Source organism: Fringilla coelebs (genome assembly GCF_963513975.1).
Source record: "Fringilla coelebs genome assembly, chromosome: 28".
Taxonomy (NCBI): Eukaryota; Metazoa; Chordata; class Aves; order Passeriformes; family Fringillidae; genus Fringilla; species Fringilla coelebs.
In genome coordinates this window covers 1,653,206-1,796,610 of record NC_140054.1, presented here as the reverse complement: position 1 = coordinate 1,796,610, position 143,405 = coordinate 1,653,206, and the positions used below count along the sequence as shown (strand labels likewise).

Sequence of the window (143,405 nt, the reverse complement as noted above, 5' to 3'; positions counted from 1 at the left end):
AAACCCCAGCGCACGCCACCCTTGGCACCTTCTCTGCACCAATTTTGGTCACGGCTCCGCAGCGGCCCGGCTGACTCAGCGCTCAGGAATTGCGGGCGCGCTTTGTTCCGGGCGCAGCCGAAATTCGGACGTGCCGGGCGGACAAAAGGCGGCTCCGGGCTTTGGCACCGGGGAGCAGCGGGGTTTGCCCGGGAGGTCCCGGCTGACATCAGCGGCTCCGGGCGGCGGGCACGGGCAGGAACGGCAGCCACGGGCGGGGGGAGCCGGGGCCGCGGGGGAGCGCTCACCTGGGGGGACACAGGAACGTGGGGGGACACACTCACATGGGGGGGGTCACACTCACCTGGGGGGACACACTCACCTGGGGGAGGTCACAGGGACCTGGGGAGTGTCACTGTCACCTGGGGGTGTCACTGTCACCTGGGGGGTCACACTCACCTGGGGGGACACACTCACCTGGGGGTGTAACTGTCACCTGGGGGGACACACTCACCTGGGGGGACACACTCACCTGGGGGGACACAGGAACCTGGGGGGACACACTCACCTGGGGGTGTCACACTCACCTGGGGGGACACACTCACCTGGGGGTGTCACACTCACCTGAGGGGACACACTCACCTGGGGGGACACACTTACCTGGGGGGACACACTCACATGGGGGTGTCACTGTCATCTGGGGGGTGACACACTCACCTGGGGGTGTCACTGTCACCTGGGGGTGTCACACTCACCTGGGGGGTGTCACTGTCACCTGGGGGGACACACTCACCTGGTGGTGTCACAGGGACCTGGGGGGTGTCACTGTCACCTGGGGGGGGGGGTCACACTCACCTGAGGGTGTCACACTCACCTGGGGGGTCACACTCACCTGGGGGTGTCACTGTCACCTGGGGGGTGTCACACTCACCTAGGGGGACACACTCACCTGGGGGTGTCACTGTCACCTGGGGGGTGTCACAGGGACCTGGGGGTGTCACACTCACCTGGAAGTGTCACTGTCACCTGGGGGCTGTCACAGTCACCTGGGGGGTGTCACTGTCACCTGGGGGGTGTCACAGTCACCTGGGGGTGTCACTGTCACCTGGGGGGTGTCACACTCACCTGGGGGACACACTCACCTGGGGGTGTCACTGTCACCTGGGGGGTGTCACACTCACCTGGGGGTGTCACACTCACCTGGGGGGTGTCACTGTCACCTGGGGGGACACACTCACCTGGTGGTGTCACAGGGACCTGGGGGGTGTCACTGTCACCTGGGGGGGGGGGTCACACTCACCTGTGGGGTGTCACACTCACTTTTAGGGTGTTCCATTCACCTCTGGGGTGTCACAGTCACCTGGGGGGTGTCACAGGAACCTGGAGGGTGTCACACTCACTTTTAGGGTGTTCCATTCACCTGTGGGGTGTCACCATCACCTGTGGGGTGTTCATTCACCTGTGGGCTGTTGCTCTCACCTCTGGGGTGTCACAGTCACCTGTGGGGTGTCACAGAGACCTGGGGGATGTCACACTCACTTTTAGTGTATTCCACTCATCTCTGGGGTGTCACAGTGACCTGTGCAGTGCTGCACTCACTTGTAGAGTGTTCCATTCACCTGTAGGGTATTCACTCACCTGTGAGGTGCTGCACTCACCTGTGGGGTGTCACTGTCACCTGTAGAGTGTTTTACTCACCTGTAAGGTGTCAGAGGGACCTGTGGGGTGTCACCATCGCCTGTGGGGTGTTCATTCACCTGTGGTTTGGCCGAAAAGCTGAAGGCTCATTTCTGTCACCAGGTGTGTCAGAGTCCCTCAGGGAGGAGGATCTGGAGCTCACAGGTGACTCAATCACCAAAATCTCCAGATGAAAGCAGAAGTTTAGTGGAGGAGGGAAGGAAGCTGTGATTCCTTCCCATTTTTTGATGACAAAGTGCTCTGCTCTAACCATCCCTGCCCAGAGCAGCAAATCTCAGGGGGATTCCTCTCCTCACCCTGATGCCTTCGGGAGCTGCAACAGAGGCTAGATGGAGTTAAGGGGAATAAAGTGGAGATTTATTGCAGTTTTTATTTTATTTATTGAAGAGCCTTCAAAGGACACACCCTGGCAGTACCCAGATGGCTCCAAGATGGAAGCAAAAGAGTTTGGTCATGAGATCTCACATTTTTATAAGTTTTAGCCCATTTGTTAGAAACATGACCAGACTCCCAGTGCTGAAGTGATTTCAGCATTTATTATAATAAAAGAGAGGCCCAAAGCAGGGCTGGGCTGGGCAGGAGCGTTCCCTCGAGGATGGAGCAGCCAGCACTGAGTCTCCTTGAGCAGCGATGTCCCTGATGCCTTCCCTGGGTCAGAAGCCCCTTTTTGTCCTGTTTTTTGTCCCTTTGGATTGGTTTCTGTTTGGATCCTCCATTTGCATGAAGGTTTAAGGTGCCTGATTGGCCATGACAGCTCTGTCCAGGCTGGCTTTACTTTGGGGTGTTTTGGTACCTTGAGTGTTGTATTTCTTATAACTCCCCTTTTAACCCCTTTTACCATAACCAAACTAACAGTACATGTTAAAAACGGGACCAGGCTCCCGGTGCTAAAGGATTTCAGCATTTATTATAATAAAAGAGAGGCCCAAAGCAGGGCTGGGCCGGGCAGGAGCGTTCCCTCGAGGATGGAGCAGCGCCGGCGCTGGGGCTGCTCAGCAGGGATGGCCCCGATGGCCCAGGGGAGCAGCACAGCTTCCCTGGGTCAGATGCCCCTTTTCATCCTGTTCTTTGTCCCTCTGGATTGGTTTCTGTTTGGATTCTTTATTTGCATGAAGGTTTAAGGCCTTGTTTGGCCATGACAGCTCTGTCCAGGCTGGCTCGTGGTGCACTTTACTGAGGTGTAATTTCTTATAACTCCCCTTTTAACCCCTTTAACCATAACCAAACTTACAGTACACATGTAACAATCTAACAACTATTTTACATCAGTTTCTAACCCATTTTGGACACATTTGTATAAAGGAGCCAACTGTCCAATTAATAGCTTCAAATGATAAAGTTTCATCCTCCTTGCTTGCTTGCCCATCCTCCTCACATTGTTTGTGCTTTGTGCCTGAAGTTTGAAGAGATTTTGCTCGAGTTTCCAAGTGGAATAGAATTGTTTTGTGAAAAGATCACAGTGACGTTAATAATAATTAATAATGACAGTGACATTAATAATTAATTAATAATGTCACTAGTAGCATTAATATAAAGCTAAAGCTGCACACCAAAGCAGAACAGAAAAACTTAAACCCAAAGGTATCAGTTTATCCCCATCCCATTCCTAGAGCATTGTTTTGTCTCCTCCACCCTGTGAAAAGACCCCAGCAACATTAAAATACAGCTAAAAGCTGCACACCAAACTAGAACAGAAAAACTTAAAGCCCAAGGTATTGACTCTGGCCCTTTTTCCCTTTTTGGGAAGGATAAAAGCCCCGTGCAGGGAGCCTTTGCTGTGGCTTTTGTGTGCCTCAGCAGCTCTCCAGATCCTGAATCCCTGCTCCTCCCCTGCCCTCTGTCCAGCAGCCCTTGGCATGGCTCATGGGCAGGGCAGGGAGGCTGGGCATTGTCCTTTTGCAGGAAACCCTGCATGGGCTGGGAAAGATTCCCTTGACCCCTCTGAATGGTGCCTCTGCCCACAGCCAGGCACAGGCTGAGGATTTTGGGTACAAACACCCAATTTGCATGAGTACCCCCTCAGGTGGATGGATTTGTCCCTGTTCATGGCAGGAGAAAATCTTTCCAGTCCCTCCCACCCCACGGCAGTTATTGATTCATGAACCCCAAACCTGGGTCACTCTCCAGCCCATTTCTGGGCTCCTGCTCCTGCCATGGCTCTCTGGAAATGTCACACTCCCTCTTCCAACAGGTGAAAGGCATTTCCTGCAGGTTTTCCAGGCTCACAGGGCACCCTGTGGGGCTTCCCTGGCCTCTGAAATGCAAACCCTGGGGTTTAAATCAGCTCTGATGCTCCCTGGAGTAGGGCAGGGGGGAATTCCTTGGAGGATGAGAGGGACCCGCCCCAGTCCGAGGCTCTCAGGGTAATGAGAAGCTCAGAAGAGCTGGAGGAATCCCAGGAAGATCAATATCACTCCCCAGGGGATGCCCCAAGGAGGCAGAAGCCCCCTGGAGGGTCTCATAAAGCTGATCAGTGTTTGCTTTGCTCCAGCCTGGGACAGTCCTGCCCTGGAATCTGCTCCTGCTTTGTTCCTCCAGCCTGGCCAAGATCTCAATCAGCTCCACAGCCTGGCCAGCCGGGTGTGGGGGTGTGTCTTGGTTTGGAAAGTCAGGTGTCTGCTGAGGAAGGCAGGAGCCTCCCCTGAAATGGAGAAAATGAACCCCTCTCCCTCCGAATTGCTGTAAATTTTAAATTAAGGGGCTCTCAGACAACAAAAAATAAGGGAGCAGGAAATAACAATTCTTTACTAGGGAAGAAAATAAAAGGATAAAATAAAGAATGCAGTGAACCAAACCAACAGTGCCAGAGCCAGAGCACAGCCTGACACCCTGTGGGTCAGGGTGCTGCAGCAGGGCCATTGGAATTGTGGCTCAGCCCTCCTGCAGTGCCAGGGGTGGTTCTGCTGGAGCAGGGATCCTGGAGAAAGGTGCAGAATCCTCTGGAGATCCAGGGGCAGAGGCAGCTGCTGCTCCTCTGGGAATGCAGTGGAGAAGCCGTGCTGGTGTTCCAGAATCTCCAGATTCTATCCGGGTAGGAATGCTTGGCTCCTCCCTCTGGGCTCACAGCTCCCAGTGGGATGCTGGAGCTCTTATCAGCCCTGCAGGGACATTCCATCCCTGTTATCAGCAGGGGTCTGCCCAGGGGAAGGAGTGGGTGTGATCACTCAGAGAGAGATAAGGAAAACTGCCCACTTGATAAAAGACAGCTGCCATTCAGATAGTAATAGAATACATCCTGCCTTGCAATCTGGAACAGGGTGTGAGGAACCAGGAGGAAGGGCTCAGTGCAGCTGGAACCCCCAATCATCTGCAAGGGTGCACTCCTCCCTTGGCAGGGGACACCTGCTGATAACAGGGATTGAATGTCCCTGCATGGCTGATAAGAGCTCCAGCATCCCATTGTGAGATGCTCCGCCCAGAGGGAGGAGCCAAGCATTCCTACCCAGATATAATCTGGAGATTCTGACACACCAGCACGGCTCTTCTCCCCTGGACTCCCCAGAGGAACAGCAGCTGCTTCTACTTCCAGGGATCTGCGGAGGAAGAATTCACCCCTTTCCTACAGAACCCCCCTGCTCCAACAGAACCACGCCTGACACTCCAGGAGGGCTGCAGCCCCTTTTCCAACTGGACTGCTGCCAACACCCTGACCCACAGGGTGTCAGGTTGAGTTCTGACTCTGTCTGTGATGTTCTGGTGTATTGCATTGTTGTATTTTATCCTTTTACTTTTTTTTCCTTCCCTATTAAAGAACTGTTATTTCCTGCTCCCATATTTTTGCCTGAGAGCCCCTTAATTTAAAATTCACAGCAATTCGGAGGGGTGGGGAGGGTTTGCATTCTCCATTTCAGGGGAGGCTCCTGTCTCCTTTAGCAGACACCTGTCTTTCCAAACCGAGACACCGGGGGTGAGCGGGCTGTGGATCCCCGGCGTGCTGGGTAGCGAGCTGCCGGGGCTGGGAGCCTGACTCAGATGGCAGCGGGCTGGCAGCGCTTCAGCCCGGGCACAGCGGCTTTGTCTCCGTTGTGGGAGGTGAGAATGAGCCGCATCGAGCCGCTGAAGGCTTCCCCGTGCCAGTGATTAGCAATCTGCCGGCTATAAATAGCTGCTGCCTCATTCCCCCGGGGCTGAGTTATCGCCCTGCTCACGTTCCCCAGCTCCATGACACAATTCTGGTTCGCCTGCTCCATCCCGGTGATGCAAGGCAGCCCGAAAAGAGCCGGCAGCGTGTCCTGGCTGCGGGTGGCAGCGTGGGCTCTGCAGGGCTCCGGGTGACCCTCGGTGAAAGCCAGGCTCTGTCCCCATCCATCTGCACTGGGACACTGGCAAAGGGGGTGAGGCTTCTCCCCACGCCCACCACTCAGGGCTTTTCCAGTATTTCGGGTCATTTTCTTGCTCTTTCCCCCGGTATTTTGGCCTGGCCCCAGAGCTCACCAGATCCCTCTGGGGAGTGAGAGGAATAGTGGATTTGTCTTTCCAAACCAGCTGTGGATCTGCTGGTAGATAAAAGCAGCACTGGGAGATAAAACAAGGATTCCACTGATTGATGAATGGAAAAAGATATTTGATTTTACAAATAAACTGTAGGTTGGCTGGTAAATGAAATTGGACATTGAGAGATGAAAGAGAAAATGGAGAAGAAAAACCCCTAAATTCCATAGGAATTAACAATCAAAAGGGAGGGTTGTACATTAGAGGGGAATCTTTGGGATCAGGTGTTCTGGGAAGTCTGAACCTCTCAAGTACCTCAGAAATGGGGAAAGAGAGAAGGGAAATGCAGCTGGGAAATTGGGATAAAAAGGAGGCTGCGTCCCCCAAAAACTGGAGAGACCCCAGGGGATGCCCCATGGGCTCTGCCTTGATTGGGATAAAGTAAAAGGGCTCCTCTGTCTCCTTTTGGGACAGAAACCTCTGCTGTTTGTGGGTTCATTTTCCTAACAGGAAGATGACCCCGTGCCCACAGCCTGCTTGTCCCCCTGAACATTCCCAACCAGGGATCAACCACGGCTTCACCCCCTGGGCCAGGCAGCCCTCGGGGGAGGGCCCTGCCCCTGTGCCCTGCAGAGGCACCAGGCTGCAGCAGCAGCTGGGATTGAGCAGGATCAGCCAGGCAAGTGGCTGAGATTAGTGAGCTCAGTGCCCCACTGCTCACCCACCTCAGGGACCCCAGGCACCTTCTCTGGGCCATCTGTGCCACTCTGAAGGGCTGCAAAGCCACCCCGGGCTGAGTTTGGAGCCCCAGGTCCCTGTCCCACCCTGTTTCCAGCACTCCTTTGCACTCACAGGGTGCTGAGGATGTAAAAGGGCTGTGGGGGCTCTCACTCTCCTCTGCTGGTGTTGCTCTGTTGCTCTCTGTAGGTCTGGGGGCTTTGTCCAGCCAGTGATCCCAGGAGTGAAGGAAGGTTGTGTCACACAGAGGCAAAGACTGGAACCCTCTGCAGGTCCCTTTGGGTGCCCTGTGTGTCCCTGCAGGTCCCTCTGGGTGCCCTGTGTGTCCCTGCAGGTCCCCCTGGGTGCTCTGTGTGTCCTTGCAGGTCCCTCTGGGTGCCCTGTGTGTCCCTGCAGGTCCCCCTGGATGCTCTGTGTGTCCCTGCAGGTCCCCCTGGGTGCCCTGTGTGTCCCTGCAGGTCCCTCTGGGTGCTCTGTGTGTCCCTGCAGGTCCCCCCCTGGATGCTCTGTGTGTCCCCAGGGAGCAGATGCCATCAGCTGGTCCCAGGCAGTGCCCCCTGCCCACGCTCCCACCCCAGCCCTGGTTTCTGGTGCTGAGCTCTGGGCACCAGGAGCCCCCTGGGCTGAGGGTTCAGTGCTGGCCTGGCCCAGCCCAGCCCTGCCCAGCCCAGCCCAGCTCAGCCCAGCCCAGCCCAGCCCAGCCCAGCCCAGCCCAGCCCAGCCCTGCCCAGCCCTGCCCAGCCCTGCCCAGCCCAGCCCCTTGCTGAAGGGCCGAGCCTTTGCAAGCTTTAACCCAGACCTTCAGCACAGGGCTGGCCCTTTCCAGCCCCAAATCCCTTCCAGGACCCTACAGAAAATATTCCATATTTTCTAAAGCTGTTGGGGTGTGTGGTGGAGGGACAGAGACGGAGACAGTGTCACTGTTATCCCTCTTTAAGGGCACATTTGCATTTATTTGAGGTCACAAAGTGCCACTGGGAGCACAGGGGCGTGTGGGCACCAGCCCAGGGCACATCCATGGGTTTTTCCAAGAGACAACCAGAGTTTCTCCCAGTTTCTCCCAGTTTCTCCCAGTTTCTCCCAGTTTCTCCCAGTTTCTCACAGTTTCTCACAGTTTCTCCCAGTTTTTCCCAGTTTCTTCCAGTTTCTCCCACTTTCTCCTACTTTCTCCCAGTTTTTCCCAGTTTCTCACAGTTTCTCACAGTTTTCCCCCGTTTCTCCCTGTTTCTCCCTGTTTCTCCCAGTTTCTCTCAGTTTTTTCCCAGTTTCTCCTAGTTTCTCTCAGTTTCTCCCAGGTTTTCCCAGTTTCTCACAGTTTCTCCCCATTTCTCACAGTTTCTCTGTTTTTCCCAGTTTCTCCCAGTTTCTCACAGTTTCTCACAGTTTTTCCCAGTTTCTCAGTTTCTCCCAGTTTTTTCCCAGTTTCTCCCAGTTTTTCTCAATTTCTCCCTGTTTCTCCCAGTTTCTCCCAGTTTCTCACAGTTTCTCCCCATTTCTCCCAGTTTCTCCCAGTTTCTCCCAGTTTCTCCCAGTTTCTCCCAGTTTCTCCTTGTTTTTCCCAGTTTCTCCCAGTTTCTCCCCATTTTTCCCAGTTTCTTCCAGTTTCTCCCATTTTTCCCAGTTTCTCCCAGCCCTGGTCCCCTCTTGTCCCTGGTGCTGGTGTTCCCCTCTCAGACCTGGCATTTCCAAGCAGGAGCTGTTGGTGCAGCCCTGTGTCCCCCACACCCCCAAGCTCTGCAGAGACTTTCCCAGCCCCTGCAATGGCTCCAGGCTGGAATAACCAGGGGGTAGGACAATAATTACAATAACAAGGATCAGGCTTTGCCTGCTGTTGGTCCCCAAGGAGGGACAGGCAGAGCAGAGCAGGAGGATCCTCCCAAAATGTCCTGTGGAGTGCCACCAACACCAAGGAACATGATTTTCCTGGAGAAACTCCCTCTGGACCTTACAAGGGAATTGGAATTTTACAATAGGATCAAAATTCTACAATAGGATCAAGATTTTACAAAAGTTCTGCGCCTTGCAGTTCACCTGAATTGCAGGGCCCTTTAAAAACCTCTGATATTTTTCTCCTCTAAATCAAGATAAATCCAGGGTCAGGAAATCTCAGACTTTGAGCAAGGTGAGGAGCTGGGAGAGCGAGCGAGCGAGGGGCAGAATTTGCATTAATTAGTCCGCGTTCCCCTCTCGGACCGGCATCAAATCCGCGCACAGCGCTGGGGTTTTTAAGCAAATGTTGGGTGTTTTTTTTGGTTCTTTGGGGTTTTTTTTTGAAGGCAATATGGGTGGTAAGAGAAAATCCCACTAGATGGCACTCGGAGGACGCGCATCGTTGGCCTGGCAGCTCCTGCGGCAGAGGGAGCTGGGGGTGCTGCGGGGCTGGGAGCATCCCCGGCCGGCCAGGGGACATCTCCGTCTCCTGGTGGGGCGAGGGTGCTGCTCTGGGGTGTCCTGCTGGGAACCGGGCCCCAAAACCACCGAGGGATTTGCTGGGATGAAGGGGGGGATGCACTGAAAATGCTGCTGCTGCTGCCCCTCTGCTTTGGGGGAAGGTTCAGCCACACAGGGAGGGTGGCACTGAAATGGGGTCCCCAGCACCCACAGCCTTGTCCTGGGGGGCATTGCAGAGATGTCCCCATCACCCCACGGCCTTGGCATGGATGGCAGGGCAGCGGTGTCACCATCACCCCGCAGCTTCCCTGGGTGGCACTGCATTGGTGTCCCCATCACTCCACAGCCTTGGCTTGGGTGGCATTGCAGAGATGTCCCCAGAGCTGGCAGTGGCGTCCCCATCACCCAACAGCTTCTCTTGGGTGACATCGAAATGCTGTCCCCATCACCCCCAGCCTTGTCTTGGCTGGCATTACAGCAGTGTCCCCAGCACCCCCCAGCCTCGTGTGGGGTGACAGAAATCTTGGTTTTACCCTTCCATGAGTGTCAGGGACTGCCCTATGATGGAGCTCTAGGACAGGGACAGCACAAAGGAGCAGCTTCCTCCTCCTCCTCCTCCTACTCCTCCTCCCCCCCCCCATTGCCCACCACCCCAACAGGACCCCCCAGCTGAGGTGACACACGTGGGGGACTTTGGGGCATTGCTGGGCTAAAAGGAGCAGGGAAAAGAGCCCTGTTTGCTTAGAGGAATGTAATTATCAAAGAGGAGAGGGGCTGCAGGCTTCCCAGCCCCACAGCACCGTGACAGGGCTGGGGACAGCTGGGAGGGGCAGAGCCCACCAGGGTAAAACCTGCTGTGGGGGAATCAGCAAACCCCAAACTCCCAATCCTTTATTTCTCCTGGCCTCAAACCCTTCTCTGTGGTGTCCTCAGGGATTCTGTGTGGGACCAGAGACTGGGGATTCTGTTTGGATCTGGAACCCCTGTGTGGATCTGGAACCCCTACTTGGATCTGGAATTTCTGTTTGGATCTGGAACCCCCATTTGGATCTGGAACCCCTACTTGGATCTGGAGTTTCTGTTTGGATCTGGAACTCCCATTTGGATCTGGAACCCCTACTTGGATCTGGAATTTCTGTGTGGGTCTGGATCCCCATTTGGATCTGGAGCCCCTGTGTGGATCTGGAGCCCCTGTGTGAATCTGGAGTTTCTGTGTGGGTCTGGAGCCCCTGTTTGGATCTGGAGCCCCCATTTGGATCTGGAGCCCCGTTTGGATCTGGAGCCCCTGTGTGGATCTGGAGCCCCTGTGTGGATCTGGAACCCTGCTTGGATCTGGAAGCCCCATTTGGATCTGAAGCTGCTGTGTTGATCTGGAGCCCCTGTGTGGATCTGGAGCCTCATTTGGGTCTGGAGCCCTGTTTGGATCTGGAGCCCCTGTTTGAATCTGGAGCCCCTGTGTGGATCTGGAGTCTCATTTGGATCTGGAGCCCCTGTGTGGATCTGAAGCCTCATTTGGATCTGGAGCCCCTGTGTGGGTCTTGAGCCCCTGTGTGGATCCGGAGCCCCTGTTTGGATCTGGAGCCCCTGGATGCACCCCTGGCCCAGAGGTGGCTTGTGCTGCTCCCTGGCTGAGCCCAGCCCCATGGCCAGGAGCCCAGGCAGGTCCCTGCCTGCCCCCCCTCCCCAAATCTGGCTGCAATTTGTGCTGGCTCGGAGCAGCAGCAGCCCCAGGATGGGAAATGCAGCCCCTTTTCCTCGTGCTCCACAGGCAGGAAAACTGAGCCGGGGTTTCGCCCTGGATGCTCCCAGGGCTGCCTGGCTGGGAACAGCTCATGGGCCAGGAATGTGGGATCGCTGCTATTTTCCCACTTCAATCCTGAGGAAAATGGATCAGCTGCTAATTAGCAGCAGGGGAACTCGCTGCAGGTTTATTAGGATTTTCCCCTTCTCCACAAGCGCCTGATTAACAGAGAGGCTGCAAAACACCCGGAATTCTTTCAACCCTGGGCCGGTGCCCCGAGGATGAATAAATCAGGGGGAAAGGATGGTGCAAGGGCAGGAAAGGAGGCTGTGAGTTTGCCTGAAGGCTGATGAATGCCAAGCAGCATCCCTGCTTCTGCAGGGCGAGATCCCAGCCCGGCCACATCCCTGGCTGGGTCTGATCTGCGGGATGACCTAACCTCGGAGCGAGCTGAGGCTGGAATAAAAAGGCTGGCGGCTGCAGCGAGCTCCAGCCGGTATCACAGCAACAGCAGGAACGGTTGAGAGCAGGCTGGGCTCAGCTGAGCCTCTGGGGTTCTGGGGAACAGCTCTTTAATGTCTGCAAAAGCGCTTTGAAAGCCAGAGATGGGAAATGGGGAAGGGGAAGGGGAAGGATGGGGGTTGTTTGGAACAGGGATGGAGCTTCAAGCAGCTCTGAATGCAACAGCTCAGGGAAATCACACCTGAGGAGGAGCTCAGGGGCACAGCTCAGCTCGGGTTCCTCCCCAGGACATGGCTGGAAAATATCCAGGGAGCTGCAGGACCTCAAGGAAGCTTCAGGTGGGAAAAAGGCGAAGGGGAATTCCTGATGGTCAGCAGTGCCCGAGCTGTCAGGGCAGTGCCAGGGCAGGGTGAGTTTTTATTTATCCTGTGCTGGGCACATGGGGACTTTGCACAGCCTCCCTCACCCCCAGGGCTGTCTGCACGTCCCTGAAAGGATCCTGGAAACTTCTGTCCCCAGACAAATTCCTCTAGACCCCTGAAAGTCACCCAGGGAGGGCACAGTGGGGTTTGTGGCCATCACTGTGACCCCCAGAATGGAACTGGGCTGGGACAAGGTCACTGCTCCCCCTGGAAAGGGGAGGCAGAGTGAGGAGAGCCCAGAAATGAGCCCCTGCCCAGAGGGGATGTGCTTTGCCACCCTCAGGGCTCCATCCATGCCCCCTGCATGCTCAGCCAGGCTCAAAGCTGGCCAGGCTGCAGGACACAGATCCACAGGAGATCCAGCCCTGCCATCCTCCCCTTCCAGCAGGTGCCAGCACATTTTGGAATGGAGCTGTCTGGAGAGGCACAGAGCTCCACATCTCTTCCTTGCCAATGTCATAAAGGGTTTAAAATGTTATAATGGGAGCTCTGGTGTCCAGCAAAGCAGAGACTGTTGGATTTCACAGCTTCTCCTCCTTCCTGAAGCAGTACCCCTGGGTTATTGCACTTATTAAATTAGGAGCTGTAAAGCAACTGGGTAAATAATAAATTGCTAGGAGGAAATAAAAAAAAACAAAAACACCCACCACCCATTGCAGTTATTAGTCCTGATGAGTGAATTAGGTGTGGAAACAGCAGCTTTGAAGTTTGCCTCATTAAATCACACACCAATTCAGCACTTATTAGGTCTCCAGTCAGAGATATAAAGCCTGGAAGATGGGGTTGCTGTTAGCAAGAGCCATCACTGCTGCTGCTCTGGGCAGCCTGAGAGGCTCCTGCTGCTGCCTCGGCTGGGGGAGAAGGATTTAAAGCTCCAGCTCCTGGTCGTCTGTGAGAGTTTGGGTGTTGTGGGGTTTGGCCCTGAGGGAAGAGCTCAGAAAGGGGGTGGTAACTGCAGGAATGTTCACAGAGAGTCAGGAAGGTGTGGAAAATGGGATGGGAGGGGATTTTCAGAGCAGGAGCAGCTGGGATTTCACACAGCCCCAGCCAGCACTGCAGTGCCTTCCTTAAGAGGTTGGGCTCTTCCACTGAACAACATAAACCCAGATTTCAGAGGCTTCTCCTCATACCCTCATCCGTCCGTCCATCCATTCATCCTTCCATCCATCCATCCATCCGTCCGTCCGTCCATCCATCCATCCATCCATCATCCATCCATCATCCATCCATCCATCCATCCATCCATCCATCATCCATCCATCATCCATCCCCATCCATCCATCCATCTCCAATCCATCCATCCATCCATCCATCCATCCATCCATCCATCCTTCATCCATCCATCCATCCATCCATCCATCCATCCATCATCCATCCATCCATCCATCCATCCATCCATCCATCCACCCCCCATCCATCCATCCGTCTGTCCATCCATCCATCCATCCATCCATCCATCCATCCATCATCCATCCATCCATCCATCCATCCATCCATCATCCATCCATCCATCCATCCATCATCCATCCATCCATCCATCCATCCATCATCCATCCATCCATCCATCCATCCATCCATCCATCCATCCCCCATCCATCCATCCATCCATCCATCCATCCATCCATCCATCCACCATCCCTCATCCATGGATCCATCCATCATCCCTCCATCCATCCATCCACCATCCATCCATCCATCCATCCATCCATCCATCCATCCATCATCCCTCCATCCATCCATCCACCATCCATCCATCCACCATCCCTCATCCATGGATCCATCCATCATCCCTCCATCCATCCATCCATCCATCCATCCATCCATCCATCCATCCATCCATCCATCCATCCATCCATCATCCATCCATCCATCCATCCATCCATCCATCCATCCATCCATCCATCCATCCATCCATCCCTCCAGGTTTCCTTCCCCATAACCCTCATCTCCTCATCTCCCCACACTTGTCCCCTGCCAGCTGGCATTGAGTGAGTGACAGCAGCACCACATCCCAGGCCAAAAACCATGGGCACAGAGCTCATAAAAGAATATGAAAATCCCTTCCTTGAGCACAATACTCACCTTAAAACTCCACCTGGTTTTTATCCAGCCAGATTCCTTACATAAATTTGCACCCTAATGGGTTACAGAGATCTTAAAACCAGATATCTCTGCAGGAGCTCGGTGTCACACAGGGCCCTGTTGGCCTCGTGTCTCCAAAGTTGTGAGGTTAAAGGAATAACACATTTTGCAGCCTTCATTTTTCCCATATATTGGGAAAGATAAGATCACGGTTTCCAGCTCCTTTTGCAGCCACAATAGTTGGAAATCTATTTTTATAGTGAAAATTTTGGATTCTCAGCGAACGAGCTGATTGCAGGGGCAGAATGCTGCGAGGGAAAAGCGCTGTGGGAGTGAACAATCCAGAGCCAGCAGCGCTGGGAATTCCCAGAGCTCACACGCTTCAGGACCAAGGGTTTACCCAAATGCTGGGACCACAGAGCCAACCCTCCCTCTGGGAGTTTGGGATTTCATCTCCTAAACCAAATATTCCAGCTGGAATGCTGCATTCCTTTAGGACTGAACAACTTGGGCAGAGCTGTGGCCTAAACTGCAATTTGCAGCAAAAATGGGGAAAGACCTGCTGAGATAAATAATACAGTGGATGTGCCCTCACCCACTGCCATGTCCTGCTGAAATCATGCCCTTTGTGCAGCTGAGCTGCAATTCCAGGAAGAAAAAGCAAATTCATCACACAGGATGGTTTCAGGTTTAAAGTGGGCACTGGTTACCTGGCTAAGGGGAGTCCCAAGGACAGGGCATGGGGTCCTTTCAGTCTTGGATGGGTTTGAGCCCCAGCCCTCCAGCTCCTGAGCACGAAGTCTGGCTGGTGGTGCCTCCTCTTGAGGCTTTAACCCATCCCTCACTCTCTGACTTGGGAGAACAGGATAACCCAGGCTGGGAGAGCAGGGTCAGCCAGGGACTCAGGCTGTGCTACTCCAGCCTTTATCTGATCTGGGCATGGAAACTTTGGTAGTTCTCCCTTTGGAAGGGCTGGATTTGGGATCAGAGCAGGGCTTGGGACTGGTGGAACATTAGGGACACCAGGACTGGGCTGTCACCCCTCAGGAGCAGGTGAGGAGCTGCATTTCTCAGTTCCTGAGTGATGTGAGCACGTCCCCCAGGAAGGCAGTGGAGACTCCTGCATTTCCCAGAGTTGTTAATCCCTGCTGGCAGGCACACAGGCACACACTTCCAGGTTTTCCCCCATAAAACAGAGGCTAGGGCTGCTTGCACCCTGCTAGTGATGAAAGCCAAGCTTTCCACTTCATCCTCTGGGCACGGGGCTTCTGGAGAAGGACACATTAGGAGACACCAGTTTGACATGAAAAGCACAGGCTGACACCCCAGGCATCCCCTGGCAACTCCTGCACCTCCCTTTTGGTGCCCCTTCTGAGGCTGGCAGGGGGCAGTGGTGACCCCAGCAGGACACAGGGTTTGTTACCAGGTGAATTTTTGGTTTGTTTTGCTGCCTGTTGGAGGATGAGGTCACAGCTTGGCTGCCAGCTCTCCCCAGGAGGGACCAGCTGCAGCAACCCCCAGGCTGCTGCTTTGGGCATTGTTGTCCCAGATTTTGCCACTGCACAGGTCCCACCCCTGGGCTGCTGGGACTCAGCCCTGCAGGCACAGCCAGGCCCTTCTTGTGCCCAGCAGTGCCACAGGCAAGGCACAGCCCAGTCCTGATGCCATCCTGGGGCTGCCCTCCATCCTGGGGTGCCCTGAATCCCCGGGGTACCCTCTATCCCTGGAGCTGCCCTGCATCCTTGAAGCTGCCCCTCTATCTAACCCCTCTATCTTGGGGTTGCCTCTATCCCCAGGATGCCCTCCCTCCCTGGGGTGCCCTCCATCCCTAAGGTACCCTCTATCCTGGGCTGCCCCTCTATCCTGGGCTGTCCCTCTATCTTGGGGTACCCTCTATCCCCGGGGTGCCCTCCCTCCCTGCCCCGTGCTCAGCCCACCCCTCAGCCTGTCCCTCGCTGCCTTCCCTGACCCTTTTGCCCCACAAAATCCTGCCCTTTGTGAGATGGCTCACTGGGGACGGTGGGATTCGATCAAAGCTTGGCCTTGATGCTCTTGGAGGTCTTTTCCAGCCTTAATGATTGTACAGTTCTCTGATTCTTTGATTCTCTGATCCCTTTTTCTTGCCTCCCTCCCGTTCTCTGCTCTCAGCAGCCTCCTCCTGTTGTCATAACAACGAGCACCAGCCCGGTGGCCGTGCCAGCCCTTCCAGCTCCAACAGCTCCTCCTGGGAGGGAGCAACAGCCCCAAACCATCTGGCCGAGGCGGGGAGGAGCCCAGGCAGCCCCGGGCAGAGGGACAGGGGCTGTGTCCCCTCTCTCACACACTGTCCCCAGCACGGCTGGGGACACGAGGCACAGGAGGAGCTGTCCCTGGCTGCTCTGTGCAGCACAGCCCCAGCCATCCCTCCTCCTCCTCCTCCTCCTCCTCCCAGCTCCCTGGGGACCCAAATCCCTGGAGCTAAATCCCTGTTCCTCTCAGCCCTCCTCAGTAGAGCCCCAAATCCCTGCAGCCAGGTCCCTGTTCCTTTCAGCCCCAAATCCCTGCAGCCAGATCCCTGTTCCTGTCAGCCCCAAATCCCTGGAGCCAGGTCCCCATTCTTCTTAGCCCCAAATCCCTGGAGCCAGGTCCTTGATGCTCTCAGCCCCAATTTCCTGGAGCCAGGTCCCTGTTCCTTTCAGCCCCAAATCCCTGGAGCCAGGTCCCCATTCTTCTCAGCCCCAAATCCCTGGAGCCAGGTCCTTGATGCTCTCAGCCCCAATTTCCTGGAGTCAGGTCCCTATTCCTCTCAGCCCCAAATCCCTGAAGCCAAATCCTGGTTCCTCTCAGCCCTCTCCTCAGCAGACCCCCAAATCCCTGGAGCCAGGTCCCTGCTGCTCTCAGCCCTCTCTTCAGTGGAGCCCCAAATCCCTGGAGCCGGGTCCTCGTTCCTCTCACCCCCAGATCCCTGGAGCCAGATCCCTGTTCCTGTCAGCCCCAAATTCCTGGAGCCAGATCCCTGTTCCTGTCAGCCCCAAATCCCTGGAGCTAAATCCTGGTTCCTCTCAGCCCTCTCCTTAGTGGAGCCTCAAATCCCTGGAGCCATGCCCTTGATGCTCTCAGCCCCAAATCCCTGGAGCCAGGTCCCTGCTGCTCTCAGCCCTCTCCTCAGTGGAACCCCAAATCCCTGGAGCCAGGTCCCCATTCTTTTCAGCCCCAAATCCCTGGAGCCAGGTCCCCATTCCTCCCAGCCCCCTCCTCCCCATGTCACACCTCCCCAGCACACAGCACCCCCAGGCACAGTCAGGTTTTTGATGGGGCAAAGGGGAGCAGGAGCTGCCCAGGAGGATTTCCAGGTGAATAAAGGGAATTGATGGGCTGAGTGCAGCTCAATTCCTGAGGAGGAGCAAGTGGAAGGGGGAAATTCCAGATTTTTTAATACTTATCCTATTTTTTTCCCTAAAGTTTGTGTCCAAGGCCAGGCTGGATAAGGCTCTGAGCACCCTGCTCCAGTGGGATCTGTCCCTGCCCAGCTGGGGTTGGAACTGGGTGATCTTTATGGTCCTTTCCAACCCAAACCAGTCTGGGTTGTAGGAATTCTGCACAGCATCCATTGCTCACGGCCTCAGCTCTGTGAGGAGGAAAAAATGGGGGAAAAAAGGAGGAAAAACTGGAAAAAACCACAATTGTGGTATTTCCCTGAGGGCAGCACTTCCCCTGCAGGGATGGAGGGGCTCCAGCAGAACCAGGATTTATCCAGGTGTGCCTCCAGGGACCTGGGAAATAAAACAGGAATTAAAGGATGCCACTCACACACAAAGTGATATGTTGGGACTTTAAAATTTATTCCAACATGCTGTTTTTTTAAAAATACGCCCAGACCGAGCAGACAATCTGAGCTGTAGTAAAGGCAATATTATACTTGTAAAAACTTCTCATTCACAGTACAGATGTCATTTACAATAAGGGTCACAAACATCAAATACTGAGTATTTTTCTTTTTTTTTTTTTTTTTGTTTTCTTGGTTTTTGTATGTTTTTTGTTCAGTTTTTTTTTGTTGTTTTTACATCAGACTGTGCTTTTTACCTGCATTTTTTTTTTTTTGCACTGATATAACCATACAGACATTGCAAGATGCAAGTGTAGAAACTGGAGTTCAAATAAAATTACAGGCAAAACTACCAAATTCCATTGGACGCTGTACATATTTACAGTACCATTTTTTGGAATGTATTGCCATTTTAAGAACATATAGAAACTTTCTACAGACTATTCCACTTACAGAATACATACACCTTTTAGAAAAAAAGGCAAATATTTATCTTACATGAGACCATGTATATTAAATTTGCGTACACATTATTATTATTATTAATTATTATTATTATTAATTATTTTTTACATTACATTTACTAAAGTGATCGTAAGTGCCATCATATCTCAGTAATGAAAACAGATTGGTTTTATGCCATCAGGACTGATGTTTTTTAGTTCATTTTTAAATTTTTTTTCTCTTTTTTTTTTTTTTTTTTTGTAAATAACTTACAATACGGTTTTATTTGTAAATACTGTGCAATAGACAGAAACGTTAAAAGAAAAGGAAAGAGAAAAAGCAGATGATGAACAGAGGAAAAGCAAGGAGAGCAGGGAAGGGCTAGATCAAATCCTGGAAGATTTTGCATGGAAATTGGGGTAATTTGAATGACTTCTCCAAGGATATTGCTTGTTCAGGTGCTGCCCCGGTGGATTTTGGACAAAACCCAGGGCAGGAAAAGCTGCAGATTTGTTGGGCAGGGGGAGGCAGAGCCCCAGCCCTGGCAGGAAGGATTTGGGATGCTCTGGGTGGACCCAGGTGGGAATTACCTGTCCTGCCCCAGCAGCTCAGCAGGGCTGGGCTGGATTTGGGATCAGAGCAGGGCTTGGGACTGCTGGGACATTAGGGACAGCAGGGCTGGGATGTCACCCCTTGGGAGCAGGTGAGGAGCTGCATTTCTCAGTGGGAAGCTGCAAATTCACAGCTGTTTCATTGTGGATTTGTTCCCTGCTGCAGCTCCTGGGTGTCCAGCCAAGGAGCTGGCAATAATCCGGGCTGGCAGAGCTCTGCCTCGAGGACGGGGTGGTTTTGGGGAGCCCTCTCCTCATCCCATGGTCTGCTCGGCCCTGCAAGACCCCCAGGTAATTTAGGAGCTAAATCCCTGCTGCAGCACAAAGGAGTTGCTGAAACTCCAGAGCTGGTCACTTTTTAAGGTCCAGGAGCTTTCTGAGCTCTGGATGTCAGAACACAGTCAGGGAGTGATCCCAGAGCTTGGGCCAAGTCCTCTGTGTGCAGGAGGAATTCTGGCTGCCAGAGCATCCGTGTGTGATCCAGGAGCTGCACGGATGGGAGCCACCCAAACAGCTCAGCAGGGTGAAATATCTGTGAAAATAATCAGTGGAATATCCCCGTGGGATTGGGGCTGATGGAGCAGCCACAGCACAGCTGCAGGCAGGCCGTGCCCTCATGGATTATAAATTGGAGAAGCTCTGCCATGAGCAAAGCAGGGGATTTTATTTCTACCTGCTGCTGAACAGGAAGGGCTGGGCTCTGCTTCTTCATTTACATTATTAATACATTCTCTGGTAAATTATCCCACTAATTGCTCTGCAAAGCCACCCTTGCAGCCCTTGTGGGAAGCAAAAAGGGATTTCCCATCCCTGTTTTGCAGGCAGAACAGACATTCAGAGCGACACGAAAAGCTGTGACCAGCAATCAGCTTCCACCGAGGGTGACACAGGGAGACCAAAGGGGATCCGGCTGGGACCGCTGCGGGCTGGCAATGACACCCAGCCCTATTAAAATCCCGGGAGTGACATTCCTGCGCTCCTCGGCCGAGCACGGGGCAGAGGGACACACTTGTGCCCAGGGTGGCGGTGGCTCCGGGCGGGGCCGGGCTGCCCGGAGCCGCCGTGCCCGCAGACAGAGATGCTGGTGCTGGTGCTGCGGGTCCCTCCCGCGGAGCTCTGAGCTGGCAGTGCGACCATTAGCCCTTAATTAGCAATGAGTTATTTTTGGGGGGAGCCTTCTCGCCCCTTGGGTACAGCGTGAAGCACCATTTCACCCCAGCCAGAGAAGCCAAACTGGGTTGGGACTCAGTTTTTGTGCCCATCTCCTGAGTTTGCGGCGGTCCCTGCCTGCCCCGCTCCGCGGCTGCCGGGGGTGGGGAGGGGATCCGGGCAGGGAATGTCCCCGGGAGCATCTCAGCCCTTTCCCAAACTCCTTTTCCTGGGTTTTTTTTTTTGGCCCCGGGTGTAGGGATCTGGATGGCCACGCACAAACTGCCCCCGATGCTCCGCAGCTGAGATGCGGAAAGCTTCGAGCTGCTGGGAAAGCTTAAAAATCCCGATAATGACAATAATAAAACCCCACAACAACGACCACAAAATAATCAATAAACCAATGTACAGACTTCAGGGTTTTCTTGGGCTTTTTTCCCCTCCCCCTCTTTCCACAAATGACAGAGGGGGAAAAAAAAATCCACAGAAAGTTTAAATAGATTAAAGATTGAAATGCAGTTACAGAAAGAAGCTGAGCAGATTTGATCTAGCCCAAAACTCACGGCAAATGCACCAGAAAACCAGACACAGCTGCTGCACTATTTTTATGTACCATACATATATATATATATTTATATATATATATGTAAAATTAAATACAAAAAGCTACCTTGGATCAAGTTAAGAGTGCGACAAGGGGCAGAAAGTGGCCGAAATCAGGGAAATCTCTCGATTTCATGGATGGTTTCCAGGGATGCTCACACCGGCCCCGGCCGAGCACTCCACTCCCACTCACCCCGGGATTAAGCGCGGATTAAGCACGCACTTAAAGCCTGAGGAGGGTTTAAACCGGTGCTTAAGAGCTCGAGTGAAGCGAGCCGAGCTCCAGCCCCTGCTCCTGCCTCTGCGAACAGGAGCAGCTTCCAGGCCCGGGGCCAAAAAAGGGGGAGATGGGAAAAAGGAAAACCCGATAAAAGTGCTAATTAGGGGATAAATGAGTTCTGGATGTTGTTTTGGTCAGTGTCACAGCCTTAATGGTATTTCCATGATATCTTTTTTTTTTCTTTTTGGTACCTAATTCCTTTTACAAAAAGAGCAAAAAAAAAAAAAAAAAAAGAAAAGAAAAAATGAAAAAATGACAGAAGATTATTAAAAAAAAAAAATCTATTCTTTGCCCGTGAAACGGGAACAGTTCGTAGCTCATCAAGTGTGGCAAGGAAATATGTTCTCATTCAGGATTTTATTTGATTATTTTTATTATTTTTTTTGTAGTTTTATTTTTTTTTAAAAAGTGTATTACGTACCCGATAAACTGGAACAGCTCTGAAAGAAGAAAGAACTGGTCCACTGGTTAAATATTTATATCTTTTTTTTTTTTTTTTTTTTTTTTTGTTAAAATAAAAAAAAAAAAGAGGTTTGTACAGATTCCATTCGACCAGAAAACCCTCTGAAGTAGTAAAGAACCTGCTGGGGCAAACAACTTGAAGCTCTGTGGTTTAAAAAGTCGTGACAGAGGAATGGCTCCATCAGGGTCACTCTGGATTTGGTATCGGATTTATTGGCAGTTCAGGTCTTTGCTCTGCCAGGGATGCTCATCCCGAAAAATCTGCTCTGGAAAAAGCTGCTGCGCATGCATAACAAGCTGATTTTGCAAGCATTCACCATTCAGCATCAAATTTTTATCTCCCAAAACCAGCCAAAAACAGGGGCTGTCCATGCCAGAGGGGCTGAGCTGGGCATGTCCCACGCCAATAAATAAAGAAAGGTGAGAACAGGAGAGCCCCGGAGGAGGAGGAGCAGAGCCCAGAGCCCTCCTGCATCCCTGGAGATCCCAGAGCAGCCAGGAGCCAGCCTGGGGTGGGAAGGGATGGGGTGGGATGGGATAATGGGATGGGATGGGATGGGATGGGATGGGATGGGATGGGATGGGATGGGGTGGGATGGTGGGAAGGGATGGGATGGGATGGGATGGGATGGGATGGGATGGGATGGGATGGGATGGGATGGGGTGGGATGGGATAATGGGATGGGATGGGATGGGATGGGATAATGGGATGGGATGGGATGGGATGGGATGGGATGGGATGGGATGGGATGGGATGGGATGGGGTGGGATGGGATGGGATGGGATGGTGGGTTGGGATGGGATGGGATGGGATGGGATGGTGGGTTGGGATGGGATGGGATGGGATGGTGGAATGGGATGGGATGGTGGGTTGGGATGGGATGGGATGGGATGGGATGGGGGCAGCTTGTCCACAACTCAAACACGCCGGAGGGAGAAGGGGTTTCAAGGCTGAGTTCCTCCCCCTCCGACACCAAGGGAGGGTTTGCAGAGGCTCCCCCAGCCCAGGCAGGGCTTTGCCGGGTGCTGCGGGAGGATTAAAGCAAAGCAAGCAGGAGGCTCGTCCAGCGAGAGACCCTTCCTGGCACGGGCTCTACATTCCATACATTCCTACCTTCTTGCAGGTAAATCTTTGAAGAAGAACCTTTTAATTTTTTTTTGTTTGTTTTTAGTTTTTTTTGTCCTTTTTTTTTTTAGTTTTTTTTTTTTTTTTTTTTTTTTTTTTTAGAAAAGTGCTTTGCTGGGTTCTGCAGGAGGGAGGGGTGCTCGTGGTTTGTCGTCCTCTTTCCGAGGGACAGTTTCTCTCCCTGCACACAACAAACCTCCCCTGCTCAAGGAAGTGCTACTTTCAGTCACAAGGTCAGGGTAAACACGTTTTTCAAATGTAAAGCAGTTTCAACTGTTTAAAGCACAACCATAGGGATGCGAGGAAAAAGAAAACCAAAAAAACCAAGCACTTTGCAAGAATTAAATAAAGCATGTAATAAATACGAATCATAAACTTCTGTACACAGGAGCAAGGGTTTGGGGTTTTTTTCTTCTTTTTTTTTTTAATCATTTAAGCAATATAAAAAAAAAGTTTTTTCTGTTTTGCTTTTGTTTTCAGTGCATCTTCTTCCTCTTTAAAATGCTTAACCCTTTCCTTTCTGCATCTCTCAGGCCCAGGATTACGCACACCTAAATGGCAAAAAAGACAAGGTCTAACAAACCCCCTTTCCAAAAAACTCTAAAAAAATATTCACAGCCTCAAACAGTTTTTTACATTTCAAGCAACAAAAGGTATAGAAAAAGGCACAAGTAACTGCATACATGTGGAGATAATACCAGACTGGGACAAAGAAAACCAGGAATTTTCCATGGGTTTGGTCATTCACTAGAGTGCTTCTTATGATTATACTAAAGGAAATAGTGTTGAAAATGTCTGTTGATTTTACAGAGGAAGCCTAAAGGTGGAACAGCTGGCGGAGGCTTAAGTACTTCCCGCGTTTTCATCCACCTTTTTGTGAGTTTGACCTAAATCGGAGTGCTCTGGGTGTGGGCCGCTGCCGCCGGGCTCTCCGGGGAGGCTCCTGGGCCGCGGGGCCTGGGGGTGGCCAGGGGGGGCTTCTGAGGGGCTGTCCCTGGCCAGCGAGGGGACGGCTGAGATGAAGGTGCAGGCTGGTTCCGGAGGGGTGCTCGAGCTGCCCGAGTGCTGCTTGCCCGTGCCTTTGGAGGGTTCCTCCCCGCCGGCCGAGGGTTCCGCAGAGGGCTCCCGGGGGCTGCCGGGGCTGCCCGGGGACACCGAGGGCCGCGGCCGCTCCGCCGGGCCGGGCTCGGCCTCCGCCGCGGGCCCGTGCTCCTCCTGCTGCTGCTGGAGCTCGCTAGTCCTCATCTTCTCCTCCGAGATGCCACCACCAGCCGGCTCCGGGCTCAGGGTGTACTTGGAGACCTTGGCCACGGGGGACACGGACGCCGATGAGGGCTCTGGAGGACTTTGGGGCTCGCCGTCCCTCGTGGCGGCCCGGCTGAGCTGGGCGAGGCCGCCGGCCGCGGGGAAGTGTCCGCCTTGGAGGGACAGCACGGGGCCGGGCACCAGGCTGGCGTGGGAGCTGGGCCTGGCCTGCACCATCTGGATGCCCCCGATGGGGATCATGGGGTACGGGGTCCTGGCGAGCTGCTGCGAGTGCAGCGGGAGGTGGCTGAAGACATTCTCCTCCCCTCGGCCGGGAGCGTGGAGGTCGTGAGGGGCCTGCAGGGGCCGGGGGCAGGCGGGCGGCGGGGTGCCGGGGGAGCAGGGCGGGCTGCGGGGTTCCATCTTCTGTGCCGGGGGGAAAAGAAGAGCTGGGTCAGTGTGACACACGGGAACGGCCTCGCTGCAAGGACTGGGGTTAGGGTTTTATTCGGGTTTGAGGGAGGTCAGCGAACTCCGGGAGATGTGGAGCCCCAAACCCTTAAGGTGAGGAGCAGCACAACCCACAGTGTTTTTCCCTTCTGGGACAAATATGCCCATGGTGTGTGGGGACACAGATCCAGGGATTTGGCTTAGGCCTGCATCATTATAAAATCAGAGAATTATTTGGTTGGAAGGGACCTTTATAGGCCATCTTGTCCAACCCCTGCTATGGGCAGAGACATCTTTAACTAGATCATGTATCTCCCAGCCCCGTCCAACCTGGCCTCGGGCTCTTCCAGGGATCCCCCTGGGCAGCCTGTGCCAGGGCCTCCCCACCCTCTAAATAAAGAATTTCCTCCTTAGCTCCAGTCTGGATCTCCCCTCTTTTAGTTTAAAACCATCACCCCTACTCTCAGAGCTGCCTCTAGAACACTGGCAGAGCTGCCAGCATTCGCTGCCAGCTGAGCTGCTTGGGATCCCTGTCAGTGCAGGGGGTTCCTGAGAGCCCAGGATGACATTATTTTATATTTATTTATTCATTTTTACTGTGCTTTCCTAAAGCAGAATTGCATCCTTACAGCTGCTGGGTGCAGGGATGCTTCCAGTGAGAGGTGGCATCAACTCCAGCACACCCAGCAGTGGGTCCCCACCACCACCCTCATGGGGTGCTCTGTGCAAATCAAGGGTTCAGAGCCTACATTTTACCTTTTCCTCTTTCTCTCTCGGTGCTTCCCATAGTTTCCTAACGTACATCATGGAGAGATATGTGGCTAAACAGAAATGGATTAATTAGTGATGAGGTTATGACTAAATCCCTGCACAGGACTCCCAAGAAGAAGAAGCAACAGAAACTGAAATCAACTTTCAATTAAGATGGGGTTGGAGATAAAATGTGAGGATCCACTGGAGGGCACATTTCTTTGTAGGATTATGGGGAATAATTCCCTGATCCTGTGAGCTGGATCTCTGCAGAGACAGCAGAGGAAAGCAGCAAAAGAGAACAGGAATGAGGAAAAGGAAGAGCCACCAAAGGTAGTGAGTGCTGGGTCAGCAGTGACAAGCCCAAACACTGCTAAATGTCACTTATCCACAGGAAGTCATGGCTAAAGCACTTCAGGGATGCTGGGAAACCCCAAACAAATATTTCAGTGGTGCAACAATCACCACAGGGAGAGACTGCCCTAAGAAAGGGTCAGTGGGAAGGGAGATGGTCGTGGTGAGACTTGGCAGCGAGCCTGACACTGGAACTGAGCTAAGATCATCTTCCAGCTCTGTTTGGGACCTGATAAACCCTCCTCTGGTCTTTCTGTCTCTTGTGGCCTTACCAGGAATGTTAATTTTGCAATGAAAGCCTGGCTGTCCATCGTGCTGATAAAGGGGAATTTTTCCATTTAGGTTTTTGCTGCTGCTTTGGAGGCACATGGAGAAGTAACAATGGTGGCTCTGGGTGCAGAAAAGGAGCAGGAAAACGAAGCCAAAAGGTAAATGTGACCAAAGGAGCTGAAAGGTGGGAATGGCAGACAAGCAGGGCTTAAAACATTGTCTCCTACTGTGGATTTGGGAGCTGAGGGGATTTGCACCAAGCAGAGGCAGCGGGAAGTTCTTCTGACAGAAGAGTTGAAGGATGAGGGTTTCCAGAGCCCTGGGACTCACCACAAGAAGTGGATTGACAGGAAAGGGAACCAGCATTAAAGGATGCCAAGACTTGGCCCTAAAGTAAAAGAGAGTCTCTGAGAGGGTGAGACGAACACTCAGAGTGGAAAGGAGCAGGAAGGAGGCACCACAGGACAGGAGGTTAGCATGGGCATGGGAGAAAGGTCTGGAGAAGCCCTGGCTCAGCATCTGGGGTGGCAGGGGTTCTGTAAAGGCCTCTCTCTCTCCCCAGTGCAGCCCCTGAGGGCTGGAGCCTCTCTCCACAGTGAGGGGATCTCATGTTCCTCAGCACAACTGACAGCAGAGCCAGGCATTCCAGCAGGAATGGGAAATATTCCCCCAAACCCCCCCATCAATCTGCCTGCAGCCCTGGGAGGAACAAGCAAATTCCCTTTACCCACTGGATTTGATTTGTCCAGCAGAGAGATTAAATCATGTTCTGGACCCAGTGGGAAACCCCTCTCTGTGCTGAAGAGATATGAAATGAGAGCTGTCCAAACAAACATTTCTCAGCAGCTCATCCAGCAGAGCTGGCTGTGGACACAGGGCTCAGCCAGAGCTGGCTCAGGTCACTGACCATTGGGAAATGGTCACAGCTCCACCCCAGCCGGGGAAACCTCAGGGATGGGAATGAAATTCCCAGGAACAAAAAGGCTCTTAGTGACAATTAATCATTAAGAGTTTGTCCTTGCTGATTGTCCCAGCTGGACTGGCTGGCTCAGGAGTGGGAATAAGCCCTTGGAGAAGGGATATCTTTATTTCTCTCCGGCTGAGAAGGGGAGGACTCAAATGGGTGCAAACCCCACTGCTGTCCCCTGTCCCTGTTCTCTGGGTCACCTGTGACAGGGTCCCTGTGCACTTCTGCCTCACAGCCTTCACCAAAAACCGTGTCAGAGACCACCCTGTGGGGACCAGAGGGCAGCAGGGCACTGGACTTACCAGCTTGGACTCGTAGAGCTGTAAGTTTTTGCCAAAGAACCTGTGAGGTAGAGGCATCGAAGAGAATATCCCGGGTTGGGCTTGATATGAGCTTGGAGCTTTGTCCTCTGCTGATTTGCTAGTGCCAGGCAAGTCCTCTTTGCCAGGGGGTGGATACCTGGCCAGCTCCAAGCAGCCTGGAGACAAGACTTTCTTCAGGGAGAAGTACCTCAGGGATGCCATCTCTCTGCTGGGCGACGAGTGCCTGGCAGGGGTCACTTCTCCGTCTGGGGGGAGGGCTGTCCTGGGGGACAGCTCCCTCCGGGGGGACAGGTGCCTGCTGGGCGACAGCTCGAGCCTTGGGGACACACATCTCAGGGGAGACGCCTCCCTCCTGGGAGAGAGGCGCTGGCAGGGGGACAGCCCCCTCCCTGGGGACAGGCACCTCAGGGAGGACAGCTCTGTGGTGGGGGAGAAGCGTTTGGGGGACGTTTCGTTTTTGGTCAGTAAGTGCTTCCTCGCTAGCATTGGTCTGCTGCTGCCACCCCCTCTGCCACACTCCTGGCTCGGGGACCACCTTTTCCTCGGGGAGGTGTCTTTGGAGGTCGACAGGTCCATGACCAAGGACATCTGTGGCCTGGTGACAGACTCTCTCTCAGCAGGAGCCAAGCGCTCGGTGGAGGTCAAAGCTGGTCTGTGGAGGCTCAGGAAGCTGTGGCACACAGCAATGTCACTGCTGTCTGCTGACCACTTGCTCTCCAGCCCTGAGGAGGAGGAGGAGGCCTGCTGGCCTTCCCCTGCTTTCGGGGTGCTGGAAGCAGCTTCTTGAGCTGGGGATGTTTCGGTGCCTTCCTCTGGAGAGGACGGGGAGCCCCCTGAGGAGGGCAGCAGGAGGGTGCCGGGTTTGCCTTCCGGCAGCTTCGGCGCTGGCTCGTCTTGGCTCTCCTCTTCCTCCTCATCTTCCTCGTCCTCATTGTCGTCATCGTCGTCATCAGATTCCTCGAGGTCTGAAAACTGGTGTTCCTCGATGGGCTCAGATCCCTCCCGCCCCTCAGAGTCCTGGAAAAGGTCTTCACTGGTTCCTGGAGGCAGACACAGAACAGAGAGTAGAAAACACATTCAGGGGCTATTTCTGTGCTAAATCTGCTCACAGAACACATGTAGGGGGCTATTTTTGAGTTAAATCTGCTCACCAAACACATGTGAGGGGCTATTTCTGTGCTAAATCTGCTCACCAAACACATGTGAGAGGTTATTTTTGAGTTAAATCTGCTCACCAAACACATGTTCAGGGTCTATTTCTGGGCTAAATCTGCTCACAAGCTCTAAGGGCACCAGAGGAGAGAGGATCTGGCTGCTCCTAGGTCTGATCATCTCCTGCTTTGAGCTGCAGCCCTGCCCTCTCTGCCAGCTCCACTGCTGCTGATCCCAGAAGATCCCAGTGAATCCCACTCTACCCCAGTTTCAGTTCCAGCTCTGTTAGCACACGCAGCCCTCAGTTCCTGCTGGGCACCTGCCACACTCTTTATTTGCTCTAAAATGCAAAAAAAAGCCCCTTTAATAGATGAGAACAGCAGCGCCTTCACCCTTCAGTGGGGTTTGATGATTATTTACTACAATGGTGATTCCAGAATACCCACAGCAGCACCTGCTCCATGTGTTGGGCCTTTCCCTGCCCAGATTTCATGACAGATGAACATCAGCAAGGCAGGACTTTTGTTAAAAATCAAACAGGGTTTGATTTGAAGGAACCTCTGTGGATTTCCCTGGGTAGGATAAGTTCCAGCTGTGGTTTGAGCGCAGAGGGTTTGGGGCTCTGTAAATCAGAGCTTGTAGGCAGTGAGGAGGATACAAAAGCAAATTCTACAGGATTTTAAATATTGCTGCTGGTTAAAATACATCTCTCTGCTGCCTGAAGGGCCAGCAGGAGCTTTCTGAGCTGGGTACCTATTGTAATTGTGGGGTGCCCCGTGGCAGGGAGGAATGATGGATCTGACTCCATGTTCTCAGAAGGCTAATTTATTACTTTATAATACTATATTTTATTAAAGAATGCTATACTAAACTATACTAAAGGATACAGAAAGGATACTTATAGAAGGATAAAAGATAATAATGAAACTTGTGACTCTCTCCAGAATCCTGACACAGTTTGGCCCTGATTGGCCAAAGAGTGAAAACAACTCCCAGCAGAATGCAATGGAACAATCACCTGTGGGTGAACAATCCCCAAACACATTCCACACCAGCATAACACAGGAGAAGCAAATGAGATAAGAATTGTTTTCCTTTTCTCTGAGGCTTCTCAGCTTCCCAGGAGCAAAATCCTGGGCAAAGGGATTTTTCCAGAAAATGTGACTGTGACAGGTACCGAGCTGTCAATGCTCAGAGGAAAATCTGCTCCTCCCCTGGCGGGAGTGCAGAGCTGCTGGCAGCAGGGATAGCCTGGACTGCCAGGGCCGCCGGGGACAGCCACTGGATGTCACTGCAGCCCAGCAGGATGGCATGCCGGGCCCTGCTCTGGGAATGCCACCCGTGCCCAGCCAGGGGCCAGAGCTGCTGGGACACCTCGGGTCTGGGGCTGGCAGCAGAGCACGGACACTGCCGTGACAGCTGTGTGACACCTGTGGGTGACACCTCTGTGTGACAGCTGTGTGTGATACCTGTGTGACACCTGTGGGTGACAACTGTGTGTGACAGCTGTGTGTGATACCTGTGTGTGACTCCTGTGTGTGACACCTGTGGGTGACACGTCTGTGTGACACCTGTGTGTGACTCCTGTGGGTGACTCCTGTGTGAGACTGTCACTGTCAGATTTTCTGAAAAATCCCCTCAGCCACGATTTTTCTCCTGGGAAGCTGAGAAGCCTCCAAGAAAAGGAAAACAATTCTTATCTCATTTGCTTCTCCTGTGTTGTGCTCATGTGGAATGTGTTTAAAAAGGAAAACAATTCTTGTCTCATTTGCTTCTCCTGTGTTGTGCTGGTGTGGGATGTGTTTGGAGATTGTTCACCCACAGGTGATTGTTCCATTGCATTCTGCTGGGAGTTGTTTTCACTCTTTGGCCAATCAGGGCCAAGCTGTGTCAGGACTTTGGAAAGAGTCACGAGTTTTCATTATTTACTATCATTATTTATTATTCATCATTATTTATTTAATTTCATCATTTTAGCCTTTCTGTATCCTTTCTGTATCCTTTAGTATAGTTTAGTATAGCATTCTTTAATATATTACGGTATCATAAAATAATAGATTAGCCTTCTGAGAACATGGAGTCAGATTCATCATTCCTTCCTGCCATGGGGGACTTTGAAATAACCACATGTGACAACTGTGTGACACCTGTGGGTGACCCCTGTGTGTGACATCTCAGCCCTGCCATGGGCTCAGCCTGGGTCACTGCTCCTGCTGTGCCAGCCTGGGACTGTCCCCATCCAGAGCTGCCACTGCCAGCAGGGTCACACCAAAGGCAGTCTAGCAGGGTCACACCTGTCCCCAGCAGCCAGGGTGGCTCCAGAGGGGACACGGCCACACAGCACCAAGTCCCGATGATGGATTAAAAATCCTAATTTGGTTTCTTTGGAATGCCAGGGCCTTCAGGAAGCATTTGGCATTCCCAGTCCCACGGATTTTCCCGTGGCTGGTTATCCAGCCAGGAGTCTGTGATTTGTGGGAGCGAACAAACTCCCCAACTTTAGTGGAAGTTGTAAAGCCGGTATGTTCATTACAGCGCTGGACACACGTGGGGACCGCTCCCCTGAAATGACATGTGTACCTCTGGGAGCTCCAGATCCTTTTTCATCTCCCTCCCTAACCCATATGCATACAATTTCACAATAGGTTCATCCATATTAATTTCACTGATTTTGGTTACGTTTGCTAGTTTTTTTTATCAAAAAGAACTCCTGGGTCACCCTGCCCTGTCTCCTGCAGCCTCTCCATCTGTTTCAGAGTTCAGGTTTCCCTCATCTCTGTCCTTAGGCTGAAGCAGTTTCTTAGAGCATAGGTTTCTTGCAAGAACAGGCAGTCAGATTAAACAGCTATGTTTGCAAGCTACAGACTTAATTCAAAGAGGTACATTTCACCTAAATCAAAATGGATTTCTACTCTGGAAAACTTCCACTCTTTCTCTCTCTCTCTCTCACATGCATCCAGTGCTGTAATAAACATACTTGCTTTACAACTTTCACAAAAGTTGTGGAGTTTGTTTGTTTCTGCAGATCATCTGCCTGAAGCTGGGAACAGAAAGGAGCAGCTCACCCCAGTTCCAAACACCCCTGCAGCAGCCCCTGGGGCACAGCCATCCCTGCAGCTCTCCTACTGGATTTGTGGGGTGCCCCGTGGCAGGGAGGAATGATGGATCTGACTCCATGTTCTCAGAGGCTGATTTATTACTTTATGATACTGTATTATATTAAAGAATGCAATACTAAACTATACCTAAGGATATAGAAAGGATACTCACAGAAGGCTAAAAAGATAATAATGAAAACTCATTACTCTCTCCAGAGTCCTGACACAGCTTGGCCCTGATTGGCCAAAGAGTGAAAACAACTCACATGAAACCAATGGAACAATCACCTGTGGGTGAACAATCTCCAAACACATTCCAAAGGAGCAAAACACAGGAGAAGCAAACAAGATAAGAAATTTGTTTTCCTTTTACTCTGAGGCTTCTCAGCTTCCCAGGAGCAAAATCCTGGGTGAAGGGATTTTTCAGAAAATGTGAATGAGACACTTTCCCTGGAGAGGGATTCTGGATTGTGAAATCCTCCATGGTGACGGGGCTGCTGGGCCCGGGCTGTTTGCAAACCCCCGGGGGAACTGAGCTCAGAACAAATATTATTCCAAACTCCCAGCTGTAGGCTGAGCCGAGCAGATTTCCTGCTTGGAACAGGAATGCATTTCACTGGCAGAGCTGGGAGCCAGCCCTGACTCTGCTTTTGGGGCTGGGGACAGGCAGGAGCTGTGCCTGGGCACAGTGCTCTCCTTTCCCTGCCCCAGCTGAGACTGAAAATGCCAAATTTGCCCCAGTCGGGGGTCAGGAGTGAAGGGAAAGTGAAGCCAACCCCAAACTGAGGAGCTGATTGCATTTGGCACCACAAATTCCAGCAAGGGAATCATCCCAGAGAGTCCTGGGACAGCCCCAGGGAATTGCTTTGGCCTCCTGACAAAATCCCTGCAGGCAGGGACAGAGCTCAGACCCGAGCCAGGCTTCCAAAATTCATCCTGCTGAGCTCACAGGGAGAGAAAGGGCAGGGCTACGGTAGATAATTTTGTTTGATCTTTGGGAGAAATGATAAGGAGGATTTTATTTTATTAGAAGGTTAAATATATTATATTATATTATATTATATTATATTATATTATATTATATTATATTATATTATATTATATTATATTATATTATATTATATTATATTATATTATATTATATTATATTATATTATATTATATTATATTATATTATATCATATCATATCATATCATATCATATCATATCATATATCGTATCATATCATATATCGTATCATATTATATTTGAATTCCTTAAGTAATTAATTGCACAACTGTACAGTATTTTGGGACTGTTAGCTGACAGTTTTGATACATGTATACTTGGATTTAATTGGTCAGTGAATTAAAACACATATTAGAATTTAATTATTAATTTTTTTTTAGGTAAACAGGTTTTTACAATGTTTTGGACTTGTGAACAAACACGGGAGCAGTAAATGAGATAAGAATTGTTTTTCCTTTCTCTGAGCTTTAGAGAGTGTGAATCCCAGAAATTTCTTGGGAAGTTGTGTTTTGCTTTTCTCTCTGAAGAGAAATGTGGTGACACAGGGCAGGGAGGGATGGAGGAAGGAAGGAGAGAGGGAATTAGTGGGAATGTGTCCTGCTGACAGCTTTGTCTGAGGTTGCCTCTCATTCCATGTGTGTTATTTATTCTCCCAGCTGGTACCAGCCCACCGAGCCCAGCCCAGGCAGGAGTGAGGAATTATACTCCAATCTCCTTATATAGTAACACCCCTTGCTTTCTGCTGCCCCTTAAATAGAAATACAAACAATCAAGTGAAATACAACTCCACTTTAAAATAATCCAGGGAGTTTTAGGAACTGCTGCTCCCTCCCTTGCCTGCCCCCAGAGGAAAGCACAGCGACCTTCCTGTGCTGCTTTGTGTCACGTGGAAATTGGAGCCTTTTTTATTTTCATTATTTAATTAAAACAGCCCGTTATGTTCTTGTTCTGTGCCTCTCTGCGAGGAAGAGAGAGGACACAGGAGAGGGCTCTTTGCAGCCCCTCACCCTGAGAGCAGGGGCTGTGATCACAGCTGGGATCTCCAATTTCTCATGGACCTTTCTGCCATTCCTGGGTTATTTCCTCATCCATCCAAAGAGCCCCAACCATTAGAGGACAAAATCCCATTTTCTGCCTATCTGCTTGGCTGCTGTACTTCACATTGACATTTGTGAGCAATGGGCCTCTCTGCTCACAGAATATTCCCATGGCCAGCTGAATATTCCCTGGCTTTACCAGGTGGGAGAGAAGCTGGGAGGAAGGAAAGGAAACTCCCCTGACCCCACCCCTGCCGAGGGCAGCTCTGTGCACCCCCTGAACAAACCCACAGGGCTCTGCAGGGATGGGAATGGGGAATGGGGAATGGGGAATGGGAAATGCAGAATGGGAAATGGGGAATGGGAAATGCGAAATGGGAAATGGGAATCGAAGTTGGGAAATGGGAATGGGGAATGGGAATGGGAAATGGGAATGGGAAATGGGGAATGGGAAATTGGGAATGGGAAATGGGAAATTGGGAATGGGAAAGGGAAATGGGGAATGGGAAATGGGAATGGGAAATGGGGATGGGAAATGGGGATGGGAAATGAGAATGGGAAATGGGGAATGGAAAATGGGAAATGGAAAATGGGAAATGGGAATGGGAAATGGGAAATGGGAAATGGAAAATGGGAAATGGGAATGGGAAATGGGAATGAGAAATGGGGAATGGAAAATGGGAAATGGGAAATGGGAATGGGAAATGGGAATGGGAAATGGGAATGGGAAATGGGGAATGGAAAATGGGAAATGGAAAATGGGAAATGGAAAATGGGAAATGGGAGTGGGAAATGGGAGACTCCCCTTTATGACACTCTGGGGACTTCCTGTGACTCCAAAGCCACCCAGAGTGCTGGCACGAGGTCCAGAGAGCCCAGGGCAGCTCTGCCTCTGAGAGACCTCCCAGGGCTGGGGGAACCAGAGCCCTGCAGCCTCGGGCAGGGGGGACAATGGATTCACTGCTGTGACACTGCCGTGTGCCACTGCTGCTGTGTGACACTGCCATGAGTGACACTGCCATGTGTGACACTGCCACGTGTGACACTGCCATGAGTGACACTGGCCATGTGTGACACTGCCATGTGTGACACTGCCACGTGTGACACTGCCATGTGTGACACTGGCCATGTGTGACACTGCTCATGAGTGACACTGCTCATGAGTGACACTGCCATGTGTGACACTGGCCATTGACACTGCCCCTGTGTGACACTGCCCCTGTGTGACACTGCCCATGAGTGACACTGCCCATGTGTGACACTGCCTGTGTGTGACACTGCCCGTGTGTGACACTGCCCATGTGTGACACTGCCCATGAGTGACACTGCCCCTCTATGTCACTGGCCATGAGTGACACTGTCTGTGTGTGACACTGCCCATGTGTGACACTGCCTGTGTGTGACACTGGCCATGAGTGACACTGCCTGTGACACTGCCCATGAGTGACACTGCCCATGTGTGACACTGCCCGTGTGTGACATTGCCCATGTGTGACAGAGCCCCTGTGTGACACTGCCCATGTGTGACACTGCCTGTGACACTGCCCATGAGTGACACTGCCCATGTGTGACACTGCCCATGAGTGACACTGTCATGTGTGACACTGCCATGTGTGACACTGCCCATGAGTGACACTGCCATGAGTGACACTGCCATGTGTGACACTGCCTGTGACACTGCCCACGTGTGACACTGCCCATGTGTGACACTGCCCGTGTGTGACACTGTCCACGAGTGACACTGTCCGTGGCCTCTCCAGAGCGTGGCACCCTGGGACACCAGCAGGACCCTCCTGCTGCCACCCTCCCGTGTGCTGGGGCCCTGCCGAGCCCGTCCCTGCAGCACCACAGCCTCAAAATAAAACCATCAAAACATCAAAAATCAAAAGTGCCCCGGTGTCACCAACCCCAGCCCAGGGACCCAGGGGACCCAGGCTCACAGTGACCCTGCCCTGCTCACAGCAGCCCCTGGCAGGAGCCTGGGGGGCACAAAAGTGCTCCCCATGTGTGGCAGGATGGGCTCTGCCCTGGCTGGGTCCTGCCCCTCCCTCTCAGCCCCAGCAGCTCTGCAGAGGAAAGCTTGGGTTTATTTTACCTTCCTCGGCTTCCAGATCCACCAGTGAAGATACCAACACGCCCAGCTCCTGACATTTTTTGCTGTGGGCCTTTGACTTCATGTGTTTAGTCAGATTCCCTGAAAAGAAGCAGAAAATCCATTTTACTCAAATTTGACTCCTTTCCCCCCTTCTTTTCCCCCCCTTTTTTTTTCTTTTTTTTTTCTCTTTTTCTTCAGACTTTTTTCCTTTTTATTTAATTTATTTTTTTCCCCTTTTGCACGCTCAGCAGTCACAACTCAAAACCCTCTCTGAACCAGACAAAGGTCCCTGACTGTCCCCAAGCCCCTGCCCACAGCAAACCCCCAGCACACGAGGCCAGGTCCCCCTTCCCTCCCTTTGCTGCTGCCCCAGGGTGCAGGACGAGGTGCAGGCAGGGCGTGGAACCTTCCAGAGTTTCTGCAGCCTGGAAAAACTGCTGGGGCACATTTTGGGGCTGGGGGGAGAGAAGGCCTGGGCTGCTTTCAGCTGTGAGGATGCAGCAAATTAAAAATGGGAGGAAAGCAGGGATGGGAAACACATCCCAGTGTGGCATCATCATCATCATCATCATCATCATCATTATCATCATCATCATCATCATCCCAACAGCCCCACCTGCCTGGAGGGGAGAACATCCTCAGCACCACAGGGCAGAGCAGTTCTACCCTGGAAATGTTCCAAAACCAAGTGGATGTGGCACTTGGGGACATGGGGCAGTGGTGGTGGCCTTGGCAGTGCTGGGGAAGGGCTGGACTGGATGACCTTGGAGGGCTTTTCCAGCATTAATGATTTTATGAATTTACAATAAAGTGAGGGTTTGAGCACCCACCAAGAGGGGAAAACCCTACATTCCCATTTTCCCCCAAAAATAATGGCTCAGGTGTTCTGGAAACATTCCAAAAACAGGTGGATGTGGCACTTGGGGACGTGGGGCTTTTCCAGCATTAATGATTTTATGAATTTACAGTAAAATGAGGGTTTGAGCACCCACCAAGAGGGGAAAACCCTACATTCCCATTTTCCCCCAGAAGAACAGCTCAGGTGCTCTGGAAACATTCCAAAAACAGGTGGATGTGGTACTTGGGGACGTGGGGCTTTTCCAGTTTTAATGATTATATCAATTTACAATAAAGTGAAGGTTTGAGCAGCCAACAGGAGAGAAAACCCTACATTGGCATTTTTCCCCAAAAAAAGGGCTCAGGTGCTCTGGAAGGCACCAAAGGGCTGGGCCAAGTCAGCTCCTCGAGCAGGAGGAACTTGGACACCCTTTGGAACTCAGAAATTCCCAATGAGGCTTCCTCAGGGCCAGGATGGGATGTGGGGTCACTGGGGCTGCTCTGGGATAACTCAGAGGGCACCTCTCTAATTCTGCCTCCCAAATTACAGGCAGGTTAATTAGACACTAATTAACCCCACTTACAGGCCAGGGAAATGCTGAACAAAGGGGAGCATTGGCTGGAGGGTGAAAGCAGGCAGGTGGAGCTGGCAGGAAAATGAAGGGTAGGAGAATTACAGCAAAAATGTCCCATTTTCAACAGCTCTTCCTAAAATCCCAGACTGGGATTGGGAGGGACCTTAAAGTCCATCCAGTGCCATGGGTAGGGACACTTCCCACTGTCCCAGGCTGCTCCAAGCTCCATCCTGGCTTTGGACACTTCCAGGGATTTGTGGGCTGAGGGATGATGAGGAAGAACCTGGCCCCTGCTGAAGGAGTGTTGGAATTTCCCATCCCCTGCTGTGTCCTCAGCCTTGCTGGTACTGACACCCGAGGGCACTGAGGAGCACCAGGCTTGGTTTTCTCACCAAACAATAAAAAAATAAAGAGGAAAAGCAGAATTCTCCCACTTTATACAAACTTCAGCAAGGACTGAGGTTGTGCAGTGCAAAATCCCCAGTCCCTGAGCTGGGGGAGCACAGGGGGCCTCTCTCAGCCTCTCCTCCTGCTGCTCTGGCTATCAGGGATAAAAAGCCACTATTCACTGGAGCAGAGCCCTACCCGTGGTGCCCTCGCCACTCAGAGAGTGCCACAACCACCCAGCTGCCACCTTGATTTCTCCTGAGCCCATGAATTATTTATTTCAGCCCATTTTCTACAGAATGGAGCAGCTCCAGCAGGAAACACCACGAGAGACAAAGGCTGACTCTATATCCCTGTGTATCTGGCACCCAACCTGGATGTGGATTCAGGGCATATTTAAAAACTTAAATGCAGCAAAACAGCTCCAAATAAGAGAGATTTATTCTTTTTAAGCCTCATGTTTAACTGCCCTGAGCCCCCTGGTCAGGTGTGAGGATGGGGCCAGCCTGGCTCAGCTCCCAGCTCCAAACCAGAGCCTCCCTCCCCACCCCAAAGCAGGAGTTCTGTCATGGCCCCAAACCCAGCCCGTGAGCCAGGAGTGTTCTCACTGCCACCTCTGCTCCCAGTGAATCACCAGGGCCTGAAAATGAAAAAAAAACCCATCCACAGTCCCAGCTGTGGCCTCATGGAGCTGGAATTTCATTTTGGAAATGAGAAGCAGCAAGAGCCCAGGCTGAGTCAGTGTGCTGCAGCCCCCTGTGCTGCTGCCTGCCCAGCCCCAGCTCCCAGCCAGCTCTGCCCCATCCCTGCTCAGCCAAAACCCAGCCTGGAGCCCCTCCAAGGGCACAAACACCAACCCAGCAGTGCCTGCTGTCAGCAGGGCTTGGTGGGGATCCAGCTCAGCGGGGAGGGGACATCCCCAGCGTGCTGGTGTCCCCAAACCAGCCCAGAAATCCTCTGTGCCACCAACAGCCCTGGAAACATCAGGAGGGAGAGCCAGCCCAGAGGGAGCAGCAGAAATTCCCAAGGAGAAGAAGCTGCTCAGTGCCAGGCTTTGCTCTCAGGGGCACTCTGAGGCCACCGTGGCCACCTCAGGTGTCCCAAGGGCCACACCAGTGTGTCCCTGTGCAGCTGCAGGACCTGCAGGGCTCCCAGCGCCCTCCTGCCCGTCTGCCATGGTTAATAAGGTGTGCCAGGAGCCACCAGTGTCACCTGCTGTCCTGTTTTCTGTCCCTGGGCAGGGCAGTGTGTGGCTGCTGCTTTCCTTTCCCAGCCCCCAGTGTCAATAAATTCACCCCAAACCCCAAAGGACCAACTCATCCCAAGCTTTGTTTCCTTCCCCTCCAACTCCTTTTCCCTCTGCTCTGTCTCTCCCTTCCTCTCCTCCTGGCCAAGATCCTCTTGCAAAGCTCTGGGTGCAAATTTGGTTGGAGAAATCCCAACAAAACAGGGATGCTGCATCCTTTCAGGGAAGGGAGGCTCAGCAAGACAGATCCTCATCTGCCCTCTCTGCATCATTTTAAGGAAATTAAAAGCTGGAGGCTCCTTTCCCCAGGCTGAGAAGCTGAGTGATCATCCTGGGAGCAATCTGCAGGACAAGGATATTTATCTGATCAGGGCTCTTCTTCCAGTTTGTGTTTTTTTAGACCCCTTAATTAACGTTGGCAGGATTAAACTCTCGGCAGATTTCCAGTAAAATCAACACCACTTTGCTAAGTGAGAGCTGGATCTCAATCCTACCAGGGAAGACTCACAGCTACTTGTTGCCTTGCAGAGTTCTGGCTCCCAAGTTAAAAAAAAAAAAGGAGGAAAAAAAAAAAAAGAAAGAAAACCACACAGCATTGCTTCCTTGGAAACCGTGGAAAAACATCTTTGAGGGAGCAAGAGAGAGCAGCAGGGAGCTGGATTTAAATAGCAGAGGAATTTCACTGAACCCTGAGCAGGTAAGTGCTCCTTATTGGGGATTGTTTACCAAAAAAAACTCCCAGATTTGCAATGCACTGGCTATATTTAAAAAAATCCCTGAGGAATTCCTGGGAATGCTGAGCCCCAGGAGGAGCAGGGGCAGTGTGAGCACAGCTCCCATTACGCCTGCCCAGAACTATGTGCTCCAGCTGCCTCAGCTCTGCCCATGCTGGGAGGTCTTAGTGGGACTTAGAGCAGCTTAAATGCCTGTGTTGTTTGGAGAAAGCTGTGACTGGAGCCTTCCAAAAGCACCTAAAGCAGCTTAGTGGGGACTAGAAGTGATTTCCCAGTTAAATTTCATGAGGGAAATTAATTTTTTTTTTTTTTGGAAGAGCCATTGTCGTATTTTTAAGGAGTGGAAGCAGAATGTAGGGAACTGAAGCACTGGCATTCCTGGGGAAATGATCCTGTCTGTGCTGGGGATGATCCTTTCTATTTCTGCTGTTAAATCTGATCAATTGAACAACAACCCCCCAAAAAAAAAAAAAACCCACTAAAAAAACCAACAAATGAGCAGGAGGCAGCACGGTGACACAAAGAGCCAGAGCTTCATTGTCACATTCCTCTTTGGAAAGCACTCACAAGGAGAGCAGCAGCTCCTCTGGGAGGAGGAGGAGAGAGCATGGAGCCAGGCTGGAGAGCTGGGGGGGCTCCAGGGAGAGCTCAGAGCCCTGGCAGGGCCTGAAGGGGCTCCAGGAGAGCTGCAGAGGGACTGGGGACAAGGATGGAGGGACAGGAGCCAGGGAATGGCTGCCAGTGCCAGAGGGCAGGGCTGGATGGGATCTTGGGAATTGGGAATTGTTCCCTGGCAGGGTGGGCAGGGGCTGGGCTGGAATTGCCAGAGCAGCTGTGGCTGCCCCTGGATCCCTGGCAGTGCCCAAGGCCAGGCTGGACATTGGGGCTGGAGCACCTGGCACAGGGGGAGGTGTCCCTGGGCTGGAAGGAGCTGGCATTGAAGATCCCTTCCCACCCAAACCACTCTGGCATTCAGATTCCTGAATCCAGGATGAGAACCAGGAGCAAAGCCCATTGCAGCAAATGGATCCAGGAAAGGAAATAATGATTTGCTGGAAGGTTCCAGGTGCCCCAGGGCTATTTCCCACAGGGGGTTTGTAGCCTGGCAAGGCCTGGTTGGAGAGGTTTGGGCTCTCCCAGGGTGCCCAGAGCAGCTGGGGCTGCCCCTGGAGCCCTGGCAGTGCCCAGGACCAGGCTGGAGCACCTGGGACAGTGGGAGGTGTCCCTGCCATGGAAGGAGCTGGGATTGAAGATCCCTTCCCATCCAAACCATTCCATGATTCCAGGACTCTGGAGCCCCTCTGGAGCCAGGCTGGGAGAGCTGGGGGGGCTCCTCTGGAAAGGCAAAGCTCCAGGGAGAGCTCAGAGCCCCTGCAGGGGATGAAGGAGCTCCAGGAGAGCTGCAGGGGACAAGGATGGAGGGAGAGGACCCAGGGATCTTGGGAACTGGGAATTCCTGGCTGGGCTGGAATTGCCAGAGCAGCTGGGGCTGCCCCTGGAGCCCTGGCAGTGCCCAGGGCCAGGCTGGAGCACCTGGGACAGTGGGAGGTGTCCCTGCCATGGATGGGGTGGCTCTGGGTGGGATTTCAGGTCTCATCCCCATCCCAAACCATTCTGGGCTCTGTGATTTTGCTGGGGAATGCCCTCCCACAGAGAACCAGCTAGAACTGATACTCTGTGTGCCAAATAAATCCTTGAAACAGGTTTTATGGGGGATTTAAATAATGCACAGGCCTTGATTTAGGTCTTGGTGTGGAGCTGATGTCCCCAGGTGAGGCTTTGTGAGGAGGAAAGCTTTCATTTACAGAATTCATTGGGCAGAAGAGTTCAATCTTTGAAAAAAATCAATTATTAGCTTTTATCCTTGTTGACATATGGATTAAAGGAGTGAATTTGCACGTGCAGCCTGCCTGTATCCACACAGGCCATAAAATATCAGCCACCTCCTGGATCAAACCTGTCCAGCCAAAAGCTGATACTCCAGAAAGGTGCCCAGGATATTCAGATTTCCAATGGAGCAGAATTCCCAGTGGGGCTGAGATTTCAATGGCTGCACTGGCTCCAGAAATACTGTGAATATTTCACTGGAGGACACCAGTCCTTTGCTTCCAGCCCTGATTCCTGGATTTTCTCTCTTTCTCTGGAGAGTTCCAGAGCCCTTTAGCTCAGTGTTTCATCTCCTGGCTGCCCCACTGGGACATTTTCTGTTCTTGTCTCACATCCCATGGGATGTCCAGGCAGGAAATCCCTGGGGATATCTCTGTGCCCATCCCAGGGGACATCTGTGACATCTCCAGGGATGTTCAGCCCTTGAAGGGTCCTTGGGGTATTTTGGGGATGTGCCCATCCCTGTGCCCTGCTCTCTGCCAGCTGTGCCTTCCAGAGGTGACTCAGGCTGCTGGAGCTGCAGTAACAACAAACTGTGCAGCCCCTTAAGGGCTGGGGGAAATGCATTTAATCCATTTAATTTAATATATTCAATATATTCACATGTGCAGCACTCTCAGGGCTGTCAGGGGCTGATTTAAGGAACTGGAAATGAATTTATTGAAGGCTCTGGCTGAGCAGTCTGGAGTCTGGGAAGGGTGAGTGGCACAGAGTGTGAAATGAGGGTCTCCAGCCAGCAATGTCCTTTCCTCAGCTCCCTTTAAATTCAAGTGGAGCTCCTCATCCTCCTGACCTCCAGGCAGAGGCAGCAGCAGCACTCAGAGCTGCTCCAAACATTTTGTCCAGAATTTCTGAGGGCACTGGAAGCAATCAGGACCCTGTGAGAGGGTGATGTGGGTCTGAGGGAGGACAGAAAAGAACTGCAAAAGGGAATTAATGCTCCAGCACTGCCAGCTCACCCCCAGCAGCAGTGAGAGAGGGGAAGGGAAAAGCTCTCCCCACCTTCCTGAAAGGGAAAACAGCTTTTTCTTATTTCCTTCCTGCCCAGAAAACAATGCAGAAGCTGCTGAGCCTCCTTTACAGACCCTCTTGGAGCTCCACGGCAGGGGAGGGACAGACACCTCATTAAAGAGGCACCTTTAGATCTGCTCCAGAAACACCAAATCAAACAAATCTCTACAAACCAAATTTCCAAGGCTGTTGTTCCCATCAGCTAAACGAGCACAGACACCAAAAAAAGAAGAAAAAAAAAAAATCTTACGGATTTGCTTTAAAATAATAAAAAATAAATTTTCCCTGTGGTTCTCTAGGCCGACAGCTTTGCTTCCAGTGACAGAAAGGCACAAAAAGCAGCAAATTAGGGAGTAAGGGGAAATATTTATAGCATTTTCTGTTGCAAAAGTTTTCCCAGTTCTTGGAACACAGACATAGGTTTTCTAGAGTGGGAGGGGTGGGGGGTGAGGTATATTTTAACCAGATAAAACTCCTCATTAAAAATAATAATAATAATAAAATCCCATTTAACTGCTTCCAGCCTACTGGAGAGTTTAGAGCATTAGATCATGCTGGAGAGATCTCCCCCAGCCAAAACGAAGCCAGCTCCACAGGCCTCCCCCTGGAGCTGATGCTGAAGGCTAAAATTAACTCTGGAAAGCTGATTTCTAAAAAAGCTCCGTGTTTGTGCGAGCGCAGCCCGGCAGGAGGGAGAGCTGCACCTCCTGCCCCGGGGCTGCCAACCCCACCCGGCCCAGGGAGGAGCCAAAATGAGACAAACCCCTCCAAAAATGAGCTGGGAAACCGCAGCTCTGCAAAGACCCTGCTCCTCTGGGTCGCTTCTTATGAGCAGGAGTTTGAAATTGCTTTTAAAAATCACTGGCAGGGGCATGAGCAAAAAAATAAATAAATTTTTTAAAAAAGGATTTTCTTCCTGCCCTTGCTGGTGATTTTTTAAGTGATCTCAAACTCTGGTTGGTGATGACTTTCCATCACCAGCTGATGCTCTTGTCAGTGCACACAAAGCTTTCCTCCATTCTTCCAGATCTCCCAGCCAGCTTTTTGTTCCAGATCTCCCAACCATCTCTGGGCAGTCTGAGCACATCCCAGGCTCCCAACTCTTCCAGAGCTCCCTGTGCCCCCCAAGGAGCTTTTCTCCCATTTTTGGGCAGTCTGAGCACATCCCAGGCTGTGCCTTTCATCCTCCCAACTCTTCCACAGCTCCTTGTGCCCCCCAGCCAGCTTTTCTCCCATTTTTGGGCAGTCTGAGCACATCCCAGGCTCTGCCTTTCACCCTCCCAACCCTTCCAGAGCTCCTTGTGCCCCCCAAAGATCTTTTCTCCCATCTCTGGGCAGTCTAAGCACATCCCAGGCTCCCAACTCTTCCAGAGCTCCTCGTGCCCCCCAAAGATCTTTTCTCCCATTTCTGGGCAGTCTGAGCACGCCTCAGTCTCTGCCTTTCACCCTCCCAACTCTTCCAGAGCTCCTTGTGCCCCCCAACCAGCTTTTCTCCCATTTCTGGGCAGTCTGAGCACATCCCAGGCTCCCAACTCTTCCAGAGCTCCCTGTGCCCCCCAAAGATCTTTTCTCCCATTTCTGGGCAGTCTGAGCACACCCCAGGCTCTGCCCTTCACCCTCCCAGCAAAGAACCATTCCCATGCAATTCCAAGTCAGCACCATGCAACCATTTCTCCACAAATCCCCGATCCAGGGGAGTTCTGCCCATCCCATGCCCCCGTGGGCAAAGGGATGCCTTGGCACGCAGATCCCACCAGAGTGTGGATGATTTTGGTTCCATGGAAGGAAGGAAGGAAGGAAGGAAGCATTTCCATGCTCCCTTGGCCATGCCAAGCAGAAGAAGGGAAGTGTCTGTTTGCCATGTGCAGCCAGAGCTGACAGATCGTGGTGGCCTTCAAGGGAGCAGAGATGAAGAGCAAAGCAGCCAGAGAGGTGGTGGAGAGGATGGTTGGATGCCATCATCCTGGGCACAAGCCCCACAGAAGCATGGTGGGAGTGAGGTGAGGTGATGGGAGAGGCTGAGCGGGCTCAGCTCCCCAAGGGAAACCTCGGAACGAAGTCAAAGCAAGAAGGGACGAGAAAGGAAATGAATCAGAAACAGCTCCAGGATGGGAGGGAGAGGAAGAACCGGCGCTGGGATGTGCAGCATGAGAATCTGGCCTCAAACCCGGTGGCACTTCCCCTTCTGCCCCAGTGCCAGTCACCCCCAGCACGTTGGCACCCAGAAATCCCCGCCAGCCTTCCCAGCAAAGCCACCAGCTCCAGGCACTGCCCTGAGTCACTCCCTTGTCCTGCTCTGTCCCTCTGGCCAGCACAGGTGCCACGGAGCACACAGCACACCGTGTCCCTGCCGCAGCCACGCCGTGCCACTGCCTGGGTGACGCCGGCTCCTCCTGGGGCTCGCAGCCCTCCCGGCTGTGGCACCCTCTGAGCCTGATGCAGCTGCAAACAAGGGGTGTTTTGGAACACCCTGAGCTGGGAGGGACCTACAGGGATCACCCAGTCCAGCTCCTGCATGGGACAGCCCCAAAACCCCCCTGATGTCCCCAAAAGACTCGTCCAAAGGCTCCCTGAGCTCAGTGGCTCTGTCAAGCTGTGACCAAGAACCCGAGCCCCACACTTGCTGCTGCCTTATCCCAAGACTTGCTGCCACCAGAGCTTTGTCCAACCCACGGAGCCAGACCCCTACAGGAAGTTAAAGGCACCTCTGGCCCATTCCCATTCCCATTTCTCTTGGAATAGAGTTTTATTTTGCCTGTGGTTTGCAGGCTCCTGCCTGCTCTCCCTGTCACCCTCGCTGAGGCCATGGCACAGCACACCTGGTGGCATTGATGGCTCAATGTCCTGGGATGGAGGCCTTTAGGGAAAAGGTCCATTGATGTGATACAGAGAATGTGGAAGCCACATGCAACTGCAGAGGATGAGAATGGGCAGACCAGGAGAGCAGCAGCAGGAGAAGCCCCCAGAGCCTGGATCCAGGGGCTCAGCCAGGAGCCTGGAGCTCCTGCTCGTGCTCTGGGGTGCTTTTGTTCAAAAAGCCCTGCCAGAGAAGCTGCATTTCAGGACTTTTCCCTTGGAGAAGCACAAGGAGGATGGCAGGGGATGCTCTGCTGCAGCCTGCACCAACCAATTTCCAACTCCCTCATCCCCCTCCCTCCAACTCTGAGGCTTTGGCAGCCCCTGGGAACGCTCCCCTCGCCCTTTGAGGGTGTCCCCAGCAGGCTGGCAGTGCCACCGCCCCGAGCAGAGGAGCTGGGAGCTGGCTGTGGCTTACCTTTGGTTTTAAAAGCAAAGTTACAGTACTTGCAGACGTACGGCCTGACGTCTGTGTGCGTGCGAATGTGTTTCTTCAGCATGCTGGGTTTCTTGCAGCGAATTCCACACTCCTCACAAACATACTTCCCTCTTCCACGGCCTCGCACATACACATACTCTTCGTTTGATTTGTACCTATGAGCAACAGGTGGCGTGATAAAGGGGAAAAAAAAAAAAAAAGAAAAAAAAAAAAAAAAAAAGAAGATTCCCACCTCAACAGAAGAAGTCACAACTTTGCTGGGTTAGTTCAGAGGGTTATTGATTGACACCACAGGTCTTGGTTGCTGTTTGGTAGCTCTGGGAAATTGGGCTAAATGTGAATCATCACCCAAAGCTCGTGCCCAGCTGCTTCCAGACACGGCCAGGATGTTCTCATGTCCTGAATCTGCTGCTCTGTGACCACCAAGAGCACAAAGCTGAGCTGAGCTGAGTCACGGGGACACCCCGCTGTGCTGCTGTGCCCCATCCTCAAACCAAACTGAGACACCCAGGCCAGGCTGGACAGGGCTTGGCCCAGGCCAGGCTGGACAGTTTGTCCTGGGCCAGGCTGGATAGGGTTTGGCCCAGGGCAGGATGGACAGGGCTTGGCCTGGGCCAGGCTGGACAGAGTTTGTCCCAGGCCAGGCTGGACAGGGTTTGGCCCAGGGCAGGATGGACAGAGTCATGGGGACACCCCACTGTGCTGGTGTCCCCCATCCTCAAACACAAACTGAGGCACCCAGGCCAGGCTGGACAGGGTTTGGCCCAGGGCAGGATGGACAGGGCTTGGCCTGGGCTAGGCTGGACAAGAGTTTATCCCAGGCCAGGCAGGGCAGGGTTTGTCCCGGGCCAGGCTGGACAAGGTTTGTCCCAGGCTAGGCTGGACAGGGTTTATCCTGGGCCAGGCTGGACAGGGTTTATCCCAGACCAGGCTGGACAAGGTTTATCCCAGGCCAGGCTGGACAGGGTTTATCTCAGGCCAGGCTGGACAGGGTTTATCCCAGGTCAGGCTGGACAGGGTTTATCTCAGGCCAGGCTGGACAGGGTTTGGCCCAGGCCAGGCTGGACAGGGTCTATCCCAGGCCAGGCTGGGCAGGGTTTATCCCAGGCCAGGCTGGACAGGGTTTATCCCAGGCCAGGCTGGACAGGGTTTATCCCGGGCCAGGCTGGGCAGGGTTTATCCCAGGCCAGCCCAGCTGCCTCTCCCTCCCTGCCATTTCAAACACACCCAGGCTGCCTCTGCAGGTGCTGGGAGAGCTCATCCCCACCGAAGCACTGGGACACACCTCCCACCCCCAGAGCCACCTGAGATGTCCCTGGTGCCACGAGCCCCCCTGTGAGCCCTGCACAGCCTGAACCAGACACCCAGAATGGACACAAAGAGGAGAAAACATCCTTTTTGCTAATAAATTCATTGTGCTACCACTAAATGTAAACTCTGCAGACTCCAGGCTCTTTTATCTTTGGCACAGGATGACGATTTAGGTTTACCCAAGAGAATGAGATTGGTCATCCTTCCTTCCCATTACAGATTTGATTTTCTCTCCAGGCATTAGTGCATGGGGAAGGCTGCAGGATGGGGGGGTTGAAAAACCCTCCTAAGACTGAGACAAATCTTTCAGCCTCCTGCTGCTCAGCAAATGAAGGCTGCAACTTCCTGTGCTTGCAGCACAAGAAGAATAAGGTGACACCAAATTGCTCCCCTCGGATCTTAAAGAGGCCAAATTTTTGAAGCATGGCACTTCTTGCAAGTCATTTTTCTACCCAGGAGGAATTAAGTCTGGTCTTCAGAAATCTCCAAACATCCACCCTGGAAAAATCAGGCTGTCTAAAGCCTCTTAATAGGAGATCCAAAGGCATCCAACACCATCAGTCAGGTTTTAGTGTCTTCCCAGTGAAGCCTATTCCAAACCAGAAGGGTGAGAAAACAGCAGCCAGACTGAGGAGAAACCTGAACAGAAACAGCTGCACTGGAATGGATTGAGCACTTCAGTAAGTGAATATATAAGAAATACTAAAACTTATGTATTTATAATGTAGAAAAACAAGGCTCATTTAAAACTGAGTTAAAAAACCACACAAAGACCAGCCCAGAACTGAGAGGATGGGAATGGCACAGCCTGCACCCATGGAAACCCCTCCCAGCTGCCTGTAGGGTGGGCTTGGAAGTGGGTGAGTCCCACTGCAGGGACCCCTGGATCCCCCCCACGCTTTGTTCCTTTCCCTCAGGAAGAGTCCAGGCAGTTCCAGCTCCATGGGGGGGTCTGGGGGAGCTGCAGCTGAAATTCAGGCGGATCCTGCTGGCTGCAGGCTGGGACTGAACCCTTCCCAGTCCTGGCTGAGCCCCTTGGCTCTGTTCAGAGCTGTGGGAGGTGCTCACAGGGGGATTGAGGTGCTCCTGAGAGGCTCAGAGGGGGATTGAGGTGCTCCTGAGATGCTCAGAGGGGATTGAGGTGCTCCTGAGATGCTCAGAGGGGGATTGAGGTGCTCCTGAGAGGTTCACAGGGGGATTGAGGTGCTCCTGAGATGCTCACAGGGGGATTGAGCTGCTCCTGAGATGCTCAGAGGGGGATTGAGGTGCTCCTGAGATGCTCACAGGGGGATTGAGGTGCTCCTGAGATGCTCAGAGGGGGATTGAGGTGCTCCTGAGATGCTCACAGGGGGATTGAGGTGCTCCTGAGAGGCTCAGAGGGGCATTGAGCTCCTCCTGAGATGCTCAGAGGGGGATTGAGGTGCTCCTGAGAGGTTCACAGGGGGATTGAGGTGCTCCTGAGAGGCTCAGAGGGGGATTGAGCTCCTCCTGAGATGCTCAGAGGGGCATGAGCTCCTCCTGAGATTCTCAGAGGGGGATTGAGGTGCTCCTGAGATGCTCAGAGGAGTATGAGCCCCTCCTGAGATGCTCAGAGGGGGATGAGCTCCTCCTGAGATGCTCAGAGGGGGATGAGCTCCTCCTGAGATGCTCACAGGGGGATTGAGGTGCTCCTGAGATGCTCAAAGGGGTATGAGCTCCTCCTGAGATGCTCAGAGGGGCATTGAGCTGCTCCTGAGATGTTCACAGGGGGATTGAGGTGCTCCTGAGATGCTCACAGGGGGATTGAGGTGCTCCTGAGATGCTCAGAGGAGTATGAGCTCCTCCTGAGATGCTCAGAGGGGTATGAGCTCCTCCTGAGATGCTCAGAGGGGGATGAGCTCCTCCTGAGATGCTCACAGGGGGATTGAGGTGCTCCTGAGATGCTCAAAGGGGTATGAGCTCCTCCTGAGATGCTCAGAGGGGGATGAGCTGCTCCTGAGTTCAGGGGTGGGGTCACGAGTTCAGCTTTGGACATGGATTCAAGGAAAGAGAGGAGAACTGGGTGTTCAGACAGCCCCAGTCTGTACCAGTAGCACAAATCAGGCTTTGGTGTCCAGCTGTTTGTATTTCTGTCCTTCAGCATCAGCAGGAGTTCTCTGGATCATCACCAGGGTCACCTGGTGGCCCAAATACTTCATTTTATCTGCTGGGACTGAAGTCACAGAAATGCCACCCCATCGTGCCGCTCCCAACCATCCAAACCCCCCCAAAAAACCCTAAAAAAACCCAACATCAAAAGCCATTATCACAAGGTTCTCATTATCTGGCCAGAGGGGACTGAGCTGGTGTCTGGAGAGCTCCCACAGTGCCCCAGTCCCCATCCCAGTATGCCCAGTGATCTCCATTTAGGTTTGTCAGGTTTGTCAGGGGTGGTTCGTGTCCCTTCTTTGTTAAAGCAGCAGAAGGAGCAAAAGGAACCAGGAATCCTGATTTTTTTTCTGTTCAGGTTTGTACTGCAGGCTTCCTCCTCTGCCTGTCAGTGTGCTGGGAGCCACCTGGCCATTTTCAAACCTGGAATTGCTCCTTTATCAGCTTTGGACTTGCACTGCCCTTAATTAGAGCCTCCCAGGGAAATGTCTGTGTGTCCTTTCCTCAGCCTCATGAAAGCCACCAGGCTGTGTTACAGCAGCCACGTGACTGAATCTGGAATTAGGCATTGCACTTCATCTGACACCCTGCCAGCCCTCAGCACAGATATTCCCCCACAGCTCCCTGAAACCACGTGAAAAACAGGCAGGGAGAGGGGAGAGAGAGAGGAGAAGCAAGTTCCTCTCAAGGAACACCAAAGCAAAGGGAAAGACAGCAGGAGGTGACAGTGCCACAACCCAGAGAAGGCTCTGCAGGTGCCACCTGCCTGCTCTGAGGGCTGCAGTAGATTTATGGACATGATTCCTTCAGTGTGAGCCCATTTCCCTGCTCCTGTGCCCATATGATTTGCATCAGAAAGATAAATCAGGCACAGCTTGTCATTCCAGGACATGAAATAACACCACATGGACACGCAGCTCTCGCAAGGTAAAAAAGAGGGAAGTTGTGCCACCTCTCCAATGGCACTGGACAAACCAACAGCCCATCAAATTTCTTCTTTAAAAGAATGCAAAACAATGAGTTATTTACAGAAAGTTCACTACAAGAATGTAAACATCAGAAAAACTTGAAAAAACAGCACGACAACAGCTCAGTCCATGTGAGGATTTACCCTGGCACAGGACCTTCCCTGCTCCACGAGGTTTGCTGCAGGCAGACCTGGGGAAAGCCACAGCTGGGTTTGTGGGTTTGTGGCAGCAATCTGGGCTTCTCTTCCAGAGCCCTGAGCAATTCCAAATCCCATCCTTATCCCAGCCCATCCTGATCCCATCCTCAGCAGCTCCCACCCTGCAGTGCCACGCTCCCTCCACGCTGGAGCGATTGGGAACGCAGGGGTTAACCGCCATCACGAGCCCAGACACTGATTTGGGGAACAATCCTTCCCAACAGACCCACAGAAATCACAACCCAGCTCTCTGAGGCACTTGTGAAAGGTTCTTTGGTGTGTCCTGCTGGCAGAGCCGGGGCCAGAGCTCAAACCCTGGTCAGAGCAGGAGGAGCCGGCACGGCCCTGCAGGGCTGGTGTCACCCTGTGTCCCCACCCTGTGTCACAGACAGATTTTAGGAACAATCCTTTTGCCAGGATTGTTTCTCCTAAGAAGCTTCAGCTTCTCCATGTTTTGCTGCTTTGGAATGTGATTTGGAGAATTGTTCACCCAGCATGTGAAATTGTTTTTACTTGATGACCAATGACAGCCACCTGTGTCAAGGCTGTGAGCAGTCACAAGATTTTATCATCATTCCTTCCTTTCCTGGCTAGCCTTCTGATGAAATCCTTTCTTCTATTCTTTTAGTATAGTTTTGAAATATCATTTTAATATAATATATATCATGAAATAATAAATCAGCCTTCTGAAACACAGAGTCAAGATTCTCATCTCTTCCCTCATCCTGGGACCCTGTGAACATCACCACAACCCTGAGCACCAGAGACCTGACAGCCCCAGAATGGGCCCAAAATCCCAGTCAGGAGCACAGGAAACCCAACAATGTGAAAACCCAAACCTGGAGGAGGCTTTGTCTCAGCTCCTTCCCTCCAGCTGAAACCCAACCCCGTGCAGCATCCATTGCCTGGAGGAGCTTCAGTTCTCAGGACCGGCTCTGACAAATTCCTGACCATCATTTTTAGCCACAAACACTTCTTTTTTTCTTCTCCTCAGTGCTGTGAGCCACATCCAAAATCTCCATGTGGCTGGAAACCACAGGATAAACCCTTGGACAGCCAGGGGGGAAGGAAGTTTGGTGGTTGGCAGGCAGGGAGGCAAAGCAGGTTTCTGGGGGACTCATTGCTCACGGCTGGGCTGAATCACCCCTTCCCTCCTCGCTTCCTTTTTCAAGTTTATTTTTTTAATTCCACCAGGATTTTACCTTGCCCTGTAAAGGCTTTGCTGATGTGACCTTGCTGGTCACAGCCTGGTCACAGTAGGTACATTTCAATTATTAAAATTAAAAATATTAGCCTTAATTCGGTGAATTTTCATGATTTGAAGCTCGATGCTGTCTCAAAGAACACCCCTGGAGGTTTTCACGGCAACTGAAGAAGTATTTCCTCGGCTGGTTTTGACATTTGATCAAATCCCTTGTTTGCTTTTTGGATTTTGGGTGCACAGGAAGAGGAATGGGATATCTGATCCCTGTCCTGAGCTGCTGGTTTGGTTCCCTGGCAAGTGAACCGAGTCCAGCTCCGGAGTTTTTGCCTTTGGTGTCAGATTTTGGGGTTGTTGATGGCACATTTCATCTGTCACCAGGCTGCCCACTCATCTGGCCTGGCTGAATCCTTGGGACATTCCTGACAGGCTGCTCTGGCATCCACTGATCTCATTTCTGCTTCGTGTCTCCTGCAAAATTTGCCAGATCAGGGATAAATGTGTAACTCCCACAGTGCCACTAATTACTGATCATTAATTGCCTCCCTCACAGCTGCCTGGTACAAGATGACCACTCAGAATTCCTCAGCCTTTCCCATGGGGCTGAGGATGTCACACACAGGTGTGTCCTCAAGGCCAGACACTCACCCTGAGATGTGCCTCGGCAGGGCAGGCAGAGGGATTCCTGCACAAGCAGCCAATGCCATTTCCAGCTCTCTGAAAGCACCAGGAACTCTCCAGCATCCCGATTTTCCAGACAGGGATATTGCACCGGACAAACAAAGCACTTCCAGAGCAGCACAAGGCTGGGGAGGGAGCTGGGAGGAGCTGGCACCGAATCTGTTTTAGGCTGGCTGGAATAAAAAACCCTGACAGCCAGAACTGCTGGAAAAGGGCAGGGAGGGAGCTGGGGGAGCACCAGGGACACCCCACGGGCTGAGGGGTGACTGTCACCACTGGGGACACAGCCTGACAGTGCAGGGGTGACTGTCACCATTGGGGACACACTAAAGGGGTGACTGTCATCATTGGGGACACAGCCTGACAGTGAAAGGGTGACTGTCACCATTGGGGACACACTAAAGGGGTGACTGTCATCATTGGGGACACAGCCTGACAGTGAAAGGGTGACTGTCACCATTGGGGACACACTAAAGGGGTGACTGTCATCATTGGGGACACAGCCTGACAGTGAAGGGGTGACTGTCACCATTGGGGACAGGGACATGGAGTGAAGGGGTGACTGTCACCACTGGGGACACACTGAAGGGGTGAAGGGGTGACTGTCCCCCCTGGGGATACAGCCTGACAGTGAAGGGTGACTGTCACCATTGGGGGACACACTTAGAGAGTGAAGGGTGACTGTCATCATTGGGGACACACTGAAGGGGTGAAGGGGTGACTGTCACCACTGGGGACACAGCCAGACAGTGAAGGGGTGACTGTCACCATTGGGGACACATCCATGGGGTAAAGGAGTGACTGTCACCATTGGGGACAGGGACATGGAGTGAAGGGGTGACTGTCACCACTGGGGACACATCCATGGGGTAAAGGGGTGACTGTCACCATTGGGGACACATCCATGGGGTAAAGGGGTGACTGCCACCATCAGGGACACATCTACAGGGTGAAGGGGTGACTGTCACCATTGGGGACACACTCAGAGAGTGAAGGGTGACTGTCACCATTGGGGACAGGGACATGGGGTGAAGGGGTGACTGTCACCATTGGGGACACAGCCTGACAGTGAAAGGGTGACTGCCACCACTGGGGACACATCTATGGGGTAAAGGGGTGACTGTCACCATTGGGGACACCCCTCAGGGTGATGGGGTGACTGTCACCACTGGGGACAGGGACATGGAGTGAAGGGGTGACTGTCACCACTAGGGACACACTGAAGGGGTGACTGTCACCCCTGGGGACACAGCCAGACAGTGAAGGGGTGACTGCAAATAAAACCTTAAAAGAAAAACCAAAAACCAAAAACAAAAGAAAAACCAAACCAAGCCAAAGCAAACCAAACCAAAAAACCAACAGAAACAGAAAAATCCCAACAAAAAACCCAAAATACCCCCCAAAAACCCAAAAAAGCAAAACACCCAAACCAAAAATTATCACCCAAGCCCAAGTGACCCCTTCTGCTTTTTATCCTGTCCCTGGTGGGTCCCCACAGCTCAGACTGTACCTAAGGCAATTTTCCACATTTCTCTGAGTGGGAAACAATGCCATGGGAGCGTCCCCAAGCTCTGCCAGCACGGCCTCGGTGGCACTGGGGCTCAGTGGGACGTGCCAGCTCCTCTGAACCACGGCCAGGGGTGGCCATGGCACTGCCCAGGAGCAGATCAGTGATTTTCCAGCTTCCCTACAAAGGTGGCCACGGGCAGAGTCCATATTTCACTGGGAAACCCCCCAGGAATCGCTGCCTGCAGGCAGGACACCAGGGCAGGGTGGGGCAGTGCCACCAAATCCACAGAAATCTCTCCTGATGTGATCCCATCACTGTGTTCAGGGCTGTTTGGGGTTTTTTTCCCCACTTTAAAATCCAAATGGTGCCAGCAAACCAGAAAAACCGGGAGAGAGCCCAGCTCTGTGGTGAAGGGGTGGATTTGGGAGGAAAGCCCACAAAAAGGGAATGGTTGTGCTGAAGGAGAGGCAGGAATAGGTCCAGGGATGGGGTGATGGTCTGGAAAAGGCCCTGGCATGGGCAGGATGGGGAGAGGTTTTTTATGGACAGTTATCCTGAGAGCTGCAGAGCGAAGACAAGGAGGGGAAAGTTCCAGCTCATCACAAAAGGAAGAGGGACAATGTCCTCAAGGAGGTTTCTCCTGCACAAATGTGAGGATTTAATGAATGTTCAGCCTGGACACAGCCTGCAGCTGCAAACCCACCCACAAAGCACTGCCACCTCTGTCACACACAGAGCTGCCTCCAGAGGAGGTGAAATCACAGAAAACATCCACCAACAACCCAAAGCCACCCAAGGAGCTTCTCCTGGGGGAAAAACACAGGAAGAGGAGGACTTTTAATGGCATTTCTCCATTTGGGTTTGGAGGAGCATTGTGATGGGAGGATCTGTGAGTGCAGGAGCTGCTCCAGAGGGGCTGTGCCTGACCCTGATCCTGTGCCTGACCCTGATCCTGTGCCTGATCCCTGATCCTGTGCCTGATCCCTGTGCCTGATCCCTGATCCTGTGCCTGATCCCTGATCCTGTGCCTGATCCCTGTTCCTGTGCCTGATCCCTGTTCCTGTGCCTGATCCCTGATCCTGATCCCTGATCCTGTTCCTGATCCCTGTTCCTGTGCCTGATCCCTGTTCCTGTGCCTGATCCCTGATCCTGATCCCTGTTCCTGTTCCTGATCCCTGATCCTGTGCCTGATCCCTGTTCCTGTGCCTGATCCCTGATCCTGTTCCTGATCCCTGTTCCTGATCCCTGATCCTGTTCCTGATCCCCTATCCTGATCCTGATCCCTGATCCTGTGCCTGATCCCTGTGCCTGATCCCTGTTCCTGTGCCTGATCCCTGATCCTGTTCCTGTTCCTGACCCCTGATCCTGATCCCTCACCCTGTTCCTGTTCCCTGTTCCTGATCCCTGTTCCTGATCCCTGATCCCTCACCCTGTTCCTGATCCCTCACCCTGTTCCTGATCCCTCATCCTGTGCCTGATCCCTGATCCTGTGCCTGATCCCTGATCCTGATCCCTGACCCTGTTCCTGATCCCTGTTCCTGGAGCTGCCCCTGCAGGGGTGTGGGCTGTCCAGGAGGGATCCTGAGTGCAAGGAACCCAAGCAGAGCCAGCAAGGGCTGGGTGAGGATGGAAAGCTGCAAAACCAGAAAAAAAACCCAAAACCAGTTCTGTGTTCCTGCTGTCGATGTCACGCCTGAGTGCAGGACTGGCTCACTTTGGGGTTGTGGCACCTTCTGCTCTAACAGAGGTGGAATTACAGCTCTGCTCATTAGGGCTGCTCTGTCTCTGCTGAGATCACTGAATTGTCACATCCATGCTGAAATCATTGAATTGGCACTGCAAGGCACGGCACGAGCACCAACCCCACAGAACACGGGCAGCCCCGCAGCGCCCCGGGCTGCACCCGGCTTGGGTGCAATCCCAGGGGAGCAGGCAGGAAAAAGGGAAAGGTGGGAGCAGGGTGGGAGGAGGATTTCAGTGCAGTGAGAGCGTGATGTCCCTGCCAGGGGCTCAGCCTCACCCAGCAGAGCGTGCAGAAATGCGGGGTTGCACTGATTGGGTGCGTGCGCTAATTGGTCCCTGCTGGGCTTCCCCCATTAAATCCAATTTTAGGGGCAGACAGGCAATGCAGGAACTTCCCCAGTCTCTGTCTGAGGGCTGGGCTGGGTGTCCCTGTCCCCAGATGATGCCACACAATGGCCAGAGAGCTCCTGCAGAGCTCCAAAACCCAAACTAAACCCAAACTAAACCCAAACTCCCCATCCAGCCCCTGTGGAGCCCCAATACCCAAACTAAACCCAAACTAAACCCAAACTAAACCCAAAGTCCTGCAAAGCCTCAAAACCCAAACTAAACCCAAACTAAATCCAGACTCCCTATCCAGCCCCTGCAGAACCCCAAAACCCAAACTAAACCCAAACTAAACCCAAACTAACCCCAAACTCCTCATCCAGCCCCTGCAGAGCTCAAAAATTCAAACTAAACCCAAACTCCTCACCCAGGTCCTGCAGAGCCCTAAACCCCAAACTGAACCCAAACTCCCCATCCAGCCCCTGCAGAGCTCCCATACCCAAACTAAAACTCCCCTTGCAGTTGCAATAGAGCCCCAAACCTCAAACTAAACCCAAACTGCTGCAGAACCCCAAAACCCAAACTAAACCCAAACTCTTCACCCAAGCCCTGCAGAGCCCTAAAACCCAAATTAACCCAAACTAAACCCAAACTGCTGCAGAACCCCAAAACCCAAACTAAACCCAAACTCTTCACCCAGGCCCTGCAGAGCCCCAAAACCCAAATTAACCCAAACTAAACCCAAACTCCTGCAGAACCCCAAAGCCCAAACTAAACCCAAACTCTTCTCCCAGCCCCTGCAGAACCCCAAACCCCAAACTAACCCCAAACTCCTGCAGAACCCCAAAACCCAAACTAAACCCAAACTCTTCACCCAGCCCCTACAGAGCCCCAAACCCCAAACTAAAGCCAAACTCCTGCAGAGCCCCAAAACTGAAATTTAACCCAAACTCTTCTCCCAGCCCCTGCAGAGCCCCAAACCCCAAACTAAAGCCAAACTCCTGCAGAGCCCCAAAACCCAAATCAACCCCAAATCGACCCCAAATCGACCCCAAATCCAGCACCACAGGGACAGGAGGAGGGAAGAAGAAATGCAGCAAGGAGCTGCTGCAGGGTTTGCAATGCCAGGGGGGCGGCAGGGGCTGCCTCCATCTCTGCAGGCCCATTTTTGATGGTTTTTGGGATGTTTTGAGGATAAATCAAAGCTGCAGAATTGTAAATTATCAGACTAAGCTGATGATAACTCGGGATTAATGCATTTATCAAATTAATTATAGCTACACATAGCTATGATTAATTGCTATTAATAGCTATAGCTATCAAAGTTATATTAAAAAAATATTATTACAAAATGTATTTTATTATATTTTAAACTATATATTTTAATATATAAATATATTATATTTCATAGTAAATATATATTATAATACATATATCTATATATTTTATATATTTTAGATATTATTATAATATATATTTTATTTTTTATATATTTTAGATAATATTATACTATATTTTTTATTTTATAATAGTTGCATCATAGCTATATTTTAAAATATATATTATTATAAATATTTTATGTTATAAATAAATATATTATATTTTATAGTAAATATATATTATAATACACATATCTATGTATTTTTATATATTTTAGCTATTATTATACTATATTTTCATTTTATAATAGCTGCATCATAGCTATATTTTAATATATGATTATAAATATTTTATGCTATAAATATATTATATTTTATAATAATATATAAATATATTGTTATTTATATTTATTGTACTTTTATATATTTGCTATATATTATTATAATATATATTTTATTTTATAATAGCAATATTTTTGGAATTAATCATTTAGCTACACATAGCTGCACCTACACTATAATGTCATGAAAATACAATATGTGAAGGAAACATGCTTCCATGTCCTATGAAAGTCCAACGAATGTACTTTGGTTAAAAATATTCACATTTCATTATATATGAAAATATATAATGAAATAATGAATATATAATGAAAATATAGAATTAAATATAGAATATAAATATATAATATATTTATAATATATATAATATAAATATATAATGAAATTTAAATGTAAAATGAAAATATATAATGAAATATATAATGAAAATATATAATGAAATATATAATATAAATATATACTATATTTATATTATATATTATAAATATATAAATATATAATGAAATATAAATATAAAATGAAAATATATAATGAAATATATAATGAAAATATATAATGAAAATATATAAATCCCTCAGAATTATTTTTACCAGATCTTTAATTTGTGACTGTATTAAATATTTATGTATTGTCCTTATGCTTACAGTGTCCAGCTGTGCCAGCACCTGCTCTGTTCACTGGTAAGGAGAATTTCCCCCTGTAATCCAGTTCCTCCAAACCAAATTTCTTCCACAATTACATTCCCAGCACATTTAATTCCATTTTTTTTCCCATTTTATTGGGGTGGATTTGCTTCCCCAGCAGCAGTCAGACAGGTTGGACACAGCACAAAAGTTGAAATTTGTGACTCTCCCTCAGCCCTGGGCACTGCTCCAGCCTCGGAAGATCAAACAGAAACCGAATGAAAAGAGGAGATAAAAAAAGGAAAAAACAACCAGCGACTCATCCAGCTGATTCATGAAATATTCACGGGGGAAGTCTGGCACAGAAATCCCCACAGCTGACGGGTCTCACTCCAGTTCTGGGCCCCCTTCCAGAGGGGTGACAGCAATGCCGGGGGTGACACGGCCACCCCTCCTCCCCAGACAGCTCCTCCTGCAGCCCCGGGGCTCTGCCCGCTCTGGGGGCCACTGCTGGCACAGCAAATCTGTGTAATTCCCACTCCTGGCCTTATTCCAGGGTGTTATTCCCAGCACCCTGCCCTCCCTGCAGGGTCCCACTTTGGCACTTGTCACCCTGAAGAGATCCTAAATTTCCTGAATCAATTGTTCAGGATTGAGGCCAGTTATGGAAATGAATCTCCAGGAGGTCCCAGAGCTGCTGACCCCAGGGCTGGAGCCCCTCTGGAGCCAGGCTGGGAGAGCTGGGGGGGCTCCCCTGGAGAGGAGAAGGCTCCAGGGAGAGCTCAGAGCCCTGGCAGGGCCTGAAGGGGCTCCAGGAGAGCTGCAGAGGGACTGGGGACAAGGATGGAGGGACAGGAGCCAGGGAATGGCTGCCAGTGCCAGAGGGCAGGGCTGGATGGGATCTTGGGAATTGGGAATTGTTCCCTGGCAGGGTGGGCAGGGGCTGGGCTGGAATTGCCAGAGCAGCTGTGGCTGCCCCTGGATCCCTGGCAGTGCCCAAGGCCAGGCTGGACATTGGGGCTGGAGCACCTGGCACAGGGGGAGGTGTCCCTGGGCTGGAAGGAGCTGGCATTGAAGATCCCTTCCCACCCAAACCACTCTGGCATTCAGATTCCTGAATCCAGGATGAGAACCAGGAGCAAAGCCCATTGCAGCAAATGGATCCAGGAAAGGAAATAATGATTTGCTGGAAGGTTCCAGGTGCCCCAGGGCTATTTCCCACAGGGGGTTTGTAGCCTGGCAAGGCCTGGTTGGAGAGGTTTGGGCTCTCCCAGGGTGCCCGGAGCAGCTGGGGCTGCCCCTGGAGCCCTGGCAGTGCCCAGGGCCAGGCTGGAGCACCTGGGACAGGGGGAGGTGTCCCTGGGGGTGGCTCTGGGTGGGATTTAAGTTCCTTTCCAACCCAAACCATTCCATGATTCCATAATTTTAAGTGATGTGGTATTTCCAAATTTCTCTTAATTTTTTAACATCAACAAATGCATTTTATCATTAAATCCCTGCAAGGGGAAATGAGGAGCCTTTTGGCACTCACTGGAGTGGGTGAGACATGAACTGCAGTCAGAGCTACAGAACATGGCATTTGAGTAGAATTTATTTGAATCAGAGCTTATTTTAATAAAATGAGGGACTTGAAGACCCTTCCCCTGACCAAGTGCCCCTGCTCACTGTGCTGGTGGCCACGGATCCTCCAGGATCCTGGTATTCCCTCACTGTCTGGCCAGGGATCCCCTTAAATACCCCAAGTACTCCCAGTGACTGAAGGGAATTTCCAGCCCTCATTTGTGTCAAATTTCTAAAGTATTTCCTATGACCCAGAAGATTTCCCTGGTGCCGCTGCTTCACTCAAACAAACTTCAAAAACTGCAACTCCTTTCTCCCAGGGGTGTAATCCAGGGATTTGTGGTCACTTCCAGCTTCCCCTCAGCCTCAGCCAACTCCAGCAATGCTGACCCTGTTGTTATTAAGGGATGGAATAGGAAACACTGATTTTTCTGTACAAATGAGCCACAATACTGGCTCAGACCAGACCCCTCCTCTGAGCTCTGTCTGCTTTGTCACATCCTTTTGTTTCCCTGCTGTCCCACGGGGGATCAGCTCCTCTTCCTGGAAGTTTTGCTGGCAGATTTGGCTGGGATGCTCTGGCAGTGACCTCCTGCCTCCCCCCTCCCACCGCTCCCTCAGCTTTGGGAGCTCCTTGGGAGCTCATTTAGGGCTGATGAAAGGAAAGAAAACTTCCTCTGCACCAGCACAGGCTGGAGAGGCTCTCCTTGGGGACTGTCCCTCTCTGAGAAGGGGCTGAACCCACCCTGGAGGGGCACAGGGCTTGGCAAGGGGCGCTGGTCAGGATCTGTGTTTATCCCCAGCATTTGTCCTTAGCAACACAGACCCAAACATTTTGGAGTTTCCAGCAGCTCCAGCCTCACAGGGAATATTGGATTTCTCCTTCTTCTTCTCTACAGGGCCAGGAATGCCCATCCATGGCCTGGACATCCCAAACCCTGCCTGTTATCCCCAATTCCCCAGTCCTCACCCAAGGGCCGGCCCTGTGACGCTCTGCAATAACAGGAAGGGCCTGGATTTCTGAGGATTTGGGATGTGAACTTGGCATCCTGCATGGGATGGAACAACTCCTTCAACACAAACACTGGATTCCCAAACACCTTCACCAGCCCGCCCAGACAACCCCGCTGCCAGTGCCAGGAGAAGCTCCAGAAGAAGCTCCAAGAGATGCTCCAGGAGATGCTCCAGGAGAAGCTCCAGGAGAAGCTCCAGGAGATGCTCCTGGAAAAGCTCCAGGAGATGCTCCAGGAGATGCTCCAGGAGATGCTCCAAGAGATGCTCCTGGAGAAGCTCCAGGAGATGCTCCAAGAGATGCTCCAGGAGATGCTCCAGGAGAAGCTCCAAGAGATGCTCCAGGAGATGATCCAGGAGATGCTCCAAGAGATGCTCCAGGAGAAGCTCCAAGAGATGCTCCAGGAGATGATCCAAGAGATGCTCCAAGAGATGCTCCAAGAGATGCTCCAGGAGATGCTCCAAGAGATGCTCCAGGAGATGCTCCAAGAGATGCTCCAGGAGAAGCTCCAAGAGAAGCTCCAGGAGATGCTCCAGGAGAAGCCCCAGGAGAAGCCCCAGGAGATGCTCCAGGATTTCCAGGAGAAGCTCCAGGAGAAGCTCCAGGAGAAGCTCCAGGAGAAGCCCCAAGAGATGCTCCAAGAGATGCTCCAAGAGATGCTCCAGGAGAAGCTCCAGGAGAAGCTCCAAGAGAAGCTCCAGTGGAAGCTCCAGGAGAAGCTCCAGGAGATGCTCCAAGAGATGCTCCAGGAGATGCTCCAGGAGATGCCCCAGGAGATGCTCCAGGACCTCCAGGAGAAGCTCCAGGAGATGCTCCAGGAGAAGCTCCAGGAGAAGCTCCAGGAGAAGCTCCAAGAGATGTTCCAGGAGATGCTCCAGGAGAAGCTCCAGGAGATGCTCCAAGAGATGCTCCAGGAGATGCTCCAGGAGATGCCCCAGGAGATGCTCCAGGAGATGCTCCAGGAGATGCTCCAGGACCTCCAGGAGAAGCTCCAGGAGATGCTCCAGGAGAAGCTCCAGGAGAAGCTCCAAGAGATGTTCCAGGAGATGCTCCAGGAGATGCTCCAGGAGAAGCCCCAGGAGATGCTCCAGGAGAAGCCCTAGGAGATGCTCCAGGAGATGCTCCAGGAGATGCTCCAGGGGATGCTCCAGGAGATGCTCCAGGAGCACCTGGTGGGGAGCAGCAGGATGACTTTCCAGGAGAATGGCCCCTTTGGGATCTCAAGCCCTCCCCAGGGTGGGGCTGGCAGCAGCAGCCGAGCTCCCTGAGGTTTCTGGGGATGTGCAATTCCTGAGGGGCTGGAGCACATCCCTGCCCCTCGCTGGCACCATCCTGGGAGCTTCCCACCAGCTGATCCTTCTGGGATCCATCCTTGGCTCTGCTGGAATTCAGAGGGGAATCAAACAGTTCCACGAGTCTGACACCTCCCCAGGCAAGGCCCAGTTCCCCAGGGAAAGCTCCTCACACGTAATTACAATAATTAATAGTGATAGGCCGGGTTTATTTCCACAGCACGGGAGCCAAACAGCCTCTGGCTCTATTGAAACACGGCAAACAAAACCAAGCCCAGCTGCCCCATCCCTCTTTCCCTGAGGTAACAAAACTCTCCAACAGCACAGAAGAGACAACCTGAGAACCAGCAGCAACAAAAATCCTCAGAAAGCACCAAAAAAAAAATCAATTTCTGCTCTGTTCTTACCCTCATCACCACTGGGCATTGATGGCTGATGAATTTCTGATCTCCAGATATAAATACCACTGACAGAATTCCCAAAGCCACTCAGGTTATTACAAGCCCTCGACACCCCAGAGGATCTGATGGATTGGGCTGGGATTATCACCTCCAGCAGCCCAGCCCATCAACCCTCCCCCTGCTCCCAGCACCCAGGGCTGGAATTATTAATGACATTCTCTACCTTGCTCTTGTGGAGACAGAAATGCTCCAAGCCTCAGACACAGCCCAAGCCCTTCCCCATCCCTCAGACTGGATCCAAGACAAACCAATTTGTAGGAACTGATTCAATTATTTCTCATTTCCTGCATCCTGTCAGAGCTGAGCGAGGAAATGAGGACTGATCCCAGGGAGGCCTGAGATACCATCAGTCCCTCTGGACAGCAGGAGCTGGAGGATAGAAAGTTTTGTCCTACAAAATTTCAGATCAGTTCCAGACAGGTGAGAGATTCCAGGTGAGCTGGGGGGGCTCTGCCAGCCTCAGGCTCTCACCTGGACTAAGGGAATGGGGGGGTTAAGCCCTACTCATCCTCACTGGTGCAGAGGGGGGACCTGGGTTGTGGAACACCTGGAAGGACGCCCTAAATCATCAATCCTGCTGAATCCATGGGCACCAGGATGGTCCTTAAGTGCTCCTACAGTCACAATGTGAGTCCAAACCCAGGCCTGGAGGTGGGAGGGCTGCAGGCAGTGCTGGGCACAAGCTGGGCTCACCCATCCCACAGGAATCCTCGCCTGAATTCCTGCCAGGCTGGCACCTCACTCCCACTCTGAGAGTCCCTGGGTGACTCTTCCCACTCTGGCCAAAATCCTGCATCCCCAAGGAGCATCCCCCATCAGCCGTGGGGTCTCCAGCCAAGTTCCAACCCCCCCGAGGTTTTCCAGGGGCTCAGCTCTGGGGGTGCCCTTTCCCACCTGGGAGCTGGCATCACAACTTCCAGCTCCAGCTGGAGTTGGGCTCGGATTTCCTTGATTTCCCTCAGTTTCTCTTGATTTCCTTTGATTTCCCTTGATTTCCCTCAATTTCCCTTGATTTCCCATGATCTCACTCAATGTCCCTCAATTTCCCACGATTTCCCTCATTTTCTCTCCATTTCCCTCCATTTCCCTCTGCTGCTGCAGAAGCTGGGACAGCCCAGGCAGGGGGAGCTGGATCCTGTTGGATCCTGCTGGATCCTGCTGGATCTGGACCCTGTTGGATCCTGCTGGATCTGGATCCTGTTGGATCTGGATCCTGTTGGATCCTGCTGGATCCTGTTGGATCTGGATCCTGTTGGATCCTGTTGGATCCTGCTGGATCCAGATCCTGTTGGATCCTGTTGGATCTGGATCCTGCTGGATCCTGCTGGATCCTGCTGTTCCTGCTCATCACCCACCAGGGACTGGGGCAGCTCCAGCCCCACAGGAAAAGCCACAGGCTGGGGCTGGAGCTGCATTCCTGGGATGATGGTGATGATGGTGATGATGAGGATGATGATGATGATGATGATGATGATGATGATGATGATGATGATGTGTGAGGAGCTGAGCAGAGCCAAAGCTCTGGCAAGCACCTGCACTTCACCCCCCCCCAGCTTTTCACTGGGAACTGAGGAAGGCTGGATACCACAATTAGGAAAAAACCTGGAAAAGCCACAGTGCCATTTTCTCAGGCATTTCCCTGCAGCCAAGCCTAACAAAACCCAGCCCAACTCTGTCTTAGGGCAGAGTTTTTGCTGCTTTTTAGCTGGTCCATTAAGTGATTGCTGTGCAGAAGGTTCTGTGTATATAATAATATTAATAAAATTATTATTAGTAGTAGTATGGCATTAATAATATTGATATTATTCTATATTCTATATAATATAAAATATAAAAATACCATCTTACACATTTAATCCCAACCTGAAGAAAAAAATTGTAACTATAATAAAGTAGAATAAATGATAATTTTAAAAATTAAAATTAAAAAATTGAATAAAAATTTAAAATAGTAATATATTTTAAACTAGTTATTAATTTAATAATGTAGTAATTATTTCATAATTTATTTAATTATTAAATTTTATTGTTAAATAAATAAGAAAAGTTAAATTAAAAGCCAGAACTCCACACAGCATGGATGCAAACACACGGCAGCAGGGAATTCTTTTCCAGGAATGCAGAACTGCTGGGACGAGGAGGAGGAGGAGGAGGAGGAGGAGGAGGAGGAGGGGGAGGGGGAGAGCAGCTCCCAGGGCAGATGGAAAAGGCCCCACTCCGGCCGCCTCCCCTGTGGGCTGAAATTTCCCTGCTTGGAAAGTTTCCCGTGGAAACCTTGCAGAGAGCGCCTGAGTCTGTGCAGGAGGCTTTGGAGGAGGGGGCAGCGCACAAACAGGATGAAAAATAAATCTGGAAGTCCCTGGAGAAGCTGCTGGGCTGTCCCTGGGAACCTCTGGGTCCCTGCTGCCCCTGCAGTTTGTGGGGATTGCAGCTCAGTCCCAGGGGGATGCACCCCTGCTGCCTCAGTTTCCCTTCCTGGGGCACAATGACCCCCAGGAATGGGGAGATCCTGGTTCAATAACGGGGTCCTGACCCCGATAATGGGGGGTGATCCTGGTCCCTCCCTTCAGCCTGGATGTGGGTTTGGGCAAGTTTGGCTTGCAGGGAAAACCCAGAGTAACAGGAGGAGAGGAAACGGCCTCAAGTTGTGCCAGGGGAGGTTCAGGTTGGATATTAGGAACAAATTCTTCATGGACAGAGTGGGAACCGCTGCCCAGGGCAGTGGTGGCGTCCCCTGTCCCCTAAAAGCCACCAGTGATGGCCTTGGCAGTGCCAGAGGGGCTCAACGAGCTCAGAGGGATTTTCCAGCCTGACATTTCTGTGAGTCTGCAATCAGGGGTGCAAAGGCCATTCCCCTGGCTTGCAGGGAACCCCTTCCTACACCAACACTTCAGGATATTCCCCTTCAAAAGAAAGACCCCGGGACATCTCCCAGCTCCCTGCTCCAAACTCTTCCTCTCTGTATTTTGTGCCTGCAGGGGAGTCTCAGACCTGCTGGGATTAAACCAGATCCATTTTTAGCACCAGAAAGGTACCAAACCATCATCCTTGGCTACCCTAAAACTGCAGCACTCCTCTCAAGGTGGGGGGGGACACTCAGGTGGCCCCTCAATGTCCCCATTTGGGACAGCTGGCTTTGATTCAGACCAACACTGCCAACAGCCAGCGACTCCCGGGGTCACCAACCCAGCTGGGAATTCCCTGGAGCCAGAGGGGCTTGGAGCCCTCTGATCCCAGGCACAGCTGACAGAGCCCTGTCCAGAGGTGACCTCAGCCCTGCTGGCTCTGGTGACACGAGTCACCTCCCTCAGGGAAGGCAGGAAGGCCCTGCAGACACAAATATGCAAAAATGAGTGGCTGCCGTCCCTGCTGCCACGTCCTGTGTGCTGCAGCATTCCCAGCAGGGTGGGAGGGGGAGGATCAGGGGCTCCTGGAGGAGTTGGGGCAGAGTTGGGGGCTGGGCTCGGCTGGTGCTCTTCACTGAAAGGAATCAAACCTCCCCAGGCTTCAGCAGACACAGCCGAGGGCATTTCATGGTGGGATTCCCTGGAGAGGCGGGCTGCCAGCAGCACCAGGGCTGGGAGCTCCCTGCTGGAGAGCCCAGCTGCAGGTCCAGCACCCACAGAACCTCCCAGAGCTTGGGAATTCTGTCCTAGGAGAGCCCAGCTGCAGGTCCAGCACCCACAGAGCCTCCCAGAGAGCAGGAATTCTGTCCTAGGAGAGCCCAGCTGCAGATCCAGAACCTCCCAGAGATCGGGAATTCTCTCCTGGAGAGCCCAGCTGCAGATCCAGCACCCACAGAACCTCCCAGAGAGCAGGAATTCTGTTCTAGGAGACCCCAGGTGAGATCCAACATCTCCCAGAGATCAGGAATTCTGTCCTGGAGAGCCCAGCTGCAGATCCAACACCTCCCAGAGATCAGGAATTCTCTCCTGGAGAGCCCAGCTGCAGATCCAGCACCTCCCAGAATCAGGAATTCTGTCCTAGGAGAGCTCAGCTGCAGATCCAGCACCTCCCAGAGATCAGGAATTCTGTCCTAGGAGAGCCCAGCTGAGATCCAGCACCTCCCAAAGATCAGGAATTCTGTCCTAGGAGAGCCCAGCTGCAGATCCAGCACCCACAGAACCTCCCAGAGGTCAGGAATTCTGTCCTAGGAGAGCCCAGCTGAGATCCAACACCTCCCAGAGATCAGGAATTCTCTCCTGGAGAGATCAGGATTTCTCTCCTGGAGAGCCCAGCTGCAGATCCAACACCTCCCAGAGATCAGGAATTCTGTCCTAGAAGAGCCCAGCTGCAGATCCAGCACCTCCCAGAGATCAGGAATTCTCTCCTGGGAAAGCCCAGCTCAACAAATTTAGCTCAAGGAGCTGAGTTCATAATAAATTATTGTAATTAGGAATACTCTGCAGCCAGGCTGGCATGGGCAGCTGCCAATCTCCCAGCCAGGGTCAATAATTCTCCTTTTTTTGTGATCCCTGCTCTCACACACACCTCACTGTAATTCTCAACATTGAGGGGAGAAAGGAAAACACCCACAAACCAACAGAGCCACAGAAAAAACATCATCCCCTGTAGATTGTGCACACCAAAATCCACAGTGCTTGGCCTTAGTGAATTCCTGGAGAGGAAAAAATCCTGCTCAGCCTCCAGGGCTCCTTTATCTGCTGCATTTCTGCACTTCACCCCACCTGGGAGCTCCCCAGTGACCAACCCCAGCTCTCCCACCCCACACAGGGCTGTGGGTTTAGTCCTTGCTGGGTTCTTATTTTAAAAAAATTCCTATTTTATCACCCCAGGCCAGGGCTCTGCAGCTCTTGGGGTTTGGTGAGGGGACTGAACTGCTCACAAGAGCCCTGGGAGTGCTCAGGCTCTTGCAGCCTTCAAACCACCATCATTCTGCCATCAAATAGTTTGTTTAAATAAGAATGTCAAGACACCCACAGATGCTGAAAAGCCCTGATTTCAGTGCTGATCTGAAACATATGGGAGAAGAATTTGAGCTCTGAAAGCGTCGCTACTGTGCTGCTCCCACAAGAGCAGCCACAAAAAAACCAGGTTGGTCTGGGGTCTACGAGGAGTCAGAGCACCCAAAAGACAGGAAAATGAATAAAATTTGGAGCCAGAGTACCCAAAACCCAGGAAAACGTATAAAATCTGGAGTCAGGGCACCCAAAACCCAGGAAAATGAATAAAATTTAGAGCCAGAGCACTCAAAAGCCAGGAAAATGAATAAAATTTAGAGCCAGAGCACCCAAAAGCCAGGATAATGTATAGAATTTGGAGCCAGAGCACCCAAAAGCCAGGATAATGTATAGAATTTGGAGCCAGAGCACCCAAAAGCCAGAAAAATTTATAACATTTAGAGCCAAAGCACCCAAAAGCCAGGAAACTGTATAAAACTTGGATCCAGAGCACCCAAAACCCAGGAAAATGAATAAAATTTAGAGCCAGAGCACCTAAAACCCAGGATTATGTATAGAATTTGGAGCCAGAGCACCCCAAAGCCAGGATAATGTATAGAATTTAGAGCCAGAGCACCCAAAACCCAGAAAAATTTATAACATTTAGAGCCAAAGCACCCAAAAGCCAGGAAAATGTATAAAACTTGGAGCCAGAGCACCCAAAACCCAGGAAAATGAATAAAATTTGGAGCCAGAGCACCCAAAACCCAGGAAAATTAAGAAAATTTAGAGCCAGAGCACCTAAAACCCAGGATAATGTATAGAATTTGGAGCCAGAGCACCCAAAAGCCAGGATAATGTATAGAATTTAGAGCCAGAGCACCCAAAACCCAGAAAAATTTATAACATTTAGAGCCAAAGCACCCAAAAGCCAGGAAAATGTATAAAACTTGGAGCCAGAGCACCCAAAACCCAGGAAAATGAATAAAATTTGGAGCCAGAGCACCCAAAACCCAGGAAAATTAAGAAAATTTAGAGCCAGAGCACCTAAAACCCAGGATAATGTATAGAATTTGGAGCCAGAGCACCCAAAAGCCAGGAAAATTAATAAAATCTGGAGTCAGAGCACCCAAAACCCAGGAAAATGAATAAAATTTGGAGCCAGAGCACCCAAAAGCCAAGATAATTTATAGAATTTGGAGCCAGAGCACCCAAAACCCAGGAAAATGAATAAAATTTGGTGCCAGAGCACCCAAAACCTAGAAAAATGTATAACATTTAGAGCCAAAGCACCCAAAAGCCAGGAAAATGTATAAAACTTGGAGCCAGAGCACCCAAAACCCAGGAAAATTCAGAAAATTTAGAGCCAGAGCACCTTAACCCCAGGATAATGTATAGAATTTGGAGTCAGAGCACCCCAAACCAGGATAATTTATAGAATTTGGCTACCTCCATCTGATTATTCCCTTAGATCAAATATCCCATGTTAGGAACAGAGACAAGGGCACCCAAGCATTCAGAAACACCTCAATTTCCAAAAATCCAGATGCCAGGTGAGCATCCCCAAGAGAGTTTGCCAAGACCCTGCCCCAAACCTTTTCCTGCTTAAAAACCTTGGAATTCTTCAGTCCTGTCTCAACAGCAGCAAGAGCAGATTATCATCTTATGAGGTCACATTTTCTGTTTGTTTGAGGCTCTACAGAGCAAGAAACCCTCAGTCCCAGCTGGGCTGGATTCACATTTTCAACACAGACACAGGAATTCCTCCCCCTGCAGCCCTCCCTGCCCACCCCTGGGCTCTGTGGGACTCCTGGAGTCCTGCAGGGCTGGGAAATGCCTGGAAACACCTGCAGGAGAGGTCACAGCTCTCCCCACTGCTCCAGCCTGGGGAAACAGAGCTGGGCTGGTGGTTGATCCTCAAATCTGGGACTGGGATTGGGAGGAATCTGCCTGAAACTCATCCCTAGGGAGCTCCTCCTCAAAGAAAAGGACTGAAACTAAAAGGTAGGTAGGGAAGCTTTAACATAAAAAAACCCCACACGAAAACAAGAAACAAGACAGAACAAAACAAAAAAAAAAAAAAAAACAGAACCAAAACCAAACAAAAAACCCCTGAATAATTTTTAAATAGTGAAAAGCAACTTGAGATATTTTAAAACAATAATTATCTGCAGTCCAGCCTCCAAGTTGGATCCTTGCCTCCAGCTATTCCCTGGATTTCTGAGCAGCAGCAGCAGCCCCAGGAGAAGCAGTGATTGATCCTTCCTTCCTTCCTTCCTTCCTTCCTTCCTTCCTTCCTTCCTTCCTTCCTTCCGCCACTTCCGCCACTTCCGCCACTTCCGCCACTTCCTTCCGCCACTTCCTTCCGCCACTTCCTTCCGCCACTTCCTTCCTTCCGCCACTTCCTTCCTTCCTTCCTTCCTTCCTTCCTTCCTTCCTTCCTTCCTTCCTTCCTTCCTTCCTTCCTTCCTTCCTTCCTTCCTTCCTTCCTTCCTTCCTTCCTTCCTTCCTTCCTTCCTTCCTTCCTTCCTTCCTTCCTTCCTTCCTTCCTTCCTTCCTTCCTTCCTTCCTTCCTTCCTTCCTTCCTTCCTTCCTTCCTTCCTTCCTTCCTTCCTTCCTTCCTTCCTTCCTTCCTTCCTTCCTTCCTTCCTTCCTTCCTTCCTTCCTTCCTTCCGCCACTTCCTTCCTTCCTTCCTTCCGCCACTTCCTTCCTTCCTTCCTTCCGCCACTTCCTTCCTTCCTTCCGCCACTTCCTTCCTTCCGCCACTTCCTTCCTTCCGCCACTTCCTTCCTTCCGCCACTTCCTTCCTTCCGCCACTTCCTTCCTTCCTTCCTTCCTTCCTTCCTTCCTTCCTTCCTTCCTTCCTTCCTTCCTTCCTTCCTTCCTTCCTTCCTTCCTTCCTTCCTTCCTTCCTTCCTTCCTTCCTTCCTTCCTTCCTTCCTTCCTTCCTTCCTTCCTTCCTTCCTTCACTTCCTTCCTTCCTTCCGCCACTTCCTTCCTTCCTTCCGCCACTTCCTTCCTTCCTTCCGCCACTTCCTTCCTTCCGCCACTTCCTTCCTTCCTTCCTTCCTTCCTTCCTTCCTTCCTTCCTTCCTTCCTTCCTTCCTTCCTTCCTTCCTTCCTTCCTTCCTTCCTTCCTTCCTTCCTTCCTTCCTTCCTTCCTTCCTTCCTTCCTTCCTTCCTTCCTTCCTTCCTTCCTTCCTTCCTTCCTTCCTTCCTTCCTTCCTTCCGCCACTTCCTTCCTTCCTTCCTTCCTTCCGCCACTTCCTTCCTTCCTTCCTTCCTTCCTTCCGTCACTTCCTTCCGTCACTTCCTTCCTTCCTTCCTTCCGCCACTTCCGCCACTTCCGCCACTTCCGCCACTTCCGCCACTTCCTTCCGCCACTTCCTTCCGCCACTTCCTTCCGCCACTTCCTTCCGCCACTTCCTTCCTTCCGCCACTTCCTTCCTTCCGCCACTTCCTTCCTTCCTTCCGCCACTTCCTTCCTTCCGCCACTTCCTTCCTTCCTTCCTTCCTTCCGCCACTTCCTTCCTTCCTTCCTTCCTTCCTTCCTTCCTTCCTTCCTTCCTTCCTTCCTTCCTTCCTTCCTTCCTTCCTTCCTTCCTTCCTTCCTTCCTTCCTTCCTTCCTTCCTTCCTTCCTTCCTTCCTTCCTTCCTTCCTTCCTTCCTTCCGCCACTTCCTTCCTTCCTTCCTTCCTTCCGCCACTTCCTTCCGCCACTTCCTTCCGCCACTTCCTTCCGCCACTTCCTTCCGCCACTTCCTTCCTTCCTTCCGCCACTTCCTTCCTTCCTTCCTTCCTTCCTTCCTTCCTTCCTTCCTTCCTTCCTTCCTTCCTTCCTTCCTTCCGCCACTTCCGCCACTTCCGCCACTTCCTTCCGCCACTTCCTTCCTTCCGCCACTTCCTTCCGCCACTTCCTTCCTTCCGCCACTTCCTTCCTTCCTTCCTTCCGCCACTTCCTTCCTTCCTTCCTTCCTTCCTTCCTTCCTTCCTTCCTTCCTTCCTTCCTTCCTTCCTTCCTTCCTTCCTTCCTTCCTTCCTTCCTTCCTTCCTTCCTTCCTTCCTTCCTTCCTTCCTTCCTTCCGTCACTTCCTTCCGTCACTTCCTTCCGTCACTTCCTTCCTTCCTTCCTTCCGCCACTTCCGCCACTTCCGCCACTTCCTTCCGCCACTTCCTTCCGCCACTTCCTTCCGCCACTTCCTTCCGCCACTTCCTTCCGCCACTTCCTTCCTTCCGCCACTTCCTTCCTTCCGCCACTTCCTTCCTTCCTTCCGCCACTTCCTTCCTTCCGCCACTTCCTTCCTTCCTTCCTTCCGCCACTTCCTTCCTTCCGCCACTTCCTTCCTTCCTTCCTTCCTTCCTTCCTTCCTTCCTTCCTTCCTTCCTTCCTTCCTTCCTTCCTTCCTTCCTTCCTTCCTTCCTTCCTTCCTTCCTTCCTTCCTTCCTTCCGCCACTTCCTTCCTTCCTTCCTTCCGCCACTTCCTTCCTTCCTTCCTTCCGCCACTTCCTTCCTTCCGCCACTTCCTTCCTTCCGCCACTTCCTTCCTTCCGCCACTTCCTTCCGCCACTTCCTTCCTTCCGCCACTTCCTTCCGCCACTTCCTTCCGCCACTTCCTTCCGCCACTTACTTCCGCCACTTCCTTCCTTCCTTCCGCCACTTCCTTCCTTCCTTCCGCCACTTCCTTCCTTCCTTCCTTCCTTCCTTCCTTCCTTCCTTCCTTCCTTCCTTCCTTCCTTCCTTCCTTCCTTCCTTCCTTCCTTCCTTCCTTCCTTCCTTCCTTCCTTCCTTCCTTCCTTCCTTCCTTCCTTCCTTCCTTCCTTCCTTCCTTCCTTCCTTCCTTCCTTCCTTCCTTCCTTCCTTCCTTCCTTCCTTCCTTCCGCCACTTCCTTCCTTCCGCCACTTCCTTCCTTCCTTCCTTCCTTCCTTCCGTCACTTCCTTCCGTCACTTCCTTCCTTCCTTCCTTCCTTCCTTCCGCCACTTCCGCCACTTCCGCCACTTCCGCCACTTCCGCCACTTCCTTCCGCCACTTCCTTCCGCCACTTCCTTCCGCCACTTCCTTCCGCCACTTCCTTCCTTCCGCCACTTCCTTCCTTCCGCCACTTCCTTCCTTCCTTCCGCCACTTCCTTCCTTCCGCCACTTCCTTCCTTCCTTCCTTCCTTCCGCCACTTCCTTCCTTCCTTCCTTCCTTCCTTCCTTCCTTCCTTCCTTCCTTCCTTCCTTCCTTCCTTCCTTCCTTCCTTCCTTCCTTCCTTCCTTCCTTCCTTCCTTCCTTCCTTCCTTCCTTCCTTCCTTCCTTCCTTCCTTCCTTCCTTCCTTCCTTCCTTCCTTCCTTCCTTCCTTCCTTCCGCCACTTCCTTCCGCCACTTCCTTCCGCCACTTCCTTCCTTCCTTCCGCCACTTCCTTCCTTCCTTCCTTCCTTCCTTCCTTCCTTCCTTCCTTCCTTCCTTCCTTCCTTCCTTCCTTCCTTCCTTCCTTCCTTCCTTCCTTCCTTCCTTCCTTCCTTCCGCCACTTCCGCCACTTCCGCCACTTCCTTCCGCCACTTCCTTCCTTCCGCCACTTCCTTCCGCCACTTCCTTCCTTCCGCCACTTCCTTCCTTCCTTCCTTCCGCCACTTCCTTCCTTCCTTCCTTCCTTCCTTCCTTCCTTCCTTCCTTCCTTCCTTCCTTCCTTCCTTCCTTCCTTCCTTCCTTCCTTCCTTCCTTCCTTCCTTCCTTCCTTCCTTCCTTCCTTCCTTCCTTCCTTCCGTCACTTCCTTCCGTCACTTCCTTCCGTCACTTCCTTCCTTCCTTCCTTCCGCCACTTCCGCCACTTCCGCCACTTCCGCCACTTCCTTCCGCCACTTCCTTCCGCCACTTCCTTCCGCCACTTCCTTCCTTCCGCCACTTCCTTCCTTCCGCCACTTCCTTCCTTCCTTCCGCCACTTCCTTCCTTCCGCCACTTCCTTCCTTCCTTCCTTCCGCCACTTCCTTCCTTCCGCCACTTCCTTCCTTCCTTCCTTCCTTCCTTCCTTCCTTCCTTCCTTCCTTCCTTCCTTCCTTCCTTCCTTCCTTCCTTCCTTCCTTCCTTCCTTCCTTCCTTCCTTCCTTCCTTCCTTCCTTCCTTCCTTCCTTCCTTCCTTCCTTCCTTCCTTCCTTCCTTCCTTCCGCCACTTCCTTCCTTCCGCCACTTCCTTCCTTCCGCCACTTCCTTCCGCCACTTCCTTCCTTCCGCCACTTCCTTCCGCCACTTCCTTCCGCCACTTACTTCCGCCACTTCCTTCCTTCCTTCCGCCACTTCCTTCCTTCCTTCCGCCACTTCCTTCCTTCCTTCCGCCACTTCCTTCCTTCCTTCCTTCCTTCCTTCCTTCCTTCCTTCCTTCCTTCCTTCCTTCCTTCCTTCCTTCCTTCCTTCCTTCCTTCCTTCCTTCCTTCCTTCCTTCCTTCCTTCCTTCCTTCCTTCCTTCCTTCCTTCACTTCCTTCCTTCCTTCCGCCACTTCCTTCCTTCCTTCCGCCACTTCCTTCCTTCCTTCCGCCACTTCCTTCCTTCCTTCCGCCACTTCCTTCCTTCCTTCCTTCCTTCCTTCCTTCCTTCCTTCCTTCCTTCCTTCCTTCCTTCCTTCCTTCCTTCCTTCCTTCCTTCCTTCCTTCCTTCCTTCCTTCCTTCCTTCCTTCCTTCCTTCCTTCCTTCCTTCCTTCCGCCACTTCCTTCCGCCACTTCCTTCCGCCACTTCCTTCCGCCACTTCCTTCCGCCACTTCCTTCCGCCACTTCCTTCCGCCACTTCCTTCCTTCCTTCCGCCACTTCCTTCCTTCCTTCCGCCACTTCCTTCCTTCCTTCCTTCCGCCACTTCCGCCACTTCCGCCACTTCCTTCCGCCACTTCCTTCCGCCACTTCCTTCCTCCACTTCCTTCCTTCCGCCACTTCCTTCCGCCACTTCCTTCCGCCACTTCCTTCCTTCCTTCCTTCCTTCCTTCCTTCCTTCCTTCCTTCCTTCCTTCCTTCCTTCCTTCCTTCCTTCCTTCCTTCCTTCCTTCCTTCCTTCCTTCCTTCCTTCCTTCCTTCCTTCCTTCCTTCCTTCCTTCCTTCCTTCCTTCCTTCCGTCACTTCCTTCCGTCACTTCCTTCCGCCACTTCCGCCACTTCCGCCACTTCCGCCACTTCCGCCACTTCCGCCACTTCCGCCACTTCCTTCCGCCACTTCCTTCCGCCACTTCCTTCCGCCACTTCCTTCCTTCCGCCACTTCCTTCCTTCCGCCACTTCCTTCCTTCCTTCCGCCACTTCCTTCCTTCCGCCACTTCCTTCCTTCCTTCCTTCCGCCACTTCCTTCCTTCCTTCCTTCCGCCACTTCCTTCCTTCCGCCACTTCCTTCCTTCCTTCCGCCACTTCCTTCCGCCACTTCCTTCCTTCCTTCCTTCCTTCCTTCCTTCCTTCCTTCCTTCCTTCCTTCCTTTCCTTCCTTCCTTCCTTCCTTCCTTCCTTCCTTCCTTCCTTCCTTCCTTCCTTCCTTCCGCCACTTCCGCCACTTCCGCCACTTCCTTCCGCCACTTCCTTCCGCCACTTCCTTCCGCCACTTCCTTCCGCCACTTCCTTCCGCCACTTCCTTCCGCCACTTCCTTCCTTCCTTCCTTCCGCCACTTCCTTCCTTCCTTCCTTCCTTCCTTCCTTCCTTCCTTCCTTCCTTCCTTCCTTCCTTCCTTCCTTCCTTCCTTCCTTCCTTCCTTCCTTCCTTCCTTCCTTCCTTCCTTCCTTCCTTCCTTCCTTCCTTCCTTCCTTCCGTCACTTCCTTCCGTCACTTCCTTCCGTCACTTCCTTCCTTCCTTCCTTCCTTCCTTCCTTCCTTCCTTCCTTCCTTCCTTCCTTCCTTCCTTCCTTCCTTCCTTCCTTCCTTCCTTCCTTCCTTCCTTCCTTCCTTCCTTCCTTCCTTCCTTCCTTCCTTCCTTCCTTCCTTCCTTCCTTCCTTCCTTCCTTCCTTCCTTCCTTCCTTCCTTCCTTCCTTCCTTCCTTCCTTCCTTCCTTCCTTCCGCCACTTCCTTCCTTCCGCCACTTCCTTCCTTCCGCCACTTCCTTCCTTCCGCCACTTCCTTCCTTCCGCCACTTCCTTCCGCCACTTCCTTCCGCCACTTCCTTCCGCCACTTCCTTCCGCCACTTCCTTCTGCCACTTCCTTCCGCCACTTCCTTCCTTCCTCTACTTCCTTTCCCCCTTTTCCTTTTCTTTCTTTTCCTTGAAATTTTCCTTTCCTTTCCTTCCCTTTCCTTCCATTTCCTTCCCTTTCCCTTTCCTTCCCTTTCTTTCCCTTTCCCTTTCACTTTTCTTGAAATTTCCTTGAAATTTCCTTTCCTTGAAATTTCCTTGAAATTTCCTTGAAATTTCATTTCCTTGAAATTTCCTTGAAATTTGCTTTCCTTGAAATTTCCTTGAAATTTCCTTTCCTTGAAATTTACTTTCCTTGAAATTTCCTTTACTTTTCTTTCCCTCCTCAACCTCCAGAGCTCCAGTTCCACCAGGACAGAGCTCACAGCTCCTCCCCTTCCAGCTACAAACTGGGAGAAACTGGAAAATCCTCCTGTCCCAGTGCTCCCAGTGCCACTGCTGGGTTCTGTGCCAGCCCCCACAGCAGGGTGAGGTCTGTGCTCCCTGCCAAACTCTGCAGAACAGGAAAATTCCAGAAGGGAAATCTCGAATTGGAATGGGGATGGCTTTAATTGCCACTCCAGGGGTCCCTCTCCAGGTGAACCCCTGGTCAATGGATTTTATAGGAAATACACACACAAATTCATGTTTAAAAACATGTTTTAGCCACATTTTACTCTCAGACCTTTATAATTTCCATCATTCCCAAGAATTCCACATCCCATCTGCCATCCCCAGGACCCTCTGGTAGTCGATACTAAAGAGAACTGAAAACCAACAACATTGGGCATATTAAAAAGAAAAAAAAAACAACAAAAACAACCAAAAATAATCAAAAAACCCAAAAAAACCCAACAAACCAAAGGAAACCACACACACAAAACCCCCCTAAAAAGACACCAAACAGGAATCAGCTCAACCTCAGCCTTGCACAGAGAGCTGTCTCCCCAAAATGACGTTTCCTTGTAAGAAAGTGACAAAAGGCAGTCCCAGAAGGCAGCTCAGAGGGACAGGCTCCGAGTCACCGTCCTGCCCCGCTCCCAGGGCAGCAGGATGGAGGGGCTGGCTCTGCCTCTTTGCACATCAGCTTCCTAATTGATTGCACAGGGCTTGGAATCCACTCCAGGCTCCCAGAAATCCCCTCCTGTGGGAAATGAATCTGTAGAAAACTCTCAAAGTTTTAAAAAGCAGAAATTTTTAAAACGCCTTTCGGCTGCCCCATGCCTGGCTCAGAAGAGGGATCAATCCAATCAATCCAACACCCTCCCAGCCCAGGAGAGGCTGCCTGGCTGTGCAGATGGTAAGAACTGCCCAATCCCGAGGCAATCTGATAAAAAACCTTTGCCTGCTCTGATTTTAGCCCGGAGTTGATGTCAGGGCAGGGATGAAGTGCAAAGCCCAGAGGCTGGAGCTCTGCCAGCAGCCCGTGAACGCTCTGCTCACAGGCACAGCTCATTCTTGCAGACATTTGGCCCCAGTCACCCCTGGCCCTGAGTCAGGCCTTGTGTCACTCCTGGCAGTCCAGGAGGAGGAGGGACAGCCCAGGTGATCCCGGATTTCCTGCAGGACTTCACACAAATTCTCCTGTGTTGTATTTGCAGGGAGGGATGATGGATCTGACTCCATGCTCTCAGAAGGCTCATTTATTTCTTTATAATACTATATTATATTAAAGAATGCTATACTAAACTGTACTAAAGGAAAGGAAACTTACAGAAGGATAAAAAGATGAAATGAAATAAATAATAATGAATAATAAATAATGATAATAAATAATGAAAACTCGTGACTCTCTCCAGAGTCCTGACACAGATTGGCTCTGATTGGCCAAAGAGTGAAAACAACTCACATGAAACCAATGGAACAATCACCTGTGGGTGAACAATCTCCAAACACATTCCACACCAGCACAACACAGGAGAAGCAAATGAGAGAAGAATTGTTTCCCTTTTCTCTGAGGCTTCTCAGCTTCCCAGGAGCAAAATCCTGGGTGAAGGGATTTTTCCAGAAAATGTGAATGAGGCACTCCTGCGTTTCCATTTTCAACCCCCTGATGAACGAAAGCTTCTAAAACTGCAGGGAAATGTTTTTTCCCAGGGAACTGAGGGCAGGTGCCCCCGTGGAAATGCAAACAAAAAGACACCAGGAACGTTTGAAGCTGGTACCTGCATCCAGCCATTCCTGGGAGTTTGGCATTTCCCCATCCTGAGGTCAGCTCTGACCCTCAGCCTCTCTTCCCCTCTCTGCTGGCAGCACCTTGAGCCATTTTTCTCTCATTTTTGAGCCATTTTTCTCACTTTTCTCTCCATTCCATTCCCCCCTCTTTGTTGTGAGAGCTCAGCCTATCCCTCACCTGCGGGAGAATTGCAGCCCTTCCCTTCTGACCAATTTCTGCCTCTCTCCATCCCTGTCCAGCTGCCACCATTGTCTGTCTGACCAAACCCTGCTCCTTTCCCCCCAAATCCCCTCACCTGTGTGACTGAGGCCCTGTGAGATGCTGCTGTCTGTTCCTCCAGCTGCTCCTGGACAGCTGAATTTGCTCACATTTGCTCCCAGCTCTCGACATTTCCTCCCTGCCCACAGCCCTGGAACACCCACAGGCACTTCCTGAATGTTCTCTGTTCATTTTGGTTTCCAATTCACTTCTATCAAAACTAAATTAATTTGGTTCATATTTTCTATTTTAAAATGGTATCAAAAACATGTCAGCACAGAGGTTCCATCCTCAGACTCTCCCCCAAGTTGCCCTGCTCCCCCTCCCAGGAGGGGATCCTCACTGCAGGGCATGAAACTCAGGTTTCATAACAAACCCCCAACCCCAAAATGAGATGAACCTCACAAAATCTCAGGAAAGAGGCAGCACCTCGAGTGCTGTGCCCAGTTCTGCCCCTCAGTTTGGGAAGGACCTTGGGATGTTTGAGGGCATCCAGAGGGGGCAACGAGGCTGGAGAGGGGCTGGGGACACAAACCCTGAGAGGAGCCCCTGAGGGAGCTGGGGGTGCTCAGCCTGGACAGACGGACACTCAGGGCTGCCCTCATCACTCTCACAGCTCCTGAAAGGTGCCTGTGCTCAGCTGGGGCTGGGCTCTGTCTGCAGGGACTGACAGACCCAGAGCACACAGCCTGAGCTGTGCCAAGGGAAATACAGGCTGGATAGCAGGGAGAAGTTTTTTACAGAAAGGTGATAAAGTTCTGGAATGTTCTGCCTGGGGAGGTGGTGCAGTCACCATCCCTGGGGGTGTTTAACAAAGCCTGGATGTGGCACTGGGTGCCAGGGGTGAGTTGGGGTGTTGGGGCTGGGTTGGACTCCATGGTCTGGAAGGTCTCTTCCAACCCAGTGACTCTGGGAATTCTGGGAATTCTGTGAAAAGCTCCAGACCTGGGAATGGTCTAACCCGCCCTGAGGAGAGCCAGGAGGTCTAAAAATGCAACACCACTCCTGCCAGCCTTGATTTTGCCCCCATTTTTGCCGAGGAATGACTGAGACAGGATGGGCTGCATGGCCACGAAGCTCTGGCAAGTTCCCCAAGCAGGGCAGGGCTCCCTTTCCCCCTCTTTGCTCCCTGAATTCACCTTTGTCCTGCAGAAGAAAGGGAAATGCTGCTTTGTCCTCCCCAGGCACCCGTTGTGTGCCCACCTCAGAGCAGGAGCTGCTCCTCTTTACCCACCTGGGCTGATCCTGGATCCTCCAGGTGTTAGAAGAAAAGAAATTGCTTGGAAAAATGCAATAATGAGTAGATTTTAAATTCCTTTAGCGCTCAGTGTGGCACTGGGGCACCCTTCACTCCCCACAGGTGACACAGGTCCCAGCCAGGTACCCCAGGCACTTGTGTGGGGCAGCAAAAGCATTTTCCTGCTTGATCCCATTTATTAATTCTCGATTTGCGCTGGGAACAAACAGGAATTCTTGTCAGAGAGAAAATAAAACCCGTGGTGAGTGGTGTAACATGCTGGGAAAACCCCTGGGAATGCTGGGCTCAGGAAGAGCATCCTCCTCTTCCTCCTCCTCCTCCCCCAGCAGGGGAATCCCACGGGCTGGGATGCTCGCAGGGTTCTTGGGGGGAAGGAAATCCGTGCAGAACCTCGAGCATCCCACACGAGGTCAGGCAGGAAGCTGCAGACAACATTTCTGAATAATTGGCTGTGGGAAATGAGCACCCACGAGGGAACAGGGCTGGCTGCACCGGCAGAAAGAACTGGGGAAAGGAACGGAGGAAACCAATCAGGAGCCTCAGCTAAACCCTCCTGGGTTTGTTGGATTTCCTGGGAAAACGGGAATAAACTGCAGAATAAACCCAGTTTGTGAAGAGAGGTGTCCAGGCCAGGAAACATCAGCAATTCCCAGTCAGATATTTCAAATCTGGGGAGTTTGTGAGGAGAGGAGAGGAGAGGAGAGGAGAGGAGAGGAGAGGAGAGGAGAGGAGAGGAGAGGAGAGGAGAGGAGAGGAGAGGAGAGGAGAGGAGAGGAGAGGAGAGGAGAGGAGAGGAGAGGAGAGGAGAGGAGAGGAGAGGAGAGGAGAGGAGAGGAGAGGAGAGGAGAGGAGAGGAGAGGAGAGGAGAGGAGAGGAGAGGAGAGGAGAGGAGAGGAGAGGAGAGGAGAGGAGAGGAGAGGAGAGGAGAGGAGAGGAGAGGAGAGGAGAGGAGAGGAGAGGGAGAGGAGAGGAGAGGAGAGGGAGAGGAGAGGAGAGGGAGAGGAGAGGAGTTTGTCCCAGAGTCCTGGCGAGGCACAGCCCCAGCTCCCCGGGAGCTGCTGGGAACAGCCCGGGCAGCACAAACACACAAACACAGCTGCTGCCACAGCAAAGGCACCGGGGACATCCTGGAATGCCAAAGCCTGGCCTGGCCCCTGCACAGCCCACATGGGAACAGCCCCAGCCTGGAAAATCCTCAGTGATCCAGCCAAGGGCTGGGGGGAGCTGGAAAGGGGCTGCGCTTATGGAGTCAAATGTGCAGGGTTTAATGGGGTTTAATTCTGATATATATTATTTTTATATTATATATTAAATATTATATATTAAATATTATATTATATATTATATATTATATATTTTTATTTTATACATTAAAATTTATATTTATATTTTATATATGATATTATATATTTTATATAAAATATAATATATCATATAATATATATAAAACATATATTTTATATTTATTTTATATATCCTACATAATATATATTTTTCTATCTTCTAACTTATAAGTTATATGTTATATATTATATATTATATATTATATATTATATATTATATATTATATATTATATATTATATATTATATATTATATATTATATATTATATATTATATATTATATATTATATTGTATTATATTGTATTATATTGTATTATGTTTATATTGTATAATATATTATGTTATATTATGTTATATTATATTATATTATGTTATGTTATATTATATTATATTATATTATATTATATTATATTATATTATATTATATTATATTATATTATATTATATTATATTATATTATATTATATTATATTATATTATATTATATTATACTATATTATATTATATTATATTATATTATATTATATTATATTATATTATATTATATTATATTATATTATATTATATTATATTATATTATATTATATTATATTATATTATATTATATATACTCCATATACTATTTTCTAGATTAAATGCTATATATTATATAAAACTATTATATTATATGTATAGTATTATTTATCATATATTACATATTATATATTATATAGCATATATTTATTTTTCTAACTGATTTTCGTACATTTGAGTCCCTCCCACCCCACACCAGGCTGGGGCACCATGAGGACACGCTGCACCCCGCTGAGGTGGCCAAGCCCAAGCCCAGCAAGCGTCACCTTTGCTTTGCTGCTCCTGCTCTGACTCTGCACTTACATTTCTGCCTTTCCTCCTCTTCCCAGTGCTGTTTCCCACCCTCTACCTCCATCCAAGAAAAGATTTCCTGAACAAACCAGTGGGAAAAATTGATTTTTCGCTTTGACTGTTCCCCGAGTTACCAGGCAAAACATTTTCTTTTTAACTAAACCAAAACTTAACGAGAAAAATCCAAATATTCATGAAGACGCTTTATGGGGAGAAAGAAAAAAAAAAGCATTTGCTTCCTATGGAATTGAAGCTTTTTGTCATATTGGCTTTTAAGTATATTTTAATGTAAGAATATAATGATTTCCAAAGCAAAAAGCACAGATTCCTTCCATTTTGCAAATATTTTTCTCTCCTTGCTGTTTTTCTCTCCTCCTATTAAGGAATGCATCTTTCAAGCAGCTGAGCTGCCTCTTAAACAATTCCCCCTTTCATCTTGTCAGCATTGGGAAAATCTAAAAACCTCTCCTTCCTTAAATTGCCACGCTGTGTTTTGTCTCCTTTGGATTAGGTTTTTAAGCAGAAAAAGTGAAGGTTTTGTGCTATCAAAAAAAAAAAACACCAAAAAAAAACGGGTGTGAAGAGGCTGAAAATGACTTCAGGTTCTTTTAGGAGAATTGTGGAATATCCAGAGTGGGGAGGGATGCAGAGGGATCCAGAGGGATCATGGATCCAGCTCCAGGAACCCCAGCACCCCCACCCTGGCCATCCCTGCAGCGCTGCCCAAATTTCTCCCCCATCCTTCATCTCCCCCATCCCTCACTCTCACAGAATCATGGAATGAGCTGAGCTGGAAGGGACCCACAGGGATGATCAATCCCAAATCCAAAGCCTGCCCAGAGCCCCCCCAAGCCCAGCCTGGGCATCCCTGGAGCTCTGGCAGCCTTGGGGCCGTGCCCATTCCCTGGGCAGCCTGGGCAGTGCCAGCAGCCTCTGGGGGAAGAACCTTGCCCTCATCTCCAGCCTGAGCTGCCCTGGCCCAGCTCCAGAACTTTCCTTGGCACCCCAGATAGATCCTGGTGAGTGGGAGCATCACAACCCTTCAGGCTACACCCAAACCCCATGGAAAACCCACCAGAAAAACAAATCTTGGGAGGGACATGGTGCCTTTGGGGGGGATTTTGGAGAGCTGCCTGCAGGTTCTGCCCAGCTGAGCTCTGCCCAGCCCAGGGTTTGCTCTCCCTTCTTCCCAGGGTCCCACTGCAAGGGCGTTAATGGTGTTTGGAGCTGATGGGTAACAGGGCGGTCCCTGCGGGCTCAGAGGGACATGAACCCCCCCCTTTGCACTGCTGGTGAAGTCCTGGCTTAAAAAAACCCCAAAATTCCACACATAAACCCCAGGTTTTAATTGAAATACCCTCTGTGGAGGCAGCAGAAACTCCATTGCACAGGCTGATGCTTGAGGCTCTAAACTGGTGTTGCAGGGAGAGCTTGGCACAGCCAGATGGGATTTCATGGGGGGCAGCCCTGCCTGGCGGGGGTTGGGATGAGATGGGCTTTAAGGTCCCTTCCAACCCAACCCAAAGCACACCTGTCCTGGATTGCCAAGTAAATTGTATCTATCACCATCTGCATGGCAGCTGTCTCCTGTTCAGGGGGCAGTTTTCCTTATCTCTTCCACACCCACTCCTCCCCACCAGGAGACACCTGCTGATAACAGGGATGGAATGTCCCTGCAGGGCTGATAAGAGCTCCAGCATCCCACTGGGAGCTGTGAGCCCAGAGGGAGGAGCCAAGCATTCCTACCCGGATAGAATCTGGAGATTCTGGAACACCAGCACGGCTTCTGCACTGCATTCCCAGAGGAGCAGCAGCTGCCTCTGCCCCTGGATCTCCAGAGGATTCTGCACCTTTCTCCAGGATCCCTGCTCCAGCAGAACCACCCCTGGCACTGCAGGAGGGCTGAGCCACAATTCCAATGGCCCTGCTGCAGCACCCTGACCCACAGGGTGTCAGGCTGCGCTCTGGCTCTGGCAGGGTTGGTTTGGTTCACTGCATTCTTTATTTTATCCTTTTATTTTCTTCCCTAATAAAGAACTGTTATTCCCACTCACATATTTTTTGCTTGAGAGTCCCTTAATTTAAAATTTATAGCAATTCAGAGGGGTGGGAGGGTTTACATGCTCCAGTTCAGGGGAGGCTCCTGCCTTCCTTAGCTGACATCTGGCTTTCCAAACCAAGACAACGCCGTGATCCTGGGATTCTGAGATTCCCAGGAGGGCTCTGCAAGCAGAGCAGCACTGCCTGCTCAGCACTTCTCAGGACAGGGGAAATCCAGCAGCCAAAGCCTCAGGAGATGCTCCAGTGGACGCTGAGTGGTCAGTCTGGCACCAGCAGCCCTCATGGAGAACTCTGAGCACCAATTTCTCCCAGCCATGCAAAGCAGACTCAGGAAAACCCCTTTCACTCAAGAATGTAAATTACAGGAATTGTTTGCTTATATCTAGGAATGGAGCAAAATATTCAGACTGGGAGAGCTGGGGGGGCTCCCCTGGAGAGGAGAAGGCTCCAGGGAGAGCTCAGAGCCCTGGCAGGGCCTGAAGGGGCTCCAGGAGAGCTGCAGAGGGCCTGGGGACAAGGATGGAGGGACAGGAGCCAGGGAATGGCTGCCAGTGCCAGAGGGCAGGGCTGGATGGGATCTTGGGAATTGGGAATTGTTCCCTGGCAGGGTGGGCAGGGGCTGGGCTGGAATTGCCAGAGCAGCTGTGGCTGCCCCTGGATCCCTGGCAGTGCCCAAGGCCAGGCTGGACACCGGGGCTGGGAGAACCTGGCACAGGGGGAGGTGTCCCTGCCATGGCAGGGGTGGCTCTGGGTGGGATTTAATTTCCTTCCCACCCAAACCATTCTGGGATCTGTGATTCCTGTTTAAGCCCAGCCCTGCTCCACAGAGCTGTGTTCCCATTCCAGGCACTGCCCCAGGGCTCTGGGTGAGTTCACTGCCAGCTCTGCAGGTAAATCTGGGGCCTTTGAGCAGGGCCAGGACCCCAGGATCCTGGTGGTCCCTTCCTACCCTGGATAATCCCTGATCCCACATTTTATGTTAAATAAAGGAGCTGCCCTTGGCTCTCCCGGGTGCTCAGGGCAGCTGGAAGTGCCTCAGATTCCTCCTTCCCTGGTCCCCTCAAGCCCTGCCTTTGGGATGAGTGACTCCTTCCAAAACAAACAGGGAGAATTCTCAGAACTCCTCTCAGCCAAGGAAATCCCCTGGCGGGGTTGGGGTCAGGGCTGGTTCAGCACGGAGCCTTTGTCCCGGGATGCCAGGGGATTTCCAGCAGGTGAGCCCAGGGAGCTGGGCTGGCCACAGGAACGGGGTGACATCAGCCCCAAAAAGCCACCACAGCTCCCACAGCAAAGCACTGGGAGGAGAGGGGGACAGGGAGGCTCAGACCAGCTCGTGGGTCAGCCCAGGTGGGGATTTTCTCCTTATTCAGCCAGCAATTAGCAATCATGTTCAAATCTGATCAATCAGCCCCATTTTCTCCATTCTCCTTCATCCAGTAGAAAATCTTTTGTTGTTCAGGCTCAGGGAGGCAGATCTGGGGCTCTGTGAGTGCCTAAAACCCCAAAAGAGGGAAGGGAAGGGAAGGGAAGGGAAGGGAAGGGAAGGGAAGGGAAGGGAAGGGAAGGGAAGGGAAGGGAAGGGAAGGGAAGGGAAGGGAAGGGAAGGGAAGGGAAGGGAAGGGAAGGGAAGGGAAGGGAAGGGAAGGGAAGGGAAGGGAAGGGAAGGGAAGGGAAGGGAAGGGAAGGGAAGGGAAGGGAAGGGAAGGGAAGGGAAGGGAAGGGAAGGGAAGGGAAGGGAAGGGAAGGGAAGGGAAGGGAAGGGAAGGGAAGGGAAGGGAAGGGTTACATGGCAGCTCCAGCCCTCAGCCCTGGGGCTCACCAGGGAGGGTAAAGTCCAGCCTCAGGCACCACCAATCATTTGGAAATGGTCTACATCAGGCTTGAGGGAGATAGGGATTCACAACCCCAGTTCAGGAGATCCCATGGCTGGGCACCTCCAACTCTGTCACATTTTGGTGAAGACAAAGAGGGAAGGGTTTGATTTCCTCCAAAGCACAGAGCAGAGCAGCCTTTGAGGCACAGCCCCACTCCGAGCATCCCTCTGGAGTGAAAAGCCCTTCTTGTGGATGTGTGGGTTTTTTTCCAGGGGATGGTGAGAAGGGAAGGTGTTTTTTAAAGGTGGGAATGCCAGGATGCTCAGATATTTGTGCCTCCAATCATAACATTACAGCCATAAGGGTTTTTTTTCCTAAAGCAGTAAAAAAGGAACAGTTTTCCAAAGAGAAAATGTAGTTTTCAGTAAACATGGCCCTGCTTTGGGGATGTCAGTAAAGGTTTTTATCTTTAAAGATCTTGGTACTGTTTTTCCCACTGGTTGTAATTAACTAATTCACTAAACCAACTAATTGTCCCCACAACAGCACAGAGGGCTGGGCTGTGAAGCAGAAGGACAGACTGAGCATCCCCAGCCCCCTGCTCTCAGGTTCCATGGTGGGAATGGCAGCAAGCAGGGGGCACGTCCCTGAGCAGAGCCTGAGAGCAGCACAGAGCCCAGCCCCACCCCAGGTCGATACCAATCTCTGGTTCCATGATGTCAGATTGCAGAATGGGCACCCCAGGGGGGTGAGGAAGGTGACACCGAGCCACCAAGGAACCACAGCACTTCTCCTGCAGCACTGCTGGCCAGCCTGACCTTCAGAGATCATTTTCCCTGCTCCAGACCAGCAGAGCATCCCTCAGGACCAGCCCAGGGGATGCTTTGATTGGCTCCTTGAGGAGCTCAGGCATTGACCTGGCTGTTTAATGGCTCTCCCAAACACAACCCGAGGAGCCTGGGCAGCCTCCAGCCCGTCCTTGGGGTGTTAAATGACTCCAGCCTCCCCTCAAGGGCTGGGGCCATCTGCTCAGAACGGGGATTGATCCAGCCTGACAGAATTCCACCATTCCAAACAAAAAGCTGCGGCTGAAATTACACATGGAGTGACCTCAAGGCGCTCAGTTCCTCTCCAAGAGGAATTTGTTCTTCCAACAGAAATCTCCGTGGACCCAGCCCCAGTGCAGCGTGGAGAGGTTAAGGCAGGATCATGCACGTCCCTCCTGAGGCTTCCAGAGAGGCTGCAAAGGGTCTGCAGAGCCCCTTCCTGTTGGAATGCTGGGGGACACAAGACAGGCGATGGATTTGGGGTTTGATAACAGAGTGGCTTGGCAAAAGCAAACGGAACTTTGAAAATTAGACCTGGATTGCAAAAAGATTCAAGAAAATCCCATTAAACTCTGCAAGTAAGAGATGCTGTTATATGCATAAGTTTGTGTGTGTGATTTTAACCTAAATACTGCAGTACACATGACCAGCCTCCCTGAAATGGTACCTAAGTGTTCGTACCCCACAATAAAATCAAATTCTGATCACTGAATCAGTCTCCCCATCTCTCTCCATCACCAACACTTCCCATCAGGAACACGGGGCTGGAAGGGCTGGGAGCTCACCAGGAGCTGCAAACCTCCCCAGCCAGCTCCTCCTGGCACCCCAGGGCCTCACCCTGAGCTGGCACCACAAATCCTCCACACAGAGAGGGGAGGGAAGGACTGAGCCCCATGCCTGGCACTACCAAGCCCTGATCCCAAACCCAGGTTCAAGGAACCTGCAAGTGCTGGATCCAAACCCTTCCCAGGGGGAAACAAGAGGAGCCATCCACTCCCAGAGCTGTGGAGGAGACACCTCCAGGGGAGACAAGGGGATCCAAGATGCCCCCAGTGCTCTGAGGGGGTTCACCAGTTCCTTCCTGACAAGAAGGAATGGTGAAAAGAGGAAATTTGGCTTTTCTGGTCTTCCCTGAAAGCCAAGGAATAAAATTCCAGCTAGGAGGCCGGAGAGCAGCAGGAGAAATCTCAGAGATGGTCCTGGAGGTGCCCTGAGGAGGAAAGTGATGGGATTGGGGAAGCCAGAAGAGTCTACAGAAGGAAAAGTGCTGAACCTGGCAGAGAGAAAGGCAAGAGCTCCAAGGAAATAAAAAATGAGGGGAAGAGGGAGCTAAAAGAGTTGCAGCAAGTGTGAATTTCTTTATAATCTCACTCCTTGGTTGAGACAACAAAGCGTGGGATGGATCCAAAGGCTTTGAACCCAACTGCATCCCCTGGAAGGATGGGCCTGGCCAGCAGCATTCAGTGTGAAACAAATAAGGGGAAAATGAGTCAAGGAAGAAATTTTTATAGGGAAAAAAAGTAAAAGAAGAGAGTGAAATAATGTCTTGAAAATGGCTGCATTTGGTGTAAAACATTTTTAAGAAAAGGCCAGGAAAGGGAGTCTGATCCATTTGGGAGCTTGCAGAAGAGACCAGGCACCAGTGGATTTATCTGCAGGAAAAGGTCCTGGCAGATACCTGGGGCAGAGCAGCAGGAAAAGGTCCTGGCAGATACATGGGGCAGAGCAGCAGGAAAAGGTCCTGGCAGACCCTGGTAAAGAGCAGCAGGAAAAGGTCCTGGCAGACCCTGGGAAGGAACAGCAGGAAAAGGTCCTGGCAGATACATGGGGCAGAGCAGCAGGAAAAGGTCCTGGCAGATACATGGGGCAGAGCAGCAGGAAAAGGTCCTGGCAGACCCTGGGAAGGAGCAGCAGGAAAAGGTCCTGGCTGCTGGGGCTGAACACCCCAACACCAAAACCTTGTGGGAATGAGCAGGGGGCACAGGGAGCAGCCTGGGAGCACAGCTTGTCCTGCTGGCCCTGGGCACTGCCACGACATCCAGACACGGAATTCAGGCATGGAATTCATTGCTGTGAGCTCCTGGTGTGTCCCAGCCAGAGAGCCACAGGCAGAGCCCCAGGAAGTTTAAAATTCAAGCCAACACAGGGTCAGGATGGCTGGCACATGCCCTGGATGGCACAGAGCTTTGGTTTGTGGCTGCCATGCAGAAGGACACGGCCTGAGCATCCACAGCCCTCTGCTCTCAGAGCCCATCCTGGGAATGGCAGCACAGAGGAAGAGCAATTTCACATTTTTTAAGAAATAAACAGCAGCATTAGACCCTGGTAGCAGCACAGACCCTGCTGTCCCTTGGCTGTGCTGGGGTGGGGACAAAGCCCCCCCTGTGTGAGCACAGCACGAGGGGTGCAGCACTGAGCTGCTCAGAGAGGGGCAGGGGGTTTTCAGTCATGGTAATGCTGAGCTCCTTTAATCAGGGCCAGGAAGGAATTCAAGATCCCCCCTAAGCAGCCACAGGGACCACCCAGTCCAGGGGAACTGAGGTTCCCATGGCATTGAAGGGAATAAAAGGGAATAAAACCCATCCTGGTGGGTCCCAGGGGTCCCATCTGCTACAGGAGGGTGACAGAGATTTCCTGAGCCCCTCACATGTTTCATTCTGCTGCTCCCTGAGCCATGTCAGGCCACAGCCACGGCAGGGTTGGCTCTGCTCAGCTCTCTACATCCCCATCCCTGCCCAAACCTGAGCTGGGCACACCGAGCCCACAGCCGGGGCAGAGCTGAGCTCTCCTGACCAACCAGCAGCTGTCCCATCCCAAAGCACTGATTTTCCCATTTTCCCTCTTGCTTTGCTGGTTTGACCATCTGCTAACAAGGTATTTTAAAATAAAAGCAAGCTTCATCTGGTAACAGCAGAAAACCCACAAGCACAGCCTGATGAAAGCCTTTTTCTAACACACAGAAACCAAGACCACCCAACAGCAAGGGCAGGACTGATAAATCCTGCTGGGAATTGCTTGCACCAATTTGGCCCCCTCTGCAACACCCAGGAAGGATGATCTTCAATTGCAACCCCCCAGACACATTGCTTGTGAGCTATTTTTTTAAATTTTAAACACATAAACAGCAGCATTAGACCAGTGCTGAATTCCTGAGGTGCCCTCTGGATTACCTGGAGCCCAGGTTTGAGATGCACATCAAATTAAGGCCTTGCATCCATTCTGGTTTGAGCTATTTCAGTGGGGTGGGATGGAAATCACATGAACAAAACGCTTCTTTGGTTCCCCACCCAAACCCCAGGCATCAGGAAAGGCCTGCCCAGAATGGGAACAACCATCAGGAACATCATTTGCAGGAGAAGGCTCTGGAAAGATTGAGGAGGTACAGAGTGCACCTCCATCACCCCAGAGACAGCTGCGAGATGGATTTGTGCTCTTCACTCAACCACCCACTCAGAAAAGAGATCCAGGTGACTGCTGACTTAAAGACAGCTCAGAAATAGGAAATTAATGCACTCCAGATCTGGAGGGCTGAGTTTTATAACAGAGGCTGTGGAAAACAAACCGAAATCCAGCTCCATCTGCTCACCTTCAGCGGCACCTTGCCATCATGGTAACAACTCAACACAAGTGTGAGACACAAGAAGAGAAATAAAATGAGACACTCACCCTCCTTCAAAGATCTTGATCCTCACCGGCTCCCCTCGCTTGGTCACAAGAGCCTCTTCTTCTGATTTTCCCCTTTTCTCCTCTTCCTTCTCAGCTCTAGTTATATCTTTTCGACCTTCATTAGAAAGGAGCGAAGGCAAATGAACCTATCTCCCCAAAAGAGCAAAACAATCCATGATTACAGACAGAATCACTGGCAGGACACACAGAGCACACAGCCCCAGCAGAGCCCCAGCCCTGCTCCTGACACTGGGGGCTGGAATTGGGGCACCCCCCCAGCAGTGGGGCCCTGCTGCTGGATTTGGGGCCCTGGGGGTTGTGGGGTTTGCTGGGAGTCCTGGCTGGTGGAGGGGTCTTTTTGAGCTGGGTCTTGACAGGGTCTCTCTGGTGGTGAGATGACCCCGAGGTGTTAAAAAGTCTCTTTTTTTTCCAGCCCCGAGACTGAAGAAGGAGTCAGGATTCCTCTGTTCTGGTTTTCAAGGTTATTTATTATTTCTTATCTATAACATTTGAGAGGAATGGGGGATTTGTCTTTCCAAAGCAGCTGTGGGTCTGCTGGTGGATAAAACCAGCACTGGGAGATAAAAGAAACAATGGGAAGGATTCCACTGATTGATGAATGGAAAAAGAGATTTGATTTTACAAATAAACTTTAGGGTTGCTGATAAATGAAATTGGACATTGCAAGATGAAAGAAACAACGGGGAAGAAAAATCCCTAAATTCTGTAGGAATTAACAATTAAAGGGAGGGTTGTACATCAGAAGGGGATCTTTGGGATCAGGTGTTCTGGGAAGTCTGAACCTCTCAGGTACCTCAGAAATGGGGAAAGAGAGAAGGGAAATGCAGCTGGGAAATTGGGATAAAAAGGAGGCTGCGTCCTCCAAAAACTGGAGAGACCCCAGGGGATGCCCCATGGGCTCTGCCTTGATTGGAATAAAGTAAAAGGGCTCCCCTGTCTCCTTCTGGGACATAAACCTCTGCTGTTTGTGGGTTCATTTTCCTAACACATTCCTTCTCTGACCTGCTGAGCTCTGTCCAGCAGGTCGGGTTGTGGCACACTGACCACCCTTGGGGTGGGGTTGGCTTTTTATACTAAAAACTGCATGTACTTTATTTACAATAATTTTCCAATACCCATCACCTATGTTAGACAGTCTGTCTCTGCTCTAAACCAATCCACCATCACAGCAGAAGGTGGAGGCCAAAAGAAGAAAATTCCTCCATGTTGCCTCCTGAACCCCCATTCTAAAAACCCCAAAATTCTACTTTTTCACCCTGTGATTAATTCACTATCATTCTACTCAAATTCTTGTGGCTTGAAAATCCTCAAACAAAGTTGGTAATTGTTTCCATGGGCTAAAATCAAAGGCACAGGTGTTTTTGACTCTGTGCTAAGGTCTCTGAGCCCCCTGCCAGGGTCTCGATTCCTCCAGGGCAGCCAGAGGAATGTCCTGGTTCTGACAAGGTCTCATAAGTTTTTGGAGATTTATATTACACTAAAGATAGCTCAGCTACTTTAGAAGGCATAAAATCAGCAGGATGGCTTTTGTGGTAGTGTTGGAAATAAAAAAGTTTCAATAAAAGGCAAAATAACAAAACTCTTTACAGAGAAAAACTGAGCTAGGTGCAAGAGGTTCTTGCTCTTGGTAAAACACTTCACAAAAGCAATTAATATCTTTGTTTTCTTCTTTTTCTAGTAAATTTTTTGGCTTCTGTCCAATTGGCTATCCTTAAGTTTGAGGTGAAGTTTCCTAGGTCTTATGAGGTGTCATTTTTGTGAATTGAGGAAAGAAACTTTTGGGCTTTTTTTCCTTTTTAAGGAGACAAATGATAGTTTTGTCACACACATACAAAAAATATTCCTACATCTGACAAGTTTTTAATTGTTCCCTCCAGGTTATCCAGCTGTTGCCAACTGGAAAAATGAAAAATGAAGGGAATTGTGATGGCTGGGGTGACCCTGAGCATGTGGGGTGTCTGTTCCCAAACCTCTGTCCCTGGACAATGCTCTCTCTGAAATGCACATTGAGAGGTCTGGAGAGGGGGCATCTGCAGAGTTCATGCACTGAACTCTGGCTCTCCCCCCTGTTCACACACATTCACACGAATTTGGGGTTCAGCCCCCTCAGCCTGACATAAATCAGCACTCCTGGGTGATTTCCTCTCACTGAGCCCCGCTGCCAAGGGCACAGCCCAGAGAAAGCCATAAAACCCACGGGAGAAAAGAATCCTCAACCTCCCCACATGTTCCCAGGGTCAAATCTGCTTTTTCACTGTTAAATTGCCACTTGTTGAGGGGGTTTTGTGTCTAAACTTTGTCTAGCCCAAGGTTTAAGTCATGTCCTGACACCTCACCTGCACGATGAACATTGTTTGTTTTAGGATGGACCTAAACATCAAAGCTGCCTCTGTGGGTGGGGTGAGGGAGAGCTCTGCACACCTGGAATGAAATGTTGGGATGTCCTAAATCCTGGGACAAATCCAGGGAGAGCTCTGCACACCTGGAATGAAATGTTGGGAAGTCCTAAATCCTGGGACAAAGCCAGGGAGAGCTCTCCACACCTGGAATGGAATAATGGGATGTTGCCCTCTAAATCCTAACAAAACAAATGCAGGTGAGCTCTCCAACATGGAATGAAATGTTGGAAGTCCTAAATCCTGAGCCAAAGCCAGGGAGAGCTCTCCACACCTGGAATGAAATATTGGGATGTTGCCCCCTAAATCCCAACAGGACAAATCCAGGGAGAGCTCTCCACACCTGGAATGAAATGTTGGGTTGTCCTAAATCCTGGGACAAAGCCAGGGAGAGCTCTCCACACCTGGAATGAAATATTGGGTTGTCCTAAATCCTGGGACAAAGCCAGGGAGAGCTCTCCACACCTGAAATGAAATATTGGGATGTTGGGTTGTCCTAAATCCCAACAGGACAAAGCCAGGGAGAGCTCTCTACACCTGGAATGAAATGTTGGGATGTTGGTCCCCTACAGCCCTCCAGGGATCTCCAGAGAAAGGAAAGCAGATGCTTTTCCCCCAGGTCACTTCTCACACAGTCACTGTGACATCCAGCTGAATCCATATCCTGGATGAGGATCCTGGATCCATATCCTCACTTTCTCTGTAACTGATGCAAACAGGCTGCAGGCAGCTGGGAGCAGTTTTTGGAGGGGTTTTGGCCTGCAGGCAGCCCCTGAAGGCTGAAGCAGAGCTGGTCACCCTTGGCTGTGGCTGGCAGGAGTGGCAGCTGCCCAGGTGATTCACCTGCCTCACCTCAGCCTGGTCTGGAGGGGGATGAATCACCCCAGTGGAGCCTCTTTGTCTCCCCTGGGGTTGGGGGAAGCCACAGAGTGAGCAGCTCCAAGAGAGTCCTGCAGAATCCAGGGGGATATAACCCAGCCCCTCCAGCTGCTGGGAGTGCCACAGGATGCCCAGCAGCAGGGATGGACTCACCCTAAAGTCACTTTGCAGAACTGGGGTCAGGGATTTCAAATTTGCCCAGGAATTTCAGGAGCTCAGCTCAGAGCATTAAATGTACCCAGGGCTGCTCTCTGTCCTTGGGGCCAGATCAGCCCCATGGCCACACCATCCACACACCCATCCTAGGAATCCACACACCCTCCTGGGAATGGTCCCTGTGCAGTCCTGTGTCCCTAAAAGTGACAGGAATTCCATGACAAAAGGCCCAGGGCAGAACAGTGCCAGGAGCCATTGGAACATTTAACAGCAGGAACGGTCTTGAGCTGGTGGCTGTGGCCATGGAGATGACAGTGAGGAAATCAGCAGCAGCCAACACTCAGAACTCTCAAAAAATTAAACTTTTAGGGTTGTGACTTCACCTCCTGATGGGAGCTACGGGCTCAGAGCACTGCTAGGGAAAACCTTCCCAGGTTTACTGAGGAATACAAAACAATTGACTTGCTAGATGTAGCACGAGGTTTATTTATTGCAACTTTCGAAAGCACAAAAACATTGACAGATGAAAGGCACCAGAGAGCCAAAATCATACAGTCACTGCTATCCCCTTTTACAGTCTTGTTGGAATTTACAGAGAGTGCAAGCCCCAGTACAGTGTCACCAGCCATCCCTACATGCACGCTGGAGCCCGCAGCCACTCCAGAATTCCAGAATTATCTGCTCAGCAAATCCCACTGGAAATTTAAACCCCAAGCCAAGGACGGAGACAGCACGTACAGAACTACTGTTTGCTGCATGCACAACTGTACAAAACACCAGAGCTTTTTTACATCTCCTGGGAGGCCGGCTGACACCCTGGAGTTCCGTGAAGGAGGGAATTTCGAGGGGAAGGAGCCAGGGCAGAGTTAGCTGAGGGCTGGACAGGAGGGAATTTCGAGGGGAAGGAGCCAGGGCAGAGTTAGCTGAGGGCTGGACAGGAGGGAATTTCGAGGGGAAGGAGCCAGGGCAGAGTTAGCTGAGGGCTGGACTCCAACCCTGGGGTGATGCTACTGCTGCTGCACGTCCTGGCAGCCGCTGCTTCCCCACCCGTGTTTCACACCCTGCGTGGAGGATTTCACTCCCACTGATCACAGATCAGTGCTGTGCTTGGTGAGAATTTGATTTCTCCCTGCTGCAGCTCTCAGGGCTCTGCCAGACACGTGGGAGGAGGGTTGGGTTTAGGATCCGCTGGTTCCCAGGTGAACTGGGCAGGGTGAACTCTTCCTGTCACAAACTGAGCTGGGGGACCTGAACCTGCCCCACCAGGCAGGGTGAACTCTTCCTTTCACAAACTGAGCCACCATGGGGACCTGAAACTGCCCCACCAGGCAGGGTGAACTCTTCACAAACTGAGCTGGGGGGACCTGAACCTGCCCCACCAGGCAGGGTGAACTCTTCCTGTCACAAACTGAGCTGGGGGACCTGAACCTGCCCCACCAGGCAGGGTGAACTCTTCACAAACTGAGCCAGGGGACCTGAACCTGCCCCACCAGGCAGGGTGAACTCTTCCTGTCACAAACTGAGCTGGGGGACCTGAACCTGCCCCACCAGGCAGGGTGAACCCTTCCTGTCACAAACTGAGCCATGGGACCTGAACCTGCCCCACCAGGCAGGGTGAACTCTTCCTGTCACAAACTGAGCCAGGGGACCTGAACCTGCCCCACCAGGCAGGGTGAACTCTTCACAAACTGAGCCAGGGGACCTGAACCTGCCCCACCAGGCAGGGTGAACTCTTCCTTTCACAAACTGAGCCAGGGGACCTGAACCTGCCCCACCAGGCAGGGTGAACTCTTCACAAACTGAGCTGGGGGGACCTGAACCTGCCCCACCAGGCAGGGTGAACCCTTCCTTTCACAAACTGAGCCAGGGGGACCTGAACCTGCCCCACCAGGCAGCTTGGAGGGGTTGGTTGAAGGGGTGTAGGAGGCTTTGGGGGAAATGCATGCAGTGAAGTGTGGGTTTGGATGAGTGAGGGCTGAACCACTGCTGTTTAACCCTTCCCTTCAGGGTGGGAGGGTTGGTACCTCTGGACACTCACTGGGTGTGGGTTTTAGCACCATGGCAAAGAGCAGGGCTCAGAGCAGCACAGGCACTTCCTTTAGGGGTTGAAATCCAGGGTGCTATGGCACCACTTGGATAAAACCCTTGGAAAAATAGTGCATAAATCTCAGCGTGGTTATTGCACTGCTCAGGTAATTATCTGCCCCTGTGTCCCCAGAAATCTGTCTCTTGGATTTCTGCAGGAGAGTGATGGAAATGCTGAATAGAAATAAAGATTTATTGAATCAAAGCGATTCTACTGTGTATTTTAAGACATATTTATAAGCAGCAGCTGCAGCAGCGATTATGATAAATTTAATATTCAGAGTTCATTTCATGACACAGAAATAAAATGAATAATCCATCAATATAAATTGACTTGAGATGAATATCAAATTGCAAAATCTTTAGAGCGATTCTGTTTGCTAATCTACATGAACATGATCTGGATTAAAGGGATCTGTTTGGTTCAGCATTAAGCAGGAAGGGTAAAGTCTGGCTTTAAAATGAGATACATAAAATTAGGCAGCTCACAGGAGGGTCTTAAAGACTTCTGTGCAATGGGCAATGCCTTGGGGGAGCCCTGCCCCTGGGAACCCACTGTGAAGTCTTAACTCTAAAACCAGGCATAAAATATCCTTAAATACCTGGAAAAGCAGGTGGACAGCTATGGACCAAACGGACCAAACCACAGGGATGTTTAACAAAACGTGTCTGACCCACTGAGGCACTTTTATAAATGTCACTGTCAGCCTTTGTGCTTCTTCAGGGGCCTAAATACACTTGCAAATCTCCCTTTAATATTTTTTTTAAATACTTTTAAGCATGCCTCTTCATGTTCATTAATGTGAGATGAGCGGATGCACAACCAGACAGAATCCCATTTCCCCAAGGTAATCCTTTTTCTTCATTTCTAACATGCAAAATGCAGGGAATTATAACAGCGTTTAAACAAAAAAAAAAAAAAAAGAAAAGAAAAAAGAAGTTGTAAAGCTGTTTGAAATAGCAAGACAAATGCAAATGAAGTCTAATCCTTTCTGCTGGAGCTGTGGTGGTTCCTGGGGTGGTGGTGGTGGTGGTGATTCCTACTTTTTGGGTTAGAAAGCAAGTAGGAACTGGAGAGCAGGAACCTGGCCTGGGAGCAGGCTCTCCTGCCTCCCGAGCTGGGCTTTCAGTGGGGTTTGTGTTCTTCACTCTAAGAGCTTCACTGAGAACAGGCGCTTCCCGCAGCGCCAGCGGGACGAGTAAACCCCAACCCAGCTCAGCACAGCCACGCCCCGGCCCTCTGCCCCCTCTACCCACGCATCCAAATGGATCAGGAGAAAGAGATAGGATTGCATTACCTCGGTCATTTTGGGCTTCCTGGAGCTGGCCGGGACCAGCCTGCCCGCCTCGGGCCGCGGCGCGGTGGCCATGGTGTAGGTCTCCTTGCTCACCTTCTGCTTGGACCTCAGCAGGGCCAGGGCTGCCTTGGTGGACACCCCGGGCAGGTTGGGGTTGTAGAGGCTGATGCACCAGCTGGCGTACACCGAGGAGCGGCCATCCGCTTGCTGGGTGTGATTTGGCTTTATGTAGTTTAAATAGCACCAACTGACATTAGTGGTTGTGTGGAGACTGGGGAACTGCAGGACCTTCTTGGTGTCTGTGCCTTCCCGAGCCTTCCCCGCGCTGGCGGCGCCCTCGGGCACGGGGGCAGTGCTGGCAGGGGTTGGTGGAGGCGGCTCCACCGGTTCTTTGGAGTCTTCCTTCTTGACGGGCTGCAGAGGCTCCTGGCTGAGGAACTGTTTGCCAGCTGGCTGCTCGTACTCTTGCAGCGCCTCAAAGCTCGGGGAGCCCGGCCGGGACGCTGCCTGCTGGGAACTGCTCGGGGTTTCCTTTGGCTCCGACTGCTCCACGGACACGCTGGGTGGTGTCTCAACCTCCACCCTGTCTTGGCTTTCTGCAAGGAAGTGAGATTTATCCTGCTTTTTCCCTTCCTCTATTGCACTGGGTGGCTTCACCACTTCCAGCTTCTCTTCTGCTTCAGACACTTCCTCCTCCTTCACTCTCTTCTGCTGCTGCGTCTCCATCGTCAGCTCCAAACTGCCGGCTGGGGACAGCATCCTTTTGCTCCCCCCAACTGTGGAGGGGCCCCCTTCCAGGCCGAGGACGCTGTCTGAGGGGCAGGTGAGGGGCATGTAGCCCTTTCTTTCCGGTAAGGGCAGGGGAACTCTCAGGTATGGGCTCTGGAAAAGGCTCCTCTGCTCCTCTGTGATCATCTGGGCCAGGTCAAAACCCAGCCCGTGAACATCAGCGCTGCACACCAGGGCGCCCTTGGGCTGGCGGTCATCGAATTTGGGGAGGACGATGGTGGAGGAGCTGCACTGGGACTGCGTGACCAGGATCTGGGAGAGCGTGGTGTACATGGCGCTGCCGTAGGACGGCATGTTGGTCTGGATGCGAACGGGGACAACCAGGGACACCATGGGCTCTGTCCGGGTGGGGACGACGAGCTGGGTCACGGTGACAGACAGCGCCGGACTCGCTGTGCAGGTCAGAGGGTGCAACCTGCTGTCTGAGTCGTAATCCGTGCACGGGGACAGGCTGGAGCTTCCTGCTGCCGAGAACAAGCTGGATTTGATCTGTGGCAAATGTCCACCGGCATCACCCGGCAAGTGGAGGGCAAACTGAGACTGGAGAGGCAGGAAGAAGGCTGAGGGGATCGGGGAGGAGCCAGGGTAGTGCACGGGCAGGAACGAAGGGTGCCTGAAGGACACCTCGGCGGGGTGAGACATCAAGGGAGGAGCGATGTGCAGCGGGCCCGGGTGGATGAGCGTTTGCGGGAGGGGCAGCGGCGGGGTCTGGAATATGGAGGGAGGGATCTGAGGCATGGAGAACTGGGCAGAGAGGATGTCAGACATGGTGTGTGCAGCGAAGAGCTCTGCAGACTGCCCCGTCTGCGGCAGGAGGTGCTGGTAGGGGAATATGGAAACCTGAGGGGCCATGAAGTGCTTCTCGTGCAGCGTCAGCTGTGGCACGGGGTGGTGGAACACCTGCAGAGCCTCTGTGTACGGCGGGCTGTAGGATGGCTCGGGGCTGTCCTTTGGCTGGCTCTTGTCACTCGGGTAGGTGCCGTGGGAGGGCAAAGGGGAGGATGTGGTCGGCTGATGGGGCAAACTTGTGGCAGGAGATTTACTTGAAGAAGGAGCTGGATCCTCCGTGTCTGGCCAGCCCAGCGGGGCCGGGTCTGGCTCGTGCTCGGGGTGCCTGGTGAGGGACGCCTGGCGCACCAGGAAGCATTTCCTCCGCTCCTGGGGGGCCGAGGAGGTGGAGGGGCCGGGGGTGGAGGCAGGAGTGGAGGACAAGCTCCCGTAGTCAAAGGATTTGCTGCGAGTCTCTGACATCTGGGATGGGTGGGACACGTTGGGTGTCTGCTCGGAAGCAGATCTCCGCATTTCCCTGGAATGGTGATGGTGGCTGGGGACCATCAGCATATGGGAGCCAACACCGGGAGGTTTTGGGTGGGATTCGGAGGGCTGGCTACTCGACTCTGGCTTGGTGTGGTCGTCCCGGTCAAAGGAGACGGAGTGGCTGGAGCCGTGGGATAGGCTGCTCTCCTGGCTGGGGCTCCGGGTGAGAGAGACGGACTCAAAGCTGGACTCCCCAGAGGACTGGGCCATTTCTGCCAGCCGGAGCCGCTTCTTCTTGGGTGGGAGTTTCTCTGCAGGGAGCTGGGAAAGAGTCTGGCTCCTCTGCGGCCACTGGAACTCCTCGGTTTTCTCTGGCTCCTTCGGAGGAGGTTCTGGCTCTGTTTCTGGTCTGTCTGGCTCTTCCGTCACCAGAATCTCAGGGACCTGGATGTTGGGCTGGCGGACCAGCCTGGGCTGCAGGGAGTGAGGGGGGCGGCTGTGCTGGGGCGTGGGCTGAGATGGGAACTGGGACAGCGGCTTGTCCTCTTCCAGGCTGCTGGGCTGCTCGATGGAGTCTGACTTCTCAAAGGAGCTCGTGTGCTGGATGACAGAGATCTCCTTGGAGGTTGTTCTCTTCTCCTTGCCCTCCGCGCTCGAAGCTGGTTTGGTGTTCCTGGAATGGAAGCTGGCACTGGCTTCGGAAGGTGCAGATTTTCCCGAGTCTGCTGGTGACTTCATGGATTCACGGGTCAGGTTTAGAGCCACGTCAGACGAGGCCAGGTTTGCAAACTGAGCGCCTGGGCCGGTGCTGGAGGAGGGGGTGTCCGACACTTCGAAAGATGGAGGTTCCTCATCATCCCCAAGGCTCTTCTCCTTCCGCCTCTTCCGCAGCGGGGTGAGCTCCAAGGTGCTGCCCAGCTTGTAATGCATCATCTGGGGCCACACGTCGGGATCCGCCGCGCTCTTCTCCGGCTCTGAGGAGGTGTGGGACGTGGCGGAGCGGGGCTTGGAGAGCTGCAGTTCTGAGCAGTAGTACTTCTTGTGGGCCTCGTAGTTGTCCCTTTTCTTGTAGCGAGCGCCGCACACGTTACACTCGTACATGAACCCTTTCGCCTTCGGGCCCTTGCGGGACTTTTTGGTAAGATCGCTTTCCTTGGTTTCAGGCTCCTCGGGAGGTTTGGGAACAGTTTCTTTGCTGGCAGAGCCAACCTCCTCCGAGACGTATTCCACTCCCAGGGGCAGCTCGATAGCTGGCTGGCGTTTTAGCATTCGAGGGTGGGAGGAAAATGCTTGGCTGCGGCTTAAGACTTCCGGCTCCATGATGTGATCATCGAATGAGTAGCTACCTCTAAAGGTGTGTGGGGAGCTTATAGTGCATGCAGCAGAAGGCATTGAGTGGCTTCTTAGGAGAGGCACTGTCTCTGTGGCACTGTGGGATTGCTGAAGTGACAACAATGATTGTTCGGGCTTCATTTTTTCACCGTGGGACGCCAACACTTTCGCTGCATCCAGCTGGCTGCTGGAACCAGACTTGATATCGAACTGAAACGGTTCTCTGTACGCACCAGACTTTGGGGATTCAATGCTGCTACGCCTTGAAAGAGAGCTTCTTCTGGGCTTCACGCTGTCGATTTCACTGGTATCCACAACAGCTTCGTTAATGGTAATTAGCTTAGTGATGTGTTCAATCACCTGTGTTCTAGGCACAGACAACGGGACCATGCTGGGCTTCTCATCGCCGGACAGGTGTGGGAACCCCTGGGTCGTGTTTGCAGCCAGTGCCGCCGTCCTCTGCCCGATCCTCCCACACTTCCCAAAGATGATCTCGGCGTAAGATTTGGCGTTGGTGTTGGGAGGGCTGATCTGCTGCTCCGCGCTCTCGGACCTGGAGAAGTACCCGGACTCCGTGCTGCCTTTGCTGCCGGGGCTCAGGAACGCCTGCTCGTCGATCACCTTCTTGCGCTCGCTCAGGCGCAGCGCCAGCTTCTGCTTGATGGTGTGGGTGTCCTCGGACTTATGGCTCAGGGTGTGCTCCGACGACGGTTCCACGAACTGGGAGCTGTCCTCGAGGGACTGGGACATGCTGGAATGGGACAAGGAGCAGCGGTCGTGGCTGGAGCCTTGGCTCCCCGCGCTCAGCAGGCTGCTGGAGAGCAGGGTGTGCTTCTGCCTGGGCGACAGCTCCACGGCGTGCCCCGACATCGCTGCCGTCTCCTCCTCCGAGTCCGTGCTTTCCCCTTCCGTCGGCTCCTCGAAGTCCTCCCCACCGATCCGCTCCATCTCCAGGCTCGATGGGTACATCTCTGCTCCGATCCCTGAGGCCAGCCCCGCTTTAATCCGGTGAGCATGGGACTTCCTGTGTTTGTACAGATTGCTCTTCGTCTTGAAGGAGAAGCCGCACGGAATGCAAGGGTAGGGCCTCTCCCCCGTGTGGGACCTGATGTGTTTCTGGAGCACGCTGGGCTTGGCGCAGGGCCTGCTGCAGTACTGGCAGATGTACTTGCCCGGCTTCTGGGGCTTCTTCTCCTTCTTGTGCACCTCCTCGGCTTGCTTCAGGGACACCTGGGCGGGGCGGGGGATGAAGACCTTCTGCACGGCCGGCATGTCCTCTGCGGGAATGATGGGCGAGTGGGACGGGAGGAGCTGGCCGTGGTGGGCGTGCAGCCCGGGGGACGGGAAGGAACCAGAGGGTCCTGGCCTGACTGGATCGACTAGCTGCCACGTGGGACCTTCCAGGACATGCTCCGGCTTCCCCGGGGACATAAATGCTGGTGCCAGTGCGTGCTGCTGAAGCTGCGGGACGTGGGCGGGGTGGTCAAAGGAGGAGGGCTTGGGTTGTTTCTGGTGGCCGGGCTTCTCCTGAGGCTCCTCTCGTGGAACAGGCAAAGGGCCGGAAAAGTGCTGCTGCGAGATGATGTCTCGGAGAGGGGTTCCTTGGGAAGGAGCAGAGCTGCCCTGGTACGTAGTTGGGGAGGAAATACTGCCTTGGAAAGCCTCTCCTTTGGGAAGCCTCTTTCTTGGACTTTCCTCAGCCTTTTTTGTGCTCTTCTGGCTTTGTTCAGGATCCATGACCTTAAAAGGGTCTTTGAATGCTATTTTGGGAAGGTTTTGGCAGGCTTCATTTAGGAATAATAAAGGTCTCCTCTGTAGATTCCCTGTTTTGCCTGCATTTGCTACGAAGCTGGAGCCGCCAGGAGATGGTTGTTGATTTAAGATTTTACTAAAGTGTCACTAGTTGCTATTTGATTCAAAAAAAAAAACGTTTCAAGGTCAATAAAGTTCACATTGGTAACACATGACAAACTACTTCAAAGAGAGAAAACTTTCCAAAACTTTCAGTCCAAATATTTTCCTTGTGAACTTGGTTAAGGCTTTAAACCTTGCCATTTTATTTCAGTTGACAGTGGCAAGCCTTCAAAGTCAAGATGCAACCCACAATGTGTCTCTTGTTTGTTATGCAAACCTTTGAAAACTTGAGACTTTAGTGCTCATCTCAGAAAGATCCTTTTTTTTTTTCTTTTTTCTCTCTCTCCTGTGCAAGGAAAATAACACTGAACGGTGGATGTCCCCCTGTGTCTTCCTTCTGTTCCACTTTGGAGTTCAAAAGCCTTGGAAAAGTGTTTCCCACATTTCTGTAATTACATACAAAAGAAAAACAGACAAAAAAAAAACTACTTTAGCTTTTGTGTGTAAGTAATTAACCGCTGCTCATTCTGGGGTTAACAGTAAATATTTTGCACACAAATAATTCAGAACAAGTCATTGAATGTCTGCCTAAACCTAAACATAAATTGCACTCAGGCAAACCTCAGGGACTCGGTTTAATGCTCACAAAACCTGGCTCTGAGGCAGCAACCAAAGACAGGGACTTGAAACAGACACAGTTTGGAAAAATGAATTAAAACGCTTTCAAACTCGAGTTCCTCCTAATCTCCTGCAAACATTTAGGGGTTTCAAGTTTTTGTAATTGTATTTCCCTTCCAAACGGACTGACTCTAAAGCCCTGCCTCACACCTCTTACATCCCTGACAAATAACAAGGCATCTTCTCTGGATAAAAGCTGCTCTTGAGCTGTGCTAATCTTCAGTGTCACCTACAACAAAGGCAGGTAAAGAGGAGCTTTTATTGAACCCTCGCCTTTTTAATTTCCTGCCTTTTGTCACCAAACAAAGGTGCAAATCCAATTTCTGTGGCACACACCTGGGGTGTCACCGTGGGCTGTTTCTAGAGGGAAACTCCCTTGAAATGAGTGTGGATGGGACCTCTCACACCCTATTAACCAGCCTGGTCAGCAAACACAGCTCCTGATGGGACACTCCGGGAGGGAACTGCACTGGAATTGCACCCTGACCGCTCTGGAATCAGCCAGTGCCTCCAGGAGATGGAGTGGAAATGGGTGGGATGCTCTGAAGGGAAAGAAGGGAGCTGCTTTCTAAAGGAAGCTAATGGATAGGTGTGATTTATAATGACAATTAAATGATTATCCTTCTTTCTGAAGGTATTCCCTGCCCTGTGGTGCAGTGCCTTGCTGGGACAGGATTACACTGCATTCATTAGAGGAAATCACTCCGAGCCCTGTGCTCCCTGGGGATGGGGCTGATGTGCCGGTCCTGCAGAGCAGGGAGGAGCAGGGCACTGAGATCTGAGCTCAGCCACAGCCCAGCTTCCTCCTGAAGGGTGAGGAGCCAGCAGGAGGATCCACAAAGTCCTCCAAGGATTGCTCCCTGCTCATCCACAACCCTGTGGGCTCAGTGAGAAAAGGAGTTTGAGGGGATTTAGCTGAATTTAGCAGTCGAATGATACTGGGACATTCTGGCACACCTTGTGACCAGCCAGACTGCACAAACTCTCTGAAAACTGTCACCTCAGATGGCCAAATGTAGGGTGCAAGTCCTTGGACACATCTCCCTCATGGACAGAGGCAGGGACCCAGTGGGGACAATGGATCCCCCTGGAGGGGCTCAGTTCAGGGTCAGGGGCTCCCTTCTCAGGTGTCATTTTTTAAGTCCAGTCCACCTGTGACACCACATCTCAGGGAAATGACACAAAATCAGTTCTAACCTTGAACTTCACCTATTTTTCCTCCAATCCAGGCCCTGCTCCCTTCCAGCACCAGCTTCAAACCTTCCCAGGACCTGCAGAGCACCTGTCCTTGCCCTGACTTGCTGAGGAAATCAGGCTCATTGCTGTGAGAAGGATTTAATTACATTTTGAAACCCCTTTTCAGAGAGCCCTCAATGCTGACTAACCCTGGCCGTGGTCTGGGCTAGACTTTGAGCCCAGCATTTATTCAAGATCAAAGGCACTCGTGGTGCTGATTTATCACCTTGATTTCTGCACAGATTGCTGGGGTTTGCCCCACTCGTGACACACAGAGCTTTTTCACCTGGGAGAACTGGATTTAAGCAGGGACAGAGAACATTAACTGGGCAGAAGTGGATTTAAACAGGGATTTTTTTCAGCAAGAGCAGAATGAGCTGCCACAAACTTAAATATTCACATTTAAGAACTCTCAGATCAACCTGAACAACATTATGGTACTGAATTTTCTCCTATAGGCCACACATCAATTCCTAAGTGTTTAATAGTTGTGCTTGCAAAGAAAATTCTTGAGTTGATTCAATAGCACCCCAAATGTTCAGACCATCCTCATTCTCCTCTGCTGAACACACAGGCCACAGCTGATTTTTATTTTTTAGGAATTCTGCACTATTCAAGACCAGACCAACAAACAAACACACCTGGCTGCCTACAGCAGCAAGCAGGGCCATTCCAGGCCAGCCCAGGCTACTCTGGACATCTTATTCCATTACTGGGAATGAGGCTCCTGGAATGCCAGTGGCAAAGGATAATTCTCCTGGCTGGATGCAGTTAATCCAGGCTGAGACTTCTCCAGGGAAAATTTAACAGTGCAACAAAACATGGGAGAAGAAAAAAAAAATGAAGCCAGGGAAGGTTTCTGCATCAAGATCCAGAGGCAAGGAAGAAGAAAAGGGGAAATTCATGAGGGGCAGCTCCCACCTCTGCTCTGGGACAGGGACAGCAGCCAGGGCACGGCTGGAGCTGGGCCAGGGCAGCTCAGGCTGGAGATCAGGGCAAGGTTCTTCCCCCAGAGGCTGCTGGCACTGCCCAGGCTGCCCAGGGAATGGGCACGGCCCCGAGGCTGCCAGAGCTCCAGGGATGCCCAGGCTGGGCTTGGGGGGGCTCTGGGCAGGCTTTGGATTTGGGATTGATCATCCCTGTGGGTCCCTTCCAGCTCAGTTCATTCCATGATTCTGGGAGAGTGAGGGATGGGGGAGATGAAGGATGGGGGAGAAATTTGGGCAGCGCTGCAGGGATGGCCAGGGTGGGGGTGCTGGGGGGTCTGGGCAGGTTGATCATCCTTGGTCCCTTCCAGTTCAGGATATTCCATGATTCTATAACCCTACACTATTTCTATTCTCACTTTCCTCAGCATCCTGAGCATGGCACAGGAACAATGACAGCAAATCCTAAAGGGAAAAGCCCCATGGATTATGGGGCACACGGATCCCAGCTGCTGCCATGACGTGTCTGCAGCCCAGTCCAGGGCACAGGCACTAAAACTGGGGATTCCAGCTTTTATTTCTATTCAAAGAGGATTTCTCAGGGTCTTACTTGAAATGAATGGGAGCACACACAGCCAGAAACTCCTGTTCCATTCCCTGTGCCAACAAAGAAATCAGTGACAGAATTCCCTCTGACTTTATTGGGAGCAGATTTTCATCCTAAAGCCTGGGAGCAAATGCTCAGAAAGGTGCCCTTCCAGAAAGTCACGTTGTGAGGATTCTGTATTGCCTTTTTATGGCTGAAATGCATTTGTGCAGAGGCCCAGGCACATATTCCCCCAGTCTAAACCTCTCCCAATCCTAATACAAACCCAGTCCTAAAGCTCACCCAAACCTAAACCACAGTCCTAAAACTCACCTAAACCTAAACCTCTCCTAAACCTAAACCTCTCCCAATCCTACACCACACCTAATCCTAAACCACACCCAGTCCTAAACCTCACCCAATCCTAAACCACACCCAGTCCTAAACCACACCCAGTCCTAAACCTCTCCCAATCCTAAACCACACCCAGTCCTAAACCTCTCCCAATCCTAAACCACACCCAGTCCTAAACCACAGCCAATCCCAACCCTCTCCCAGTCCTTAACCACACCCAATCCTAAACTTCACCCAATCCTAAACCACACCCAGACCTAAACCAAACCCAATCCTAAACCACACCCAATCCTAAACCACACCCAGTCCTAAACCACACCCAGTCCTAAACCACACCCAGTCCTAAACCACACCCAGTCCTAAACCACACCCAGTCCTAAACCACACCCAGTCCTAAACCACACCCAGTCCCAACCCTCTCCCAGTCCCAACCTTCTCCCAATCCTAACCCTCTCCCAGTCCTCCTGGAGGGTTTGAGGAAGAGCTGAGCAGTTCCCAGCCTCTGGGACCATCACCCACCCACACAAGCTCCTCCCCACCAGATTTGGGGTTGAAACCCCTCCTGGATGGGATGAGATACCTGAGCTCCAGCTCTTCCATCTCTGAATAGACACCAGGATTTTCCAGGGACATTTGTGGGAAGCTGTCTCAGTCCTGCCTTCTCCATACTCTGCCATCCACAACAGAATTTTCCTCTCTGCATGCACCCAATTTTAGCCTGCTTTTAGGGATGGCAGGCTGATGGGGAACGTCTGCTGGGCTGCTAGAAAATCCACCTTTTATTGGTCATGATCATTGTGAAGCCACATTTTAGACAGATTTAATGACCAACAATATTTGTTATTTTAAAAATACACTTAAATCTGGCAAATTTTGTGCAAGTGAGGGAAGCAAGCACAGCAAAAGCTCCTATTTCTGTTCCACTGAGGGAATGGCTGCCACTAAAATGCTCTGCCTGTGGAAGGATCCAGCATTTACCCCTTTACAATTAGGGATTAATCAATCTGGAGATGCACACCTGAGGAAAACAAATACCTTTTCTTTTTTTGCAGTAGCTGATGCCGTCATGCCATCCCAATCAGAAGTTAACTATTTCTTAATTACATTATAAGCATTTCTTGACCTATCAGCTTTAGCCATGCCATGCTGTAAATACCTTAAAGCAAATAATTTAAAATTAACCCTTGTGGGTCCTAATGCAATGCATTTTTTATAGTTCTATTTCTCTGAATTTCTTGTGTTGTTTTCAAGGCCATCCTTTAAAACTTCTTTCTAGTTCCATTTCTCTCTCAACAATGTCTGTCCTATTCCATGTCATTTCTGAGTTAACATTTCTTATCTCAAGGTTTGCATACAGATGCACACTCTGTGAGCCTTCTGTCAAACTTTCAGAATTCTCTACAAATCCATTTCCCACAGCCTTCCTCAGTTCTTACAAAAAGCCTCGAGCCCGTGTATAGAAGCAGATGTGAGAAGCAGAGGGTGGAGAGTCTGTGCTACCTGCAGGACACAGAGATCCCAAATTAGCTTTGAACAAATGAAGGGATTGATGAAGACGAGGATTGAATGCAAAGAGCAGCAGGGGCAGATCCCTGCAATCACCTCTTGTAACTCAGAATTCACAGAATCCCAGAATTGACAGAATTCACAGAATTCCCAGAGTCACTGGGTTGGGAGAGACCTTCAAGCTCATCGAGTCCAACCCAGCCCCAACAGCTCAGCTCACCCCTGGCACCCAGTGCCACATCCAGGCTTTGTTAAACACCCCCAGGGATGGTGACTGCACCACCTCCCCAGGCAGAACATTCCAGAACTTTATCACCATTTCTGTAAAAACCTTCTCCCTGCTATCCAGCCTGTATTTCCCTTGGTGCAGCTCAGGCTGTGTGCTCTGGGTCTGTCAGTTCCTGCAGACAGAGCCCAGCCCAGCTGAGCACAGGCACCTTCCAGGAGCTGTGAGAGTGATGAGGGCACCCCTGAGTCTCCTTTTCTCCAGGCTGAGCACCCCCAGCTCCCTCAGGTTTGTGCCCCCAGCCCCTCTCCAGCCTCGCTGCCCCCTCTGGATGCCCTCAAACATCCCAAGGTCCTTCCCAAGCTGAGGGCCCAGAGCTGGACACAGAATTATAAAAATGCAGCAATGGGAGGACTCACAGGACTCACAAGGCAGAAGTTTCTCAAATTAATTGAAGTGAAAGCAAAACAAACTGGACAAAGAGAAAGGCAGGTCCTGCTCCCAGGTGGAGCCCAGTGCAAAGGGCAGGGAGAGCAGCCAGGGTGGAGAAAGCAGAGGTTACTCACAGTGGAATGGGCAGTGTGGAATTTTGGTGGCGTCCCCCTCTTGCCTGAGCTCAGTCTGTGGAAGGAAGAGCAGGCAGGGCTCAGGGTGTGCAGATCCTGCAGTTCCACCCCTGCAGGAGACAGACCCAGGTAACCACAGCAGGGCACCAGCAGTGCCACGGCTGGGGCGTCCCTGGGGGCTCCCACCTCCCTGGGGTGACACCAACAGCAAACAGCGCTGCAGGCTCTGCTCCTGCTGCTCCTGCTGCTCCTGCAGCCAGGGCTGCTGCTGGAACCCTGGCACTGAGAATTTGAGAATTTGAGACCTTCTGTGCTGCTAGGCACTGACCCCCAGAGAACTCTGCACTGACCTGAGGCCCTGGAGAAGCTTCCAGAATGGAATGACAGAACTGGGATTGTGGGGGTGGGGTTTGAATAGAAGGGTGTGATATCACAGGGTGGGAAACTCAGAGTTTGGGGTTTAGAATGTAGGAATAGATATGGGGCAAGATGGAGGTTTGGGGTGGAGACTGCTTCTCCTTCTCCTTCTCCTTCTCCTTCTCCTTCTCCTTCTCCTTCTCCTTCTCCTTCTCCTTCTCCTTCTCCTTCTCCTTCCCCTTCCCCTTCCCCTTCTCCTTCCCCTTCTCCTTCTCCTCCTCCTCCTCCTCCCCCTCCCCCTCCCCCTCCCCCTCCCCCTCCCCCTCCCCCTCCCCCTCCCCCTTCCCCTTCTCCTTCTCCTTCTCCTTCTCCTTCTCCTTCTCCTTCTCCTTCTCCTTCTCCTTCTCCTTCTCCTTCTCCTTCTCCTTCTCCTTCCCCTTCCCCTTCCCCTTCCCCTTCTCCTTCTCCTCCATGGGTTTGGGTGATTTTGTGTAATTGGATAAAAAAGTCCCCATTGAGGGCCATGGGTGGTTGGTTATTGGGTTAAAAGTGAAAACAATTCAGGTGTCATTTCTTAATTGGACAGTTTATCCTTAAAAGGCCTTGTAGGAAGAGAGATACATCCCCATTTTCAGTGTGTCAGAGTGAAGTGCTGCAGAACTCAGGGTTTGTGGGACTGTGACAGAGATAAGAACTAAAAAAATCTGGGTCCCAACAAGAAACACCATCTCACACATTTAATCCCGACCCTGGCAAAAAGAAGATAAAACTCAACAGTTTTCCTCCTCCTGGATCGGGTATTTCTCCTGATTGGCCCAAGTATTCCCCCTCCTGGCCCAGTTATTCCTTCCCTTGCAGCAGTTATTCCTCCTCCTGGCCCAGGAATTCCTCATCTGACCCAGGTATTCCTTCTGGACCAGTTTATCCTCCTCTGGATCAGGTATTCCTCATCTGAACCAGTTATTTCTCCTCCTGGCCCAGGTATTCCTTATCTACACCAGTTTTTTCCTCCTCTGAACCAGTTATTCCTCATTTGACCCAGGTATTCCTTCTCCTGGCTCTGCTATTCCCCCTCATGGATCAGTTATTTCTCCTCCTGGCCCAGCCCTTCCTCCATAGCTCTTATTTAGTCTTGAGTTTTGCATTTAGACCTCTTCAGTTTCAAGGAAATCCTTCAGCTGCTCCACACTCACCTTCCACAGACCTCCCAGCACCTCCCAACACCTTTCCAGCGAGGAAAGGCTGGAAGAGCTGGGGGTGTTCAGCTGAATAAAAGGATAAAAGGTTCTGGGAAGATCTGAGATCCCTTTCCAGGGCCTGAAGGGGCTCCAGGAGAGCTGCAGAGGGACTGGGGACAAGGATGGAGGGACAGGAGCCAGGGAATGGCTGCCAGTGCCAGAGGGCAGGGCTGGATGGGATCTTGGGAATTGGGAATTGTTCCCTGGCAGGGTGGGCAGGGGCTGGGCTGGAATTGCCAGAGCAGCTGTGGCTGCCCCTGGATCCCTGGCAGTGCCCAAGGCCAGGCTGGACATTGGGGCTGGAGCACCTGGCACAGGGGGAGGTGTCCCTGGGCTGGAAGGAGCTGGCATTGAAGATCCCTTCCCACCCAAACCACTCTGGCATTCAGATTCCTGAATCCAGGATGAGAACCAGGAGCAAAGCCCATTGCAGCAAATGGATCAAGGCAAGGAAATAATGATTTGCTGGAAGGTTCCAGGTGCCCCAGGGCTATTTCCCACAGGGGGTTTGTAGCCTGGCAAGGCCTGGTTGGAGAGGTTTGGGCTCTCCCAGGGTGCCCAGAGCAGCTGGGGCTGCCCCTGGAGCCCTGGCAGTGCCCAGGGCCAGGCTGGAGCACCTGGGACAGTGGGAGGTGTCCCTGCCATGGCAGGGGTGGCACTGGGTGGGGTTTCAGGTCCTTCCAGCCCAAACCATTCCAGGATTCTGGAATTCACATGTTTGGATCCTCAGACTTGAGCAACATCTGCTGAGCTGCCGTGGATCACCGAGGGGAGATGAAAACCCGAGGTTAAACTGGACAGCTTTGGGTTCAGTTCCCACTTTGGTTACACATTTCCTGTGTGAAACTGGGCAAGTTCATCTCTGAGTGAGTCCCCATTTCCAGATGGGGACACTTCCCTGTTCCACAGCTGGGCTGTGACTCAGCCCTGAGGGCCTGGGGGGAGCCGGGATCCTCTGGGAAGGGAGAGACCCACGGAGATAAAGAGGGATCCTCTTAACTGGAAACAGATGGGGAGGCAGCAGGGAGACTTTCTCTGCTCATTAAAAAAATCCAGGATTAAAAGTTTGTGCTTCTTCACTTTTATTTTTATCCCCCAGGGTTTCTGCAGTTTTCCCTCCCACCTTTCCAGGCAGAGAAGGGCCCTGAGGAAAACATGAGCAAACCCAACTCTGCATTTATTCAAGGCAAAGGGTTAATCTAGAGAATTTCATCACTTCAAAGAGGCTTTCCAGAAAAGCATTTGAGTCACAACAGAGAAATTATTGCAAAATCTGCATATTTGAGAGCTAAATATTCCCAGAAATATCACCATCAAAACTCGAGGGGGGGGAAGAAAAAAAAAAAAAGCAGCAAGCCCTGTGCAGCCTGAGGAGCAGCAGCCACAGAAGGGCAGGGATGGAGCAAAGCATCAGCACTTCCATGGATTCCTTGGAGCAGCACTCGGCTCTGCCCAGCCAGGACAGGGCTCTGGCTCAGCCTCCAGGCAGCCCCAGCTCCCTCCCAGCCCCAGCCCAGCTCCTGCTGCTCCTTTTTTATCAGTAAAAATGGGATTTGCAGCCTGGATCCTGCCCCTGCAGCCCACTCCCTTATTCCAGGGGGCTTCTCAGGGGTTTCCCACATTTATAAGGATACTGCTCCTGTTTTCTTGCAACCAAAATTCAAGAAAATCAACTTTTTTAGAGATGACCCACAAGGTCCAGTGCCTGTGAGGAATTCTGAGCATTCCCAGCTCATCTCCTCCATGGGATTGTGCAAATCCCTGCTGCTCTCCCTTCTCACTATTTAAAAGCCACTGTTTAATATTTTTAAACCACTCCTGCCTAACGATTCCTTCAGAATTCCTCAGGACAGACCACTCCAGGCTGCCAGTCCCAGCTCGTGGTGAGCAGTGGTTCCATCCAAGGCCACGTGCCCTGGGCACAGGGAAGGCAGGAATGGCCTTTCCCTGGAAATGTGATCCCCTGCAGAGACTCCTGCCTGAACCCAGGGATTGTGAAACCTCCCAGAATGTTTCTGCATCCTTTAAAACCACAGGAGTGGGGGGAAAATAATAGAAGGAAGGGAAAACTGCATTTGAGAGGGAGTTTGTGATTCCTGCTCAACCTCAGGATTGCAGTGGGAAGGAGTGGATCCCCCAGGCCTGGTTCCATGGCCAGGAGCTGTGGGAGGGTCACTGGGAACAGCTCACCCTGACCCCCCCTGGATGAGCCTCTCCTTGGATACTGCCCGGATTTCCTTCCATGGACACCCAGAAATCCACGGATTCACACACCAATCCATGGATTCACACACCAATCCATGGATGCACACACACACCAATCCATGGATTTACACACAGCAATCCATGGATGCACACACACCAATCCATGGATGCACACACACACCAATCCATGGATGCACACAGCAATCCATGGATGCACACACACCAATCCATGGATGCACACACACCAATCCATGGATGCACACACAGCAATCCATGGATGCACACACACCAATCCATGGATACACACACCAATCCATGGATGCACACACAGCAATCCATGGATGCACACACCAATCCACGGATGCACACACCAATCCATGGATGCACACACGAATCGATAGATGGACACAGCAATCCATGGATGCACACACAGCAATCCATGGATGCACACACAGCAATCCATGGATGCACACACACACCAATCCATGGATGGACACACCAATCCATGGATGGACACACACCAATCCATGGATGCACACACAGCAATCCATGGATGCACACACACACCAATCCATGGATGCACACACCAATCCATGGGTGCACACACTAATCCGTGGATGCACACACACCAATCCATGGATGCACACACACCAATCCATGGATGCACACACACCAATCCATGGGTGCACACACACCAATCCATGGATGCACACACACCAATCCATGGATGCACACACCAATCCATGGATGCACACACACCAATCCATGGATACACACACACCAATCCATGGATTCACACACCAATCCATGGATTCACACACCAATCCATGGATGCACACACACCAATCCATGGATGCACACACACCAATCCATGGATGCACACACACCAGTCCATGGATGCACACACACACCAATCCATGGATGCACACACACACCAATCCATGGATTCACACACCAATCCATGGATGCACACACACCAATCCATGGATGCACACACACCAATCCATGGATGCACACACACAGCAATCCATGGATGCACACACACCAATCCATGGATGCACACACACCAATCCATGGATGCACACAGCAATCCATGGATGCACACACACCAATCCATGGATGCACACACACACCAATCCATGGAAGCACACACACCAATCCATGGATGGACACACCAATCCATGGATGCACACACACCAATCCATGGATGCACACACACCAATCCATGGATGCACACACCAATCCATGGATGCACACACCAATCTATGGATGGACACACCAATCCATGGATGCACACACACCAATCCATGGATGCACACACACCAATCCATGGATGCACACACCAATCCATGGATTCACACACCAATCCATGGATGCACACACACCAATCCATGGATGCACACACACCAGTCCATGGATGCACACACACCAATCCATGGATTCACACACCAATCCATGGATGCACACACACACCAATCCATGGATGCACACACACACCAATCCATGGATGCACACACACACACCAATCCATGGATGCACACACACCAATCCATGGATGCACACACACCAATCCATGGATGCACACAGCAATCCATGGATGCACACACACCAATCCATGGGTGCACACACACACACCAATCCATGGATGCACACACACCAATCCATGGATTCACACACCAATCCATGGATGCACACACACACCAATCCATGGATTCACACACCAATCCATGGATGCACACACACACCAATCCATGGATGCACACACACCAATCCATGGATGCACACACACCAATCCATGGATGCACACACACACCAATCCATGGATGCACACACACACACCAATCCATGGATGCACACACACCAATCCATGGATGCACACACACCAGTCCATGGATGCACACACACACCAATCCATGGATGCACACACACCAATCCATGGATGCACACACACCAATCCATGGGTGCACACACGCCAATCCATGGATGGACACACCAATCCATGGATGCACACACACCAATCCATGGATTCACACACCAATCCATGGATGCACACACCAATCCATGGATGCACACACCAATCCATGGATGCACACACACACCAATCCATGGATGCACACACACAGCAATCCATGGATTCACACACCAATCCATGGATGCACACACACCAATCCATGGATGCACACAGCAATCCATGGATGCACACACCAATCCATGGATGCACACACACACCAATCCATGGATGCACACACACACCAATCCATGGATGCACACACACCAATCCATGGATGCACACACACCAATCCATGGATGCACACAGAAATCCATGGATGGACACACACCAATCCATGGATGGACACACACCAATCCATGGATGGACACACCAATCCATGGATGCACACACAGCAATCCATGGATGCACACACACCAATCCATGGATGGACACAGAAATCCATGGATGCACACACACCAATCCATGGATGCACACACCAATCCAAGGATGCACACACACCAATCCATGGATGCACACACACCAATCTATGGATGCACACACCAATCCATGGATGTACACACACCAATCCATGGATGCACACACACCAATCCATGGATGCACACAGAAATCCATGGATGGACACACACCAATCCATGGATGCCCACACACCAATCCATGGATGCACACACACACCAATCCATGGATGCACACAGCAATCCATGGATGGACACACACCAATCCATGGATGCACACACACCAATCCATGGATGCACACACCAATCCATGGATGCACACACCAATCCATGGATGCACACACAGCAATCCATGGATGCACACACACCAATCCATGGATTCACACACACAACAATCCATGGATGCACACACACCAACCCATGGATGCACACACACACCAATCCATGAATGGACACACAAATCCATTTATTCACTCTCCAATCCATGCACTCACACACCAAGTCTGAGCCTTCCCATGGAGTCAGGACTTGCTCCACACTCCCTGCTTCCTCCTCTGTGTCCCTCTTCCAAAATCCAGCATCCCATGGATGCCCACAGAGCCTGTGGATGCCCACATCTCCAACACCACACACAGGCAGGTACAGGAAGGGTTTTTCTAAGATTATTTCCCAGTCTGAGAAGCTGGATCTTTTTCCAAGGTGAATCTCACCCTCCTGCAGAGGGCACACCCAAATTCCTTCCCCTGAGATGGAGGGAGCTCCTTCCATTCAGCAATTTAGTTCAGGAAAGTGATCCTGCCTCCTTTGTTTCCTGGAATTGGAGCAGCCCCAGCAGCTCTGAAGTTGAGGCTGGAGGGTGACCCCACACCAGGCACTGCCCTGTTGCTCCTGTGGCTGCTCCTGCTCCAGCTGAGCTCCAGCCTTGGCACAGACCACAGGGAAAAGCTCCAAGGGAAGCTGAGCCAGGACGGATGAACCCCAGCAGAGCTGAGGCTGCCAAACAGTTCAGGAGGAGAGCAGAGGGCAGCTTGCAGACAGACACCCACCAGGCTCTGAGCCTGGGCTGCAGTTGGGAGGGGTCTGAAAGCAGTGCTGGGCTGAGCAGGGCTCCCAGACAAGGCCATTTTCCTCTGGAGCCAGCCTGGTTTGGGAGCTGCAGCGGGGCAGGGAGAGCCCAGCTCCTGGAGCTGACCCTGGGATGTGCCAGAGCCTGGCTCATCCTTCAAGTCCAGCACAAATCCCAGCTCCAGCAGGAGCTGAGATCCCAAACTCCCAGCACAGGAACCCAGCAGAGATTCACAGAATTCCCAGGATCACTGAGCTGGAAGAGACCTTCAAGCTCATCGAGTCCAACCCAGCCCCAACAGCTCAGCTCACCCCTGGCACCCAGTGCCACATCCAGGCTTTGTTAAACACCCCCAGGGATGGGGACTGCACCACCTCCCTGGGCAGAACATTCCAGAACTTTATCACCTTTCTGTAAAAAACTTTCTCCTGATATCCAACCTATACTCCAGCCCTTGGGGAGGGAAGCAGAGCTCAAGCAGCCCCCCAGCTTTGTCCCAGCCCTTCTCTGATCTCCTCTCCCCTGAATGAAGCCCAGCCAGCCCCAGGTGCTGGCTGCTGCTCACACACCTGGGCTGAGCTGTCCGTGAGGGACCAGTTTGGAACCTCCTCTCCCCTGGAATCCAGGAGAACAATTCCTGGAGCAGCAGGAGGGCTGCAGCCACACCGGTGGGATGGCCAGTGAATGACCCCCCCAAAGCAGAGCTGAGGACAGCCGGGAGGCAGCAGCAGGGACCTCGTGGCTGTGGCAATAACGAGCTAATCCCTATTCCCAAAATATTCCCCAGCACTTTATCACATGGATTTGACCACCCAGGATGTAGGAGAGACGGGGGTAGGACGGTCAGGACAGACAGAGGCCAGAGATCTCTGCAGGCAGGGCTTGGAACTTGTGGGTTATTGCAAAGGGCCAAGTGCAGGGCCCTGCTGGGAGCTGCCAGACACAGCTCAGAGCAGCCCCAGAGAGGAGAATGGTAAAGAGAGAGAAGGCAAGAGCGTGGTACAGAAGATGAGAGAGTAAAAGAGAGGATGAGAGAGCGAGGTTCCCCTTACAATCCCATAAATCTTCTTCTGTGCTGAATATTCTAATTCTCACTAACCAATCTAGCCCAAGATACAAATCCTACAGCATTTACACACAGCCTATAAGAATCATTACATTGCCATGCTGTGTCACATTTTAAACCCTAAAAACTCCTCTCTGGGCCCCTTCTGCCAAGCCAGCAGGGTCTGCTCTGCCCCTTGGAGCTGCCTGCAAGCAGAGGGCATTGTCTGATCCAAAGGGGATCACCTTCAGCTGGCCATGCCATTGTTTTCCAGGTGTTCAGTAACTGAGGGATCTCAGAGCTGCTTTCATTTCAATCTCACTTAGAGTTTCCATATTCTCAAAATCTTTTGCCAGGCAATCATATTGATCAGGCTTTCCTGTTCCACCTTCCCCAACAACAGGATCCAGACCCCATGCCAGCCCACGTAACTCCTGCAGGATTTCCACAGAAACACCAAAGTTGGAAAAGCTCTCCAGGACAAGTCCAGCCTTCCACCCAATCCCACCACATTCCCAAAGCACATCGCTGCTCGTGTTCTGAGCGCTTCCAGGGATGAGATTCCACCGCTTCCCTGGGAAGTTTGTTCCAACAAGGACACGGGGAAAGCTCTGCACTAAAGTTGCAAATGTGCCCTTTTCAGCTCGTAGTAACTCAGCCTTTGCTGGCTCTCCACAGCGGGGGAACACCAGGGAGGAGCAGCTTTTCCCAAGTTTCCTCCAGCTGAATTAATGCCATTTCCTTCCCAGCTTATTTGGCATTCCAGGGCTTCCTGAGAGTAGCATTCCCCTCATTAAAGAATTCACTAAGGATTCACTAAAGAAAATAATTGGGAAAAAAACAGCAAAAAAACCCCAAGAAGTGCCATGGGTTGCATTGGTTGGCTCAGTCCTTGCTTTCCTGACCGTTGCTTTCTGTGGGAGCTGGAGCAAATCCATGATGAGAAAAATGAGGAATTTTGGTGTGTTTTGCAAATATGGTGAGAGAGGGCCCCTTTTGGCAGCTTGCAGAAGTGCCCAGGCTGCTGGAGGGCTGGGGCAGGGAGGCTGTGCCCCATCCACGTGTGAGCAGGGCTGGTCCTGCCCATGCAGAGCCTTCCTGGGCACCATCCAGGGGCGTTTTCCCTAGGGATGCCCTGGCAGGACACAGCCAGGACGGTGATGTCACCTGCACAGGGCACAGCGGCTTTGTGGGACTGAACAAAACCAAACCAAACGAGGGATTGGAAGGCAATGAAAACAATAAAAAAGGAAACTTTTAACATGCAAATTCCAGCTCTGCTGCTCTACAATTTTTCCCTTACACAAACTGCTCTTTGTCTCGTTAACGACAAAGCAGAAGCAATTAAGCAAAGTGCAATAAGACTTAAAGAGAATGGAATTAAAACCAACTCTGGGATTATTGTTCAACCCCACTGAAGGGATCCTTCCAGCTGATATCACAAAAAGCTGCCAGTTTGTTTTGGATGCAGGAGGGAGGAGTAGGAATTTTCCCTTTCCCTGCTGCCCTGCAGCACCACACAAGGCTGCCCTCTCCTCATGGACAGAATTCCAGCTTTGGAATTCCAGCTTTGTGTTAACCAAGTTCCTTGGTGCTCCAAAGTATGTAAAAATACGAATATTAATACTGTAAAAATACAAATATATTAAAAATTCCCTCCATTAGGATGGTGCAAAAGCATTTTTCCCTGGGAATTTTTTTGTTAGGGAATTCCTGCACCTGTGAAAGTGTGAAAATCAAAATAATTGAGATTTTCCACTTTCTGGACACACCAACAACACAGAGTGTTGTGCTGTGCCAGTCTGTATCTTATTTAATTAAATGTACAGAGGAAATGCTGAAAGATTCCTGCTTAAATGAAAAAATAATTGGAATCTCAGTGGAAATTCAACAAAGAAACTTTCCCAGCTGATTCAGGACCAAAGGCAATGGGGCTTTTCCCTACCCTCAATGAAGGCAGAAACAGAGATAAATAATCCATTTATTTCCTACAGGCAGAGTTTCTGATCCTGTCTCCAGGCTGGAAATCTCCCTTTTCCATATCCTGACATTCATTTACATTCTGTCACACAACAGAAACGGTGACAAACCCAGAAATACGAATTTGACACCGTGAGCAAGTCCCTGCCTGTCCCCAGTGCCACTCTCAGCCCCACAAAGCCTCTGCTGTGCTCCCACTCTGTGGCTGGGTTAATTAACCCAGCTTTTCTCCAGGTAAATATTTTCCCAGGCAAGGTGGAGCTGCTGGAAAGGGATTCACCAGGGAATGCAGAGCCAGCTGCACAAGGTGGAGTTTTTCCTTACCCAACCCTTCATTTCCAATAGTGTGGCTATTTATATCTAGCATATATTTATTTATATATCTATATGTATAGATATATATTATAGTGTGTATATATATTATTTTTTAATTTTTTTTTAATCCTGCAGATGTCTTTCCATGTGCAATTCTGGTTAAAAATTCCAAGCCAAATCCCAATTCTAGGCAATTCTAGGCAGATCCCAATTTCAGCTGGGAGGGGTGTGAAGACCTGTCCCCCCTGCAAGATCCTGATGTTCCCCACACCAGATCCAGGGGGAACAAACCTCGTGTTTTGGAGCTCTGGAGTGCACACAGAGAGCACAAATAACTCAAAATCAAGATATGCATTTGTTTAACAGGAAAGGGAGAGAAAGCATGACTGAGTTTGGAGGGAATGTCGGGAGCTTTGCAGGGAGAGCAGAGTCAAGTCTGGGCAGTGTTTGCTCCCTTGTCATCACAGGCTCCACAGAACTGCCTTGTCTGCTCATACAAAAATACACCTTGTGCCAGGGAAACAGGCAGGGCTTAACGAGCAGCAGAACGTGTTTTGGGTCATTTCCAGGTGATTGGCCTCTTCTTAACAGATCCTTCTTGTAGATGAAGGCAAATATTTATCTAGGGACCCCATTGGCTGCTGTCCCTCTCTTCTGGTTTTTCCCCTCATAAACCTGTTCCTCAGGAATCCACAGCACCAGCACTGGCTGAGGGCACGGGACAAAACCCAGAGCAGGATTTTCCACGTGCTCAGAACCCCAGGCAGGATCTCCTCCACACCAGGGAGTTTCCACCCTTTCAATCCCATTGCATCCCTCAGAAATTCCTGAGTCCTACACAGGGATGCAGCCTGGCCAAATATTTCTTCCAGCATCTTCTGCTTCCAGTGGATTGGGGTGGCTCTTTGGGCCACCTGAGGTGGATTTGAATGGGGAAGAGCTCTGTGCTTTGGTGGGACAAATCTGAGAGTCCAGCAAAGCTGCAGGACGAAGAACAATCATTAATTGAACAATTCTATATCAAAATAAGAACCTGGAGGCTCCTGTCTGGGGTGGAACAGCCATTCCAAGATTTAAATGTGTTCCAGATTGCAAGGCAAGATGTATTCTATTGCCATCTGTATGGCAGTTGTCTGGTGTCAAGCAGGCATTGCTCCTTATCTCTCTTCCTGAGTGATCATAATCAACAGGGGAACACCTGCTGATAAGGGGCTATTGAATGTCACCACATGACTGATAAGAACTATAACATCCCATTGTGAGATGCTCTGCCCAGAGGGAGGAGCCAAGCATTCCTACCCAGATATAATCTGGAGATTCTGACACACCAGCACGGCTCTGCTCCACTGGACTCCCCAGAGGAACAGCAGCTGCTTCTGCTTCCAGGGATCTGCGGAGGAAGAATTCACCCCTTTCCTACAGGACCCCCCTGCTCCAACAGAACCACCCCTGACACTCCAGGAGGGCTGCAGCCCCTTTTCCAACTGGACTGCTGCCAACACCCTGACCCACAGGGTGTCAGGTTGTGTTCTGACTCTGGCAGTGTTGTTCTGGTGTATTGCATTGTTGTATTTTATAATTTTATTTTTTTCCTTCCCTATTAAAGAACTGTTATTTCCTGCTCCCATATTTTTTGCCTGAGAGCCCCTTAATTTAAAATTCACAGGAATTCAGAGGGGTGGGGAGGGTTTGCATTCTCCATTTCAGGGGAGGCTCCTGTCTCCTTTAGCAGGCACCTGGCTTTCCAAACCAAGACAAAATGCCAGATTAAAATCCAAGAATCCTGATGCTGCCTTCTCCTTGCTCCATTTCTTCAGACAGTGCCACTTCCTGACCTTTTCCTTCCCTTTATCCCTGTGAGGGTTTGAGGGTTCCAAATGGGAACAGGATGCAGCCAGGAGGACAAAGCCACACAGGGGAGATGACCCCAGCAGCTCCCAGGGGGATTGGGGTGAAGGATGAGCAGGAGGGTTCACCCCAGCCTCACCCCATTCCCACTCTGTGGGAACAGGGATCTTCATCTGGGGCCACTGGAACACACCAGGAGAGGAGCTCATGGGGAAGGTTGGTGTTTGCTGCATCCACCTGCTGGATTTCTACTGGGGCATGGATGCATGGAATGGTTTGGGCTCGGGGGACCTTAAAGCTCATCCACCTTCCACTCCCCAAGGTTGTTTCCAACCTGCTCTGGGACCTTCCAGGGTTGGGGCAGCCACAGAATCACAGAATTCACAGAATTCCCAGAACTGACAGAATCACAGAATTCCCAGAATCACTGGGTTGGAAGAGACCTCCAAGCTCATCGAGTCCAACCCAGCCCCAACAGCTCAAGGCATTAAGGAAATGATCTGCAGGTCAAATATTAAAGATTTCAAGGCAAATAAATATTTTTTTAAGCCATCCCTAGCAAAGACAGTGGATATATATCCCTGTGGATAGACATCCAGGAAATCTGAGATCACATTCCTTCAGCTTTGCACAGGGCTCAATAAAAAATGGGCTTCAAAACGTTCATTTGGGGGAATTTTTTAAAGAATTTAAATGTGTTTGTCAAGAAAAAATGGACAAATATTTTTCTTAACACATCCAACCTGTTCTATGTATTTAAATGTGTGTTACCTTTTTCTAAGAAATTAAAAAAACAGATCTGAAATTTGCAGAGAACCCCAAGCCAGAAATTACTCATGTACTGAGCTACTGATCCAAAAATCCTCCTGCTTTGCAGAGCCCTGAGGAGAAGAATGCTTCAAAAACCCTCCCTGGGAGGAAATCTCTGAGAGATCACACAAAAAAAAATCCATTATTTCAATGCAAGCGAGAGAGTCTTCAAAGATCACAAGCAGCCACACACCTGAACTTAATCTCAAGTGGCTGCTTAAAAAAAAAAAAAAAAACAACAAAAAAAACCAAACAAGAAGCCAAATAAAAACAAAAATAAAAATACTTCAACCCATCAGCTGCTGGCAAAGGGGATCCTCAGCCCCCTCTGACTGTGCTGGGTCAGTGTGAGAAATGCCACGAGGAGTTTTTGGATTTTTGTTCAGACTCCTTGATTAAATCCAGGAGCCTTCACTGCTGGATACCCAATTCTTTTCCTGGTGTATCCCAGAGCAGAACAATATTTTTTTTTCCCCAAATACCATTTACCAAGCTCAGCCCTGAACCTTTAACAGCGACTCCTTCTTCAAGAGGCTGCTGCAAACCAGCCCTGAGCACAGAGACCCCTCAAGAATCCCAAAGAATTTGGGGTTGGCTCCAGGGAGGGACAATGCCCTGTTAAATCCACCTGTGGACAAGCAGCCAGCTCTGGAACAAGACCTCTGCCTCTCCCTCCATGGGCAAAGCAACATTTGGACATGAGGCAAGTCTGAAATTGCCTCCAGCCTCTTTAGGAAAGGTTAAAAAAAATTAAAAGCACCAAAAAAAAAAAAACCCTCTCCAGGGGCCAGCATTCCTGCTTGATGCCTGAGCATCAAATAAAGGAGGGCTGCAGGCCCTGACAGGCACGGAGCAGAGCTCAGGTCTGGGTTTCTGCACGGAGCTGAGGTTCTGGTGTCTGCAGAGCAGCTCAGCAGGACATTTCTGTCACAGCGGGGACAGAGCAGTGGGGACAGGCTCAGGGAAGGTGGGATGGGGACCCTGAGAGCCCCCGGGCAGGCGGCTCCGAGGGAGGGAACTGGGCAGGGCTGGGCTGGGGGCTGCAGGGAGAGCTTGGGGAAGGGCTGGGGGCTGGAGGGAGAGCTTGGGGAAGGGCTGGGGGCTGCAGGGAGAGCTCAGGGCAGGGCTGGGGGCTGCAGAGAGAGCTTGGGGAAGGGCTGGGGGCTGCAGAGAGAGCTTGGGGAAGGGCTGGGGGCTGCAGGGAGAGCTTGGGGAAGGGCTGGGGGCTGCAGGGAGAGCTCAGGGCAGGGCTGGGGGCTGCAGAGAGAGCTTGGGGAAGGGCTGGGGGCTGCAGAGAGAGCTTGGGGAAGGGCTGGGGGCTGCAGGGAGAGCTCAGGGCAGGGCAGGGGGGCTGGAGGGAGAGCTTGGGGAAGGGCTGGGGGCTGCAGGGAGAGCTCAGGGCAGGGCTGGGGGCTGCAGAGAGAGCTTGGGGAAGGGCTGGGGGCTGCAGGGAGAGCTCAGGGCAGGGCTGGGGGCTGCAGAGAGAGCTCAGGGCAGGGCTGGGGGCTGCAGGGAGAGGTCGGGGCTTCAAAGAGCAGCGGGCACAGTGAGAGGGACCCCAGGCAGCACCAGCCCTGGGCAGGGCAGGAACACTTGGGGTGTGCCCAGGGCCAGCCACTGAACCAAACACTGACCAACCACTGACCAATCAGTGACCAACCAGTGACCAACCACTGACCAACCAGTGACCAATCAGTGACCAGCCAGTGACCAACCACTGACCAACCACTGACCAACCACTGACCAACCAGTGAACCAACCAGTGACCAGCCACCGACCAACCAGTGACCAATCACTGACCAGCCACTGACCAACCAGTGACGAACCACTGACCAACCAGTGACCAACCAGTGACCAGCCAGTGGTCAACCAGCGACCAACTGGTTACCCGTGATCAACCAGTGACCAATCAGTGACCAACCAATTACCTACCAGCGACAAATCTGTGACGAATCAGTGACCAATACTGACCAACCACTGACCAAATGGTGACCAGTCAGTGATCAACCAGTGACCAACCAGTGACCAACCAGTGCCCAGCCAGTGATCAACCAGTGACCAACCAGAGACCAACCAATGACCAACCAGTGACCAGCCGCCGACCAACCAGTGACCAACCAGTGACCAGCCACCGACCAACCAGTGACCAAGCAGTGACCAAGCAGTGCCCAGCCAGTGACCAAGCAGTGCCCAGCCAGTGACCAAGCAGTGAGCAGCCAGTGACCAACCAGTGACCAACCAGTGACCAACCAATGACCAACCAATGACCAACCAGTGACCAACCAGTGACCAAGCAGTGCCCAGCCAGTGACCAATCAGTGACCAACCAGTGACCAACCAGTGGCAGGGTGGGAAGATGAGGAGCAGAGAGCAGAGGTGCCCGTGGGCTGGTGTGAAAGTGCAGGAGGCTCCTGGCTCTCCTCCGAGCTCTGCAAGCTCAGTCCCTCTCTCCTCACCGGGGAGGCTCCGAGCCGTGGGCAGGATGTGGTTCCTCACCTCTGTCAGCGCCCCAGGGCTCGGAAACCCTGCACAAAGCACAGCTTGAGGGTGGCTCAGATTCCCCCAGGAGCACTCAGATTTCCCCAGGAGAGCTCCAGCCCCTCGGGATCTCCACCCAGGAGCTTCCCTGGTGGAAACCTGCCGCAGGCTCCATGTGCTGCTCCATCTCCCGCAGCGGGGGCGCGGGGCTGAGCTCCAGGAGGGGATGCTGCAAGAATGGTGCTCCCACACCCCAAACCAGCCCGACCTGGGCTGCCTGCGAGGTGCTGAATCATCCCTGGGGCTGCAGGAAACCCCAGAGCCCTCCTGAGCTGCTCACCCCACACCCACGGGGGCAGCGCCTGGGGAACCCGAGCGGTTGGGTGACTGCGGAGGAGCTCACTGAAATGACAGCCTTGGCTCTCCAAGAGCTTTGTAGGATTTTCCTCTCCGAGCCTTTTGAGCTCATCCACAGACAAGGAGAGCTGCAAATATGGCCCTGCTCTGGTGGCACAGGGAGGATGCTTGGGAAGATGAGCAGAACGCTGATCTCGCACCCAAAAAGAAAGAAATGTCCAACATGAGCAGGCTGGTCTCCTGGAAGGTGTCCAGCCCTTTAAGTCCCTTGAGCCCAAACCATTCTGTGGGCCTATAATGCCTTTATTTTTCATGGGGTTTTGGTCCCTTTTGGGTTTGGTTTTTATTTTCTCTCCTAAAAGTCAGTTTGGAAGATCCCATTCTTTCCCCCAGCAGATGTGTCAGCCTTACACCCACACCTGGAGTTTAAGGAAAGGGCTCAAAACTGTAAAATGGATCCCCCAAAATGCATTAAATGAAAAAGGGTCATGGCACAAGATGTTGTTTGTTTGTCCAGGGGCAGAATAACCCATGGAGCCCCTGCTGGTCTCAGCTTTTGCCTTGTGAGCTGTGCAGGAGCCTCCTTAAGCTCCTCAAAGTGACCATCAGGGATGAACCAAAGTGAAATCAGCCCAGAATTTATCCTGGGAACTCCTCTCAGCCCCAGACTAAGAGATAATACTGGTTTTATCTGGATAACACTGATGATCCTATTTATGGGGCACTGCAGACAGGGAATTTCAGCCAAACAACTCTGCTGCAGATTTCAGTCAAAAACTCTGCTGGATTTTTGAAATCAGCATTTCAAGGAACATGAAAAGATTGGTGGTTCAAAAAGTGCTGCCACAACCCCACAGAGTCCTCAGAGATGCTCAGACACTGAGCCCAGGATCCAGCACAGGGCCTGACTAAGCCTGACCTGCTAAACCCAGGCTGCAGAACCCCCCAGGCATTTCTGCATCTGGCTCAGGACTCATCCTTAAGCTTCAATTTCTCACATGAAAACAGAAAATAGTCTTGATTTAAAGGCTGCAAACAGTGGCAGAAGCAGCAGCTCTCAGTGAGAATGTTCCAGTGATCGATTCCTGCTCTGCTAAGGTTCTGTTCCCTTTTTTCCAAGTCTTTTTTTGTCTGGCTTCACTGCCCAGACCTCTAAAATTCAATCCCAGATGTTTTAATTGTTGGTTTTGCTGTTTGAGGAGAAATAGCCCAACTCCCAAAGCCAAGGACAGATCTCTGTGGGCCCTCCCTAAACCCAGCAATTCTTGTGGTAATTCACCTACAATTGCTGCTGGAGATCTGCTTGGGGTAAGAGAAACACATCCTGCCTTTCAGGCCTCGCACAAACCAAAGCATGGGGAATTCCTGGAAACCTGCTCCTTTTCAGTCAGATTTCTCTGCATCTCACACAAAGCCTCGGGCTGCAGCTGGGGCTGTGGTGTGCACAGGCCAACTGTGACACTCCAGAATGGGTTTGGATGAGCAGCAAGGGTCAGAAGCCAGAAACCAGCACAATTTTCTCTGGTCATGGAGAGCCCACAGTGCTGAAGGTCAAACAAACAAACAAAAAAAACATAATAATACAAAGAAATATTTCTATTCTTTGCAGAGCATTTGATATTCCTGTAGCCACGGCTGGCTGGCTGCCAATGGCAAAATTTGTATTTTTTATTCTGGAGCACAAAGATTTTTAGAATTATGTTCTTAGATAGTGGATTATCAATTCCAGCTCCTGGACTGGGCATCCCTGGAGCTCTGGCAGCCTCGGGGCCGTGCCCATTCCCTGGGCAGCCTGGGCAGTGCCAGCAGCCTCTGGGGGAAGAACCTTGCCCTGATCTCCAGCCTGAGCTGCCCTGGCCCAGCTCCAGCCGTGCCCTGGCTGCTGTCCCTGTCCCAGAGCAGGGATGGGAGCTGCCCCTCGGGAGGAGCTGCAGATCCCTGAGCTCTGCCCTCAGCGTGCCCTGCTCCAGCTGCACACACCAAGAGCCCTCAGCTGCTCCTCAGACCCTTGTCCCACCTTTGGACACTTTCTAAACACCTTCAGATCCTTCTTACACCCCAGAAGTTCCCCCAGCACTGGCAAGAGGCCACCCCAGCCCAGAACAGAGCAGGACAATCCCTCCCTTGAGCAGGCCTGGCTCTGGGATCACCCCACACAAAGCCCAGCCCCAGAGCACCCCCAGCCCCACTGGGAGCTCCCCAGGGACACTCAGTGGCCATGGACAGCAGAGATCTGCTGGAGGGAGGATGGGCTGTGGGAGAGAGAAAGAAAACTGCCCATGGACAGCAGAGAACTGCCCAGCTCTAACAGGTGGGGGTAGAATAAAATACAAACCCAGGCACATCTTCCAACCCAAGACACTTCCCTGCTGCATCTCCCCCGGCTGTTTCCCATCCCTGGAAGAGCTGCTGGGATTTCCACCCAGGGTGGGAGGCTGGGGAGGTGGGCTGCACAAAGGGCAGCCCTGGTCTGGTTCCCTGCAGCTCTGCAGGGCTGGGCCAGCATTGGGGAAGTTTGGGGGGAGCAGGGCTGGTGGCGGCTCCATCTGCCCAGCAGAGATCACATGCGGCATTCACATTTTCTGGAAAAATCCCTTCGCCCAGGATTCTTCTTCTGGGAAGCTGAGAAGCCTCAGAGAAAAGGAAAACAATTCTTATCTCATTTGCTTCTCCTGTGTTGTGCTGGTGTGGAATGTGTTTGGAGATTGTTCACCCACAGGTGATTGTTCCATTGCATTCTGCTGGGAGTTGTTTTCACTCTTTGGCCAATCAGGGCCAAACTGTGTCAGGGCTCTGAACAGAGTCACGAGTTTTCATTACTATCTTTTTAGCCTTCTGTCTGTATCCTTTCTGTATCCTTTAGTATAGTTTAGTATTGCATTCTTTAATATAATACAGATCATAAAATAATAAATCAGCCTTCTGAGAACATGGAGTCAGATTCATCATTCCTTCCTCCATCTGGGAACCCCACAAATCCAATAATCAATCATTGAATGCAATATTCAATCAACGAATAATTGAGTTATTAATATATTCAATATTCAGTTGAATATAGTATTCAATATTAAATTATTAAATATGAGCTGTTATTGTTATATTCAATATTCAGTTGAAGATTGAATATATTCATTCTTCAGTTGAATACTGAATATATTTAATACTCAATTATTCATTGAAAATTGAACTATTGAATCATAGAATCAAAGAATTATAGACTCAGAATCATAGAATCACAGAATTACAGAATCATGGAATTATGGAATCATGGAATCATTGAGTCATGGAATAACTGAATTATTGAATCATAGAATTATTGAGTCATAGAATCACATAATTATAGAAACACGGAATCACTGAAATATTCAATCATTAAATAATTGATTTATTATTATATTCAATATTTGATTGAATATAGTATTCAATATTCAATTATTAAATATGAGCTGTTATTATTATATCCAATATTCAATAGAATATTGAATATACTTCATATTGAATTAATCATTGAATATTGAATTATTGAATCACAGAATTACAGAATCATAGACTCACAGAATCACGGGATCCCTGAATTACTGAATCATTGAATTATTGATTTTGGGAGGCCCTCAGAGCCAGAGCAGACCCCAGGAGCAGCTCAGAGGAGCCTCCCTCGAAGCCCATGGGTCACACAAAGGCTCTGCTGAGCTGCAGGAGCAGGATGAGCTCCCAGCACAATGCTCAATGAGAGCCTTTCTCCCGGCAGGCTGTTTATTCCCATTTATTCCCATTTATTCCTGCTCTCACCGCAGGAAAGCTCCTCTCCCAGGAGAATGGGGTGATTATGTGGGATTAAGGCTGTGCCAGCGGGGCTTCCCCCGTCCCGTCCCCAGGGCACAAATGTCACCATTGATGTCCCCAGGTCCTGCCGGGCTCAATGAGCTCGTTCATTATTGCAGCACCAGGTGACAACAACGAGGCTTTCCCCGGTTCTCCACAGGCTGCAGCCTCCTGCCTGCTCTGCAAGGGTATGGAATCGTGGAAATATGGAATCACGGAATCACTGAATCATTGAAACAAAGAATCATAGAATCATGGAATCACGGAATCACTGAATCACTGAATCACTGAATCGTTGAATCATGAAATCATGGAATCACGGAATCACTGAATCGTTGAATCAAAGAATCACGGAATAATGGAATCATGGAATCACAGAATCACTGAATCATTGAATCAAAGAATCACAGAATCATGGAATCACGGAATCATTGAATCAAAGAATCACTGAATCATGGAATCACGGAATCATGGAATCACGGAATCACTGAATCATGGAATCAAAGAATCATGGAATAATGGAATCATGGAATCACTGAATCATTGAATCAAAGAATCACGGAATAATGGAATCATGGAATCACAGAATCACTGAATCATTCAATCATAGAATCATGGAATCATGGAATCATAGAAGCACAGAATCATGGAATCATGGAATCACTGAATCATTCAATCATAGAAGCACAGAATCATGGAATCATGAAATCGTAGAATCATGGAATCACTGAATTATTCAATCATTGAATCATAGAATTACTGAAGTGTTGAATCATGGAATCATGGAATTGTAGAATCATGGAATCACTGAATTATTCAATCATTGAATCAAGAATTATTGAATTATAGAATCACAGAACTGTAGACTCATGGAATCATGGAATCATTGAGTCATGGAATCACTGAATTATTCAATCATTGAATCACAGAATCACAGAATTGTAGAATCATGGAATCATGGAAGCACTGAATTATTGAATCCAAGAATCCCACAATCCTGGAATGGTTTGAGGTGCAAGGAACCTTCAGTCCCACCCCATCCCACCCCTGCCATGGCAAGGACACCTCCCACTGCCCCAGGTGCTCCAGCCCTGTCCAGCCTGGCCTGGGACACCTCCAGAGATGGGGATGGTCTCCTTCCCTTCCCTCCCCACCAGGTAATGCAAGGAATAAACTCATCCAAAAGGCTCTGTAGCTCTGGGCAGATCTCCTCCACACTTGGAGGGGTTTTATTTCCCTGGGGTGTTTCATTTTCACTCTGTCATTTCCTTAATGAAGATGAATGAAGGAAACAGCATTTTAAAGAGCCTGACCCCTTGCAAACAAAACCAATTCCTGTGTGCTCAGCCTCAGCCTCAGCCTCTGGCACCCTTTTGCCTTGGTAACAATTCTCTTTTTTTTTTTTTCCTGCTGTTTTTGCTGCCTTTGAGGCAGCAATTCCTGAAAAGCACAGCAAATCAGCTCTGAATTGGAAAAATGAGGAGAAGGAGAAGGAGAAGGAGAAGGAGAAGGAGAAGGAGAAGGAGAAGGAGAAAAGGAGAAGGAGAAGTCCTGAGAGTGCTGTCACCTCCTGAAAGTCATTTTCAGCCCAGGAGGGGAGGAGGTGGCAGCATCCAGACCAACACCCAAAGCTCTGACACCCCAAGGATCCTGCCACAGGTTTGTGAGCATCACCACAAGACTTTCCAGCCCTTTGATGGTTTTCCTGTTGTTCTGTGTTGAGTTTTAACTTTTTTTTTGCCAGGGTTGGGATTAAATGTGTGAGATGGTGTTTCTCATTTGGACCCAGATGTTTGCTAGTTCTTATCTCTGTCACAGTCCCACAAACCCTGAGTTCTGCAGCACTTCACTCTGACACACTGAAAATGGAGCCCATTTCTCTCTGCAAGGCCTTTAAAGGATAAACTGTCCAATTAAGAAATGACACCTTAATTGTTTTCACTTTTAACCCAATAACCAACCACCCATGGCCCTCAATGGGGACTTTTTATCCAAATATACAAAACCACCCAAACCCGTGGAGAAGGGGAAGGGGAAGGGGAAGGGGAAGGGGAAGGGGAAGGAGAAGGAGAAGGAGAAGGAGAAGGAGAAGGAGAAGGAGAAGGAGAAGGAGAAGGAGAAGGAGAAGGAGAAGGAGAAGGAGAAGGAGAAGGAGAAGGAGAAGGAGAAGGAGAAGGAGAAGGAGAAGGAGAAGGAGAAGGAGGAGAAGGAGGAGAAGGAGAAGGAGAAGGAGAAGGAGAAGGAGAAGGAGAAGGAGAAGGAGAAGGAGAAGGAGAAGGAGAAGGAGAAGGAGAAGGAGAAGGAGAAGGAGAAGGAGAAGGAGAAGGAGAAGGAGAAGGAGAAGGAGAAGGAGAAGGAGAAGGAGAAGGAGAAGGAGGAGGAGGAGGAGAAGGAGAAGGAGAAGGAGGAGGAGGAGGAGAAGGAAAAGGAGAAGGAGAAGGAGAAGGAGAAGGAGAAGGAGAAGGAGAAGGAGAAGGAGAAGGAGAAGGAGAAGGAGAAGGAGAAGGAGAAGGAGAAGGAGAAGGAGAAGGAGAAGGAGAAGGAGAAGGAGAAGGAGAAGGAGAAGGAGAAGGAGAAGGAGAAGGAGAAGGAGAAGGAGAAGGAGAAGGAGAAGGCTCCACCCCAAACCTCCATCTTGCCCCATATCTATTACTACAGTCTAAACCCCAAACTCTGAGTTCCCCACCCTGTGATATCACACCCTTCTATTCAAGCCCCACCCCCACAATCCCAGTTCTGTCATTCCATTCTGGAAGCTTCTCCACGGCCTCAGGTCAGTGCAGTGTTCCCTGGGGGTCAGGGCCTGGCAGCACAGAAGGTCTGGAATTCTCAATAACCAATGTTCCAACAGCTCTGCACTGAGGTGGGCACATCTCCACAGTGCCAGGGCTTGTGGCCATCCCTGGTGTGCTCAGGGTGGGGTTTTGGGGTGTCCTGGCTGGGGACAGGAGTTGGGCTGGGTGGTCCTGGGGGTCCCTCCCTGCTCAGGACGTGCTGTGGTTGTCTGAGCTGGAGCACTCAGCGTGGCAGTGCTGCCTCACTCTGCGCTGCCTCCTCGTGAAGAACAAAAACTCTGCCCCAAATCTGCCCCTCAGCAGCTTCAGGAGAAGAGAAAAACCTCATGGGCAACTTCAGAGTTTGGTACAACCTCCCCTGGACACTGACTGGGCCACAGCTCGGGCTCAGCTTCTGGTTCCCTTTGCCCAGGGCACCAGTGAGGGCACAGGGCAGCTTCCTTTGGGCAGGTAAGGGCACAGGGCAGGTTCCCCAGGTGAGGGCACAGGGCAGGTTCCTTTGGGCAGGTTCCCCCTGGCCCAGCCTGAGGCCGTTCCCTCTGCTCCTGTCCCTGTTCCCTGGAGCACAGCCCGACCCCCCGGCTGTCCCCTCCTGCCAGGAGCTGTGCAGAGCCACAAGGGCCCCCTGAGCCTCCTTTGCTCCGGGCTGAGCCCCTCCCCAGCTCCCTCAGGAATTCTCCAGCCCCTTCCCAGCTCCCTCAGGGATTCTCCAGCCCCTTCCCAGCTCCCTCAGGAATTCTCCAGCCCCTTCCCAGCTCCCTCAGGAATTCTCCAGCCCCTTCCCAGCTCCCTCAGGAATTCTCCAGCCCCTTCCCAGCTCCCTCAGGAATTCTCCAGCCTCTTCCCAGCTCCATTCCCAGCCCTGGACACTCTCCAGCCCCTCCAGGTCCTGTCTGCAGTGAGTGGCCCAGGACTGTTCAGGGCTCAGGGGAAATTAGGTGACAGTGTGGGAAGGCTGAGTCATCTCCTGCTCCTTAGATAGTCATGAAATGCCTTCCTCCACCTCTGGTTCTTCTTCCCCATAGCTCTGAGCACACACAAGTTTTATATCTCCCCTTGAATTCCCAGAGGAATTCCTCATTCCTTCCCTCAGCCATTATCTCTGATTAGATGTGACATCCAGAGCTCTGTGGGTCAGTGTCCCCTCACTGAACGTGCTCTGCCACCTCCCACACACCTCCAGGAGAAAAAGCTTGTCCAGAGTTTAATGTGACACTTCAGCCTTAGGGGAAAAGCAAAAAAAAAAAACCGTGGAGAAAATCCAAAAATTCCTCCTGGCTGCCAGGCCTGGGTTACAATCAGCAAATCACCTCGGCTGTTTCACCTCAGGGTAAAACTTGGAAAGCTCAGTTCCTTTCTATGAATCACCCTCAGCAAACAGCCCCAATTAAGAGATAAAACATTGCTACCACAACAGCAGCTTGGGCAGGCATTTATTTTTAGAAGCTGCTTAAAATAGTGCGTGGTACCTTGTTGAACACCATCCCCTGTGTGCTGGTGGGGGTGATGTCAGAGCAGTGAGACACTCCTGAGGGACACACACTTCACACCCTCCCCAGGGCTCCTGCACAGCACCAAGCTGAGAGAAAACACTGGAAAAAACAGGCAAGGAAGCCCAAAATTGGTCTTAACACCTCCCTGTGAGTGTAGTAAGATGCCAGGGTTTGGAGAGAGGGGTGTAAAGGGATGAGTCAAAGCAGATTTTGGAAGTGACAACATTTCCTACTAAAAAGTGAGCAGAAAAGGCTCTTTGTGACTTTGGGGCAGGGTTTTGGGTCCTGAGAGGCAACCCTGGGGTTGAAACAGGCTCTGGTGCAAAGTCTTGATTTGAGAGGCCACTGGCAAGGAGATGCCACTGTCCCCGTGGGACCAGCAGGGATCTGGGGACAACTTCTGACCTGGCACTGCCAGCACAACCCTCTGCACCTGGGGAGTGGTGGCAAAGCAAAGTCACAGATCTCAGAATGCCCTGAGCTGAAAGGGCCCTAAAGGATGATCCAACCCAGCCCCTGCCCTGCCCAGACCCCCCAACACCCCCACCCTGGCCATCCCTGCAGCGCTGCCCAAATTTCTCCCCCATCCTTCATCTCCCCCATCCCTCACTCTCCCAGAATCATGGAATGAGCTGAGCTGGAAGGGACCCACAGGGATGATCAATCCCAAATCCAAAGCCTGCCCAGAGCCCCCCCAAGCCCAGCCTGGGCATCCCTGGAGCTCTGGCAGCCTCGGGGCCGTGCCCATTCCCTGGGCAGCCTGGGCAGTGCCAGCAGCCTCTGGGGGAAGAACCTTGCCCTGATCTCCAGCCTGAGCTGCCCTGGCCCAGCTCCAGCCGTGGATGAGGACGGGGCTGAATCCCAGCAAGGTCAGATGTGAAGGATACAAAACATCAGAGCTTGGTGGCACTGCTGAAACCAAGTATGACAAAAAAATAGCTGAATCAAAACCTGAAGCCCCCCTGTGTCCCACTGGGGAGGCCCCACTTTGAGTGCTAAGACCTGTCCTGGTCCTTGGTGACAAGGACATGGAGGGGCTGGAGAGAGTCCAGGGAAGGGAACAGAGCTGGGAAGGGGCTGGAGAATTCCTGAGGGAGCTGGGAAGGGGCTGGAGAATTCCTGAGGGAGCTGGGAAGGGGCTGGAGAATTCCTGAGGGAGCTGGGAAGGGGCTGGAGAATTCCTGAGGGAGCTGGGAAGGGGCTGGAGAATTCCTGAGGGAGCTGGGAAGGGGCTGGAGAATCCCTGAGGGAGCTGGGAAGGGGCTGGAGAATTCCTGAGGGAGCTGGGAAGGGGCTGGAGAATTCCTGAGGGAGCTGGGAAGGGGCTGGAGATACCCTGAGGGAGCTGGGAAGGGGCTGGAGAATTCCTGAGGGAGCTGGGAAGGGGCTGGAGAATCCCTGAGGGAGCTGGGAAGGGGCTCAGCCTGGAGCAAAGGAGGCTCAGGGGGCCCTTGTGGCTCTGCACAGCTCCTGGCAGGAGGGGACAGCCGGGGGGTCGGGCTGTGCTCCAGGGAACAGGGACAGGAGCAGAGGGAACGGCCTCAGGCTGGGCCAGGGCAGGCTCAGGGTGGGCACAGCAGGAATTTCCCCATGGAAAGGGGGCTCAGGCCTTGGCACTGCCCAGGGAGGGTTGGAGTGCCCATCCCTGGGGGTGCTCAGATAATGAGGGGATGTTCCTCCCAACATGGTTCAGTGGGTGTGGTGGGATTCAGCCAAAGTTTGAATTCGATGATTTGGAGGAGTTTTCCAACATCTGGGATCCTGTTACCATGGAAACCAAAGGGCAAAGAGCAGCCTGTGAGTTGGGAAGGTGACAAGGACCAGGCTCTGCCAGCACCCCTGGCCCTCAACCCCAGCCCTTGCCTGGGCAAAGCCCCCTGCTCTTTCAGCCTGGCCAAACCCAAAGCCACTTCCATGATCTGACTGAAGCTCTGCAAGGAACTAAATCCAAAATGGGAGTGGAGGGGCTGGGGCTGATGGAAAATTCCCTCCTGTGGCAGCTCCTGCTGCGCAGCCCTCGCTCTGCACAGATCCATCTGGGCAGGGTGAGTGCAGGGATTTGTCTGGTGAGAATCCCAGCAGCTTTTCCAGGGATGGGAAACAGCCAGGGGAAGATGCAGCAGAGAAGTGTCTTGGGTTGGAAGATGTGCCTGGGGGTGTGTATTTTATTCTACCCCCACCTGTCAGAGCTGGGCAGTTCTCTGCTGTCCATGGGCAGTTTTCTTTCTCTCTCCCACAGCCCATCCTCCCTCCAGCAGATCTCTGCTGTCCATGGCCACTGAGTGTCCCTGCAGGGCTGATCCAATTCCATCATCCCATGGGGAGATGCTGCGCCCAGGGCAGGAGCCAAGCATTCCTACCTGGATACAATCTGAGCCTGGAGCAGCACAGCAGCCTTTGCCCCCTGCATTCCCAGAGGAGCAGCTTTCTCCTGCCCTGCATTCCCAGAGGGAGAGCAGGCCCATCTCCAGCAGCCCTGCAGCTGCAGAGGAAAACTCCCCCCTTGTGCAGGATCCTGCTGCAGCAGAGCCACAGCTGGCACTGCAGGAGGGCTGAGCCCCCCTGGGATGGGGCTGTGCCCCCAGCCTGACCCACAGCGTGCCAGGGCTGCTCTCACTCTGCCTGGCCTTTGCTTGCACTATTGCATTGGTATTTTAATTTTCCTGTTAAAAAACTGTTATTCCAATTCCCATATCTTTGCCTGAGATCCCCTTAATTTCAAAATTGCAATAATTCAGAGGGAGGGGGTTTGCATTTTCCATTTCAGGGGAGGCTCCTGCCTTCCTCAGCAGACACCTGGCTGTTCAAACCAAGAGAAGAACTGAGGAGAAAAGTCAGGGACATAAACAAGTGAGCAAAGAGGCAGCTCTGGGTGAGGCACACGGCTGGAAAATTACAGGAGGGTTGGGACAGAGGGGGAAAAGCCTCCTGTGGGATGGGGCAGCAGAGCAGGAGCAGAACCAGGCTGCTGCCAGAGGGGAGATTTGGTACAATTCTCAAAAAAAAAACAACCCCAAAAAACCACTTTTGAAGACACCCAGGGAGAGCTGGGTCACCTCCACATGGGAATGGGGACAGGAGATGGATTTCCTGACAATGAAAGATGCAAGAGAAGATGGAGAATTAATGGCTCCAAATGCTGGGTGCAGCATAATTCTCCCTAAAAGCCCAACCAGGCAGAGATTTTTACACTGCCCAGGTGAAAGAACTCGAAATTATCACTAAAACTCACAGAGGTTTTCAACAAGACTCCTTAGATCTGTTTTTATTCCACACAAATAAAAGCCCAGCGGCCAAATTAATCCTAATTAACTTGATTAGGTTTATTGCAGGGCTAAGAATCATTCACTGGTACCACAAGGGGTTTTTTCCCCTCTCTCCAAACAGAATTCCCTTTGTGCACCTGCTTTTAACACCACCCTGATGAGAGCACATCCCAATATAATTCCATTATGGCTGGGAGAGGTTTCATCCATCCACTGAAATTCAGGGAATAAATACCAAACCATGCACATTATGTACTCTCTGCAGGGATATTTCAAGCTTTTCCCCTCAAAGTAAATCAGTTTTATGTCATTAAAGCCCTTGAAAATATCAAGCTGCAAGGCTTTGCTCCCAGAACTTCGTTTCCTCTCAATTTCTTGTGACTTTGGGGAAGGCAGGTCACAGAAATTGGCATTTCCCGCTCGAGCTCAGCCCTGCAGCCCAACTCTGGTGCCTCAGTTTCCCTCAAATATGGGCATGGCATTTCAGAGGGGCTAAAAATCCTAACCCACGATCATTTCTAGGAAGTCTGAGCTGAAAACCAAGCAGAGATTTTTTTTTGTTTGTTTGTTTAAATTTAAACTTCCAGAACCAGTGGATGGCTCAGAGAAAGCCTAAACCCAAGAATGCTCTGACAAACAGAAGAGCAAAGCCCGGATTTAGACTCCTCCTGAGGGAAAAACAAGAAATTAATTCACTTTATTTGCACATGATCACCTTTGGGGCCCTGGATTTGTTTTCATTTCTTATTTGCTAAGCCCTGACAGTCACAGGGACACCAGCAGTGGCTGCCCACTGGATTTTGTCCCTGGGGGCAGCCTGTGGCTCTGCCCCTTTACATTATAAATATAAATATAAATATAAATATAAATATAAATATAAATATAAATATAAATATAAATATAAATATAAATATAAATATAAATATAAATATAAATATAAATATAAATATAAATCCAGAGCTGCTTTAAATGCACAAAACAAACCCAGTTTGCATTTCTGCCCTCGGGGTCTGGGCCCCAAACTCTCCTTGAGGAACCAGAGGTGCCAAAGGCAGCTCTGGGGCAGGTGGGGAGAGAAGGAAAAGCCAAAACTGCCCAAATCCACGGGGAAAAGCTGAATTGCTGATCCTCTAGGAATGGTTTGGGTTGGAAGGGGAATGAAACCCACCCAGTTCCAACCCAGGGATGTGTTCAGGCTGCTCCAGCTGCTCTGGGAATTCCATCCCAGCCCCTCCCCACCCTCCCAAGGAACAATTCCTAATTCCCAAAACCCAACCAAACCCCAAATCATACTTTCTTCCCTTTCCCACTCCGAACCCTGCACAGAACCAGCCTTGCTCAGGCCCTGACACCACAAATAATCTGATTTTTCATTACAAGCTGGTGAAATCCCCTCTTTGGAGACACAAATCCCACCCACCCAGGGAACAATTAATAATTCCCAAAATCCAACCAACCCCCACATTACAGTTTCTTTCCTTTCCCTGCACAGAACCAGACCCTGACACCACAAATAATCTGATTTTTCATTACAGACGTTCCAAGCTGATGGGATCCCCTCTTTGGGACACAAATCCTACCCTCTCAGGGAACAATTCCTAATTTCCAAAACCCAACCAATCCCTACATCACAGTTTCTTCCCTTTCCCCATCCAAACCCTGCACAGAACCAGGCCCTGACACCACAAATAATCTGATTTTTCATTATAAACATTCCAATCCCCTCTTTGGGGACACAAATCCCACCCTCTCAGGGAACAATTCCTAATTTCCAAAATCCAAACAAACCCCACATCACACTCCAAACCCTTTCCCACTCCAAACCCTGCACAGAACCAGGCCCTGACACCACAAATAATCTGTTTTTTCATTACAAATATTCCAATTCCCTCTTTGGGGACACAAATCCCACCAGCCTCAGGAGCTGTGCTCCGTTTTGGACCTTCTGAACCTTTTTCAAAGAAAATGAAGCATTTCCAGAGTGCCCCCAGGATATCCTGACATGGGAGGGACCCACCAGGATCATCAAATCCAATTCCACAATGCCCAAGGGAAAATGGGAGCTCCAGCACAGGTTGGTACCTTTAAAATGCATTTGGAGGATGGAAAATAAGATTTTTCTTACTAAAATTGCTGCAGATACCAGGCTGGGACAGGCTGCAGGTGCTTCAGAGCCAGGATTAGGAGTCGAAATGGTCTTGATAAATTGTAGAAATGGTCTGGAAGAAACAAGAAAAAAAGAAAAAGACACTTCAGGAATGATGGGGAATTGGTGAGGCAGGAATAATCAATGGCATGGTCACCAGGGAGATAAATACAGGCTGGAAAGTGGGGTTTGGGAAATCTCAGGATTTCCAGGAGCTGAACATGAAATAGTGCAATAAAATAAACCCCAACATTTGCTGTGATGCAGAGACAAAATGTCCAACAAATAAACAAAGGGGACTTTCCATCTTTTTGGCCCCACTGAGGTGCTGGTGTTGGACATTTCAGGGAAATCACAGCTAAATTCCCAAGGAGAATGATCTGAGATGGATGGAGAGAGCACAGAGTGGAAATCCAGAGTGCAAAATCAAATTTATGTCATCAGTTTGGCTGGAAATTTCAGTGAAATCACAGATAAATTCCCAAGGAGAATGATCTGAGATGGATGGAGAGAGCAAAGACCGGAAATTCAAAAAGGAAAACCAGATTTTTGACCTCATTACGGTTGGAAGGCCCCCCCAGGACCATCCAGCCCAACCCCAAACCAGCACCACCATGGCCACCACCAAGCCATGTCCCCAAGTGTCACACCCAGGTGTTTGTTGGACATTTCCAGGGATGAGGACTCACATTGCCAGCGTGGGGATTCATTTGGAGTGACAGGGAGGTATCAGCCTGGCCTTCAAACCCCCCCAAGGGACACAACACAAGGAATAAAAATCACCTGTAGGGTTTGTCAGGGGGGTCACTGTTGGGGAAGGTGAAACAGGAAAACCTGATCAATATGATTGCCTGGCAAAAGATTTTGAGAGTATGGAAACTAGAAGTGAGATTGAAATGAAAGCAGCTCTGAGACCCCTCAGTTACTGAACACCTGGAAAACAATGGCATGGCCAGCTGAAGGCGATCCCCTTTGGATCAGACAATGCCCTCTGCTTGCAGGCAGCTCCAAGGGGCAGAGCAGACCCTGCTGGCTTGGCAGAAGGGGCCAGAGAGGAGTTTTTAGGGTTTAAAATGGAACACAGCATGGCAATGTAATGATTCTTATAGGCTGAATGTAAATGCTGTAGGATTTGTATCTTGGGCTACATTGGTGAGTGAGAATTAGAATATTCAGCACAGAAGATTCATGGGATTGTAAGGGGAACCTCACTTTCTCATCCTCTTTCCCACTCTCTTTACTTCTCTTGGCCCTGCTCTGGGCTGTGGCTGGCAGCTCCCAGCAGGGCCCTGCACCCAGGCTGCTCCAGATTGCAAGGCAGGATGTGCTCTATGGTGTTCTATCACCACCTGCATGGCAGCTGTCTCCTGTTCAGGGGGCAGTTTTCCTTATCTCTCCCACACCCACTCCTCCCCTGGGGAGACCCCTGCTGATAACAGGGATGGAATGTCCCTGCATGGCTGATAAGAGCTCCAGCATCCCACTGGGAGCTGTGAGCCCAGAGGGAGGAGCCAAGCATTCCTACCCGGATAGAATCTGGAGATTCTGGAACACCAGCACGGCTTCTGCACTGCATTCCCAGAGGAGCAGCAGCTGCCTCTGCCCCTGGATCTCCAGAGGATTCTGCACCTTTCTCCAGGATCCCTGCTCCAGCAGAACCACCCCTGGCACTGCAGGAGGGCTGAGCCACAATTCCAATGGCCCTGCTGCAGCACCCTGACCCACAGGGTGTCAGGCTGTGCTCTGGCTCTGGCAGGGTTGGTTTAGTTCACTGCATTCTTTATTTTATCCTTTTGTTTTCTTCCCTAATAAAGAATTGTTATTCCTGCTCCCAATTTTTTTGCCTGAGAGCCCCTTAATTTAAAATTCACAGCAATTCAGAGGGGTGGGAGGGTTTGTATTCTCCATTTCAGGTGAGGTTCCTGCCTTCCTCAGCAGACACCTGGCTTTCCCAACAGCGACCCAGGCCTTTTGCAATAACCCACAAGTTCCAAGCCCTGGCTTCCCAGATCTCTGGTCTCTGTCCCTCCCCACCATCCCACCCCCATCTCTCCCACAGTCACAGCCCTAAATCGCACCAGGGAGCCCAGGCTGGACCCCAGCAGGAGTTCCCTGAGTGGGAACTGAAGGAATTCAAGGGCTCTCCAACACCTGGATCAGGGAATTTCAGGCACAGCCCACCAGGAGGTGGCTTTACCTTGGACTCCCAATTTTCTTTCTTTCCAAAGGTAGAAAAACCCCTCAGGAAGCAACTCAGTGGCTCAATTACACAAGTTAATTAAGCAAATTAACAGCTCCTCCAGCACATCACCCACACAGGCAGAGGGATCTGTCTGCACAGAGGAAAGAAGTCAAATTCCATCAATTTTGTGGAGAAGAAACAGAGATTGAAGAGACCAAGACGTGCCAGCATCACCCAGAGGGCCAGGATCAGTGGAGAGGGAACCCAGACAGTGGAATAATCCCAAAATGACCCTTTTAATTAGAGAAAAACTTAAAACACTCAACTCAAACATCTGCAGGTGCCCTGCACGTGACAGGATCTCACAGCAGTTTTATTTTTGCACCAATCTGCCTTCCCCCAGAGCAGGCAAACCCTTCCCTTGCCGGTGGAAGGCTCAGCAGGGCTGCTCTGATTCCTCAGAGCAATCAGGCTGGGGGCTCCTGAGTGCCTGCCAGGATTTTCAGCATTTCCATAAAAAATAGATCCAGAGAGGGCTCTGCTCCCCCAGAGGCTCCCTGGGCTGGCAGAGGGGCCCCATCTCCATCTGGGGACAATTTAAGCTGGGTTTGTCACCAACAAAATCCTCCTTGGGCACAGCTGGGAGCAGCAGGATCTGGGATTTCCCCAGGGATCTCAAGAGGGCAAAAGGAACCTCCCAGCATCGCCCTGGGCACAGAGGAGCTGCCCCTGGAGCCCTGGCAGTGCCCAGGGCCAGGCTGGACACTGGGAGCACAGGGGACAGGGGAAGGTGTCCCTGCCATGGCAGGGGTGGCACTGGGTGGGATTAAAGGTCCCCTGCAGCCCTAATTCCATAATTCTGTGATTCCCCACCTATGGTTGGAGTTTTGCTCACTTCCAGGGATGGAGCAGCTCTGGGAATTCCATCCCAGCCCCTCCCCACCCTTCCAGGGAAGAACTCCTTCCCAAAATCCAACCAAACCCCAAATCACAGCTCCTTCCCTGTCACACTCCAAACCCTGCACAGAGCCAGGCCCTGACACCACAAATAATCTGATTTTTCATTACAAACGTTCCAAGCTGATGGGATCCCCTCTTTGGAGACACAAATCCCACCCTCCCAGGGAACAATTAATAAATCCCCAAATCCAACCAACCCCACATTACAGTTTCTTTCCTTTCCCTCTCCCTGCACAGAACCAGGCCCTGACACCACAAATAATCTGATTTTTCATTACTAACATTCCAAGCTGATGGGATCCCCTCTGTGGGACACAAATCCCACCCTCCCAAGGAACAATTAATAAATCCCAAAATCCAACCAACCCCCACATCACACTTTCTTCCCTTTCTCACTCCAAACCCTGCACAGAACCAGGCCCTGATACCACAAATAATCTGATTTTTCATTACAAACATTCCAATCCCCTCTGTGGGACACAAATCCCACCAGCCACAGGTGCTGTGCTCCAGTTTGGACCTTCTGGACCTTTTGCAAGGAAAATGAAGCATTTCCAGAGTGCCCCCAGGATTTGCTGTTTGGGCTCCTTTGCCCCCAGAGCCCCGTGACCTCACCAGGCCTCCCCAGCCACAGCAGGATCTGGAATATCAATGGTTATCCAGGAAAAATATTGATAATATTTTCTGAAAATATTGTTATTTTCCTGGAAATCTGGAGGGGAATCAGGACTGGGCTGGCCTGCCCACCAGGAGCAGGGAGGGGAGGGAGGTTTGGGGTTGGAATCTGTGGACAGAGCACTGGAGATGCCAAAAACTCCTCAGGGCAACCCCAGCCCCGTGGGGAGGAGGATTTCCTTCCCCTGCTGCCCAGGATGGAAATGGGAAGGGAAATGGGAAGGGAAGGGAAGGGAAGGGAAGGGAAGGGAAGGGAAGGGAAGGGAAGGGAAGGGAAGGGAAGGGAAGGGAAGGGAAATGGGAAATGGGAAATGGGAAATGGGAAATGGGAAATGGGAAATGAAATGGAAAATGGGAAATGAAATGGGAAATGGGAAATGGGACATGGGAAATGGGAAATGGGACATGGAAAAGAAGGGAAGGGAAATGGGAAATAGGAAATAGGGAAGGGAAATGGGAAATGGGAAAGGGAAATGGGAAGGAATGGGAAATGGGAAATGGGAAATGGGAAATGGGAAATGGGAAATGGGAAATGGGAAAGGGAAATGGGAAATAGGAAAGGAAAGGGAAGGGAAATGGGAAATGGGAAATGGGAAATGGGACATGGGGAAGGGAAATGGGAAATGGGAAATGGGGAAGGGAAATAATGGGAAATGGGAAATGGGGAAGGGAAATAATGGGAAATGGGAAATGGGAAATGGGAAATGGAAAATGGGAAAGGGAAAATCCTGAACCATTCCATGATTCCATGATCACCAAGCCCTCGCTGCCACCTGGCTGTGGAGAACCTGGGAGAGCTCAGTGCCAGAAGAGGTTTTAATCACAAGGAAATTCTGATTTTAACAGCAAAATTAAAAAAAAATTAAAAAATAAAAAATCAGGATTCCACTTGAGAAGATAAAAAATCAGGATTCCACTTGAGAAGCACAGAGTGACAGCTGCCCTGGCTGCAGCAGGAATTTCTGCCCCATCCCTCCCTGGCTGCTGGGGCTTCCCCAGCCACAAACACCAATGGAAATGACTGCTGGCCCTGCTGATGGACAAACAGCCCAGCATTTCCTTCTGCATTTCTCGGACCAGTGAAGCTCCAGCCTGGTTCAGGAGTATCCTGAGAAGCCACAGCCACGCTCCTGCTGCTCAGCTCCAGCTTAACTGGGAGGCATCGGCCCCTCCTGGCCATGGAACAAAGAATTTTAGGTTAAAAGGGAAAAAAAAATAACAAAAAAGGAGCAGTGCACGCACTGGAGACGAAGCATAAACCTCTTTTATCAGGGCAGATTCCACCTCCAGGCTGGAGTTAAAAATTCATATCCCAGCCACAGATAAAAATTGCCAAACATTCCCCTGGGGCAGGGCAGGGTGGCAGCTCCTGGGAGCTCCTCCAGCCGTTCTGGGGCTGGTGGCACTGCCAGAACCAATGTCCAGCCTGGCCTGGAACTTGGCAAAGGGGGGATGAGGATCCCCTGGCAGTCAGGACATCCCTGGAGGTGCCAATTTCATGGATCCCACACCACACAATCCCAGAATTGTTTGGGCTTTTAAAGGAAAGGACTTTAAAACTCCTCCTGTTCCATGGGCAGGGACACCTTCCCTGGTGGCTCCAGTGTCCAGCCTGGCCTGGCACAGTCCCAGGGATGCAGGGGCAGCCCCAGCTGCTGCTGTCCCCTGCAGGGAGGTGACAGCTGGGGCTGTGTGCCAGCCTCCAGCCCGGGTCTGACACAGACAGCGCCTTGTGCCGCCCTTCCCTCACAAACCTGCCAGGACCCTCAGCCCTGCCCCGGCCCCGAGGGACCTCGGGAGGCTCTGCAGCCTGGCAGGGCCCGAGGGGCAGATCTGGGGCAGAATCCAGAGCGATTCCCCGTTCCCAGGGGCCCAGCCCTGATCCCAGAGCAGCACAAAGGGCTGGGGTGGCTTTTCCCTGCTCCTCCCGCAGCACCTTCAGCTCCAGCTGGGAGCTCAGCTGTGCTCTGGGCTCCACCACGGACACCGGGCTCCCTGGAGCCTCCAGCTGCCTTTGGGACACTGGGAGATGCCAGCAGGACCCAGCTGGGAGCTCCCTCCCCCTCCATCCCCTGCAGGTGTCCTGGGATCTCTCTGCTCTTCCCCTCCTGGCTGGAGCCGCCCCAGGGCTCTCCTGGAGCTGGGCTGGCCGAGTGTGCCCCAGCTGGGGCTCAGCACCTGCATCCCCACATCCCCAGCCCCACAGCAGCGCTGGAACCCCCAAACCTGCCAGGCCCTCCCTGCCTGCCCCTCCTCTGGGGCTGCAGGAGCCTTTGGGGATCCTGAGCTGCCCGGAGCCCTGGGGAGGAGCCCCAGGTGGGAACACCTGAGCAGGAATGTCTGCCCCTGCCCTGGGCCAGGCTTTGGGCTGTGCTCACCCTGCCAGCCACGGTGCTGCCCTTCTCCCTGGGTGTTTAACCCTTCCAGAGCCGTGGGGCATGGCTGGGGAGCCCTCAGAGCACAGCTCCAGCCCGGGAATGTGGGAACCACCGGGAATGCTGGCCTGGGAAGGGGCAGGGACAAAAAGAACCAAGAGAGGGTCCCCAGGAGGAGAGGCTGGGGCTGGGCCTTCTGCTCCTCCTTTCTTGGGGGAT

At 51.4% G+C, this 143,405-nt stretch overlaps 1 protein-coding gene across 1 annotated transcript; it reads right to left on the bottom strand.

Moving 5' to 3' along the window:
• Positions 1-22,133: 22,133 nt before the first annotated feature.
• On the bottom strand, positions 22,134-101,115 carry HIVEP3 (HIVEP zinc finger 3; the record flags this gene model as incomplete). The annotated part of the gene is made up of 8 exons (XM_084222701.1): positions 22,134-24,095; positions 24,876-24,940; positions 25,824-25,881; positions 26,763-27,823; positions 35,175-35,273; positions 45,126-45,301; positions 89,166-89,311; positions 96,001-101,115. The coding sequence occupies 8 exons, from the start codon at positions 101,113-101,115 to the stop codon at positions 23,268-23,270; spliced, it is 7,548 nt and encodes a 2,515-aa protein (XP_084078827.1). The 3' UTR covers positions 22,134-23,267.
• Positions 101,116-143,405: the final 42,290 nt, after the last annotated feature.